The 144179-nt window shown below is 31.9% G+C and overlaps 1 protein-coding gene across 1 annotated transcript; it reads left to right on the plus strand.

Moving 5' to 3' along the window:
- The first annotated feature begins 18843 nt into the window (after positions 1–18843).
- LOC130899107 (putative transcription factor SOX-14) lies at positions 18844–106685 on the plus strand. The gene is made up of 2 exons (XM_057808876.1): positions 18844–19572; positions 93845–106685. The coding sequence occupies exons 1-2, from the start codon at positions 19453–19455 to the stop codon at positions 94706–94708; spliced, it is 984 nt and encodes a 327-aa protein (XP_057664859.1). The 5' UTR covers positions 18844–19452; the 3' UTR covers positions 94709–106685.
- Positions 106686–144179: the final 37494 nt, after the last annotated feature.

A 144179-nucleotide genomic window follows, 5' to 3' on the forward strand; every position in this document is an offset into this window, starting at 1 on the left:
AAGTGGTAAAATCCTCTACTTTTGTTTTAGAGAATAGTATGATGGACGCTCCTTTGAAGATAGCCCCGGTCTAAAAGTTTTGCGGTTCAAATTTCCAACTACTTTTGTCTACGTCCGTTATAATATTCACGTTTTTTTCATCATCCATTTGCATTTATAAAGAATATCATTTGTGAATCGGTCAAAAAGCATGAAAAAAGTACAGTAGTCGTTCACTTTTTCACGCTTTTGCTAGTGAACGCTTTCTTTCTCATGTCAATTCGTTTTTCCGATAAACTTTTATTTCTTGATATTCGTTCAAGAAAATCCGTTTTTTGTCTAATTATTAGTGATGGAGAGTAATGGTGAAGAAAGTTTAAGCTGCACACCAGAATATGTTGTTGAATCGGCAAATGCAACGACTATGAATCTTCTTCCCGAGAACCCAGAGAATAGTTTTAAAGGAATATAATTGTTTTATGGAGTGGGGTACTAAACAAGGCTAAACAGCTTACAAATAGAGTGTTACTAGCTTACTTTGAAACCAAAATGTGGAAGTATTCAACACTTTGATTAACTTATTCAAAACTGAAAGACACCCTAATGGTAAATAACGACACATCACTAAATTCTCGACACTTATTGCATATTTGAGAAAAAAGTTTCTGTTGCAAGCTCCGGATGATCAGTATCTCATGCATAAAGTATGACAACAAAAAATTTTAATGTAAGCTTAGATATTATTTGTAACATCTCTCAGGTTGCTTTAATATTCGGAAACGCAGGAGCTCTGTGCAGCGAGGAATTATATAAAATGAAGTGTAACGATATTAACAATACCGGAAATGTTTTAATTATCACAGTACCTGATACAAAAACTCATGTTCAACGTCGAATTACTGTTATTGGGGAAATATCTGACAATAGATTAAACATTTATAAAAAATATAAAAACCAACGACCCACAAATGTCAAAACAGATCATTTCTTTTTGCGGTATCGAAATTGAAAATGCAAAACCCAAGCTGTAGGTATCAATAAATTTTCGAAAATTCCCACGCTTATCACAACATATTTGAATTTACCTAATCCAAAAAAACTACACTTTTCATACATTTCGACGCATTTTGGCGTCTCTATTAGTGGATTCCGGTGGTGATATAATTCAACTATAGAAGCACGGTGGGTGGAAATCCAACACAGTTGCGGAGGGTTACGTAGACGACTCAATAAAAAACAAAATGAATTCCGCAGTGAAAATTTTATCGTAACTATCGCAGTAGTTATGTAACTTCTTCACCTCAAATTAATAATCTCACAGTTGTACTTTTAATATTACTATTACTAAATAAAAATTGGGTTTTATCGAATTTTTTTACGTCTACGGACGTAGAAAACATTTTCTATAAAACTCGTGTGTAAAGTAACTTTCTTTCACTTGTAGGAATTGCCTTCCTACTCACTTTACTCACTTGTTGCATAAATAACTTTTCACAATCCTTCAAATAAAAATAGATGAAGAATACTTCTCCCAAATTTGAGATTCAAAGCAGTTTTATATCATATTATTCCAATATTTGAATTTAACACAGATGATAAATGATTTATCACAGTAAATATTCTGATGTTAATATTTTTTCGCTCCTGTTTTTGGAAAATTTGATACACATTTCAAGAGAGTAGTAAAAAATATTGTGAAAAAATAATATATTTATCGAATCTTTGCTAATGGATATATAAACACAAAACATCGATTATAAAAACGAAGAGATTTGAAAGGTATTAAGTGCATTATTGCTCTTTGTTAAGTGTTATTGATAGTAAATATCAATCAAAACATATGATAACCTGGGGGCCCAACAAGGATAGCGTAATTTCGCAATTTCTATTTTACGTCCATGTTTATAAGTGATATCTGATATATTCTACGTGTACGTAGATAGTTGCTTTCAATAGTATATTATAACTCATATCAATATACGAATAATTTGTTACTTCCTATTAATAAACCAATTAAAAATTAGTCAACTACCTTTTCAGTATATTGGAAAAATGTCAATTATTCATAATATTTTATTATACAGGTTGTACTGGGACTTGTCGCAAAAAATTCGGAAGTGAGTAGTTGACGTGACAATAATGCTGTTATAAAAAAATTCTCATACGACCCGTCGTTCCTGAGTTATAGGCACTTAAAGTTGCGAAATCAAAACTTACATTTAAGTATATTTTCTAAATCATACATTCGAACAATATGAATTTTGAATGGATGATTACGTATGTCCATGTATTGAGTTTGATAGAATAAATAATTCTACGTTACTATCTGATTCCCAATTCCCAAATATAATCTAAAGATATCAAAACTGAATTTTTCAATCGACTCTTTGAAAAAAAGGTATTTTTTGTTCAACTCGATAAAATTGTTTGTTTAGGAAATTTGTAGATTTTTAGATCGTTATACTTTCCAAGGAAATCGTTCGCCATAAAGAGACATTCTGAAGAAAATTATCATAATTAATTATTGAAAAAAATATTTTGAAAAGATTGACAGCAAAATGATGCTAACAAATTATTTGACATTATCCTACTAGATGGAAAATAATTATTTGTTCATTTCAGGTGTTCATTTGGCATTCTACTAAGATTTTTCGAATTACAAATCGCGTTTCCAGTGCTTGTTGAGGCCTCTTCAAAATGGGTTGTCAATTTAACATTTACTCCAAGTCGGTTTCAGTTGACTACAACGCCTAAATGCCACTCTATCTGTTCCGAATCCATATCCATATGTTTTCAGTCAAATTTAGTTAAAGTATGATTTAAATATATATTACTCAAGTTCTTTCAACGGATCTCCCGTTTTATTTTCCAGCATTTTATAATATTTTATAACATTCCATCCATATCGTAGATTATTCCTCGGACCATAGGTTGAGGCAAAGCTGTCATATTGGAATGTGTCTATTTTTTTTTTCTAACGAGTTCCAACTTTGTTATTAAATCAATTCTTGAACCAGTCAGCAAAAATAGCCTTTGTAACCCATCCTTTTCATTAGCACGCCAAAATCCTGGCAAGTCGTCTTGTGTTGATTATTTGGCGCACGGTAACGGACAGAATCTCCAGATGCATTAGAACATAGCAAAGTTATAACAATATCATTTGTTACCTTAAGTCAAGGAAAAAAAATTTTTTTAGAGCATATTCTTTGCATATCTCTCTGCTGCAGCAGTGTCTACACATACAACTTCTCCAACCCTACGGTCTTAGACCCATAATAACAACGAGACCCCATTTTTTCTATTACTGAATCACAAATAAATTACGCTAAAAGTGAAGTTAACTACGAACGACCTTATTTTATCTTTTTCATCGATCTTATACTTAATTCGTTGACTCTGAATTAGTAGAATATAGATAGAAACGACTCTCAAAGGAGCAACGTATAAATTTGTATTTTCACTAACAAATAAGGAAAGCAATGATGGAAACGTGTAACTCGATCAAAATTTTTGTAACAAATGGAAGTGTGGAACAATAAAATAAGCAAAGAGGATCTTAACAAATCACGGAGCTTCTAATATGTGGTATACTTCATGCATTGAGTAATAATGTTGATTTTATTCTTATGATGTCTATATATTTCACAAAACGATTCTTTAGCCGCGAATCGAGAACTTCAGTAGCATTTTGATATCAATGATGGATATAGAATATGATCAAAATAAAAAATTACTTTAATAGTTACAATAATTTTTGTTCAAACGAGTTGTTCCTCTTTCGCTCTTTTATTTTTCATAGATTATTATATTATTTATATGATACGACACTGAAATAATAATTTACAAAGATTATTATTGTAATTTTCCACAGTTGCAGCGTTTTAGACTGCGTGACTCCGACTGAATCTACCTACTCGACAATTATTTATCAGCCATTAAAATATTTATATATTTTATATCTAATCATACTGACGAAGTGCAATTTATATATATATATATATATATATATATATGCTATTTAATTGGTAACATGATAAATCAATATTGTTTCTGGAATATTATATGTTGATTGAAATTACAAACCAATATTCCAAATTAAACGTATTTCTTTCTACTTTTACATAAAAATGATGGAGTGGATTTCAAAATTAAAAATTCCTACTAGATCCTTTACTCCACCTCAAATTTGTTAGGTACTAACTACTATTAATTATCTCGATCATACCTAAACATTTAGAAACTCAATTGAATTCAATAATTGTGGTATCAAAAGATTCTGCCGTCTCCAGCGGCGTCCTGTAGCTAAAATTCAAGTTATATTTTTATATATTTTATTATAGATTCTAATGTCTTAAAACTGGGAAAAAAATTCAAAAAATTCCATCTCATCAATTTTTTCTTCGGTACTAAATTTTATATTTTGTGTAAAACTCTTATTTAATTAAAATTTTGTATTTTCTTGAGATTGAGATCTCTTACCCTAATTTGTAAGGTACTAATTTCTACTAAATATCTCGATTACACCTAAAAATTAAGTAACTCAATTGAATTCAATGATTATGGTAACAAAGGATTCTGCCGTCTCCAGCGGCGTCCTATTGTTAAAATTTAAGTTGATAAGTATATTATGTTAGAGAACTTTGATACTGGAATTCATTACAGATTACACAGATTCGCAAATTGAAAACTGCATAATATTTTTATACATTTTTTGATGTCTTAAAACTGAAAGAAAATTTCAACGAATTCCATCTTAATAATTTTTTTACAATTCTAAATATCATCGATAAAGTTCACCGAATTGTTCTGGACATCCATCTGCCACTTTTGCCATATATAACATATGAAGAATTATACATGTGTTAGCTAACTGCCAGATGGGTGGCACGTTTGTTCACTTTGGACCAAAAACACAAAAACTCTCTTGAGCATTTCTCAGGCCTCTTACAGCGATTCATAACTTCAGATGAAACCTGGATAAGTTATTATACTCCTGAATCGAAAAGTTGTCAAGACAGTGGATTGCAATAGGAAAACCTACCCAGAAAAAAGCAAAAACGGTTTTATCGGCCGAAAATGTGGTAGTGACCGTTTTTGGGATAATCATGGGGTTGTGTTCATTGACATACAACTGCAGCTGAATTACCATTTTTGTCGTTAAAATTTTTTCAACTACACAGACCTCATAGAATCTACTGCATGTGAACAAAAAACTTTAAAGAACATATTGGAAAGTGGAGTAGAATTTTTCACGATATAAAAAAGTTACTAGCCTAGAATAGACTTTATCCTTATATTCATAAGTAACCCTAAGATGATATAGAGATATATACAAATTTTATATGGTCCCAACGCCTTTGTCTGTGTCAGTTATATACCCTCTATTAAAATCAAATAATTTTTATGAAATTAAAATTTCTTTTTAAACTATAAGTAACATGCCAGGTTTTATAATACGAGGCAAGTAATTACCGTTTTGGAATTAAAATAAGAAGTGCAAAGATATCGTAATAATTTTATTTTTACATTACAGCCTGTACCTTAATCTAATTTTCTACATAATTTCCGTGAATATTGAGGCACTTGTCATAACGTGGCACCAGTTTTTGAATACCCTCCTCATAAAATTCTGCCGCCTGACTTCTTGTTAACCACTGTATCACAACTGTTTTGACTTCGTTATCGTCTTGAAGACGCTGACCGCCCAGGTGTTTCTTCAAGTGCAGGAACAAATGGTAGTCGCTGTACGCGCCAGATCAGAGCTGTAGGGAGGATGATCTAGAGTTTGCCATTGAAAAGATTTGATGAGATCTTTGGTCCAATTAGCCACATTACGAGGCCGAAACTTCACTAGCAATACTCCATTTATGTCCCAAGAAACTGTGCGTATGATTTTCCAGGCAGAAATTGTTTGTTAAACTTCACTTTTTTGGATGATGATCACCCATAATATTTTGTCCGTAAACTTCACAGATCTCACGATGAATATCGATCGGTTTTACGCCTTTAACACTAAGAAATCGTATAACAGCCCGTACTTCACAATCGGCGGGACTCACGATTGTCGGAGGCATCTTAAGCACTCAGTAAACAACGTACACAATGAAGAATCAGACTGTAATGGCGTCAGTGCATATCGAATTTTATAGAGGTTTAGGTAGTAAAGGCACTCTTGGATTGTGAAAAATATTGAAAGTATTAGGAATTTATGGATATATCTTCTATTATTTGTAAGATACATGATTGATTCTGCTCTCACAGATAAAATAGAGAAGATACTCAAAAGATGATATCTTGTATCAACAATAAAGAAGTATACTTAACAGTAGACCTATTGGACAATATCTTAATAAGCAATTTCATAGACAATGGGCTGGATGGAGATACCCCGATTTAAAGTCCCCGGGTCTATTTTTATAGGGTTAATTTAATAGTAGAATTAATGAATATGAGCCCAAAGCAGTCAAATAACCTAAATTACTTCGAAACCATACTGACCACAGTCGTTGCGTTCCATTTTTAATGATTTTTGTGCTTAAAATGTTATGCCACATATGGTATAAATGGTAGAGGAAGGATAAACGTGAGATGTTTTTATCATAAAAATATCCCTCTTAGAAACAAAACTTTACATGTTTCATTATTTCCTTAAAATGTAATGAATGCGCCTAAATCGCAAAATGGACAGTTTCCGTTGCTCACTCGGTATAATTAGATATTAAACATCAAATCACTCCACTCCACACACGAATTGATGCTTCCTCAATAGAAAAACATATGATACGGCACAAATTTATCTAAAAGTTCTAATATAATTTTTTTCTGATAACGGTGCATACGTATCAAGGACAACCAAAGGTTACCTTGTGTTATCTTTGATTGTGGTCACAAACTTATAATTATATATATCTCATGCAATGAACAGAGTGATTATTTTCAACTTCAAACGGTTGAAAAATAAGGAATTCATCACTTGAAACAATTTACCTTTTCTCCGTTACCTATATCAGAGTGTGGTGATTTCTGAATTATTATATAATATATTTAAAATAAATATATTGTTACTTATGATCTGTATTTTCGAAATTGTGTGAATTTTGGAATTGCATTTTTATTATGAAAATCATTCGAAAGGAACATATTCAGATGAGCTTACTCATAAAAAAATCAAAGTGATAGAAATTATCAATTCAAATTTGCTCCAGACAGACCCCACCTGTTTAAATGTGTCACGAACCTCCATCCGTGGAACGGAGAGCCTTCAATGTAATTTCACTTATGGTGTATTCAGGTATTTTGAACTAACATAAACATGAATATCTCTCTACAGCGTCAGCTAGGCTCATAAGTTCCATTTCGTTTTTGCCATTTCGGCTTTATGTTAAATTATATAATTATGCATACTAGTAAAGTATCAAAATGAATGTAGTTATTTAATTATAATATATATATATATATTATTACGATATTAACAATTTGTCACGTGCTTTATTAGGAAACTTTTATCAAGCGACTCAGAGCACCAGTCACGATTAGCTGCTTTCATGTACCGTCCTAGTCACGTCACATCGCATATGTGAAAGGTACCCATGTTTCATAAGATAAACGATTATCGTGCGAAATTTATTCATAAACGCGCTGTGTCTCATCACCCTAGTGGTAGGATGACTTTGATGTTCCAAATCGCCTCCTTTTAGGTCGAATTACATACGATCTTCAAAATATATCAACTTTTTATCATCTTCTTCAATTGTATGAGATGTTCTTTACCCTCTTTATCTTTCATATATACTCGTATGTTTTATTTGGGAGTCATTTCTCAAGTAAGAATCAAGTCTGCTCTCAAATCTTCCTGGATGAATCTTTCCACACGCAGCTGATATTCTTTTCTTCAAATCCTTCAGATCTCCAGACTGTATCAAGCCAGAAATAATTCCATTTAGCAAAAATATAAATGGAAGAAAGTAGAGTGGTGGATTGCCTTCTTATTGAAAGTGAAAAAGATGATCTTGCACAGTCGTGCTACAAATTGCATCAATTTGTAGCACGTGTTAATTTGACTAGAGCCGATGAAGCAACAGTTTTATTTAAAAAACAAAACAGCTTGGAGAATTGATAGAGATCTCATTTCTAGACGTTTCAGACGCAGAGCTAAAGTACGAGAATAAGAATGAATATGTCAAATAGTATGTTTTGGAACCTGAAGTCAATCCACAAATCATAAAAGCACGTCGGGGTTTTAACAAATAGAGCTAAAAGGTAAGTAGATCTTTTAACTTGTTTTTCTCACAGGAAATAAAAACATGACATGTAATTTCACTAATAGGGAAGCTAAGGTCTGGTCAGACATTCTGAAAATAAAGAAATACTGCAAAGCGATGATGGTACAGAGATAATGGGCACTGAGAATCGCCAGCTCCTACCGGACTGTCTCTGCACAAGCTGTCCTAGTGGTGGCTGGTACAATTGCCGTGGACCTCCTGGCTTTCAAGCATGAGAAAATATACAGAAGCAGGTTAGATATAACACGACAGAATGCGACAACAATCGAACGCACTAGAACGTGTCAACAGCGATGGACAGAAGAGAAATAAGCTGAATGAACGCGACAACTAATAAAATGATATAGAACAATAGTTAGTTTAAAGATAAAAATATACAAAACCTCCAAAATCCATCCTTATAATTGCATGAAACATGTTTAGGACCAACCAATATGACGCCTCAATAATATTCTGCATTCGCTATCTTACAATAAAGTTTACAACAAGGAATGGGGATGGGAATGAAAAGTAAAGTTTCCCAAAAATTTAATAAACAGATATGATATATGAACTTAAAATATAATAAGGATAATATTTAGGTTGAATATGTCACTATAATAGATATAGATCAACCTTGTGTGTTCTTTATTTTTATGAAATACTTTACTTGCGTGTTACTATTGACAGTCTTTCGGTTTATAAAAGGTGACAAAAAGGTAAATTTTTTGATAATTGGGCACAATTCCTGACGCTCGAACTTAGTACTTGGTTTTGGCACGCGAAATTGTAGTCACATTTCAATTATGTATAATTATCAAATTAGCAGAAATGTTCATACATATTTTTTTATGTTCCATTCTCCATCGTGAATTCCAACACAAATACAAAGGACTATATTATTGGAATTCCGTAATAACAAAGCTGAATTTAATAACTAAATACTCGAAAAACAAATATTACAGAGAGTAGAAGTTGTGAGTTGTCCAAAAAATAGTTAAATTTGCTTATAGAAAGCCTCCGTCATAACAGAATTAGACAAATGTTTCTGCGGAAATAAGCTATTTCTGTTTTCCGGAATTTATATAGCTAAGATCTGTTATATAAAAAATTTGTTTTGCTTTACGTTTTAAATCTTATTTTATACACATTAACATAGAAATTTACTTGGAAGGAAGCTGTTCCTATTTTACGCAGAAATTTATTAGACCTCAGAATCGCTGTAATCAATTACGTTAAAATTTGTTAAAATGTTTATTTGCATTTTGAATAAATAATATGGAAACGTAAATTTTTTGCAGAAATTTCCCAATTTAAATTGGGAGGGCCGATTTCCGAGTATATATACTAACTGAAATCAATCATACTAAATTAACTTTGTTTTTTTTTTATATTATAAACATTTTTTAAACAAAAATCTTATTGCGAAAATATAGTTATTTATATAACAAGTGTGTAAAGTAGACTTTTTCCGACAAATATGAATATTGTATTGAGTCGAAAATAAGGTATTAACCCACAAATTGCTTACAATATTTTTTCTACAAGCGAAAATCTCATCAAAATACAGAAATTTATTGGTAATTTTCTTTATATACTTTTTATTATGAAAACGCACTGCGTCGTTTATAAAAAAAGAGAATGTAAATACAAGAAATTATGGCCTCTGTACTCTTTATAGAAATAAAGACTAGTCTGAACAAGTTACGACATGTTTAAATTGAGGCGTAGAAATTAGCACATCTAGAAATCTCTGTATATTTGCATGTAAACCGAGCCTTAGTAAGCGTAGTCTTAACTATTTGGAGCACCTGTTTTCTAAATAATTTCGTTTCAGACGTCTTTTAACGATTGTGCAAAACCATTTTTAATGTATATTCCAGAATTCGAGCGAATAACACATGATAAGTCTGATATTCTAAGTAAGTTGATAATTTAGTTGCCAGAGTATAAACAGTATTTGATATGTGACACGTAGACTACTTGGAATCGCTATAAAAATATTTACAATTTTTTTCACTCGCTGCTAATAAATCGTTAATTAGATAAAAAAAATTGTGAAATATTTGAGGTAAATTGAAAAGGTTTCCTCAGGAATAGGATAGCACAGAATACCTCTAGCTTCAAGAAATAAGCAATAGTCCACTCAAAAATCGCTGTTTTTGCACTTATTTTCCTATTTTGCGATAAAACTATGCGTCCCAGCGAAACACTTAACCCGGCGAGTTGTAGATAATTAAATTTCCTCAAACTTTGTTACTGAACATCTTGTCGTACGCTGTATAGTTGAGCCACTAGAGGGCGCGCAAAAGATTTCAAAACTCATTTCTTACATTTTCTGGAAAACTATGCTTTTTCGGGGAAAATAGTACTTAGGAAAGTTGTAGCATACAAAATTCTCGACAATTTTTGTACCAAACTTTTTTCTGAACAACCCATATTTTCGCCGCTAGGGGGCGCGAAAAATTTTTAAAAATCAGTTTTTCTGATTGTTTGGGAAAACTATGTATCCTAGTGCAAAAAGTAGAATGGCAGTCTTATAGACCATAAGATTTCACAAAACTTTTATCTGAAACATTTTTTCCAGTTTTACTTAGTTTTTCCGCTAGTGGGCTTGGAAAAATCGTGTAATTGTGTCTTTGCGTTTCTTCCGACCCCTTGGCGAATGAGTTACGATTTTTCAGGAAAAATGGATTGAAACGTTGTGTAGTACAGAATTCCTGACAACTTTTCTCCGAAAGGTTTTTTTGATTAGGGGGCCGCGTAAAATTTTCAAAAGTTAGTTTTTCCGATTTTTCGAAAATGTTATCTGACAAAGATAAAGTATATTTTATGGTTTTAGGAAAGGCATTAGAAGCTTCTAGTAGAAAATTAACCAAAAATTGTTAGTTCAATAATTGAAGTTTCGAGTTCCTCAGCCTGGCAATCAATATCCTCAATATCGCCAATTCATGCAATTAATGCAGCTGTCGGTTACTGGTATACAGGATGCGCAAAGAAACAAACCCCAAAAGCCTCTATATACAATTTGTGGCATATATACACGATTTTTCCTGTCCGTTCAGCGGTGAAATAGGCAGAATTGAAAGAAATATTTTATACAAAAGTTGTGCGGAATTTTATGCTCTATATGGCTACCGTTCAACTTTCTTCCCTAGCATAATTTTCCCGGAAAATCGGAAGAACTGATTTATAATCATCAGAAAAATATTTCGGGCAAAAGTTGACGGGAATTTTGTATGCTATAACTTTGCTATATTTCATCAGGAAATGCATAGTTTTCTAAAAAAATGAGTTTTGATATCTTTTGCTCACCCTCTAGCGGCTTAACTATACAACATACGACAAAATGTTGAGTGGCAAAGTTGGGAGAAATTTATTTATTCACAACTATTGTTTGTTAAGTTTTTCTTTGGGACGCATAGTTTATTCGCAAAATGGGGAAATAAGTGCGAAAACAGCGATTTTTTTAGACTCGAACTCGGCTTCAAACGACCAAAATACAACGGAAATGTTAATCAACGTCGATTTTTATGAAACTCTTGATTTAAGCTCCACTTAACCCTTATTCAGAATCTACCCTGTGATGAAAGGTGCTTTTTTAGGGGTGAAATCTACACCTTATCGTAAAAAACTTGAAAATATTTGAGTAAAATACAGATTAAATGAATTATTCTTAGATCTATTGATATTCTCAAATAAGTTTATGATTAATCGGACTCATGCAACTCCTCCAAAGACCTTCCTCTGAGGGTAGAAATACATCTTTTCCAAAAACACTCATTACAATCTTGATTTTCATGAAAACTTGAATTCAACTCTACTTACCCTCATCTATGAAATCATCTCTGCCGAACCTGGTTTTTAATATTTTGGGGGGTGTATTATTATTTAACACACACACATAGTCTTTATGAAAATATTTTGATAAATACTTAAAGAAAAGTCGAAACGTCGAAATTTATCTTTCTTTTAAAAATTATCAAAAAAATCTAAACAAGAAATTAAAGAAATTTATATATATATATATATATATATATATATATATATATATATATATATATATATAGCGGTTTCTTATTGGGAACGTGGCAATGAAACACCAAAGTGGACTAATTTTAGTATATTTTCCGAGCTTTCGATTACTTATATATTCAACATCTGGAAAATAATTAAATTAAATCAAAAATAATAAGATTTCCGGTGGTTTTGAATTGTATTAAATCTTGTGAAAATTTCAAATTCATCGGCTTCAAAATTCAATATTTGGAAATCTTAAGTATTGGAAAGCTCACAACTTAGGTGATTGTAACTCAACTTATTAAACACTTTAATAGATAAAAACATAAACTAGATGTCAGTAAAAATATGTAGGAAATAATAGATGCGCACACCTTTTATACTAAGATTGACATAATTTTATAGTGAAAAGATATTATCGTTAACACTTATCTGCACTGTGAAGGCGTAGCAACCATCACCTTTTAGCCAATTGATCACTCAGTCTTTAGGATAATCTATTTCTTCATCACGGACTCAAATCTTTTGCTAAAACTGCTACTAGAACCCTTGTCAGCCAGTTCGATCCCTTCAAAGGTGATGGTACCGATCATAAAATCCAATACAACAGCTACAACAGCCCAATCACCAAAACCATTTACCAGAAAAACTGTATGGGAGCTTCTTATGATCTACAAAATAGGTGGAGAATAGCGGTCCTCTACGGACAAAGTACCAAACTTACCACACAGACGATTGGCAATGAATCGCGACCAAAAACTCGGCCAAAGATATCCCAAGCAACATAAAATTATAAATTCTACTTCAATCCATTGATGATGTATATTTTATGTTTAACTATTTCAAATGGATAAACCTTTTACGTTGATTCGGGGATCAGTATCATCAAAATATTCACTTTAATTATGTTTTCTGTTTCTCAGAAATGAGACATGATCATTTGAACCGTTCCATGAATTCGTTAGATAATTATCATGTTTAATGTTGGCGAAAGTTGAATGAATCTAGCACGTATATATATTTCGAAGTAACAAACATTGATAAGTGTCCTTGGATCTTTATTCGGCTTTTGTGGTTCATCACTACAAACACGATAAGACAATCAAATACTGTTTCTGATTAATTCTTTCACGTTAAAAGTATTTTCAGTCAACAATAGAGGTTAAATAAAACGTTTAATATGAATTAAATCAATAAAGCTTTCACGATTTTCATTATTTTTTCTAAATTTCCTGTTTTTATACTTTATAAAATCAGAAAACTTTTTAAGCGAGGACGTACGATTTAAGGGTTTTATTAGCAATGCGGAAAACAGCGCTATAGCATTTTATGCAGGCTTTTCTCACCTGTATAAAAAAACAAGTGAGAAACGGGTAAATTCTAAAACCAAAAAGCACCTAATTTCCAGAAAAGCAAAAAGGAGCATCTAATGAGAAATAAAATAGATTCGCACAATATTCTAAAGAATGAATTGGGGAAGAAATTAAAGAAGACGAAAAACTGGCCATAACGGAGGTGGCAAGTTGCTTGAAATATTAGAATAATTAAGTGCAAGAGACAAAAATATTCCAATAGAAATTTGAATAAAAATGGGAGCTGATAATTAACTGAAAGATTATGGCCCTTGTTAACACAAGTAAAAGAAAAGATTTCTGAAAATTGGAACGTGGCATTAATCAAACCAATTCACGAAAAAGGTCGCAAAGAAGAACGCAATATCTACTGGGGAATGTATAAGATACAAATTTCCCGTAAAAATACGTGAAAAGAGATTAGATGGTAACCACAAAGAAAATTTAGGAGAGAACCAAGGAGACTGTAAAGAAGGCAGATTGAAAAAGACCAAATTTTAATTATGGAACAACCAAATCTGCATATGCTATTACTCGATCACAGGCAGGATTATAATAACATCAAGAGAAAAGAATGTATGAGGCAATAGAAAAGTTGAATTTATAGAAATAAAAATCAATGTCTAGCAAATGCGGACGACATATTTTCATGGCAATATCTATCAATGTAAACTACAGACAAGAGAATATGGCTAAGTGATCAATGAGGAAAAGTACATAGTAATTAAGGAAAAATCATATTATCATCCTCAGGTGACCCCAAATACACGCCTGATATGTTACGGTTAGTGTTCGACATCTTGATGATCCTAAATCGTTGTTATTTGACAAACAAATACTAGAAATATGATAAAAATTAGAAAAAAAAAAATCAATTGTTATTTTAAACTATTTGTTTTACTAGATTGTTTATCGTTAGGATGTTATTAATTTAAATGTTATTGTTTACCTCTCTTTGTTATCATCTGTTTAATTTAGTGTTGCATGGGAAAATTAAATAGAAACTTACGTTAGTAGCACGTAATATCTTGTTGATTATTTCCGAATATTATGAAAATCCAGTGCTGGAGCTAATCCTCATTCTGAATTTATTTATTTCAGATAACATCCTGGAGTTATAATGAAAGCAAAAAATATACAAATTTGATATCCCAGTAAGTAATACGGAGAGAAAATGAAACTCAGCAGCGTAAATGTGAAAAAGAAAGAGTTAAATCATGAAATTGAACTCAATGATTTGGATCACAAAAAAGAGTTACTTTTAAAGTGTAATTTAGTAATGAATACCCATTCTGGCAATAATTAAAATAAACATCTGAGGTATCTCTTTGGACCTCCGAAAATTGTCTATTTAATGTATGCGAGTTCGTTCGAAAATAAGTTCTGAATTCTTCCGAACAGTCAGAATAGCCACGAAGTCGTCAGAACCGTTGAACGATCAAAAAACTTTATTTTTTCATGCTGTGTCTGTTTTGGACGTTTTCTGGTGTTGAGTTTGAAATGATTTATTATTACTTCAATATGAATACAATACATTGATGAATGAATGAAGTTGGATACCTTTGAAAATCCAATTCCAGTCCCACGAAGAATTTGTTAGAGAAATAATCGGTTTTAGATGCACTAGAATCTTTAGACGTTCAGTCGAGTCATAGAGGTCATTTTATTGCTCCACTTCGACCAATCCATCTACCAGAAAATATATTATTTCACCGTCTAAATAGAAGAACGTAATTTGGTGTTGCTCCATCTTGTTGAAAGTGAATATATTTTTGTTAGTCAGGTTATTAGCTCTATCAGTTTGTTTGTCCCAACTAGTTGTTATTAGGAAATCTAAATTTTCTTGCAACAAGTTCAAGCAGAACAAACTTATCAAATTTCCTGCAGTGCATTCGACAACGAAACAAATATGGTGCAGAAGATTCTTGTTTTCATTTATAAAATCAGTCATTTATTCACAAAATCCTTCTATCAATATCGTCAGAGATTAGCTTTGCACTATTAGAACGGAAGTGAAAAGAACATCAAAAAGGAGTCTGTGAAGATGAAGACCCAGACCAAGTTAGTCTTTGTCTTGCATAAGGTTTTTTTGCCTTAATCTGGCAGTGAAATAAGTAGTCTTGGTCTTGTAAGGTCCGGTTTTAGTCTTACCTTGGTCTTTCCCGAGTCTTACACGTTTCTGGGAGATTTTTGAAGACCAAAAATATTTTAGGAAAGCCTGAAATTTCCTCGGTCAGTCCGTTGTATCTACAAACCAGCTAAGCGCGGTCGCGGTGGCCCCAGCTACACTCAGGTGCAACAGGTGTGAAAAATTGATGCACTAAAAATATATTTTAGGAACGCTGTCGTTTGGATATGTTGCAATATACTATTATAGATATCTAGAATCGAAACGGCAGACCATTAACGCGGTTCTAGACTTGTGGCACACATTTTGAAAATTTCAAGAAACATTTTTTTAAACATATGTTATTCTTTGAAGTATTAGATGCTTATATTTCTGAAGGTAGAGCGATACGTCGGTTCCTTCGACCTGGCACGAACCAATATTAAATTTTAGAGGATAATAATGATATTGTGAAAATATAATTGAATAATTATATTTATTTATTACTTCTTGAAGTCGAATATGCAATTACAAAATATTAATTATAAGAAATTAATTTCAAATATTATCAAAACACGGAAAATGTATATTTTGATTTCTGTTCATTTTTCAGTATCATCTTCGTCATGATAATGAATTTCATCATCTGCTTATTTAGTTTCTGTGAAGTAAAATTAAAAATTTTCATTAACATCATTAGTTTAATAGCTACTGACAAATTGTTGGAATAAACTAAACCTACTAAGGTTTAACAGTGAATTTTGTTAATTTATTCAAAATATGAAAGAAAAGAGTGAGTCAGTTCTTAATTATTTATTAGAGAAACAAGTTCCCACAGTTCAATCATATAAATCTAAGAAAAAAATTAAATCAGTAAATGTCTGGGAAAACGTACATACCTGCCGGTCTAGTCTGATGGTAATGTATGTAAAATCGACCCACCAATAAACCAGACGGTGTGGTCGGGTAGTGTGTAGGATGGTTAAATATATATGTGGTTATTAAGGGAAAACGTCATCATAATTAATATTTGAAAAATATAATTAAAACTACTACGATGGTCGCTATATTGGTATATAGGATAAAGGTAAGTTATTTGGTCGAAAATATGGTGATGGAACTATATATACCACAGTTGAATGTTTCTTTGAATGAGATTCGGTACATTCAAGTTGAATTTTCTGATAATTTCACTATAAACTGGGGTTTTTCTTACTATGAGAAAAGTTTTGATATAAAACCACAGTAAAACATACAAATGGATAAAAATTAAACTTTTCTTCATCTTTACCTAACAATTGTTAGGTGAGTTACAGATTTCTGCTGCCCGCGATCTCAGCTAGGTAGCGACGTGCTCTTATACAGGGTGTTTGAAGAAGAGGTGGTCCCATCTCTAGGATAGATAGAAAACTGAAAATATTTGGTGTTTGCTCAGTAAAAAATTTTCGTAACGTATTCAAGATAAAGGGCGTTGAAAAAAAAATTATACACATATGTATCATACAATGTTGCCGTAACTACTAGCAACATTGTATTGAAATTTGTATTTATGTCTGATCTAATAGAGGGCACTAGTTACACGGTTCGTACCAAGTTAAACATACCTTGTCGCGTTAAAGTGGCCTCATTCGTGAAAAGAATACATTTCAAAAAATTTGGATCCTTTATTGTAATGTTTGACCTAAAACAAAGAGACAACACATTTTTCTACCATAATCATGTTTATTTTTCAACAGAGTCTCCTTTTAAGTCCATACACTTTTTCCAGTGATGCCCTAACCTTTTTAACCCTTACAAATGACAATAATTGTCGTCCTTCTCTTCAAAATAGGCGTTTATATATGCGCTAATGTTCTCGTCTGATGAAAATCTTTCTCTTGCAAGTGAATTTCTCATAGCATGCAAAAATATATTACACAACTTAGAAGTGTCGACATCTCTAGGTTAAGATCAGAAACTTCTTAGACAACCCTCGTAAAACGACACTGTCTCTTAATTACTTAATTAATTAGTTTTCAATGGAGTATCCAATAAATTATTTAAGGTTATCATTTTTCTCGATTGTTGAAAATTTTTAATATCATGAAATAAATGTGAACAAATCAGAGTACTTTGGAAGTTACTATCATAATAATACTTATTATTATTATCAAATATAACTTCGATGAACTTCTAAATTACTACCGTACAAATTATTTCAGTATTTTTGTGATCATTTTAAAGAATTGTTGGAGATCACCCTGTACTATTGTATGGGATTAAGACTCCCTAATATATCTACGAACTTTACCAGCCCAATTTTTCAATGATTCCTTTTTTAAACTAGTTAGCAACGAGAACGACACAAATTATGCCGAAATTAACCTAAAATACATCAATTTCCGACTAAAAAACTCGTAAACCATCAATTTTTCCATTCGGTGCAAGTTGTGAGCAGAACACAGCTGCAACATTATTTATTATCTATTTAAATAATGAAATAAAAACATCGGCACAGCATTTCAGACCTCAGATGCACCCGCTGGTTTCTAGATACTTAATTTGTAGATTGTGTTGTTTGTAAAGGTAGCGCAAATTCAATTCAAAAATCCGACTTTATGCAAATGCTCAAATAATTATATACATAGAGATAATTGAAATGGTTTGACATTGGATATCAAATAAATAAATAATTATAACCAACCAATGGTTGTTAGATTATTGAAGAATATTCAATTTCAAATATGTGTGACCCATTGTCGCATTCGAAAATCAACATATTTTTAATTAGCACAGTGTTTCTGCACTATCAAATGAGTATTCCAATATCTATATTATTGTCTTCAGAAAAAGTTTTCACTTAAGCTAGGTTCACTTATATTGCCCTTTAATTTATTTTCATCATTAAATATATTTGACAATTCGAATTTAATGATTTCATATTTCGAAAACATATATTAAAATCACCATTTTTTTTTCATAAAAATAATTCAAATGTTTCTATTTAGTGAATATATTTTGTGGAACCTTGCGGACAGATTCGATTCAGATTCTCCACAACACCTTCAACTAGCGGCTCCAAGCGATAGAAAATCAAACTATACGTATTGAAGGTGGGGTATAAACGAGTCTTCTCTTTCTATTTATTCGCTATTCAACTGTTCAGTGTTTATGTATCGTTAGTAGTATGCAAACGTTACGTTTATTTTTGTTTAGGTGTTGACGAACTTTTTCGCGTAGTGTAAGTTAGATGCGCACCGTAACCACAAATTTCGAAAACTAAAAAATAAATTTGAACTTTCTTTAAATTTTATTCATAAAAAAAAAGTTTCACTTTTCGACTTGTTTGTTAATATTGAACTTGATGAATAATAGTAATTAATTGATTGATTAACTGTCGAAAATAATATCTCGTTTAGTGCATATAGATTGAAGGGTAAATTTATTACAAAAAAACATACAAGTGTCAGATTCATATACCTATCATCAGCTGTCCGGGGTTCCGATTCAACAGAACTGCGCAATCTCACACCCCACCTCGCTCGCCATAGAGGAGAACAGCTGAGTTGAGATACAAACTCAAAACATACAGTTCGTGTTTTCAGTATACATCTAACCATTGAAGGAGATAGTGTAATATGCTAAGATAGCTGGGTGCAAAGCACTTAGGACTTAGACAAATTTTTTCTCCTGCTATAAGTGACTCGATTTAGTGGGTGTTGTGCGATTTTTTTTTTATTTATTTAATTTGGATATGTTGCCTCAAAATATGGATTCTTCAAGATCGGAGACACTTTCTTTGAGTGGTCAGCCTATTTTTGGTTCGCAATTGGTTGATAAAAATTCTGCTACTCCCTACTCTGATGCTACTCAGGTAGGTGGGATTTTCTTAACATTATTTTTTTATGAAAAAATTTTGTGAAGTGTTTTGTGACTACTTTTGGATAACGTTTTTTAAAACTTATTTATAGCAGGTATGAGATTCATAACTAAGTAGGCATTTCCTAATTTGTGATAGTAAAAAAATGAAGTTATCATTTTCACGAAAATTATTTTTAAAATTGCATGCTTCTCCGACTTGTAGCAATTTGTGCTTGGAATATTTTCTTTTATTTTAATAATTAGGATTCTTCTGTTATGATCTTCAAATTTTTTCCCAAATTTTATAGCCATACAGGAGGCCCATTAGGATAAAAAGAAGTTACAAGTGAATAGAATATTGTTTACCAAAAAGTGATAATTATGTAGTTTATTACAAATAACAAGAAAAATGTGATAAATAATTATTTATCAACACATTCTCGGATGTTTGAAATTTTGCTGATCACAATGATTTCACACATTTTATATGGTTTATTCAAAAGTAAAGAATTAACATTTTGCATTTTGATAATATTATTTAAAATACGTAGACCATAAAATTTATTGACAATTGTCATTTTCTTCAACCTATTTTGATAAAATAATACTTGAGTATATCAATTATTATTATCCCAATTAATTATTCTATAAGTTCCACTAATAATTGGAAAAATCTACATATTAGGTAATTTATATTTATCTAAAGAATGTAATAAGTAACAAACTTTAATTAATAATTATTCTTCTTAGAAATAGCAGCATAGTATTTTCTCAATATGACACAGATAAGTAACGTATTTAATGTAGCAATGAATTGACTTAAAGTCTGAAATTGTAACATTTTTGTACTTTAAAAGTACTTATTGCTATTTTTATACCCATTAAGAAAGAGTTGAGCATAATCAGGTGATACCATTTGTTGGTATATTTTTTAAATTTTCATACATTGGGGAACATTTTATTAAAGTTAAACGACAATATTGCATTGATGTATTTCTGTTGTATTAGAACCTTTGAAATATATTTCACTATATTTATGTATTTTACGTACGTAGGGAGAATTAAATCAAACCTCTGTTCAAAGTAATTAACTTTTTAGAAAAGTAGATCTTACTTTGAACGTTTTCCAAAACTTAGTGAATTAGGCTTTTGGAAAGATATTATATTATATATGCGACTCAAAAAATATAGTAATAGCAGCACATAATCAGCGATAATATTTTTGTATATTCAGAAATAACAATTTGCTTTCAAATAAAAGGACCTTGTATTAAACTCGTACATTAGATTGAAGATTATTTATAGTATGAATTGATGTTTATAATATACTGATGCCAGTAGAGGCAATCAACCTATAATCAGAAATTACTAGATTATAAATTATGTTCTTGATATCAACAAGGTTTATTTAAGTGAATTTGAATCCAATATACCTACTTGTGGGTTTAATACTAGGGTTTATTCCTTCAAGTGGTCCTGATGACTAAAAAATACACACCCTTCTAACATTACACATTAAAAAATATTTCTCGTTGAAAAATTTAAATCATTCTATTAACTATTTTCCTACAAATTTATTCTTGATTATAATATGCTGGATAAATTATGTCATTGATTTTATTTTATATTTTTTTAAATTTTAATATATATGTTATGGTCTGTAACTAGTTTGGGAAATACTAGTATTTTTTTTTATATAATTTGATCATGCTTTAGATAAAATATTTTGAAGCAAGTGAAATATGTGAAATATCGAGATTTGGGATAAAAAATTTTCAGACCATCCATAAAATTCAAGTCAGTAGACAATTTTAGTTAATTTAATTAATAGTAGTCTCTATACAGAAAAATGTAATGTCTATTTGGGTAAACGAATAAACAAAACATACATATTTCGATACATAAGAAAGTTAATTTTTTTACAAATCTTTAATTGTAGAAATTTCAATATAGTAGACAAATCCATTAAATAAGATGATCCAGTGTACTGATAGTGATCTTGAAAAAGAAAAATACCAACTATTTAGGCATTTAGCTGACAAATGATCAATAAAATAGGTTCTCAGTTTCATAACAAATTAAGTAGAGTTGATATGTTGCTCCAAAAATATTTTCATCCAAATCTTTCATTACAGAAAACACAATTTTGATTCTATGTCAATTATATATAGTGAAATATTAACATTTAGAATTTTGGGATACAAAACGATCCATAAAATTCAATACAGTAGATAAATCCATTAGATAAAATAATCCAACATACTAATAGTGATAAAGAAAAATGCAAACTACTCAGAAATTTAGGTACAAATAGATATTTAGATATTAGAAGTTCAGGAGATTTTTATTTTATATATACAATAAGCATTATTTATTTAAAAGTGCCCATGGTCCTATACTAGACATGGCATGAACAAAGTCGGCCATCACCGAGTACCAGTGGCAGACAATCTGTTAATACTGCTAAACTAATAACAAAATTGAAATAAAATGTTTAAAAACAAAATAGTACAATTCTAATTAAGTATCAAAAAAATACACATAATCGTAATTATCAGTATCTGACGAATGCAGATTTTAACTAGGTACTTAATTATTTTTAATAAACTTTTAGTTAAATTTCGGCTGATATACTCGGATAAATTTATATTTTATTTAATTTTTGTTATAAGAAACTTCCTATTTGCCATAAATTTAATCAAATCAACAATATTTTCTACTTTTTCTGGAGGAAACATTGGGGAAGATCCCATTTTTCCACTCTGAATATTTTCCATGAAATTTTCCTCAAAAGGTGGTTCTTGGTACATTAAACAGTTGCTATAGGTATACCATTTTCACAGGCGGCTTGAACTCTCTTCTCCATGCCAATATTTTCGTAGATATGTAGAATTTCCTATTTTTGCTCGAATTTATTTTTATCTACTTCCTGACACAATATATTCTTTATTGTACGTATAGTCGACATAGCATTGAAACCACTGAAACGAATAAAAAATAGGTGTAGCCAAAGTATACACATCCTTCATTTTAAAGTAACTTTAATTTCCAGCCCCGCAGGTCAGAGGCCGATTCATGAACTTCACTTTCCGTTTGCCGTTGCCGTTCGCGGGTGACGTTCCTAGTAAATTCTCCACCCTATTCATAACCTTGACGTTGATGCCGTTAACCTGAAAATTTTGTTATTCCTTTTGGCGTGTGTACTGCTCTTTGTTATCGTGATATTTTTCTGTTTATATTTGTAATCCGGTATTTATGGGCGATATTATGGAGTTTTTTTTTATTGGGACAAACGTCACAAAAACAAACGGATCGACTCTTTTCTATTGCTACAAAAGTTGTTACGAACGGCCGACGGAAAAAAATAAAATTCGTTTATGATGGAAGTCAATAACGGCAGACTGATAAGTAAACAGCGACGTCAAACGAAAACTATGAATGTTCATATACATTCAGTCTTTTTATTGGTTAATAAAGTGTCAAATATATACTCTTAATTTGACATTCTTTGCCGTAGCAAAATCTTATTAAAATTCACAGTAATATCAGGATATTTACCTGATAACAACCCAAACATGTCTTGTTTACTCCTCTGTATGAGGGGAAGTCAGTTATATAACGTGGTAACTACACGGGGTTCCTATTCCTAATTTACCTATTAACCGATAGATGGAGACAATGATTGTTTTCTTAATTTTTAGGATCAAACTACAAAGTCTTAGATACAGATATACACTATCTGGATCTGGTGCTTTTACTTTAGTTTCATAAGAATTCAGTGCTTTAAGTCTATTTTTTTACTAATCTTTCATTACAGAATTCACAATTTTTAATTGATGTCAATAATAAACAGTTATATGAGGTAATTAACAGAATTACAGATAGAAAAAAAATGTTACACTATTCAATATACTTCGTCCTTTTACCCTTTAAATTTCAAACATCAAATTGACCGTGAAAATAGTCCAGTCATCTTAGGCCAAATCAGATGAATATCTCGGCAAATCGACATACCCAGTATATTATTGCGTGAGAACTTGTATTTTGGCATCCTTAAACTATTTTCAAAGTAAATATATAATTAGATAGTTGCAAGTTTTAAAATCAGGGGTCCAAGGTCACAAAAATCGATTTTTTCTACATTTTTTGCAAATATCTCGTTTTCTATGGATTTTACGCTATTTGTAAATGTTTAATTATCATTTTTTATTAACTTTTAAATTAAATTAATTTTTTTTTGGTAACTTATCTATTCAATAACACTTACCTGGCCATATAATTAAGAAATTGTTGAGGAATATACCAAAATTGTATTTCAATTTACACTAATGACTTTCTATATAAATAAAGAAGAAAAGAAATAAATTTTTACTTGATGTTTTCATTAAACGTGTCATTTTATAAATTTATTATTACCTAAATTAATAAAAATTTCGAGAACAAGTTTTAATTTCAATTCTCTTCTTTTTCATAATCGTCTCTCAAATTTTCTCTTCATTACCGTCTTCAACTACATTTGTCTCCAAGTCATTCATGATTTCTGGGTCAGAGGTTCTATCATTATTAATATGGGTCTGACATGATACACCTTTAAGACAAGCTTGTTAATTACACTGGCCGCAAGCTAAAGAGCACTGTAACCCCGCTTTCCTGCATACGCATCTTGAGCCACAGCCACTTTTGCAGTTACAGAATATTATATTGAGTAAGTCATCTGGTGCAGGTGGTAAAATAGTCATGATGGTTCCAGGAATTCGTTACGTATCGTTCAACCCCATACCTGGGGTTGTAAATTCTGCTCTTACGGCCTCTATCTCTAAAACAGTTCAAGGTATAAAAAAATGTTGAATACAAATGGCGAAAAGAAAAAAAATAAAATCGATTTTTGTGACCTTTGTCCCCTGATTTTAAAACTTGCGCCCATCTAATGATATGTCACTTTTGAGAATAGTTTTATGATGACAAAGTACAAGTTTTTACGTGATAATATGTCGATTTTCCGAGGTCAACCCCCTATAATGACTGGAGTATTAATGATAGCGGGTTATGTGAATTTTCCTAATTAATGTTAGTCCTGTTTGATTATAAATTACTATACATTTTTATATAGGTATTAAAATTAATTATGAGTGAAAATATTTACCTATAATAAGTAGTTTAACGATACGTCTTGATATTTATATTTAGTTACAATGAACTTTTATTAATCGCATTGTTTATCAAACATTTTTCGCGTTATACTTATAATAATATTTATTTAATTTAGGGCATATAAAAATGTTTATCTTAATCAGATTTTTCTTTAAATCAATTATTCGAAGAAGTATTTAACGATATACCTATCTGATAAAGTTACTTGAAAACAATAAACGTTTATTATACGAGTGGTAATTAGTAAAAATGTTTCTACTGAATACTGACAAATATATTGAGACAGTTTAACTCAAATATGGCCCAGAAGTAGTGACAACTTTATCTTCTTCAATTTAATTTTTTTATGATTAAATATATTTCTTAGTAGGTACAAATTCTCAATTATATTGAAACTAAGCGTGTATAACCTAAAGTTTTATTGTAAAATCTTAGAAACAGCTATTTAGGAGCGTCCTGACTACAATGCCGATGATATTTTTTTACAGATAAATCTATTGCGGAGAAGTTTAGGATTAAATCAAATATGCTTCAAAATTACTTGATTTGATTATTTTTATTGCAAATTGCAAATTAATTGATGCTACTTTTCCAATGTTGAGTATTCTGATTTAGCCAGAAAAATATTTTCTTTATCAAAATATTTTGATAAAAGCAGTCAAAACTAACATTGATATGATAAATATTCAATATTGAGCGCCTCCCAAATCCAAGCACTTTCTAAGTCTACTTTAGTTACTTATTTGTTCTTGCAAAAGCAATTCCATATTATGTCGAAGAGAACCAACCGATCTATTTTCTTTAGCGTAATGTATGGGAACGTTTTTTTCGGTAATTTCTTCCCTTCGCCAAAAATTTTGATTCAATAACCATTATGAGTACTCTGTCTTCATGGCAATACTCTAAATCTATCCACCATTATAAACATGTTGAAAATTATATAAAGATCAAATTAACAATACGGGAATTGAAAATGAAGACGAAATTTAAATTCAAAATTTGGAGGCCAATTATACGAAAACTAGAGTCTGTAATAGAAAAGTTTATATGAAGTACTAACATTATTTTTATGCATCTTATGTACATCAAACTTTTTTCTATTAGTCCTAGGACACGCTGTTTATAAAAAATTAATGAATTGTGGCTATACTAAAAGTAAACTCACTCACACCCCACGATATGCCGATTCCTGACAAAGAGTGGTATTCAATCGTTTAAAACTTGAGTGTAGGAATTGAACATCAGTAGATATCCCAGCTAATTGACTATCATCTCACGTTTACCAAACATTTCTAAATCAATCATCAATTTATGTCATTCCGGACGGCCGTAAATGTTTTTGTATAGGATAATATATTATTTGGAAGAATTAAACGAAAATAACGTATTCTAGTTAGTAGTTATTTCTCACTGACTATTACCAAAATTGTTTTGTTTATTTTATTTCAAACCTCAGTAATAAGAGGGATGCTACTTAAGTTTCGAGATAGACGAATAAAAGCAAATATTTTTATTGTTTTACACTTCAGCAAACGTTTGAACCAATTGTAGAACTATTTTTTCCATTCCGATTGAGGTACCTCCAAAACGTGATTTAAAAACGTAAACCGCTTCTTTAGGAGTAGAAAAATGTTGACCTCGCAATTTATTTTTGCTATGAGGGCATAAGAAGGAATAATTGGGTGCCAAACAAGGACTGTACGGCTGATAATCCATCAATTCGATGTTTTAACTGTTCAAAAACGTTTTTGTTTGTTATAATGTGTGAAAGCTCGCATTGCCGTGGTGGAGAATGGTTTGTCTTTTGCGATTGGTTTCCCTGATTTTTTCGAAAACTTCTGGCAAACAAATGCTGGCATTTCATTCAGAATGGACCGTTTTACCATTTGCTTTGAAGTGCTTCATGCAGGAACAAATTTTGTTGGATATTGCTCGATATGAAAGACCCATAAGGTCAACTGTTTCGGGTTCATATGCATAGAACTAGAGTTGCCTGTCACGATCTTATAGACGTTTATAGTACTCGTATGACAGTGCGTTCTAAGTACTTCACCTTTAAAAATGTCAAACTTTATTATTTCATTGTCAGATTTGACATATTCACATCGGTGTTCCCATATCTCAAAACTTAGTAGCACCCCTGTAGAACGAAGATACTGCTTGATTAATTTATTGCCAACTTTGTATACTGACAAATGATTCTTTCATATATGTTTTCAAAAATAAATTACTAACTCGAAATTTAATATTGAAGATAAATTGGTTTAGTTAATGAGAGCATGTTATTTTTTCACTTAAAATAAAAAACTGTTTCTCCCCCTGTATAAAATAAGTGCCTTAAGATAGCTCATTATTTATTTAAATTCTTTAATTAATATTAATGACAGGATTACAATGTAATTCAATTAATAATCAAAACTAGTATATGAATCATGCTTCATAAGAATGCAATGTAATTGTTGCGTATGAGATTTTCAAATTCAATTAATTAATACAACATTATACCGAAAAATTACAGTTTTTAATATTTAAATGCGTTTCGTAGTTTTTGAATACTGATTCATGTTATATTATTATAATTTACTCATTCGATCGAGGTATCTGGCGCCATCTCTTTACGAGATATCGAAGTATTATTTTTATCAGCGCCGTGTGGCAAGTTCCACGTCTTGACAATTCGCGATATGTCTCTCAAGCTTAGCGATTTTTTCAAAATAAATTAGAACAGTCTGAAGACGATGTTGCAGAGAATAAATTAAAGCTTCTTTTAAATTGCATGTTGATAAAATCACTTACAAAAAATGTGAGTTTTCAAGCATTTTTTCCTTCCTTTATTATAAATAGACATTTCCTCATACAAACACAAAGTTTTTTCAACTTGAATTATGAATCTATGTATATATACAATTACTTATTGTATAATTTCAATAATTAATATTAAACAACAAGCTAATTTATAAAAAAAGCAAGAATTTTAAGTTTCTGAAAGTTTTGACTAAAATATTTATATAATGAATTTGTAAATTACGATGTTTGGATTAAATAATTTCAGTCAGGTTTATATTATTATTCACTTGAATCGATAATTTAAATATTGAATTACAACGTCATATATAATGAATAATCAACATTACACTGTCTGAATTATATGGATTCATGCATCAAAGGAATGCAAGATTTAATGAAAACAATACTAGAGGTAATGAGAATTTACATTAATAAATATTTTAAATTTGTTCCATTAAAATACGTAGAAATGCCATGGCTTCTCGAATGGGGTCAATTTTTTAAAATAAACATGTATGAGGTTATTTACTACTTTAGTTGGAAAAATAAAATACATTACACTCATTTTTATATGAATTTATTCGTATGAATCAAAAGATAATAAACAAAATTTTAAATACATTGTTTAATGCCGGCCATCACGTTGACGGCACTCTTCAAACCTTTTGGATACATTTTCAAAAACTTTATGAAGTAGTGGTGGACGATTATTGCTGATATTTTTTTAAAATTTCGTGGATTATTCTCATAGACCACTCTCTTAAGATAACCCCACAAGAAAAAATCACGTGGGGTCAATTCAGGGCTATTCAATATCACCTCATCGTGAAATTACCTTTTCTGGGAACAACTCGTGAAATACAGCTAAAGAGTTGTTAGTGGTGTGCGATGTGGCCCTATCCTGTTATAATGCTCACATTGTTGCAGTTGAGGCCCGAAAAAATTGCGTATCATGTCGACAAAGCGTCCAGAAGTTACTGTCACTGCATTTCCTCTGTTATCTTCATAAAAGTAGATCGCCGACATAGCGACCCACACGGTGACTTTTGGGCTAAGCAACGGGCGTTTATGTAAGGTCTATGGATTCTTGTCTCCCGACAATTTTGGCGATTTACGTTTCCATCCAAATGAGAATGTGCTTCATAGCTGAAGAACATTGCGTTCACAAAATTGAATCTTTTAACGTAATCATTCTCATGTATATGCTACTGACTAAATGTTTCCAGGCTTTGTTGCTGTCCTTGGACGACCGTGATGAATTTCCCCAATAGTGCTTCCAGTATTATTGAATGTCTGAATTCAAGCTAAAATTGTTGCATTGCTTGGAGCTTTCGCAATGTTACGCAGTCGATAGTATAACCTATACAACCGAACTCTAATAAGTAATCTATTAGTCTCGAAATACGCGAGCTCGCAAAACGAGCTCTCCCTTGTACGGCATGAAGGCAACTAAAAATTTGAGAACCGCGCTAGTAACCGACCCCTGCGCCATCCTTCCACCGCGTATTGTTTGCTTCTCACTCACTCTTGAAACAGTTGGATCGTTTCGAGAAACCTTGTACAATGAAATTGTTATGTTTTTCAACTTACGAAAATATTTTACAGTAGCAAATTCAAAGGGGTTCTGTCACTCTGGATTTAATTGACATTAAATGTTTTATTCAATAAATAAACTTGAATGCAAATAAGTTGAGAACAGTTTTCAATTATGCATGTTTACACTTGGCCATAATAAAATTTGATCCGAATGACTTCAAGATAACTTATCATAGATACTCTTACATAATATGCGCATTGATAAGTTCTTACGCTAGCATAGAAAAACATCTATAAAACGATTATAGTGGTCATACAATGTTTCTTTATCATTTTTTGTCTTTAGCCACAAAATAGGTAATAACTTATTCATAGGCGCGTAATTTTTTCCAGCAATTATCGTCTTGAGGTCAGCGAACAAGAAAAGTCAATAGTAAGTAGATCTGGAGAATGCGGTAGATGCGGAAGCAATTCAAAGCCCAATTCATCCATTTTTTGCCATCGTTTTAATTGGTTTGTGAATTGTCTTGATAAAACAGCACTTCTCTTCTTCATATGTGGTAATTTTTCCGCAAATTCTTTCTTCAAACGCTCCAGAAACTCTACGTCGTATATTGTATCATGCGTATTCCGAAATATTGAAGTTCCCGCTGGATTTTGAGTCTCTCCACGCTTTGGAGTCAATTCATCACAAGGAGTCCACTTGATGGTCGATTGAAAACGGGTGTGAAATTATAAAGTCATATTCCATTCATTGTCACATATCGATGCGAAAATTCGGCTTAATAAAGATTGAATTGCTTTGAACAATGCTTTGAATCATTAATTTGTTGTTGTTTGTCTCAGTTTCACTTTACGATCATCCGAAATTTTGTGGAATTTTCTGATGTTTCCGTCGATGACAATCTCTTTGGGGCGTCCACTGTTTTTATCAACTTAACGGTCAATTCGCTTCGTTTATTCTTAGCGAAAAGGTTTATCTTCCTTGACCAAAATCCAAATAATGTTTCAATAGTACTTTTTTTACAAAAAAATGCTTTATTAACACACGAAATTCCTTACTATCCATTTTTCTCAATCAAAGTTTATCTATAATTCCCAAACGAATAGTACGACAACTGTTAGATATTTATACACGTGCGTTTTTGAGGGATAGAGCTTACTAAAAATCATAAGATTTTAATTTTTCAAAATTTAGGTTTTATCGATATAAATTTTTTTTCTCTCCATTAGCATTAGAAAAATAGATCAGAATCAATGTTTCACATAATCATAACGATCGAGTAATAGCCACGTGACCTGATTATCTTCAAACCTCAATTTAATTTTTTTTGTTAAATTTTTGAAGCAGAATTTATTTCGGGTAATAAGCAACCTCTATCAGCAAAAAACTTGAACCGGAAGTGACGGGGACTACAACTTATTTTTTTTTTCATGAGCTAGTTTTTTATACCGATCACGAATATGTAATTATTTTGTTTCTACATGTAGTTTAAGTTGTGAATACTACAGATAGACAAACGAACTGTCACAGAGATGTCTGCATGAGCTCAAGGCGACGTGGATAACATGTGAATTATTCAAAGTCAAAAATAATAATGAATCTAATTATTAGTAACGATCTCTTGATGAAGACATTTTAATGTCAGATATTCCAATATACGAGAGGAAGGTGATCCATATGTAATGTGTTCTGCTAGTACCATCACTATACAATTATTCTAAGCAAATATTCTCAATGTTAGCTGTAAAAATTTATATTCCTTTTTGGTTTCAAAGTTTGCATTAAAGTTTGTGACTTCAGCTTTGCTTTTATAAGGCCATCTCTTCTGTTGATGAAGAAGCCTTAGTTATCAGCCTAATGCTTCGTTCCACTGCCTGTGTATGACAAGGAAATTTAGGGATCTCAACTTCCTGTTTACTTGGATTGTTTCTTGAAGATCTGCTTCTGTAATATGCCTAAAAGCCGGTGGTTCGGTTACTCTCAAGCTTTGCCAATAGATTATCTCTGTATACTACTTGCAGCAAAGTTAATTGTTGGTATTTGGAAAGTTCTAATACTTAACCGAGTTTCTTGTGATCCCTAATTTGTTCCCTGGAAACTTTTACCATGGCCAAAAGAATGTTTCCTGATTGCGCAAAATATGCATTACACTGAATGGCAGGATTTATGACCTTGTGATACTTTTTGACCATACGTCTAGAATACTTAATAAGCTTGGAAAGATTTTGAACACCATCCGAGAATAAATTGATTTATCTACGACCACCATTAGAATTAACCATTTAAAAACTCATATGAATACGTGAACTATCATTTTTGCAGTGTCGTTTTATACATCCAATATTACTATGATATTTGCTGTTAGCAACGTCTACACGGAATGGAAAATATGTGAGTTAAAACAAAACAAGAATTGAATTTTTAACGTTTCTTCTGGCATTTGCACATCCGGCGAACCCGCTAAACATAAATTAAATGGAACAAAATTTTGTACGATTAATATTTTAACCTAAACGCAATTTTTTTTCACTCCACTCTAGTAACTATTATTCTGAAGAAATCTATAAGAATCAAAATTATATCTTCTATAGCGCAAATTTTGACAAAATTGTAGTATATATTTTATTTATTTTAAATTTAGATCTTATCACTTTTGCCTAACTTTAGATGAGATCACATCTATTTCGAATGTTATTTACATTGAAAAGGAACAATGGTTCGTTGATCTTTTTAACGTTTTGATAATAAATTTTCGTAAAATGGGTAACTAACCTTTTTTAAACCGTATCAACATATTTTATTATTATTTATATGTTTGTTGATAACTAAACTCGTTTTAATATCCGTATTTTTGACAGAAATAGATAAAATATGAACATTATTCAAATTTGTTTTTCAAAAATTTTTTTGGAAAAGTTTGCATATCTCAACAACAAAATATTTTCCGCTAATATTTATGTACGTATTTGACTCTTGGAAGTACAGAAGGTAGAGAATGTGCATAAGGAAACTTGTACGAGCGTGCAACTGAAGCCTGTAATGCTTCTATGGAAGACAGAATTTATTAATTAAATTTATGTTATTTTTATTGATAGATCAAAACGTGTTTTAAATTCAATATATTAAAGGAATAAACTTTTATTATTCATTATTTAATTTAATTATTTTATTATATATTTATCGTTCTGTTTATATTTAATATTGGTTTGTTTTGCGATTAAAAGGATTTTCTAATATCTATATATTTTTCAAAAATAACTCTCATTAGATGCGCTTACTAGAAAAAATTAAAACAACTACAAAATTTTGTAGTCTAATCTTACATTTTTTTTGTTTAATCAAAGCTTTTGGTATTTTCTCTCCACGTTTTTCAATTTCTAAGTGTTGAATCAAATTACCTTCATCTTTAAACTATACAAAAAATGAGTTGATTTTATTAGAAAGCGAGTTATCAAAACACTGATGACAATAAAGAGTTTTAGAAGGTGTTTCACTACAAATTCTACTATATCAATGTTCTTGGTAACTTCAGACAAATTGGCAACATCTGGCAACTCAAACAATACTCTTCAAAGTTAACAGAGTAGTTAACATCTTCTTTCATATAATCATAATACATTATCCAATTATTTCCCTAAACTATAATCTAAAACACCCAAAAAAGAAAAGAATTAATAGAATAAGAATACCTTTAAATGGTCGTGACGCTGTGTACATAGGGCAGTCATCTCAGTATTTAGAAAATAGACTAAAAGGTCATCAATACAATAAAAAAAATAAACTGCCTACAAAGTTTTGAATATTGAAGAAGTTTTGGTGTCGAAGAGGAGAGTAAAAATTGTAACCAACACGATTGTATTCTATAGAGAACACTAGTAAACTATTTCAGAGATAATAATGGATAGGCATCAGGCAAATTCGTATTTATTTCCATTAGATACAGTTTTATGACTTGGGATGAATCCAAAATATAAAAAAAATTAGATTTCAAATCTAATTGTCACCTGTTGGTGACAAGAACCATTTCACATCACAAAACGCTGATTAGAGGAATAAAACACACCTTTGATTCGTGATTACTAAGTATTAGTATTAATTATGATGAATTTGTACTGCTTTCATATTTTAAATGATTCAGTTACAAAACATCAAAGTTATTATGTAAGAGTCGATTAGTCTAAAGTCTTATGTTACCATACAGAATTTATTGACCGAAAAATTTGAAGTGTAAAGAAAAAATTTTCATATTTGGTGTACACTGTAAACATTTTTGTGAAAGTACCATTGTTTTTCTAATCATATGATGTCTAAAATTATTAATCAATGTCTATAAATTCAAATAATACATTTGAGTAATTTTGTTAGACAATTGTGAAAATTTATGAAGATGAGGTGTAATTTTACGATCTTTGAGCATAAATCCCACTTGGATGGTAACAACTATACAAAACTGTTTATTAATTTTGATTAACATACTCCGAAGTATTTTGACTTTGACCATGTTTAATTGTAAAATTACAGAAAGATTTCGTGATTTCAGTTGCTATTGGATAGATAGCGTTAGCTACGTCGTTTGCTTTTATACTTGAGTCTAGATCACTTAAGCCTTTGATTTTCAAATAAATTAGTAGTAGATTTTTGATATAGAGGGAAAAGGAAATTTTGAATTTAACGCTAAAAGTGATATAACAACGATATCATATAGTTTCTGCTTGTTATTTTCGCTTTTCCTTTTTCAATGTCAATGAAAATTATCTCACGCGCATTCCTAAAAACCGACACCATAACCTTGCCTGAAGATGGAACAGTTTTTGGTTATGAAACGCCGCGAACATTCGGCTTTATTTTTGTGAAACATCGCCAAACAATCGCATAGCTTTTCCATGTTCAAATTTTCAATAATATGCGATTGAAATGCCTAATAAGTCTGCTAGCTCTCGCACTTCCAGTCCACGATCATCCAGTACTGCTTTGTGAATTTTCTTAAACATTTCTGGAGTAGTTCATTTGGTCGCAGGTCGTACTGCTTCGATTAAATTCTGCTACCCATTGTTTTACTGTTGATAACGAAGGTGCAGTCTCATCCAGAGTAAAATCTAGTTCAGCTCTTATATTGGTGGGGCTGAGGCCTCTCAAATAAAAGTATAGTTTATAAATTCACTGAAAACGTTCACTTTTGATGGCTGCGAAACAAATACTAAACAACGTGGCGCCTTCAAACTTATGCTTTATTGATTGTATACCTTCTAAAACATTGGTATTTATTAAGCAACTACCTCCAGGTCTAGGTCAGGTCAGGTACTTCTGGAACCATTCTCTATTACCGCTCAGTCCTTTTTCTAAATTGTTTTGTGTTAAAACATTGAGTTATCGTTTAAGTAAATGTATTTTTGGCATAATTTTGCGAACTTAGCACTAAATATAAGTTTATAATCCCATAAAAAAAGCTTCTGAAGCTTCGTTTGTATCATCGTTAACATTTATTTTATGTTGTTTTAATAACGGGCATTATGGGTGCGTGTTGTGCAGCAGAACAATATTCTATATCTATATTTATGGTCAGTGTACCAAGTACAGAAATTGTTACAAACTGGAAAGTTTATTGTAAACAGTTTACCTTCAGTTGGTGTACTGGTAGTCCAAACAGAGACATTTCAAAACTAATAATCGCAAAACTGATTGTAGCTGTAAATCAAATATAGTTATTATCCTAATTTAGTTTTATCCCTCTGTATAACGGGTACATTCAATCTTAACTATTACATGACTTTTATGCCCTTGGGTGTTGAATAAATGACATGGCGCGTATGTTGTTTATATATACTTAATAAACAAATCAGCTTCAATTTTTAAAAGAATTACGGTTTGTTTAGTTTACGTAAGTGCTTTAATTTTGATTGACAGTTGAATTAACTGGCATTGAGATTGAGAACTATCTCGTTTCTGGAAATTCTCATAAAAACATCAATTATTCCACTAGACTTGTATGTTTTTTTCATATACATTCAATCAAACAGATGAATGATGTTTATCGGATTTGAATTTGCCACTAGGGGTGCTGGTGTGGAGTGAGGTCTCCATAATTTCATATCAAATGTCATCTCTTGTTTAGAGGTTTCTATGTATAATCGTTTTTTTTTTATAAAACCGCTGATGTTTTAGATTTATTTAAGTTTAAGTATGCATAGAGTTTTGATACCATTATTTGTAAGAAAAATAATCCGCTAATTTTCATCCATAGAATCACGTGGAATTTTTTATTTTCTTTTACAGAAATACTGATAATTTTTCTAATTTAATACTTTAATATTTCGATATTAACATTGGACGAGGAATCGGACTTCACATTTATACTTAAATGAGATAAAATCTCTTAGGTTTATCCTGCAGTTCACTCAACTAGCAATTTCCTCTTTAACTTTCAACTATCTGATTGAAATACAAGAGGCTATAGAAATAGTTTGGTCATATAAGGGAAAAGATACCAAATAATTAGTATCAGAATCAAAACGAAGACATAAATTTACTATGGAAACAAATTTTAGATTAAAAGCTCAAGCAATCGACCTAATTAATGAATCCTGAGCTTTGTTATATCCATTGTGCTTGTGACATCAATAGTTGCAGGTATAATTTGTACCGAATCTTATCAAACCACTCTGTGCTTACTCCGATCACGAAACTACTGGTGTTTCAGGAGATCACAACCAAAGCAGCATGGAAATATTTCTGTTGTAAAAGCTGGATGCCCTCTGAGAAACCGCGCATCCAGACACAAAAATATTTATGATCAGCGAAATCGCTAATTCATATTGAACATGGAAATTTTTGGAAAATGTGAGGAATGTGATTGATTTAATGACAGGATGTTTCAATAGAACGACGTCACAAATCTACCATTTTATTGATTTTGATTTGTTTCGGACAAATCTTATAGTTATCTGATGACTTAGAGTGCTGGGTTGTATCTATTTTTATTGGTAACGATAATGATCTTAAATTTGTTATGTAAATTTTTAAAAAACTTGCAACGCTTTCTAAACTACTTTTCATGGTTACTGGTACTTAAACTCGTAAACCAGCGTATTGCGAATGACAATATATCTACATGGTGCCGTTAAATTGCGCGCGTAAATCGAATTGGTAACATTTTTTTCTCCTTAACATTGTTTAATGTTCGTGTGAAATTTGGCCACCATATAACAATTACTAAGTATTTGTCAGCTGTTTGACCAAACAGGAAACGGAAGCCATCGTATTCACCAGATTTGGCTTCCTGTGACTATTCTCCACTCGAAAATCTGCTACATGGAACGCGCTATAAATCCATTGAAGCCATACAAAATAATTTGTCTACCAGCTTAGGCTTACGACAAGTGTATGGAAATTTGGATTAAGATTTGGAATTTCCAACGGGATAATAAAGTTTTCTATTAAAATACTTGAAAATATTTTAGTCTAGGGCAAATTTCCTCACATGTTAATATCAAGAGACAAGAAAACAGGTAAACTGTTGATTTATTTTCGAGGCATTTGATAAATTACCGAGATTTCTTCTATAGGTGGAAACAATAGTTAGTTATCTACTTGAAACTTGGTAGTCACCCGATGATTACTTCAAATTACGTAATTTCGGCAGCTTAGGACCAAACGTAATCCATCAAAAAATTTACTATTATTCCTTTGTAATCGAGGCCTCTGAATCTAGTCATTAAGTTCGGAAAAAGAACATTATAATGCAAACGTAGTTCTCTTATTGGGGTAATATGTGAGTCATACAAATATGTATAATGATGCGCATCACGAACAAAAATCATCAATATAGAAAAACACGTGATGGGCCATAAGAGTAAATTTCATTCAGAAAATTATTTGTTATGGAATATATACTTATATACAAACAAAATGTATTTATAACCGCTTTTCTTACTGTAGTATTTTCGGAGAAAACGTAACTTCAGTTTCGAAACTTCAATTTCTTTTTCCGATTTCCTCCTCAATATATTATAGGTCATAATATTTCAAAGATATAATGAATAAAGCCAGATACGAGGCTTGTGCGAAAAACTTCCGATCTCAATTTAAATATGTCAGCACTTATCAGCACATTTTGAACTGTCAGTTTTTGTAACAATCATAACATCAATGTAACAAATAAAAGAGGAGTTAGAAACTGCATGCGGACTCCCCACCATCATTTACGACCGTTTACTACCGTTTTCTTGGGGTATTCATCTTCCTCTTCCCACACTTTGGTGATCGCCATGGCTAAAGTTCATTAATTGCAGTTCGAATTCGTTGATCACCCACCATTTTGACGAGATATAACATCCAGTGACTTTCTTGTTTCCTAACCTCTTTTGGATGAGGAAAAAGACATCTACACTTATTAAGATGGTCTATGAAGAAGAAAAATAAAAATTTGAATGGAAAAAATAAGTTGTTTTATTGTTTGGTCGGAAATATTCAGAAAAATCTCGTATAGTGGAGTAAAAGCACCAATCCTAGACACTACTAGAAGAAGAAAAAAAGAAAAACAACCATTTTTAATCACATTTTAACCTAAATAAATTTTTTATTAACACGTTAACTGCCAACTACGAAATAATTAACTTCCTGAAGGGATTTTTCTTACATAAGTCAGCTACGATATATTAGTTCGTTGAACTTTTTTCAAAAGCCCACTTTTTGATGATAATTTTGTATTAAAATTAGTGTTTTAAGTGATATAATACGATTAAATCAAATTCTAAAAATTACCTTAGCAGTCAACGTGTTAAGCTTGAAGAACTCTTATAAAACGTATTTTGCTGCAAGGGCCGATATTTCCAAACCAAATTCATGGTAACATCCTACTTTTGTTCACCTATATCCAAACCACCACATCAGAAAAAATACAGGTTACCAGTGGAGTAAGGATATAATGCCTAGAGTGCACTTTAAACTATATTTGTTCATAGTCAGCACAATCTTGCGCTAATAATCTTTTACAAATGTAATGAAATAAAAATACAACATACAACACCGTTGACATGAAAAATAGGCGGAGAAAAGTGCCAATTAACGGAGCATATTGGTCACCAAATTTGAAAAAAAAAATTATATATATTTATATTAATATATCTCAGTAACTAGGCTCCTTAAGGCCTCGTTTTCCTATATCAAAATGAATCATTCAATGAGATCTCTGTGTGGTAGAGCGTTGTCGGTCGAATAAAAAAATCACCCTGTATAAATGCTTAAGGATAGTAGAATACGGTTCACAGTGGGATACCATACAAACAAGTCAAAATACGCTTCTATCCTAATAACGACAAATGTTGATGGAACCAATAGTTATTTTTCAACATCGACATAGCATACATAAAATGTGGAATAAATTGAAACAAGTAGCAGTTTCAATGGTAATATAGTAAAATTCTGTACGGATAAATTGTTGTTCTGAATAATTAAAGAAATAAGTGAGTTTGAAGTAGTTTCAAAATGGTGGTTGGTTTCTTTCAACTTGAATGAGTATTTATTCGATTGAATATACGCAAGTGTCATTGGACAGTAGTGCTTATTTACCATAAACAAAAAAAAATCATAATTATCCGTTTATTTCACGCCGTTTATCACTTTGATTGTTTTATCCTATTTTTTTGAAGCGAAATTTGTGGTCAATAACCTCAAAAAGTTCCTCACAAACATGTAACGGAGAATAACATCGGAGATGGGACTGTCAGCGGCATTGTTCTGCCACGAATATATTGATAGTTTAAATTATTTCGAGTCACACTCTGAATAATTATAAACAATTTTGGGCTGTTAGCATTTAAATTGTATTTTTTTTGTATCAATTACTTTTTGACCTGTAACGTTATGACCGAAAACCGGATGATTCTGATTAAATCGTTGTAAAATATCCTATTGTAGAGAAGAAAAAAATGTTTTGTAACTAATATTTTAATGTAAATGATTCAATCATCTAATTTGTATCTATAGGGACACATTGTCTACTATAACTAAAATGATAAAATTCCACACTGATAAGAAAATTAATATAAATATAATGTTACGTTCCAAAAACGTTGATGTTAGTTAAGTGTCGATAATGTCAGCTTTTGAAAGGTAAATATTTGTAATTCTGAGCGTCAATATTGCAAATATTCATATTTATTATCAAAATATTATAAATAAGTGAATTTGTTCGTAAGCTTATTTATATAATTTTAAACGTTCGACAATTTATTCTATTATTTTCAGATTCCCAAATGGAATGAATTCGTTACATATTTATAACAAATCCCAAAACACGTCAAATTTTAATTATAAATTGACTTGCTTTAACAGAAAAATGCGATTACTACCTTCAATTTCTTTCGAATGACAGATAAAACCCCCAATGTTCGGGTCTTAAGCTCGAAGGAGGATTGTTAAACTTCTGATGAGACGTAATAACGTCGAAACTAGTCCTCCTTGCAACCACCAGCCATTGGGGATGTTGATATCGACAAAAAGTTCGATTGACATCACGCTCTTCAGATGAGATGTAATTCAATTTTCGTCGAGGTATTTGCCAGGAAAGTAGTTTGTTTACTCTTTTAAATAACAGCCGAATATATTTTCGAAATATTAAATTTCGAAAGTACTTTAGTGGTGAATAGTAGGAATCGTTTATTTTGAAATTGTGGTGTGTGGTTTACAGATATGTACTCTACTATATATTATACAAATTTTCCTCATTTTTTCTTAGAGTGCTGTTATTTTTGCTTCTCGGTGCCTCTTTTCTCAATGATAATACCAATTAATTTGTCCCATGTTGCTTTAGGTTTCTTCTTGCCTAATTTTCCTTCCCATACTCTTTTCACTGGTCTTGAATCTTCTATTCTTTGTAAATGACTAGACTTAAAAATAAGTTAGAAATTGATATGCATTACAAAACGCTGTTTAAGTTGAAAAAAGTATTAAAAAGTGATTATTATAGTATATGTGAGTGAGTATAAAAAATGTTCGTAAATTTTTGAAAGAAGTCTTTTTAGAATACTGTCACCAGCGAAATCTAAGCAAATGTGAAACATGACAACTATAATATTGACAGTTGCAACAATATTTTATTGTTAATGATATTTATCTGAAATAACAACTGATTTTTTTATTTTTAAATTTGCTATTTTTGCGTTTATAATTGTAGCGGCAGATGTAAACATGCTCAATTTCTTCATTTCATTATATTGATGACTTCATTTCTTCTATCCACTTTCCACCCAGCTACTAGAAAAAAGTAAAATTCACACTTACTGTTTCTACATATACTTCGCTCCCTGGTAATGATCTTGCTTGAAAGGTCTCTCCATTCTCTGTACAAAAATGTTCCCAACAATACAAAAACTAAAATATAATGCTAAATATGATAAAATGTAGAATACTTAAACTAACCATAAATGTCAATGAAGTTTATGTTTGAAATGTTCACCGCGAACACTTTAGCAGCATCCTAATCTTTAATCTAACTTTATTTACCAAATCATACGTCATCGAACTAATCGCTAACATTAGTCCTTCGTTGACCTATAAATCAGAAGGTTTTGTGTTGTACACAATGCCTTTCACTTATCTATTCTATCAATGCTCGGGTCTCTATCCACTAATTGGGAAACATTGCATTAAGGTAAGTACAGCCTCACAATGCGTTGGTAATGTGGTGATATAAATTTGCCAAAACTGGAATTATATCATTTTGAAGTAGTGGAAATCATCGCTATTCAAATTGTCCTCGATGAACAAGAAAAATGAAATGGTTTCCAACAATCCCTATCCAAACAATAATCTTTTAGCTGACCGTTAAGTAAAAATTGCACTAATCAGAAAACATAACGTTTTCTAATTGGGTAATATAGTTATCCAAAATAATTATTATTATTTTCACTTAATATATTTACTATCAATGTAAGTGAGTCAAACATTTTATTTTCCTTTCATCATCAAATTCGCCAAACTGCTCTTCTATTTTACCAGTTGTTCCTCGAGATAAAGGCGATAAATCGGAAAATTTCTCATGGAATAAGACTTCCTTTCATCTTTTGCAAAAGTGTTATTTCAATGCATTTCAGTTCTAACCAAATTTTTTTAATGATTACCAACTAAAAGCTTTGTTCCAACCTGCAAGTCGGGACCGTATTTGGAACGGTTATCGGGAGCGTTTATAGATATTTTCTGCACAATATCCGGCTATGCACGGTTCAACCAAGTATCGTACCGTCCCAGAAATGGTTTTTTGATGGGTTGGAACGAACCTTATGATTTAAATTTGACGTATGACGAAACTAATGAGTGTCTTCCAATTGGATTTTGCACACTGTATATTTCTTCAATATAATCTTATCATATGTTAGGGAATTTACAAGGATGCACTTAATCTACCTATTTTTTTCGATCCCAAGGGCTCTGCGTATGTTTCGCAGAGATTTGAGACTTGAGATTTCCGCTTAAAATTAAATACGGCTCAACGAGCCATTTCCTGTCATAAATAATCCGTTACTTTGTGCTAAACGAAGCCCTGCAATCCACCTTAAGCATATTATATAAGTTAATTTTCCGTATTTTTTGTGGCAGCCTATACAAAAGTTACCATATCAAAAGTGAAGATTAACAGAATGCGTGAATTTCCATTGCTTTTGTTACTTTGCAATATGCGTTACGAACTTCCCCGCTACATCAGAAAATATGGAAATAAGCCCTCTTGTGATCTGAGACGTTGAAAATTTGAATGTCAAAGGAAAATTCCTCTTAAGTTAAGAATAGCGACTAAATTGGCCTTCATAGTAAGATGATATAAACCACTTTTCAAAATAAACTTACAAAGCACTGTATATTCTTTTTATTTCATTTTCCGACATTGACGGCAGTACTAAATCATTGGGCTTATGCCAGTCTTTGTATTTCCTAGTATCAAGTTCTGTTCATCTTGGTTTCACATACTATATTCCAACGCTAACAAATCTGTTCTGAACCTGTGTTGGTCTCAAAACTATTATGATTTTCCTTGACATTTTGCTGAAATTTAACAGTTTATTATCTATATTGATATCGTTCGTAATGCCATACTTATATTTCCTATCGGCCGCATCGTACTCCTTTTGGTATAAGTAAAAAAATGTATTTTTTCAACCTCTTTTGGTATTTAGTCTCAGCTATATATCCAATACTCTCAAACTTGACCAAATTCATACCTACAAGAACTCATTTCTCGAAGAACTTCATTCTATCATCTCACCCATCTGATCGTCACACTTCTTTGTTGTTCACTATTCTTCCTCCTTTCATGGTTTTAATGTTCGTCTATTTTTCTTTCTTACTCAGTATAGAATAATCTAGCAATTTTTTTCTTTTGTTGACTTTCTGACTGTATGTGTGTTTCTCGCAGCTTTTACAAATGACTAATTCTTAACCGACTTATGACTAGTATTAACAACCTTGATCGTGGATTCCCTTGTTAATCTTTTATAAATTAGCAGACTCTCCAAAAGCATCTAGTGGTTAGATGTAATCCAGCTCTTTTTTTATCTAACGCACCTGGCGTATTATTACCTGCTGTAAACCGACAACTCTCTTGGTTGTCGGGGTGGATCCGCTGCACTCCGAATCTTCTCCTAGCGATGGCCTCCATTATATCTTGAATCTTTTTCTGCTCTAACTTTCGGTAGATGTTCTGTTTGGCTTAGATGTGCTTTCTACGACTCTTGATAGTGGACTCTCACGCTATAAATGGCACTGAATAGTTGGAGCTTGGCTTCCATTTGAAGATTCAGTTTCTGGTAGTGTTTCTATTATTGAAATGCGTCTGCATTGAATTTTTCAGTTTTTTGTAACATATCTGTACAGGGTACTTCTCCATATAACAGTATTAGTCTAATAACTTGCTCAAAAACCTCTCAAAATAAGTTGATAATGTTGATAAACCTACCAGGAAATGTAATTATAAACGTATTGCCACAAAATCGTTGTTGATACTTTATTAAAAAACGAAAATATTGAAAAAAGTTTTTCTTTCTCCTCCCCTATGCACCGGGGTTGTTTTTAAAAGAACTGCTGTGATTGTATGCTGGCAATTTTCCTTAAAGTGGATTTTAACATCTATCAGACGTGCAGTAAATAAAAATATGATTGACTCGATTTTGATGAAAACGTCTCGCACGAAAAATTTCGATTTCTCGTCGTTCCGGAATGGAAAAATATTTTTTTATGTCAGGTAGAAAGTTGTGTAAGGTGTGTAATCCGGGTCACGTATAAAATTGGGAAAATCCCTTCGGCGAAAAGTATCTTTTAAAAAATGTTTCAATTTCATTTTTATTGCAGGCAGTATTTTATTTTTATTGGTGATAAAGTATGATACAAAATTTCTTTCAACAATCAGTATTTTCGATTAGCATATCGTTGGATTTTGTAACAATTTTTGTTAGTGGAATTTTATTGAACGTTCTAATTTAATAATTATCAATTATTTTCGGTTATTATATAATTATAGGTTTACATGAACCCAGATTAAATTATGGAGAATCGTATAATCAAAGTACATCATCAGAGATAGTTCAACAATAAAAATATGGATGAATTTCGTTTGTGTCTTTCCATGTTATCTGCTTTCAGCTCTATTTTTTCATTCCTAGATTCTACGCCACTAGTAATGTTTAGCTATGGTTTGAATAGCACATTTTAAAACACAATTTATTCGAAAAACATGTATAAAAATTGAATAACAACTTCATTTGTACAATTATACAGGTATTACAGTATGGTCTCCGTCAAAATACTCTCCCTGAGACAAGATACATTTCTTCCTACGCCGTTTCCACAACGGTACTGAAAGTCTTCAGTTGTGTTGGTGTTTAGTTGCTCTTTCGTTTCTTCTGCCTTGATGGTTACCGCATCTCCGAAGTGCGGCTCCCGAAGTACCATTTTTGGTGGATCGAGTTTCGGGCCAAAAACTCACGATCAACTTCAGTTTTTTTGGGAAGCAAAGGGAAGGCTGATATGGCCGCCCAAACGGTTACTTTCGGCGAATGTAGAGGACTTTGATGTTTTGCAAGTGGGTTCTTTGTATCCAAGTAACTGTCTTTTGTCATGTCCATTTAGGTGAAAATGGGCTTCGTCGGAGAATAGAATTGTTGAAACTCTGAAAGCGTTCCAACAATAATTATAATATCGCTTGCGAGTCTCTAGACCAGGATTACGTTAAAATGAAGCTCTAACTTGTGTCTTCTGTTCTTGTTGATCTTGGGCATCCCGTAGGCTTCTGAGTGAGAGTCGAACCAGTAACTTCGAACTTTCTGAGCCACGATCGAATCAAACTTTCCCTTGGACACTGATTTATGTCATGTTTAATGCAGAATGCACGTTGCGCTCCGGTGAAGTGATCGTACGCCTTTCTGACCCACCCTGTAATTGATTTCGAACAAATGTATGAATTTGAAATAATTTTTGCTTCGTTTCCTGCAAGACATTTATGAGTCAATTATAGAATGCAAATACCATAAAAGAAGCAAGTGTGTGATTTTGGAAATATTAGTAAAACAAAATTTGTTTTACGGTACAAATAACTGATAATCCTATAACATGTACGTGCTTAGAAAAAATATATATAAAAGCGGTATGAAACAAACAAGCGCATTAATCTTTCTTATTACAGAAATATGGCCACGCAACGTTTCATAATAATTTGTTTTATTACTAATATACTTTTGTACAAATTCTCAAGCTGCTGTATATCTTCTCCCGCAGTTTAATATCCCACATTCGTCATCCCGTTATTATCAATTCTCGGTCGAGGTTAGTAATATCTTCAGATTATTGTGAAACTCGCAACACAGAAAATGTAGGTACGAACAAACATTGTATATCGTAAATTTCGGCGTATTTGAGGATATAATTTCATTCCTTTGTTCCCTCGGCTTTGAGTACGCATTTAATTAAAAATAACTTCAAAGGTTTTGTCATTTTATTTAATACTCAAATAGTATTAAAAATAAAAATCACTTCTTATTAATTTTAAAATAAGTACTGCCAACAATAAAGCTGAAACGTCACAGAGAGTACAGAATAAAATTGGAACGATGGGTTCCTGTTCATAAGGAGAAGAATTTAATTAGACAGATTTGAAATAATCCGGTTTTTGTATGTTAAATGAATGTGAAAAAACGTCTGAGGAACACAGCACACAATAAATACGATGTTTCGTAATTAAATTCTTATGGATTTCCTTTTTTAATATCAAAAGGTGCCAAACATATATAAGTATTCCTAGTAATAATAAAAAAATATCTCAATTTATATTAATTAAACTTGATTACTATAATTTGACCATCTCACTTTGGCAGCCGACCTTGAGAATTTTAAATCGGCGAAGACGTGATAATCTAATTCATTTTATGGAGAAAGGAACAACAAAAATTAGAAAAGTTATATCACTAAACAAAGACAGAGAAAATATTTAGAATTCCCTACATATCCACACTTTTTAATTTTATTATCAACAAGCTAAATTAGAGTATGGGCTGTTTGCCGCTGGACAGGCTGATGTAGTAGCATTTAGCACCTAAAAATATAGGAACGGATCAAAATTAGCACTCAAGTGAAATAATTTTTTTAACAACCTATAAAATTTACAATGAGTAAATGGTTAATAGCAATACATAAGTTATCTTGTTGGAAGATTGTACAGTGGCAATTTCCTTTCATTTAAATTTGTGAGCGATAACTACACAACCCATAACTATGACACTGTTGTGGAAGATCAGACGGAAGATGTCTTCTAAACCTTCGCTGGGTGGAAGGTCTCATTAGAGGTTGACCTAATGCGTTAGGAGGAGTTTCAATGCGGTTAGAATATTTTGGGAGAAGTGAGATATTTATTCCTCGACTGACTTCGTTCGGAGTTTACAATCATATTAGCAGCTTGTTGTTTATAGTTAGTTGTTTATTAACTAGTACAGTTTACTGAGTTGTGTGTGTGCACCAGGTTAGTCGTAAGTCCAAATGAATTTCAAATTAATTTGCTTTCTTTTTTCTACCGTTTAACATCACAGTTAGACAGCTCCATCTCCGCTGCGTGTAGGTAAAATGAACAACTCTATTTTAGTTTATTTTTATTCTCCAAGTATTCATCCACAAGAAATGATGTCTGCAATATGTGAGAGAAAATAGCAGGGTTCCGATGAGATGCTACCGCAGCAGTGTCATCTGCATATGTTGCGGTATATTCGTTAATGTATGAGGGGAGCTGTGAACATAAGATACAGTATCGGCCCAAGTGCACTTCTCTGTGGAACGCCTGACATAATTTTATAATGTGGTCTTGGTTTTCAACTCGAAAATGTCTGTAGTTAGGATTTTAGTATGAGGAAAAGGTGGTTTTTTCCTAATTTTATGTAGTAGTCCATCATTCCAGACCTGGTCGAATGTCTGAGCAGTATCTAAATAGGAAGCCACACAATACTATTTCTCTTCAAAAAAATTGGTAGACTTTATTTGTGACTCGATGAACTTGGTATGTAAGATGAAGTATCTTCAGTAGGTTTCCCTGGCTAGGGATAAGTATAATTGGGCTACCTTCGTAAGACCATATTCTGTCATGTACCATAACTTAAGGATACCTTCCAAACAATAGAGGAAAGTTCTCAGGAAAGATTTTATTGAGTGGGTTATTTATCCTCCTATTTAGTTTTAAAGTAAATGGTTCTGTGTAGTAACAAATTTTTATAACGACAAAAAAGCAAGCTGATTACTTATTTGTTAGTTTGATATTAATCATAAAAATTAGTCGATACATAATCTTAAAAACCTCTGAGTCTTTTTTTAAATGAATATCAAATGTTACTGATCTGAATGTGTTTTTTAATGTAACGCAAAACCTTACGTGTATAAAGAGATGTTCATTCTACTATAGCATGCTATGCAGCTTTATGTTGCAGAAAGAAATTTATCTACTGGTGTACGAGGGTTGCTAATAGTTTTGAGATAGACAAATATGACCAAATATTTACTATTGGATGAGGCTTTATTGGTTTTCAATATATTCTCCATGAAAATAAAAACACTTTTGCATTCGTTCGAAACAATTGTCCAAGCATTTTTCCATTTCGATTAAGGATCCCACAAAACATGCAATTTGACCAAACAAACCTCTTCTTCTGGTGTAGAAAAACGTTGACCTCGAAATTTATTTTTGATCGTCAGGAATAAGAAGAAATTCTTGGGTGCCAAACAAGGACTGTACGGCGTATGACCTATCAATTCCTTGTTTTGACTATTCAAAAAATTTTTTCTCTGAATTGATCTGGAAGAACTCGCATTGTCTTCTGCGATTGGTTTCACTGATTTCTTCGAATCCCCCTGGCAAAAAAAGGCTAGTAATCCATGTAGACTGGACCGTTTCATGCTGCTCTAGTTATTTTCAAGCAAAGTTCTGTTCATCGTTTTATTTTGACTCGTCCAAATTACAAACGAACATTCTTTGTTGAAAAAAAGACTGATTGGGACGTCGATGATCGTTCGCCGAACGGCTGTGTTCGTAGACCCATTCAGATTAGTGTTTCGAATGCCGTTATGTTCGTTATTGGGTTGTTCGGCGGAATGTTCACGTCTGTAGGGAGCTTAACACTAGACAAATCAATGACAATCTAATAAACTTAATAATGTTCCAAAAATCCGGTTTGTATGTTGATATTTGTTGGAAAAAATAAAAGCAGGTATACAGGTTTAACCTTAGTTTTTTTTTCGTAAATTTTGTTCAGCCGTTTCAATATATAATTAAGAGAATATAAAAAGTTTGAAAATTACTACCGTTCCCACACAGGTAGGTAGGTAGGTAGGTGGTTAACCTAAAATTTGATATGGGTCAGACACTGGAAGAAGGCTATTAAAATGTTTACGTCACGGTCTTTGAATTCGGATATATCTTAGATTGTATTGAAAATTGAAGAGGAGTTTTTTTACATAGAATTCTAAACAAATTTCTCAGTCGAGTATCGAAAAACTTGTTTAGCATTTGATTAAAAGTTCCTATTAGCTTGATTTATGGGAAAAGTTTCATTTAAGAGTATATAATATAAGAAGAAAGAATTTTTTCATCAAACTCTTATTGCCGTTAGCAGTTTTCCAGTTGCATGGTTTTTAATAAAAGTCATTCGATGGGTTGATGTGAAAAATATCATTAAAAAGTTTTGAAAACTTCTACAATATTATATTTTAACACGCAAATATACTGACAAAAATATTCAATTAAACTCATATTGAATTTATGCGAGTGGAAGTCGCATGGCAATCTTGGAATATCAATTTACGCACAGCATCGGTTTTTTCTGACACAACAACCGATTTTGGACGACCTTCACGAAATTCAACCTGTAGCGAAGTTCGACCACGATTTAGTTCGGAAAATCATCGAAACGCGGTGGCTCATGAAGGTGCTTATTCATCAAAATTCGAAGCGACTTGATCTGTTGGTTTAAACTATGTCGAAAGTCATTTAATTCCATTTTTTGACCAAGGTGATCGTTTCAAGTATCTGTTAACAACTCAAACAGCACTCGTATGACAACACGTTCACAATTAAAAATTTCAACATAACCTTCAAAAATAATGGCATTATCAGATTTGACATATTCACATCAGTGTTGCCATATATCAAAACTTAAGTGGCAACCCTGATATAGATAATCCGCTGTAGTCATACTTGTAACAGTGGTAGACATAAAATAACTCCGATAACCGATAAGCTTGTTTGAACACGTCTCAACCAGTTGAAGCTTCACAATTACCTTTTACAAAAAATCTGTTTAAAGACAATAAAAGTTGCCACTTAAATAATTATAAAGCTGTATGAATAACGCATTAAATATGTCGTGAATGACATGTCTCAACGTGCTCCATGATTTAGTCGATCCATTTCCTTTATAGGAGAATGAGATCATTAACTAAAATTACAAAGTTCTATAGATTAGATAGCAAAGAAAAAAATATATTATTTACCGCGCTGTGCATTACTAATAAATCAGAATAAAAAGTAAACGGTTTCGCTGTCAAGGTTATTACGACAGTTCCGCGGTTTAGAAAAGTTGATAGACTAGTATTTAATTAGAGATGAGAAAGTCAGAGTAACACTTCAAGTGTTATTTATCGACGGTTGAATTTAATTTTTTTTAAGTAACGTTTATTATGGTTTCGAACAAATTAGGACTTCGTAGGCTTATTCACAGTTCAGTAAAAAAATTAAAATACACGCTTTTATAGTTAAAAATTCAAAAATAATTCTCAATATAATGATAAAAGATTGACGAGAAAATTGCTACTATTATAGAAGTCTAGTATGCTCATTATTGATCGTTATAATTTCTTTAAAGTTTTATTCCGAAATTTCCTATTCACAATTTTCATTCGGAGAATGTTCCTATTAACTTGACTCCATCTACCGACAGTAAATATTTATTATTGATTTATTTATGTTACCGTTATACTAAAATTATTTTCTCATGCCGCCTTTCCGGAAGGAAATCATTAAACTAATGATTCTGATGAGGCCAATAGAATTAAATTATTAAATTAGTGTATTGTCATCGGTCTTTGATAATTATCTAATGAATTTATCTTTAAATTGGGTTAAAATTGAATACGTTACATGCTGACCAGGTGATCCTGGCAATTATGAATTCATGAAATTATTATGGATATGCGAAATTTGAAATTAACGTTTTGAAGTTCTTGAAATTAGTTCACCTATATACATACAAGTGAAACTAATAATTCGTTTATCATGATAAAGTTTCACGAAGTTTCAGCTCAACCTGACTTTTTGAAGTATACATTTGCCTAGATAAACATATACATACTTACCAAGCTAATAAAGGGGTTTTTAAAATGTTTTCTAATGCAAAATTTTCGCCTGATTTTGAATTATTTGCATGAGTAATTCTTCTTGAGGTTTCAATTAAATATTTTGTTTTTTTTTATGTGAATAGTTAGGAATCATCTTGCACACGCTACTCGTTTTAGTTAGGAATCTTCAAGGATTCATGATAGAATTTGCTATCCTCTTATAAGTCTCATGATTATTAGTAGTTAATGAATGAATTATTATTGTTAAATATTAAACGGAATCCAACTATTTTCGGAGAAGTGCGTGAGCCTTCGTTTACAGCCGTCCGAGTGAGTAAGTCAAGTGGGTGTCTTATTTATACACGTAGACTCCACATCAGCACATCAATCACCTATATGCTTAGAGACGGTTAAAATTATCAGAATAGTTTCTTATTACAGCTCAATAAAACCCATCGTAACAAACGGTTTGATTCCAATAATTTGAAGATGTATTCAAATGTACATTATCATCAACTTTTATAATTGGACAATTCAGATCGATGGTGTAGTATCGTTTTATACGTCTTCTTTACATTAGGGCCAATTTTACAACCAAAGGTAAAACTAGAGATTAAACCAAAGTTAAAACTCTAGTTTATATCACACTTAGGCAGACATTTTTGGGTCACCCACTAGAGCGGAAATGTAACCAAAAAATTTCCAATATTTGTTTTATATTTGAATTATTCGAGAAAATTGTGGTAAGAAAAATGAACAATTTGCAATTGCAATTTACCTGACAATGAAGTAGTTCTTTTGGTTAACCTTGTCAAAAAATAAAAAGAAATATTTTCGATAGAAGAACAAGTTAAAAAATAAGTGAGACAATTCAAATTTTTTGCTTTAGGATGAATAATTTTTGTTTTCTCGTCGACAATATCGATAATTTCTTCATCATCATCGTCATGTAGATCTTAAATAATTTTACCAAAATTATTTTTAATATTGAAAAAATGTGAACAATTTGAAAAGTTTGAATCCTCCATTTCATATTAAACTGAAGTTCAACTACCCCCAGATCGCCGGTAACGTTTACACCCTAGTTTGTCGGTAAACGCCATCTATGAAACGTGAAAATCTATATCTGTAGTTTAAACTGATATTTCATGTTTGTACTTCACTTAAAATTAGGCCTAAATGTACTGATATCAATCAGTGATTGGGATAAATGTTGTGTCCACTTACTTTCACGTTAATTTGTTGTTTCTATCATAAAAAACATTGTAATTAGTGAATTGTTTCGAAATTTCGAAAGTCATTCTTGCAAATTTTCAGATTCTTGATATTGATATTTACCAATATAATCCATTTATTAGTCAAGTTTCTAAGGATTGTAGTCCACCTCTAATTATCAATAGTTTACGCTTAGACTGTTGAAATTGTGAGTCAGTCAGTTAACCTTGAAAAAGCCATGCACTCAAATCAGCTGATTTTATACAGCATACACACACACGTAAGCTGCCTTGAATATAATATATGTACATAACAGAAACGAACTTAGTCAAAAAAGATAGAACGGGGTTCGCCATGAATTTTATTTCTATATGAAATATAATTCAATTAATACAAATTAAATTCACTGTTGTTTGATGCAGTAGTACTATTTGGTTTGTGAGAAAAAAGTTATCCTGAAATGGCAAGATTAGTATTTCATCAATTTTATATTTCTTAATAATACATTTTGTAATTTTTCGATTGTGCTGTTGTCGTTTTGAAACTAATATTTTTTCAATATTTTGTGGCGTTTTCGGTTTCGTTTTAACTATTTCCAATTTACCATTCTCTAGTATAGTTCTTCCAATATCAATTGCAGAATATAAAAACTTATACAAAAACTCTTGCCGACAAGTTAGTTTGATTTACCATAGACGTAAATACCTCATTTTATAAATTTAATATCATTATAAATAATTTTAAAAACATGTACATCTTATAAGAGAAACTATTCGTTAAAAGGCAATCATTATAAATTGGACTGCATTATACGCCGTTATTTAGAAAGATGCTCTTAATTGTAATACTACTTATAACTTAAAAAAAATCATTATGATTCCTCGTTTATTTGCTACAACTGAATATTAAATTATAAAACGTAAATAGACGAGGAAAATGTATCTGCTTGTAAGGGAGTTTGGTTTAAACAGGGTACCAAACGTGAATTGTGCCCTTTTTGTACCCCATTCGTTTTTTTACTGGAAAACGATATTTTAATGAAAAAATCTTGAAGGAAAATAAATTCTTTGCGGATAAAACAAAAGAAAAAAAAATTCCAATTTCAAAGTATCTTTATAAATAATAATGGTAGTCAGAATCGTTTGAACTTTTTCCAAAGCTCTGGCTGTCTGCGGCTAGAACTTTCTTTACGAGTTCTACAACATCTTTACCCAATTCTGGAGATTGATTACATTTTTCCTTATTTACTCTAGAGTCTAGTTAATTCAGCAATTCTTATTATGATTGCATTATCAGAACATTCGAATATACGAGTATTCAAAATAACTTGCTGTGTTTGTCTATCTGAATCTTCATTATTTCTCACTACACTATGCAATTTCATTGTTGTCATTCGCCCATGGTCTAAAGAACGCCATATTTCTATTTATTAAAAAAAACATGAATTAGATTAATCTCACCCAGCCACGCCACTGCTTATCGCAGACTTTTTGGCTGGAATATTTCGAAGAAATTGTGTACATTTGATAGCTTCGGCCAATAAAAAAGCATGTTTACGATCACACGTGCGGTGTGTATTTCTCTGTTTCAGGAGAATGGAACTTCATTATTGTAGGAAACTCTTCCAGGAGTGGATCACTCCAAAAATATGCTATATCGTCTCACTATGTTATACCCTCTCAGGGAGCACCTAATGAAACTAGGCTTAGTTAAAAAGGACAGCGGGTTTTGCGGGGAAGAGAAAGCTGACTTAAAGGAGCTAGCGCTTATCCTATTTGAAGCTACATTAAGTAGTGGAGTTCATTAAAACTTAGGAACCGTTAGACTAGATGTATTTAGTCCTGGGAAAAGGACAGCTCTTATAAAGGGCTTTAATGGACTTTAGGCGTTATAGTCTCTCTTTTATATATAGGACAAGATACTTGGGGCTCTTCTTCGTCTTTATTACCTTCAACAATGGTTGAAAGGTGCTTTTTTGAAGTAATTTTCTTTTTTGTTCTTATTGCTTTCAGGAGCACGTGCTCTTTGGCGATACTTTAATTTCTTACCAGAGTTACTAATTAGTAAAATTCAATATTTTGTCGTAGGAATGGGTATTGTAAGAGCTTTTTCAAAACTCGCTTCGGTATATCAGTTTTGCGATCCGAATCATTTGATACTTTTCATAGTTTTGGAGTAGGAATTTGAAAAGTATACATAAAAATTTTTATTTTGTGACTTCAAAAACTAATGGAATTAAAAAAAAAAAAACTTGAATTTCCATATTGAAATTGATACATCGGCAAAAAGTGTACAAGGAACTATAAAAGATATATAGCTTCCTGTTTAAACACATCAAATTTAAATAACTCATATTTATCAGTCAGCCGGCTTGTATTTTGCAATTATTAGAATTCTTAAACGTTTTACCTTGTTGTTTTTGAACAGGTTATTTTGCCCATAAAAATCAATTTATTAAGGTAGGTTTATTAGTTCAAAGCTAAAACAAAAATTAATTTATTAATGATGTGCAAATTCGTTATTGCGGAAAATATAAATTTATGATTAAATTATAATTAACGATTTATTATTAATATTCTCATGAGCAGTTAAATTTTGCAATTGTGTTAATGTTTCGCATATAAATTATACGCTTAAGATGCAAAACGTATAAAATAGTAGTAATTTCAATTTAATTTTATACCAGGCGCATGAGAAAAGTAACACGACCGATTTTTATTTTATCATTTCCACACAACGTTAATTGGCCGGTAATTTCGAAAAAGTCTTCTTTTTCTTCTTCTCATTTTTCCTTTCTTCCTTTTTCTGTCCTATATTTGCTATTTGTTCTCTCCATGATTTTCTTGGTCTGCCCCTTCTCCTTCTTTCATTAGATCTTGCTTGTTAATCTATCTTGTTCTATCCTTGTTGTCCAAATCAGCTTGAGATTTTCTCATTTTTTCTATTGTTTCATGTTATATGTTGTTTCTTAGAATTTCATTTCTTATTCTACCCATCCTAGTTTTCCTTCTATTTTTCGTAGGTAGTTATTATTGTTCCAAGATATACCAAAGTTGTGACTTGTTAATTTTTTTTCGTTCTTCGCTATTAGTCTGACTTTGTTTCCATTTTTCTTGTCTATCATCATTGTTTTGCATTCTTCTATTTAAATTTTCTGCCATAATTACGATGCTGTCTGCATGTAGTAAGCCTTTTAAGTTGATTAGGATCATGTTTTCTATCGATATCTGTCACGAGATCAACCATTCATTTTTTTAATTCTATTATGAGATATTTCGGTTGGAACAGAAGTATCGCAACACTCCTTAGCCTCTTGATTCATGATCAAGGAATTTAATCTAAGTCTCATCTATATTAGGTTCACGAAAACCTTTTTAGAGTTACTATTAATCACATCACACGTGGTAACGCAAACGTTTTTATGGTAAAAAGAGAAGTATGTATATTTTCATACTTCATTTCGTTGCATTGTCCATTACTTATACTCGGATTATAGGTTTTCTGAAAATAGTTTGTGCCAGCGGAAAATGTGTTGATAATAGATCATTTTTTCCATAGGTCTCTTTCAACCAAGTCAAATTCGTTGATTCACCAAACTTTTTCCACTTAATTGCTACGTTGCTTTCAAAAATGATTTCTACCACGCGATTGTAGGCAGACCTACATACAAAATGTGCGATTAACATAAAAACAATGACAATCCCTGCTCTGCAGAGGAAAATTTTTTATATACCAGGGCTATTCGTGAATCCCATTCTCTCCCTCTCTCTGTCTGATGACTGGCATGTTGATTTGTTTTCTACAAACTTGATCTTGTGATAAACATTATTTGACCTCCTGACCATTAGAGTTATTGTCAAAGTTCCTTATGATTGGACTCGTTCTCTTTTAGTACTATCTCAATATAATCTAACCTCTATTTTTAGTTCTGATTTTTTATATCTCTTCTTTATTTACTATTCTCTATTGAATCTGTTCAACTCTTCATGTTTCGCTTCCTTTGTGAATATTGATTTGAAAACTACATTATTATTATATTATTAATCATTGCCTTCCCCTATTACCAAGTTATTAGTACAAGCACATTTCCATATTGTTACTTGTTGTGTAGTTTTCAATGTGTAGTAGCTTTCTGATTTACTTTCCTTGATTCGAACAGTTGATAATCTTCAGAAACGTTTAACTTCATATTCCCATCCTCCAAGAGCATAAAATGAGCGCTCAGAGATTCTCTACCATTCTTCTTATTACGGTAATCATTCATCGACAATGTCAAGTATAAATCTATATTATATAATGAAACGTAAAAGTAAATGCTCATCTATATGTATTCTGTTGAAGTAATAGACATAATAAACCATGTACCTACTTTGGCAGTATTTCATTGAATTATTTATTGAATCATAAATTGCATTCGAATTATTCATTAATCCTCCCGCGTTTATAAATTGAAATGCAGCCTCATATTTCATTCCAAATGAAAATTGAATTGAAGTAAATTACAGGCCACGTATTACTAGTGATGTTTTATTTACAACATAACCTATAATTTATACTTTCCACAGTTTTATTTTTTTATTTTTCAGAATTTAAAATTTGGCAAAATTTAATCAATATTACTTAGAATATGTCAAATGCTACATTTACATAACATCTCCTTTAAAGAACACTGAGCCACCATTTTGTCGATATATTTGATGCCTTGCAATTACAACGAGGAAGCCAAAATTCGTCTACTGGTTTCGATTTCATTTTCATTTGTAACAACCTATCATTGGGCGACTTTCAGTTTTAAATATATCAACGAAATATAACAAACTCATTATTTGTCTAATGTCATGTGTACTAACTCTAATATATTCCGAGCTTTCGCATACTTATTTTTGGGAAAACTTAAGCGGGAAGTAATTTTATCAATGCTGTAAGCTTGTTGCTCAATATTTAATAGCACTTTGAGAATTTCGTCTTTTCTAGCTATGCTGAATGAAATACAAGTTGTCGTCTAGTTTTAGAAGATTTCACATATTTCTATCAAAGTACTTTCTAATTAATATATTATTGAATCTATATACTTTATCAAATGTGGGATAATCCACTCTAGAAATTAGTATGTTTTTTGAGTATAAAAGTAAAGTAAGATTTGATTCTCGTTGACAAAACTAATTTATAGTTCGTTGTACGACCACGGAAGTAGTTACCGTTTCTTTTTTAAATAGAAGAATTCAAATAATAATAAGATTACGGTTCTACAGAATCACAATTGGACGAATGTTATAGGATGACAAAGTAGTTACCAGACCTCAAATCCGGCATCGGTGAAATACGACAATCGCTATTTTTATATACACGAGGTTTACAATTTTCCTGTCCCTAATGTAAATATCATGATAAAACTAAAGGGGACGTAGCTTACAGTGAACACGGATGTGGTTCAATATAAATTTTGTTATCACAAATATACTTTAGGGGTCCATTTGATTTTTGTCTCCTAAGTCTAATTTTGTTTCATCTTCACCCGTAAATTAGAAAATAGAAAAATTATTTAAAAAAACTATACTTTAATGCAGTAAAAAATTCCACTTAAGAAATATAATAATGATAACAAAAACGATAAAACTTACCAACCAAAAAAAAAAACGGTTCAGAAACTCTAAGTTACTTAATTGAAAAAAAATTCAAATGGAACCCGATAACAATTCATGGAAATATAATATATACGAGTTATATTCACAAGTACGGAACGTTTAGTTATATATAAAAAAAAGATACCGAAAAAATATTTATCACACAAAAACCTCCAAAATTCTACATAGCTTTTGAAATTTTGTCGGCACTTATCAAATCGTGGCACAAGTTTTTGTATGCGGTTGCCGCCTGATTTTTTAACCATGTAGTAACATGTTCTTTCGGCTCGTCATTACCGTATTTTTCTTTACATTTTAACCACCAATGAAAATTTTCAAGTGAAAGAAAAATTCCTGTTGAAGATTCTTTGTCACGTTTGCACTGTGAGGTCGGTCAGCGTCATGGAAAAATACACCTCGGCTATTTTTGTATTGCGTGGCACAATTTCCAATGTGCATTGTTTGGCATCGTGAGAGAGAAATCAATCAGCAAAAACGCCTTTTGTGTCCAAAAAAGCGAAGCACATAAGTTTTCGAGGTGTCAAGATTTGTTAAAGCTTAATTTTCTTTGGTGACAAAGCGTACCTCTATTCCATTTAGTTAAATATTCTTCGCTTGACTAATTTCTACCTTACTTCTTGACTCATATACAGAGTTGCCTAGAAGTAGGTTTGAGTTTTGATCTATACGGCCTATACGCAGAAGACTCAAGAGTGACTATTAAATAACAAGAGTGATGCGTACATTTTTACTTAATCAATGTTGGCCACAACGCAAAGATAAAGAAATAAGATACAGAGATATCTAGATATCTAAGAAAGATGGGATTGGACGGAATAAAAAATAATACGTACAGTAAAAATTTATGAACAAAAACTATAAATACTAAAGTATTAAAAGCGTAGCTAAAATGGCTTTGACAAGTTACAAAAATAGGAGAAGACAAAATAGTTAGGAGGGTACATGCTCCAGGTTTTTCTGGACGCGTGCCGCTATTACAGTTACAGAAAAACTTGTCTAAAAACCTCTTGATGGAAATTGAGGTATGACCCGATGTATTATGATGATGGAGAATCCATAACATGGATGCGCCTGAAGGATACAATATTGTTTGAAAGTATTTAATATACATACCTGGTATAATATCTAGTGACTTAAGAAAATTTATATTGCATCATTTGGTATCACGACAACCACTTAAAACGATCAGTTTGTTTTACATTAACATAATATACTTTTAAATGTGTTTTTAAATTGTTGGATAACGCTATTGATGGAACCGAACTATTTTCAACGTGAACTATGAAGTAAGGTAATTTGTTTCTTTCTTAATAGAACATGATTTTAGCTAAATCTAACGATCTAGTATTATTGTTTCTCTAATGGACATAAATCTTCGGTATAATAGGTGAAAGATACCTGTCTCGTGAATAAAAAAAATTAAATCGTGAGATATCGAACACTTTAATGAAGCTTTTAAATTCATATTGGGTTGGTTATGAGATAACATTGATACGGATATTAATCGAAATCATTTTGAGTCCAAAATTTCATTAGTAATTATTTCTAACAAACTGTTCAGCTCTTTCTATGTGAAGTTTTCTTATTACGCTAATTTAAATTGTTCTCATGGATGATCTACTTTTGTTTGTGTGGAAAGATTATCTTCAAACGTTGCTTTTTTAAACAAATACGTAAATGACATCATCACACTAGTTCCTGTAGTTATGATTGAGACTGTTCTTCAAACTTTCAATGGTTACAATGGACATAGTCAATTCCCAGTAGAAAAAGAATCCAAGAGATTTATAGCTCTCCAATGCAAAGATTATCTTCGACTGGCACGTACCTCACTGAACGGAGAAAGGGAAATGCTTTATTGACAAAAAATTGATCACAAATAACTTAACAAAGACAAAAATGAAATAAAATTTAAATATAAAGTATACCTATACAAGAAAACTACAATGGATGGAAAAATTACCTTTGAAAATGTCAATATTTTCATATGTAATATCTTGTACATGTTGTCAGTGCGTAGCGTCTCTGACACCCAAAGGGAAGTTTTTGGATCTATTCCTTACAACACAACTCTTTCTGAAAACTATCCGTTAAGAATTAAAAGGGGTAACCAACTTAAAAATTGCACATTGAACTACAAAACTGTAATGAGGCATATGTAGGTTTGACATCTCAAAACTTAAAAGCACGATGTGCTCGACACAAAAGCGTTACGAAACTAAAAGAAACCATTATCTGAACATGTAATAGACGAACTTAATCATATAGATTTTAATAATATTGAAAGTCTAGATATTGAATTGAAGTATAGCAAAAAAATTTGTATGTTTCACATAAACTGTACGACTCAGAAGCATTACATATTTTACTACACTACAAAAACGTCCAATGTACCAAAGAATAGATTGTATCTCGGTTATTGTGTTGAGTTGGTGTGCAGCAGGTAGTAAGGGCTCTCATGCTTACCGACAAAATAAACAGATCTAATAACAAATTTTACAACCCAGGTGTCACAGCGTAGTAGCAGGTGTTGATGATCTCCATCCGGTCAGAACTTAAGGTGAGAGTTTAAGTTCATCAAATAATTAGTTTTGTGTTTACAATTTTCGTTTTTTGGCCATATACTTACAATAGAAACCAATTCCACACCATTTGGACATCGTTAAAACCAGTTCTTGGGTTTTGTATACCTATTTGTTTTTTATTACAATAAATCTTGGTGGGATGGATTTATTGTCCTGGAACGATCAATGTAGATTTCCAATTTTTGATGTGGGTTTAAATATTTCCATAAAAAATTCCAAATTATTGAAGTAATTTACAATAAGTCTTTATTTTTTAGTGAAAAATCTTATTTGTATATACTAAACATTTCAATTAAACTTAAAACACCAAGATGTACTAGATTCAAACAATATTTAACTAAAGGTTCTCTAAAGCAACTTGCAACTGATAATATTACGTTTTTTTTACAAAAATTCAAACAAAATGATAGGTAATTGTGAAAAATCAATATTATATATCAAGTATGATCGAGGAAGATTATTTTGACTAAAATTAGTGGATTGATGTAGGTATTTTTATATTAACGATTTGGTTTTCATTTCAATTTTTTTTATATTTCAAAAAAATTATCTTTTGAGTGTGTATAGAAAAAAAAACATGAGTTTGGTATTACCTATTGCTTAAAAAGAAATTTTTATGTTCGATAAAATGTATTATAAGCACGTATTTATGATAATAAAATTATATCGCAATTAAACAAGATATGAAAATATGTTAAAATCTTGTTTGTTTTTGAAACCATTTGGCTAATCACATTTCCTATGTTTTAAAAGGTTTAATAAATAACAATGCTAAAGTATTTTAAAGCGGGCATGTACCCAAGTGCGTAGTAAAAAACATTTAACACAGAATTTCATATATTATTTATCAATATGTGTGAACCATATCAAGGCAGCAATTTCTAATAAGAAAAATTAATTTTTCCTTAGTCCTTACATCTCAAATATTGAATTTTTGAATCTTTATAATTGAACGTATGTTTTTTTGATATTTTATGGTTCGTTAACGCAGTTTTATCTTCTTTTATCGTATTGATGACCTTTCAGTCTAGTTCCTAAATATTGAGAGGTCTGCCCTATGTAGGTAGACAGCAATTAAAGTAAATTTAAAGACGAAGAGAATATTTTTGTGTTTTCGTTATTAGTAGTAATTAGACATTTGATATATTTGATCCCGTGTATCAACTAAATTCTATTTAATTTGTAGAACAACTATGTAAAAAAATAAATGGAAAAGAGACGAAATTGAAAATCTCATAAGGTAGGATCAGAACAAATTGTGCTGAAGATTTTTCGAAAAATACTGTATTCTGTCGTAAATAATATCCTGATATGGCAAATATGTCTGGAACTGAAAGAAAATATTTAATTTGAAAAAAAATTAGTGGAAGTAGGCCACATCAATAAAAAATTTGATAGATATTTACGGTTAATATTCAGGTTTGAAAGTTAATTATAAGAAAAATTGGTGAGGTATTTAAACCCAAAAAATGCCCAATCCAGACAATCCCATTGCCTCAATTCGCCAAAACTCGTGTGAAGAGTGCCTAATTTTTGAAAATTAGCAATAGTTGATACACAACCACGGTCGCTTCCTTCAAATTAATGAATAACAACATTCCTGGAAAAAAATGTTATTAGAAATTTACGATTATAAACCTAACTTGTGTATAGGATCGTTTATCTAAAATTGGCGTCACGAAAGTATCCGTTGCCACTCTTTGTTTCTTCAGTTAAAATTATTCAAGTTAACAAAACAGGTTTATGATGATCTGATATAAAATTGATATACTAATATCTTATCAAAGTTAAATCTCAATGAATTTGTTTGTTTGGTTGTATAAGAACCAGTAACCAGACTAAATAGTACCTGATATATGATAAAAGTGTTTAATAAGTTCCGCCTATGTCCTATGCAAACGTCCTTGTACATGAGGAGGCATTGCGAAATGTATGAAAATCGATATTATTACTAATTCTGTATATTTTACAATATTTTCAAAATGCTGTCCTTCAAAAACACGCGATAATGAGTATTAGTTCGATAGAATTTTCTTTTTTAATAAATACTTAAAACTTTGGGGTCACAACTCTGGAACTATAAAAAACAAACATAGTACAAGTAAAAAGATGGGTTGCTAACTTGGATATTTTATACAGTACTTTAGAATAATGCTTGAAACAATAGAACAATAAAGAAAATTGGGTTTTCAAAAAAACAAGATTTCTGTTTTCATTTCGTGTCTATTCATTTAGAACGTAAAATAACTGAAAAACATTTAAAATTAAAAGTTTGTAGTCAGCTCTATACATGTTATTATATTTTTGTTTACACATCAAGTATTTGTTTAAATTATTGACGTCATTTACGTTTAATGCATCTACTGGTACAAAAACAAATTTTACTTTTTCATGTTACTTCGCATAGTTTTGGAAACATGATTATAGAAATTTTGTAAATAAAACGATGTCACGGCAATATAGTAACAAAGAGTAGTACTCAATTATTGAATTACATTAAATATACGAAATATTTCAAGTAAACAAATATATTGAAGTGTATTGCTTGTTTATCCAACTAAATAAGATGTAGTGAAGCAATTATATGTAATTAATCAGTTGAGAACCGATGACAAATATAAAAATAGGAGATTATCAGAAGTTCAGAATTATTTTTGCAAAAAATTGTCCAGAGAAAAATCTTACAAACTAGCAATCCATAAATACTATATTGGACGAATAGAGATCAATACAAATCATATTTTTTAAACGTCATCTGCCAAAATTTGAGCTCATCCTTAGTTTATTAGATTTTTTTAGTAGTTTAATCTTTTTGGCGCCGAAATTATAGGGACTACTGTTTGTTTTCATACCAGTAAAAAATTCAGGAAAAAAATAACAATCAAATCAGGAAGTTATCGCTGAAACAGTTGCTTTATGCGAGGACAAAGTAAAATCCTTTTATAAAAATAGTAAAGCAAGGTAGGTAGGAAGTTGAATTGATCCCATTACTATCGAAAGGAACTACACTGAGACTTTATGATTGATGATAGAAAATGTTTTACATGTACCATTTTTAATTTTTCTTGATTTATAATTTTGTTTTCAGACTGGCACTTCGAAGCATTGATATATTAAAAGGTCTAAGAAATTTACAAATCTATATTAGATGTTTTCTTCATAATGTCTCATTTCTGTTTAATATACTGACGTATTTTTACTCAAGAAAGTAATATACGAATGATACAAATTCAGACAACGTTTATTAACTTGAAAAGTGTGAATAAGGTTCATTATTCACAAGGTATTGTGTTGAAACGTATTATTATGATTCATCATCATCGATTTGGGTATTTATATATTATTACACTATATATAATTATAAAAATATGTGGAAAATGGCTGCAGAACTAATTTCAGAAAATACATTTTGTATAAATCATTATAATTAAGTCAGAGTTGAGTATTAAAAATGATTAATAATAGATTTGGGGTACTGTATAATTAACTAATTACAGAGGACGGGCATCTTTGAAAATTATTAAGACGACTCAGACATCAGCGAAATGTGGGGTTCGAAAGGGGTTGAATTAAATAATCCCTTAAGCATTAGAAAATGTAATACGGATTTATTTATTACCAGCAAATAAAAAGTCGGTCGATGAATTTTCATTCTATGGGGAACGAATAAAAAAAATTCATATCACAAAGCTTAAAATATGAGTATTTGAGAACTCTCAAATGAAAATAAATTTGTTGTTTGCTTTAGGCGCAAGGTATTCTGTAGTTTCTAGAATAGGTTTTAATGTTTGGAAACGGCATCAAATTTTGTTGTCAAATTCTCAATAATTTAGACCAAACAGTTCTGTTTATTCTAATCATTATATCTGTCTTAATCGCCTACATTTTCACAAATTTATATAGACAATGGAACTTGAATTATAGGACTTCCTTGAGTAGAATGTCTTTAATCCAAATTTAACGTTTTAAGATATTTCTCATACGCATCCGGTCGTGTTTTTGTCTTTGTAACGGTATCGCTCATAAAAAAGAGAAATAATTGCAAATTGGATAAAACCTTAACAAAGTTTCAACCTCTTCTGATTTATCATAACAATCATGATTCACGTGCAACAAAAGTGGAATATAAAATATCTAATAACTATGCTCTCGACAGAACAATACAGGGCGATTCGTATTGTGGTGAATAAGGTTCATTAAACTCTCAAAATATGCAAGATATTAATTTGAAGAAATCTACAAGAACAGAGTAATATTAGAGATAATAATTGCATTTCTAGTAATTAAATTAATAAATTCAAAGGTTTTTCCTAAACATTTCGTAACATTAAACCACATCGTCATCTTTTCAAACTCAAATTATTATTAAGTCAGCATACTGATATCTCGCTCTTTTTGAAATTGTCCAAAAATATGTTCATTAAAGTGGATGCATTTACAGGAACTATCGAAAACAAACACTAAAATAATACCTGCAAACATATGATTTTCTATAACACTGCAGTTATTTTTCCCTCGTATTTCTTAGTTCATTAGTATATTTTTCATTATTTCTTTATTCTGTTTCATTATTTACGTTTTTTCTGTTAAGCAGTCCTTTGAAATGTCCTGTAAATGTCCCCATTCTTCACTTGATGTAGATAATTATTACCCTATCAGCTGTATACTAAATTTCAGTTATTAAAACCTTTTATAAAACAAAAAAAGATAGGACTTTGTAAAGAAGATGATTATTTCATTTTTTCATGGCCCCAATTTTAATTACTACAAACTTCAAAACAACCTACAGTCATTGTTGAAATTATTATCCTTCCTAGTATGTAATTTCGAATGGTGTTGCGGGTTGAGGACTCAAAATAAAACTGTCCAAGAGTTGTCTAAAATTCCAACGTTTCGATCTTGTACCTGATCTTTATCAAGGCTTCAACATTCGAGTTATCCTTGTGCCTTAAGTGATAAATATCAAATCATAGGGCGAAACGTTGCCATTTAATCGAAGGAACTAGGAATCACTATCCTTTGATAATGAGGATCAATTAAGATCAGCAATGAAGTTGGTACGAGAGGTGAATTTCTTTGGCCAAGAACTGGCCGTAGCATGATATAGCTAGACGATGATATTCACAAAAGAAAATAAAACGAAATCATAGTTGGAAGACAAAATTTTTCCGATAAATGGTCGAGTTTCGAAAACAAATAATTGGCTGTCCAAAGATAGTCACTTGAAAAGTTCTGGTCAATCATTAAAGGAGGGTTTGTCTTCAGTATTGAAATTTCCTTCTGAGAGAGGTTACCACTTAGTCAGAAATGGAATTTCACTTTAATAATTAGATATTTTCAAAATATTCATATTAATCGTTTACAAAAACAACAATATATATATGCATACCCAATCTGTATCGCCTTGTATAGTTATCCTTTCTTAATCTTGTTGTTGTATCCTGCAAAAACCGGTTTTGTGCCCATAGCTCTTTGATGGAACAAACGAACGACCAACAGTGGGATCGCAGCAGGTCATGCGGTTCACGGACTACTAGATCGTCGTAAAAATGAAAGACTTTATTCTTGTACCCGTAACCTTCACTTCTTTCTTTATTTCTCTCTTTTCTTTCTTTCGCTCTGGTCGAGTGTACGTGTACGATGGATAGTCAAGACGCGTTGTTTTTATTCTTTTATCGGTAAACCCAATTGTAAAACGTGCCTTTGACGTACTATACCGAAGCCACAACGAAATTAAATCCTTTTCATGTATATACAGTGGCGTCTTGAAGAAACGTTCAGTTTCTAAATATAAACACAATTTCTGTATTAATAAAAATTAGTTTCTAAAATAATTATTGATACCAAAGAACGAAATCAATTTCGAAATAAATTCAAAACTAATACAATTATTGATTAGTTACTCTTGAAGATTTTTAACAACCCCAGTAGAGTCATTCATAAATGCTTTTATCAATACTGATCTTGTTGCTTCTATTAACGTTATCAGAAAAAAGTTTCAGTTATTCAATTATTTTGTAAATCCAAGTATTCCGAACCTCCAAAACATATGGTCGAACCATGGTACTATACCAGACCGAACCTTCACTTTAATAGTGATCTACTCTCCTCTAATGCGTGTTCAATACTTGTTCGTTCCATCACGATATCTCAAAGAACTAACATCGTTAGTATCAATTCATAATTAGTCGCCACAAAAATCTAACTTATAATCAAGTTCAAGGTCATACAGTTACTGAAACATTAAATATATGGATTCATTACAACAAACATTGAGGGCTTGTCATTTTTCTTATAATGATTAGATTCTCGACATCATAGTACGGTGGTCATTTTCAAAGTAAGAACCGATTGACCATCGTCTCTGAGCTACCCGTCATGTGGAGTCAGTTCGATAACGACTGCGCCATTATTTGACGCTTCTACCAGTATTGCTTGTAAGGTTTAACTGCCTCGTTGGTCTCCATGACAATCAGTTATTTAGCCAACTGTGCTGAACGTTTTTCGATTTTTAATTGCAAAAAAGGTAGTCCTTCTGAATCTTTTACAATTTTGAAGTTTATATTGCAGGTGTGTTGAATTATGGAAATGTACATAAATGGTGTATGGACAAGCAAACATTTTTTTCGATCCCTCTGTAGCTATGATAATATATGATACTTTTAATGGGTAACTTGATGTTGCTTTTATCGATTCATTAACAAAGTGAAACGTTCACTATCGCAAAACATAAAAATGTCACAAACCCTACTTTGTATAAATTAAATGAAGGTCACGCAATATGCACACCTCAGTGGCGTCGTATCACGCACATTGTTTGGTAAACAACAAAATTTTAGTTTCGCAAAGAAATCCAGAGACGGCTTGTACTCTGGTTTAACAATTGCAGTTGCCAATTTTCAGTCGCTAATCATTTACAATGTCGCAAGCTGCTTGTCGTCTTGCCAGCGCGTCTGGTTGGCATCTTCAGAATCAGTCGGAGCAACAAATAACTGCTAAACGTCCGGTAGCAATAATTACCTCACACAATTGATTTAGAATCATTTTGTAACCAATTTAGGATCACTTTAATGTGCATATTTAACTATGAATCTATTCATGATGTTGATTCACAACTTAACCGACCCTTCAGTCCTCTAACAAAAACTGGAGAACTGCTATAACTGATTTGTAGACAATAATAATCCGGATCTACCGGCGAACACGAAACTGTTACCGAAAATTCAGAACCAAGCTAACTGTATGCACGTGCGATTAATTCTCAAGGTGATTCGATATCCGCGAAAAAAGATATTGTCGGATATTCTCATGAAATCGCTTTTAAATTATGCTTCTTCACAAATTGAGGGAAGGTTTATCTACAGTGAAAACCTTCTTCAATTTTTCATCAATCATTTTTCCCAATAAAATATATACCGTAACCAGCTCTTTACCCATAATTTTTTTAAGGAAGTGCCCAATTAGGGTATTGTTTGTTTGTTTGTTATAGCAATCTCATCATGTAGATCAATAAACAAAGGTTTTCTAACCTGACTTAACTAGGGTGGAAATGCTAAGGTCCTACACATTAATATACCTAAGGGTCTGATAATTTTATTAACGCTGTCGTTAACGTTCATTATCATAACTCAAACTGCTTGGTTCATGGTTACTAGAGAATTTGGTCATGGTATGGTAACAGTTTCCACATCTAGGCTTCTATGGAGATCACTGTTACGACGATATCAAGGTGCATCAACGATGTTTTGGAAACGTTGTGTATCATGTATCCAGACAAGTTGCAATATAGTTTGTTTTGTATGAACTATTTATAGCTAGTAGATCTTTTTTATGGCATCTAGCATCAATTATCACTCCCAATTATTTTGTGTATTGTAAGTATAAGAAATGTGAGCCTTGTTCAAGATTGATTTGATAGTTTGGTTCCGTTTGTTTGTATAGTTGATATGAGCAGATTTGTGTTCTTTGTATTATACGCTATCTATTAGTACAAGTGTTAATCTGGTCTTTGTATGTTTGTAATTCTATTATTAGCTTTTTCGTGATCTTTTCCAATGGCAAAAATGGTAGTATCTTCAACCAACATTGCACAGTACAAACTTAGTACACTACTCTGAGGTCTGAGGGCAACATTTAGTAAAGCGGCCGAGCACACTTTATTTTCCTCCAAAGACTTTTCGATTACGTTTGTGAACAAATTGATGAAACGGAATGACGTGTTATGCTACTTTCCATACCTGATGTACATACCTGAATCTGAATAATACATTAATAAGATTGGTCAATTTGGCTATGGCTTTGTGTGGAAGCTGCTGCAGTATACGTTTGTACTAATTTTGGGTAGAAACTTTAATTAGGTCTAACAATTGTTTTGGTTCATTCCAGTCTTCTATTTTAAGCCTTACCTCATTTAGTTGGTTTGGAAAGTATTTTCTAAAGGCTGTACGATTCTTTTTGCATTTAGCTTATCAGCTCTTACCCAAATTCTATTTTCTCTCCTAAGTTGTGATTAAGTAGTTTTTTCAATCCTCAAAGGCAAGTCACTTGGGCATGCAGTAGTGGAATCATTGTTTTGCATTGTTTAATCAGCTGGAGTTCACCCAGAATTTACTACCGTGATATAATTTCTAGGTATATTAAAAACTTCGACTGAACATTTATTTCAGTTTTTAGTGTTTTGTCTTTGTGCTTTTCAGCTTATGACGCTTTAAAATTTTTATATATGTATTTATTTTTTTGTCATGAAAGCGTCTTCCTATCCATTCTTCAATGTTCGTCCAATCCTACCATATTTTGGTAATTAGTAGTTTAATCTTGGTTTCGTCCATTGTCGTAATATTCCAAATATACTTAGTGCCTGTTCCTTAACTGCAGCGTTGCTACATACCTGCAAGGTTTGGAAATATCCTTGCTTCATGATACATTGAATAGTATTTCTATTTAAGATTCAATGTTTGGCTATATGATCTTCACTTATTGGATAATTTATACGTAATTTCCGGGTTCTTCACTATTCTTCTACCACCAGATAATCATAACTTGATTTACTCGGGTGCATTAAATTCTCTGTTTCAACTATCAAGATCTTTCAAAATATCACTTCTATGCCAATTTTTTCTTTCTTATTCACTTTAATTCTCAGTTAATATTATCTTTAACACTGCCACTGAAACGAATAACAACTACAGATAGAATTACGCGTTTCTTATTCCGTACAGGAAATGATAGCTTGTATCATCTATACAGAAGGTCATGCCCACTGATAAACCTTGTAATTCAATTGTATGTATAGTGACCTTCGATTCAACCTCAGTACGGATATTTACTATTATTTTACCTTATCACGTAAATGTCGATATCTTCCATAACGGTGATAGCGAGTAAATTAGCCTTAAACTGAACATACCTGTTTATAATTATCACTATACCAGTATGGTAACGTCTTTCAATGATTTCGTCAATTATTTGAATAATACAGGAAATATTTTATCAAAAGTCATATTTGTCATTATTATTTTTATACATTAATGTATCTGTCATTTGTTTCCTATTGGGCAATTCAACAATTATTGTTACTTGAGAAAGCAAAAAATAAGTCTTCAGAGGCGTCCCATTATTGAAATAATTAATTTCGAAGTGAATGTTTCTATTATTATCATCATCGTCGTTAGTATTTACCCCATCGATAATAGAATGCGTTAGGTTAGGTTAGGTGCATCGAGCGCACATTTGCAGGTATAAAGACGGTTTATTCAATCCCTGTGTTAAGAAAAATTGTGAAAGAGTTAACAACAGAGTAACAAAGAGTTAATACTTTCTCATCAATGCGATTATAGTCATAGTCTCCTAACCTAACCTAACCTAACTTAACCATTCTCGAATTAAAAGGCTTTTTTGTGGAAAATTCAAAATACGCAAGGTCGAAACTGTGTCTTACAAACCAAAAATAATAGAGTCCTTCATTTGTCAAATGTGAGTGCGACAAGTTTAAAACTTGCAAGTACCGGCTGATTTGTTTATTAACCTTCAATTATTTCTTTGGTGTTTATGATTGTAGTTTAGTCCCAGTTAGCCCTGTAGACGCAAGAACGTGCTGTGATTTATAATTAAATAAGACTTGGTAAGTTTAAAAATGGGTAAAACCAAGTAATTATCGGTAAAAACTCGTACATTAATCTCAAGTCTTCAAAGTGTAGGTAAAAGTAATCGTACTGTTGCCGCCGAATTAAAAATACCTCGATTACAAAGTGAAAAAATATGCATAGACTAGGAGCTTTGGCGATAGAAAACGTTCAGGGCGGCCTCGAAAACCCACAAACGCTGTAGATAAACGTATTGATCAGTAAACGTAATCAATCTCTCATGGGCCGAAAGATAGCAGCTCAGATCAATGAAAGTGATTGTAATCAGATCAATCTACAGTGATAAGGAAAGTGAGCCATTTTGGAAGGGTGGCGGTACAGAACTTAAAATACAATTAAGAGGTTGCAGTGGCCTAAAGAACAGTGTGGGAGAGAGCTTTATGCAGTGATGAGTACAGGGTTTGAGGTTTTTAGGTCTAAGAGAAGAGATTTTTTGTGCAGGTCAAAGGAAGAAAGGATATTTGGTCGTCACAGTCGCCCGACCTCAATCCGATTGAGTTGTGAGACAAGTCAGAAAGCAGTTCCTACTTCTACTCCACGTTTTTGAAATATCTTGAAAAATTATTGGAATCACATAGGCGATGATTTATTTGTGGGAATTGTTACAGAGAATGTCAAAAAATAACAATTAGTTTTTAGTAGTTACGGAAAATACAAAAATTTTTAAAAATTCTACGCAAAAGCTTACACATTAAACATTTGACATAAAATTGACAGAATTTAATATCTATTTAACCACCAAACAAAAAAGAAAATAAAGGAAAAAATGTCTCTTTACTGGGACTAAGAGACAAAGCTTCCTTTTTTGTTCAACTTGTATCAAATCAACTTCTGTTTTAACTTGAAAAATGCAATTAGTTAATTTTTACATTTTTATATCGTATAACTTCATTTTCAACTAACATCAGCACATTTTATAGTAAATATTCAATCAATTAAACCCTTGTTGAAAGCTTTTCCATTCCGTAGCCGTTCTTCTTTGGCTAATGCATTTTGAAACAATGGAAAAGAAAAAACATCACGTCAACTGGTGCTTTAAAATTTCATTTTCTACTATTTTTACTTCTCCGCTTATTGTAATAATAACATTTCGACTAAGTGGACCATCAAATTATTACCAGAAAATGCCATAATACTAAAGAAAACTTTATATCAAAATTTTCACGCTCAAAAATTGAAAGCTTTCTGGCATTAAAATATTGTCTAGTTCATAACAACACTTAGAAGAGGTTGTCCTTTTATTTTGTGAGTCAAATTTATTATCGTTCTAGGTTATTTTTGAAATCTGTCACATATCCGATAACTTCACTTGTTTGCGTTATTGAAATTTTTGTTTGTATACAAGGAACGTTCATTATATCACAATATATAATATCTATTATTTACCTTCGAAATTTATTATAATTTTTCAAATATATAACATCTTTTTAGTGTTTCACACAAACGAAGCCCTCCTTTTAGCTTTCTATCATTTTATGTTATTTTTATCCCCTCTTAACTCATTTTTTTTTTCTTTATGAACCTATAATAAGATTTGATGTTATCATCAGCAGATTTTGTATTTTTCTTTTCATATTTCAAGAATCTTTCATTCTACAAACAATGTAAATATAAACTTCATACTTGAAACGTTAACACAGTAAATTGCTACTGAAAACGTAGGAAAACACGTCGTATAATAAAATAAAAATAAATTTGATTTTGAATCTCCACTGGATTCAGACCAAACACACCCAGTGCTCCCTTAAAAATGAATTTTTGGATATGAATCGTCAGGATTTATTGGTCCTTATTTCTTTCGCAGAAGTTCAAGTGCTTAGCGGTATTTGAAACATCTTTGTATTTCCGCTTCCGGCCCTAATTTCAGCATTTCTGGATCCAAATGAGGAAAACTTGAATCCCGGTATTTGATTACATCTTAATGTTCGAAGGTTTCTGGATAACCAGTTTGAAGGTGCATCGGAAGACGGGGATGAATGGAACGGCCGACTTAATCACCTGACCTTACCTAGCCTGATTTTTATTGACAATTTACAAGACTGCAACATGAAATGACTTGTATAACTCCGTAAATTGTGGAAAACTTTCTAAATCTAATAACCTATAAACCTAGTTATAAACTTTATCTAAATACATCGTCATTTCTGTGATTCCAGTCTGCACCTACAAGTTCCTTCTGACTTTTCTGTTTTCTTTTTCTGCGATTTTTCCTTGCTTGCCATTATCTGGAAAGCTTATGTAATATTAAACCCCTTCAAACCACATAGTGATCTATTTTCCACTATTGTAGATAGTAAACGGGATACAATTTTGAACAACTGTAAAAAAGTTTTGATTCAATAGACTATTCAATTAATTGAAAAGTTATTAGTATAATTAAGTTTATTTCGATTTTTATTAATTTTCTCCTAACCTAACCTAACCCTTGTCGATAAAATACCTCTATTTGAAGAAAATCTTATCGACGTAATAACCTTGACAAATTTGACGTTTTAATTTTTTTGACAAAAGTGTAAAATAAACCGTTTGACGAATTTTTATATTTTTTTCTGCAATGTGTACGTTTTAAGAATTTTGTTCATTATTTTATCAATAAATTCTTTTCTACAAGAAGAAATTATGTCCCTTATGTTATTCAATACTAGATTATTTTGTTGAGATTGGGTTTTCTGGAATACATTTCCTTTCCAAGAACCAATAGAATATTGAAAATATTATTTTATATTATCTAAGTTTTTTTTCGTCGAGTACATTATTTCTATGATAAATTTTTTGTGTTAAGAAATGTTTTCAAATAAACAAGCATTTGAAGTAATCAATTTTGATTTAACAAAACAGATTTGATATAGAATAAAGTGAGGAATCCTAAGTTAATCCCAATATTGTTTGTTGAAAAAATACCTTAACAATTTAGAAATACCCTGTGAATAAGTTTGTTCGTAAAAATAACAAAAAGTATTAAATCCTGTGAAAAAACCAATGAAGCGGATGTAATGAGAATAAATTGAATTATTGGAATTTAATGCAGAATAGTAGAAAATACAAAAATGGTATAACTTTATAGATAAAACTATAATTTATCTACAACTAACTGTTTTTGTCATTGTTACAATAATAAATAAAATAATTATAAATGTTCATAATTGAATATAAATTATCCTATAATTAAGCGGCCAACAACCTGACGTTTTCTGTTAACAACATGGGTAGTCCATAAAAAGTTCAACAATAGCCAATAACAGGTGGTGGGTGGTTTTTTTTGGCGAGTCAGATGGGTAATTTACTAAAATTGTTCCCTTTTTATATGTAAGAAACACGAAATGTACACCTATACTTGAAATTTCGTTAATCGTTGCAAAAAGTTTTCATCATATGTAGCTGAAATCCATATACTACTGTATTTACTAAAAAATGTTACCGTTCTAAGTGTCCTTTAACATCTTCCGAACATATTGATGAAGAGTTTTTATCCATCGTCTAATATAATGATTATAAAAGTTTTGTTAGAAAAAATTCAGATAGTATAAAAATATATATTGTATAAAAAATTCTATTGTTAACGTCTTACTGTATTCCTGATTCAATAATTCGTATCTTTGTAGGATCATGAATTGATTTAACTGTAAAAATTAGTTCCTGAAGACCCTGAGAACAATTGTTTTCTACTAATCAATGATGAGTTCATATTACAAGGACTTTCAATTGGATTAATTGTTCTTAATCTTTTAGATTATCAAAATAATCCTAATTAAATTTCTGGAGCTCAAAATTAATGAAAAAATCGTCAAAAAATGAAACAGAGGATATTCCAGATACAATTAATGAAATTATTTCTAAGCGAAGTCCTTTAATCACTAAAAATGTATGTAATTTTTTATCTTTGTACAACACTTTCAAAATATTACTGCTTTCATTGGACGCTGCTGCTAAATTTCCAAGTTTTTTTCAAAACTCATCAAGCAGTATGCAGATCAGATGTAACGATGAAATACACTTGTACAGTCTCCAGTGAGCACCTGGGTTCACTTACTGGATCTCTACTCTAATTAGTCGTACCTCAAAGGTTCCGAGATAAAGAATAAAACAAACAAAATTTCAATTTTCTTCCAACTATTTCCTTTTGAAATGCACATGATCAAAAATCCATACTACCACTCCTCATATATCTTATCGACATAAAACTATTCGAAGACCCAAATCGTTACATTGCAAATAAAACGAGGTACACATCATAGTAAAGTTAGGTATTGCCCCAGTCATTTTTATGCCTGTCTTCTACTCATTTATGCTTGGCAGTTGGACAATTTACTGAAACCAGAAATATCTATTTTGTTGCCTCCTATACTTAGTTTCCCATCCATTTCATGATTCTACAATAAATTTTAGGATATTTCGTTCAGTTGAGATAAGTTCTAGTTAGTATACTTTCATTTAGCGAACCATGGGAGTCTGTAAGCAGTCAGGAAGAATGTAGAAATATGTGTTCTTTCCCCAATTCCTCACTATCATTTTGCACCTTTCATGTACCCACTAACTAGTCACGATGTTTTGGACAGTAATTATCTTCTTCTTCAACTAATGGTTGTATACTCTAACGCCACTGTTCACATTATCTGTAATGCCCAGGAAACAGGCCACCATTTGCTTCAATCTGCTTTTTCCACCAACAAATTTTGTTTGATTTGGCTCATCCTGAAAGACCTTCATAACCAATTGCAATTTAGTTTCGGGATTGTATGCTTGAAATGATAATTCTCCACCTGTACACATAAAATTTTATTCCTCTTATCTTATTTTATGTACATTTAAATACAACAATCTACGCTAGCCTTTTTAAGCATTCATCTGGTCAGTTGGGATCCAACGGAAACAAATTTGTTTATGACCAAAAGAATCTGGAGTTGCTTGTTGCTCTTAGTTATACTGATGCTAAAAAATATTTCATTGTGAGGAAATATTATATGACGGACTTGTATATAATTAGTTGAAAATAATTCTATAAAAGTATTCACGGGTCAGTTCCATTTTTACTAATGAATACAAACAACAATTGTATTCAAATGACAGCGGAAATGTTGGTGAAAAATGTAAATAACAACCCTTCGTTAAAAGGGAAAGGACCTTATATCTACTTCTTCTTGGATGTCAATTAACAATTTAATATTCCAAAATTTTTGAAATCGGCTCCTTTAGGCCGGCTAAAACCCCTTTTTCAAAAATCTCTGGACAAATTGATCTCAACGCTACCACGGTCGCTGACCAAAAGAACAAGGTAACTACCTCTCCAATCGTCAAATTCTCAGTCGGAAATATCACGCAAATGAAAAATTCCACATCGGTTCACAGTCAAAAAGAAAATATGAATGAAGTTAACAGCAGACTTCTGGAGCAAAATCGGGTCACACGTCATGACGAAAATCCAGCCAGATGCAACAATAACTCAATTTCAAAAACACCAGCTAACAAATCATTCATCAAAACAACCTTTCAACGGATTGAACAACCAAAAATCAATATCCGCAAAATTTTACAAAAAACTTAATTCGTGAACAGTTAAGTAGATATGGCTCTAACCTTCTAAGCGGAAGCAGCTTGGCTCTTACAAGCAACATAATTCTGCAACCAATTATACCACGCCTGGCAAATTTCGCATAATATTTGCGTCCTTTAGACCAAGACTTAACCTCAAAAGAAAATAAACCAAACATTCAATTTGTTTATATAAAAATAGTTCAACAAACTAAACTTAAATTCCAGGAACCCAGTATGTCACCAACAAGTACATACAAAACTACAAAAGAGGTATGAAATATAACATGTAAATATTTCTACTCAAAGATAATATGACAAAATATCTTATAAAGAAAATTATTTACAAAAGGAAGTTGGTGGGTTTATATCGTATAATGTTTATAACAACAAAAGTAACGCCATCTGTGAGCAGTGAAAACGTTACAGTATGAAATGCTAACTATTATACAACCAGGGTCTCTCTAAAATAATATCAGAAAAGTAGCCAAAGAAATATTTTCTTATTACTATACGATTCCTGCGAAGAAGATAAATTAGCTTATTGATCTGACTAAACACTCAACCGTTCACGTGTCGTGAATCAAATCATCAAATTTCCTCAAATATTTTTGTTCACGACAGCTGTAGATACAAGTTGGATGTAAAAACTCTTCAATTTACATTCGTAAAATGTGAAATGAATATCTTATGACAGGTTAAAAGTTTGTTCCGGTGTTTCTGCGGAACTGAACTGAAAACTTTAAACTTTTCGCAGAAACGATATTAAAGCTTCGGAACTAAATCTGTGTTTGTTTGTTTTCATGCAAGTTACAACTTAAAACTTGTGAAATGCACTATTAATTCTAGTTTTATTGCTGCTAATAAAAGTGCAGCGGAAAGGTGAAAATCATATAATACTAAATTGATCATTTTTCTCAAAAAAGTAAATGGTCTCATTCTAATTTGTGTTAAATATTTTTCATCCTCACTATTCAGATTGTACTTTCTCTTTTTTAAAGTAAATTGGCACTAATTGTTTAAATGTTAAATATCTACCTACTCGTATAGAATATTTGAAATTATGACACATGATTTTGCGTTTTTTGGCCTATTATGCCGAATGTTTATATACTCAAACAACAATATATAAAAATTAATTGTCATAATAATCTCACATCTTTTAACAAGTCTGTAATGCGCTTTTCAGAATTCATTACACAAACATACAACAATATTGACAGAAGTCTTGTTTACAGTACACTACACCAACACTCACAATTACACTGTCCGACGACCATTTCAATAACCAAGTAATCGTCTTCAGAGACTGAAGGTAAACTAAAACCTATTAACTTGACTCACCTATTTTATACTCAACTTTTCCAAAAATCAACCTTCTCCCTCTAAAAACAATTCAAGTGGTACTCTTCACATTTATTCCTTTACTTCTAAACTAAAAAGTGTGTAAGGAATAGGCCCTTTTTCCCTATTTAAACAGTTGCTACATTTAACAATTCCAATGCTGTCGAATGCGTCCAACAAATTATTCTTAGATAAATTTCTTAACAATTTTAAATTATTGTCAGCGTGATATGAAATACTCGATTTTTCGTTCGGTTCATATTTTAATTGAGCTATGTGCTCTTTAAACCAGACATAAACGTATCTCCTAGTCTGCCCGATATACCTCCAGTCACAATCATTACAGCTAATTTAATGTGCTCGTACCAGTTCCAATATATTTGAACTTTTTCGTTTCTCATTGGTTTCTGTTTGAGCTTTTTAATAATTTACATCATTTTACACAATTATAACAATTAGGAACCTTATTGGAATGCGGCTGTTGCAAAGTACTGTGAGTGGAATTAAAAAAAACTTGACGTCTGATGATGTTAAAATTGCATGCTTACAAACTTATAATCCTCCAAAAACAGTGGAAGATAATCATGATAGAAAAGTGCAGTTTTGTGAAAAATTATGGAAAAACTAGCTCATAACAGTATTATGGAAGAGAACATTCTGTAAACATCCTGATGAAAAACCAAGCTGGATTATGAAAGGCCAAAGTAAACATATAGAAAAGTGAATGTTTGAGCATTGCTACAAGGTGAATTAGTGTCGCAATTGTCTAATTTCATTCTCTAATGGAAGTATCTGCTTTTACTGGTGTGCTTTCCCATGCCGCGAGGTTAGTAATTATTTCGATGCTTTATTTACCTATAAATAGCTATCGAAATCCCGAGAACTCGATTCTTTGGACTTTTTATGGGACTTTTGAAAGTTTTTCCACCAAACAAGCAAATGAAATTTAGAATTTTGTCAAATAGTTATATAGAACGTTATAAGAATTTCCTTGATTGAAATAATTAAATTCAAATATTTGATTACTTGTTTTTTACCTTTGTTTTTAATTATTATTCTGTTATTGGTAAGGAATGATGAATTGATATTTTACACTTTTCTTGAATCTTACACACCTATAAAAATAGCCATCAATATGACATTATCACCATGTCACAAAATCAACGCTGATATCACATATCTTGGAAATACTAACTTTTTGAAAAAAGTTGTGAACTTTTAAATTAATTCTAAAACACATACTGTTGCTGTATTATATGGAATGTTTTTGCTTGAATGCATCGAATTATAACACGTTTTCAACTCAAAGTATCGGTATGAATTACTTGAATTATCGAATAATTTCACACACGTGTTAATCAAGAATGCATGGCACAAGACAAACATTTAAGCAAGCTAGTTGCCAATTTTACGACGCAAAATGTATGGCGCAACCCAAAATACAAATTTTAAATTCCACTACAAACGCGTATTTCATGTCAATCTCAGTTAATTTGATATGAAATATTCATAAATATTGAGGAGAAATCCAAGTTTGTTGTTTTTAGCTGATAAAGTCATACATAATTATTTTCAAATGTGAAAATAGAGGTTATCAGAACAACCTTTTTTTATTTCACGCTTCTTAATGTTAAATTTGAGAATATTTTTGCATACCAATGTTTACGATGCTACCAAGTGTAACACTAAATCAGATATAAATGAGTAATGATTTTTTAATAAGGATTTGGTTATATAAGTTCACTTAACAAATCTACTTTACAAAATGTAGTCTCTCCTAGAATATAAATTTGCACAATATCTAACTTTTTAAGTTTTTAAATACAATCTATGTCTATTTTGAATAGTTTTCTCTTTCCTTTTTATTAATTTGTTCTAAAAAAGTTGTTGAGACCTGATTGGTAATATTTTCAACTGCTTTTGAGATTTCATATCAAGATTCTTATGAATTTGATATCAAAAAGCATCAAATAGTTAATAATGAAATTGTACTCCTCGTGTTACAATTTTCAAGATGGTGTACTAATTTGGGTCGATTTATTTTATATACACTATCGGTTGAAAGTTTTCTCCACCTCCTAATGCATTTATTAAATTTCAAAATGATAAATTTTAACAAATTTCTCTCATATTGTCAATCGAAAGTCGAAATGGTGTCTTACAAACAAAAAATAATCCGTGTTCGTTGTTTGTTGACTTGAAACTTCCAAGTACCGGCAGATTTGTTTATTATTCTGTGTATAATTTCTTCGGTGCTGATGATATTAGTTTAGTCCAAGTTAACCATGTGATAACGTGCCGTTTTTTTTTGGACCAAGAAATCTTTTTGGGAAGTTTGTATACGAATAGTTTTCGTTCTCGCAAATTCAGACTTGTAAGTTTTGAAATGAGTGACACCAAGAAAATATCGGTTGAAACTCGTGCATTTATCATAATTCTTTATAGACTGGGCAAAAGTATCTGAACCATTGCCGCAGAATTAAAAATATCTCGACGTTACGTGGACTACAACATGAAAGAATATGCATTATTTAGAGCGTCCTAGAAGATCTACTACTGCTGAAGATAAACCTATTGTATTGATCAGTAAACGTGATGAACGACTCAAGGACCCTGAGATAGCAGCTCAGATCAATGAATCTATGGATATGCATTTGAGGACTTCACCACAGTGAAAAACAAATTGTGACAAGTCGGTCTTTTTGAATCTAAGAGAAAGGAAGAACGGATGCTAGATCCATGTTTAATCCCTACTGTAATACACGGCGGATGATCGGTGATGGTTTGGGGATGTTTTGGAGGAAGTGCGACTGGAGACCTGGTAAAAATTGAAGGGATTTTGGATAATGGAGGTTACAAAAACATATTAAAAGAAAATTGAATACGTTCTGAGCAACCGCTTCCAGTATTACAACGATCCCAAGCATTCCTCGAAGAATTGTAGAGGAAAACGGTATTGATAGTTATTATTTGACCGTCACAGTCGCCCGACCTCAACACGACTGAGTTGTTATGAGACAACTTGGGCAGGGAAGTCAGACAGCAGTGTTCCACTTCTTTGGAATAACCTGAAAAAACAAATGAAACTAAATAGACGACAATTATTTCTAGAAATTGTTACAGAAAATGCCAATATTGTACACCGGAATCATAAAATATAAATATCAAAATCGATTGTATTGTTTTTATATGTTATGTATGACGCAAACCATAGGGTGGGCAAAAACTTTTTACCGATAGTATGTATAAAAAGCAATACGCTTATCTTTAGCCGTACTATCAGATCAATGTACTTACATAATTATTGTGAACCTTGTAATAAGATATGTGTTTCCCGTGCACATCCCTAAATCGCAGCCGCTTGTACTCTGCAAACATAACGGGCAAATTTAATAGTTCGTTCATGTGTGTGCAGTTGTATTTACATATATATTAATTTATATTTTCCGTATACTCCGCCAGCGCCGTCGCGGCCGCCTCCGCTTTGGTTTGTGCGAGCCTTTATGATAGTTGTAACGTTTAGAGGTTAATGTTGACAAGCGAGATTTATGAGGCGAAAGTGCTGAGCCCATGGCGTAGGATTATTAAAACTAGTTTCTCAATTATATTAAATAAGACGCGGGAAATATGAGTAAGTATATAAAATATGCAAATTTGTTTATTTGAAATCAGTGCTAGCCAGAAAAAATAATAGTTTGATTATAATTACGTTCGAATTAAATTAAAATCGTGGTTAATTTATATCATTCATAATAGTATTGGAAATGAGTATAATCTGATAATTTTTCCGCAAACATTTATCAATAATGTGTCCTCGAATTTTTTTTATATTTAACCTGCCGTTACGCTGTAGGCAGCAATAATAATCTTAGAACATTATTATTAATTTCACAGTTCCGCCTCTACCAGGAGGTTCGTTAAACTTACTTATAGTTATTTCATTGTAAAAAGCGATTCCTTATTCCACGAACTGACATTTTAAAGTGCAGGTGTTTTTTAAGTTGATGGTAAAATTGAGATACGTGTCCCCTACAAAATGGTTGTTGATATGAGTAATATTTTACTATTATCATTTTATGTGTTACTAATTAAACTAATTCACACGGTTTTTATAACGCTGAAGTTATTCTTTATTGTTTATATGTGTATATTCTATCACATCGGGTTTTAGAAATACTTTAATACTTATAAAATTATTAATTATGATAATTTGACCTGTTCTATTCCTTTTTGAGCCAGTTTCTTTCAAATTGGCATTCCTGGAACCGTTGGTGATATTCATACTGACCAACAGCAATCACGAAACATATTTTCATCCCAAAGTTGTTGATGATGTTTTTCAAAAATACATATTTAAATCTTGATGAAAACGCTTCTCTTCTTCATCACTCCTACTTCGTAAGTTTTCAGGAAGAAAATTCAAATGTAAAGGAATTGATTCAATGACATTTCGCTCCAATCTCAAAATTTTTACGCTTTTAATTTCCAGCAACCCTTCGACAACACTTAAAACACTTAATTTTAATGACTTTTTCATTGACTGATAAGAGTTTTCCAAACTCAGGCTCTTTTACTTTACGATATGAACGCTAACAGATATTTCCACTTTTAGTTTGCAAATACTGAGATATTCATAATTTGTAAAGAGGGTTGAATAATGTTTCTTGTATCTACTAATGACTTTATTTGATGTTTATTTTTCCTGGAATATACTCGTTTCGAATAGGCCATTCTTTTCTTACATAATGATGCTCTCTGATCCTGCTGTCCTCCAGATAAAGAAAAGATAAGTATTTGATTAATCTATCTCTTAAACCCAAGAACCAACAGAGTCTTTTAGGTCGCTACACATTTTTCATTGATGTTACTTTATTAATTTTATTAATGTATGCTTTGAATCATAACTCTCTCTACAATTCACTGATATGGACGGTTGGTAATTCCAGTTCTGCAATAAAACGTCGTTCAGACTGTATTTCGAAGAATAAACGAATAAGCGCCATCCTGTTTTATTATAGTTTCATTGCTTCAGAAAGTCCCAGGATATAAGTATTCTCCTTATCTTTTGAAAATTTAGAGTAAACCTCATTTCTGTTTCTAGATAAAGTTTCTTTTGGTATCTCTTATTAACAAATTTCAATGTTGTAAGTTAGATCCCAGAAGTTCTTAGATCTTGATAATTGTAAATCTGTAATTTTATCATTTAATTCTTGGTTAATTAAATAGGGAATGTTTTCTTGAAAATTTAAATCGTTGCAACATAGATTCAACATCAATTTCTATATTTTCAATGGAATTACCGGAATAAAACAATGTTTTGTCGTTTATCACGAAGTTTCTATGATTACTAGAACAGCCTTGATGAACCAAATGGAAGCTATACGTTACCTCCGACTATTGTAGCGAAATAATCCACATCCACAAAACATAGTTGTATCCATTTTTTATCTTGGTTAGCACTAGCAAATCCAAAATAATAGAGATATGCACTTTTTGAATAATCAAAGATTAATATACAAACATAACAAAAATAATCACAATTTTCTACTGGACAGTGTTATATCATTAATGAAATGTTCAGTTCCAGTTTTTCCTAGTTTTTTGACGTCGGATAATTTTTGCGGCAAAACAAAAAAAAACAACCCCCACACAAACAAAGACCAAGGCTTCACTGGTTTTTCTACAGACACTGTAGATATCGCATGCGAAAGAGTAGGCTTCAGGTTAAACAGCTAACAGTCGCTAACTTTTGGTGCATGCATAGTTTTTTGTAACACCACTAGTTTCGTTACTTAATAGCCACACCTCGTACTTTTATGGTAGAAAATATTGTGCACCGACATGTTTATTTGACGTTTAACAATAATTTGAGGTACTCAGTCAAGACTGATAAGTAAAATTAAGTGAAATGCGTCAAGACATCAAGATAGGTTTTATTTGGAAAATCAATTATTTACGAAAAGTACCCGAGCCGTATATCTTTTATTTATCATAGTTTAAAAGATACGAGCGTTTGAATTACGATACGAAAAAAGATAGATACGAAAAAATGTTAATAAACCTTTTTGTACAGAATTTTATTTCATATCAAAAAACGACACAACTTTTCCGTGGATATGCAATTTTCCAGTTGCATTTCCAACGTATAATTATTAAAAACTCTAAAAGTCAAATGAATGTCTGTGTTTATTACAAATACACTAAATAAATGAACGAAATTATTACATCCAAACATTCACAAAGTAAATACTTGTGCGATAGAGGTCACGAAATAAGGACGCGCCTACGAGATGTTCCAAGTAGTTCTGTGAGATTGTTCCAATCGTCATTTTTGTTCTGTCAGTTGTCGTATTTACATGAAATACTCGATTCAATAACTTATCAAAAAAAGGAGCTTCACTAAATAATAAAAGGTCGTTGTTTCCGCGATATTTTGAGGGTGCTCTGTCACCTTCTTAGAGCCTTCTAATCGATTTGTCAATTTTATATTGATGATTGTCGGCTACCAGAGGACTACTGAAAAAAATTTTCGCCCTAACTAAATAAAGAAAAGATGCCCGTTTTTAAACAGGCTGAAAGTGTTCTGCCACCCCCTTGGAACTGCAATCAGGGCTATCTTCATAAACGACACTCACTTAGGTTACTAGCTCTGAAGCCGAAGTACCGGATTTTCAACACTCTCGTTTTGATTGTAGACCTAAGTCTCATTTGCCTTTATAAAACGATACAATAAAACTTGTTTCTCCTTTTTTTTAATACTGTAAGAAATACATTTTTCAATTATGGAACGTGTGAAGTGTGAGATAACTAATCAATATCGCCATTTATTATTGAACTATAGAACTTATTGAACAGAAGTGGTGGCATATTGAAATATTTTATGTCAGTTAAACAGATAAATATCACGAACAATTATACTTCATATTTCAATCACAACCCGCAACGAATTTTCCAATTCACGATGAATTATCAGGAAAAGTTAATTTCCCTACGACCTCATACGAAATTGGTAGATTTTAACACGATTTACTTTATGGCAAAATATTAAATTTCAACCGTATGCAGAAATGTTTACATACGTGTATAAAAAGTGTGTAAACTAGTAAAAATGAAGGTTGAATTTGATTTGGGTGTTACTTTAGGACTTTTCCGTACATGTGCTGCAACCGATAGTTCCATACACGTGGGGAAAATAGTTTTCACTCACTTCATACAAGTGCATTAGTGATCGTGGACAAAATATAAAGTGACTCGACTATTTATTTAATTCAATTAGGTAGTTAGATGTTTAGAAAAACTTTCTTTCGAAAGCTGTTATTATAAAGTTTTATTAAGTATTAAGTCTTTGTATCACTCTGTATAGTAAATACTTATCAAACAGTTCATTCACATCAAATCCAGTAGTAGTCCAATAGAACTATATTATAAAATCAGAGTTAACTCGATTAGTTGACCTCTTATATCCGTTCATTTTGATTACAATTGCAATTAAATTATCCTAGGAATCAATGAGGTTACTTGTAATACACTGAGGCTTAGTTAAGGATTTGATAAAAAAAATTTCTTATACTACTGTTTAAATGTCCTAAAAGTTTTCACTATAATTATCTTTATCCCATTGCATTGTTATTTTCATATTCATCGTTTCATCATGAAAATGAAGAGAATAATTTCATACGATGTATAAAATCCAAATAGAATAAATTCATTATTTAGGTGTTACTGTATATATTTACGAAAAATCGCGAAATACGTCAATTTTGTATGACAAATTGACATTTTTCAACGTGAAAATTCGATCACTACCTGTAACTCAATTCTATCGACAAGTGGAATTTCCAATTTTCGAAATAGAAGGTACGAACTTATGATGAAAAGTGCGATAATTAATTTAAACAAAGTGAAAAAGTTAACAAAGCCTTGGTCTGTGTTATGTAACAATCGATGAAACCAGGTAGTACTAAATTAGGCCACACCCTGCTAACACAAGGTCACCTCATCAGCAGGGATCCTTTACCAAAACACAGTAATGAAATACTTTCTGTGACACATACTTACTCAGTGTCCGCAATTAACGACAACAGGCCCAACTTCCTTCTGGCGAACTAACAGACCTTCTAGGATCCTCATGTCATGCATAATTTAAACGAGTTTTTAAAATCGATCGATGCTCTCAGAATCATATAATTTCGAATTAATTTTTATATAAATCATCATTTGTAAACTTTAATGAAGCCAAAGATCCTCGCAGTCGATGCTTATTATCAAATATAAAGTAGTGTCATTCTCTATTCAACTCAAACTAAAATACATTTTAAATCGATTTTTCTTACACACAATGCCTTTTACATATCCCTATAGAAATAAATCTAATTGTGTAAAATCAGTTAATCGCCCTGGCCTCTTGGCCTCCCTATACATGTATCGGGAAATTTTGCATTGGTAATGTGGGGTTGTTCCATCTTGTTGTAACCATAGCGCAATCACTTGAAGTTTCCTTTCCTGGGATAAGTTATTTTGCCAAAGTGACATAATTTTGATGTAGTTTCAAATAATGATTTCATTTAAATTATCCTAAATGAAAAAAGGGAAAATAATGTGGTTTCCAACAATCCATATCCGAACGTTAATATATTGAGGGTATTGCGTGTATTCTCTCTCCCAGTGAGGATTCTCCGTTGACGCAATTTTACCGATTAGCATGGCAGTTATGTGGAAAACCATAACATCTCGAGAATCCCACCTAATTTGATTTAATCACTCAGTGCATTGGCAGCTGCTTTTTTATCCTATCTTTTATGACGAAATTTGTGAAACTGCTTCTCTATTTAAATAATTGTTCCTGGGAACATACGTCCTGTTGTATTGGGGTTTCATTCCCGTAACCAAGTATTGGTGAAACATTTCTGTTAATCTAACCATTATTCAGAATTGAAGTTACCGAATATCAATTTGTAATTTAAATTCAAAGTGCTTCGGGATTTTTTATAAATACGTACCGTAACCAAAATAATTAATTCCATTTGGATTCTGCACATTGTATATGACATGAGAAAACTTTTAAATATATTACAAATCAGGTACGGAGCAAGGTCAGTGTTATAAACAAAACTTCCTAAGAAGCTTGGTGGCCTTCCACGATCTGGTATACGCGCAAGCCCGGAAACATTGCGAAACTCGACTCCTCACGTTCTCTTTTTATCAAGGATTGGACACGTCCGTACGTGATACTCTTACTATATCCATATTTAATATGATATAAAAATGGAGGCTCGTAGTTTAGATGATTACCGAATTTTTAAATAAGCATTATGCAAAATAAGTTGTAAACAATGAACGTGTGCAACGTGTTTCATACACGAACACAGAGGCGGATCCTTATAAAACGTTATCTTTAGTATGAAAAATAATCTATCGATCTAAATAGATAAAAAAATAACATTGCAATTCTATTACATATTAAATTCATGATTAATTCAATAACACCGTTGTACTCGCAATATTAAATTGATAAAGAAATAGCAAGAAAAAATTGGTCAAAATCGCCCCCTTTGTACCGAAAATTGTGTGAAGGTGTATGAAAATCTGCTCCTAATAGGGGAAAGACGGTGTTTACCGTAAAAGTGGTATCGACAGTTTTTGTGGGATAAAAACTAAAACAATTTCTTGATAAAATAAATAAATTGCTCTCCTATTAAGACAATGCACCTTCCCACTCTTCGCTAAGGAAATGGAAACCCACTAAGGCACTAAAGAAACTAATTATGCAAATAATTTCTATCAAGATGTTAAATGATAAATGGAGAAAAATACTCACCAATATGCTGAGAGATTTGCATTGACCAAGAAAACAACACAACAAGAAGTAGAGATTGAGGTCACGTATAACGAAATTATGAAAAAATTACCAGAATTCACATTCAAAAAACAATAGTTAAACTAACACACATTTGATCAATACATCTGTACTATCTATCCTAAACAACATATCACATAGATGTTTAACTGTAAAATAATATTCTTCTGTCACAAATTACTCTTCCTCGTATCTTCGATCATAAAGTTTACTGGTGTGTACGTGAATCATTTGTTCTAACGATTGTAATTTACGTTGATAACACAAACAGAAACTCTGGTTAGATTCCAGCCCGCACCTGTTTCGAGATATTTATCTTTTCCCGCATTTTGCACTGCTGAATTTATGGTAGAGATATATATTCGTTTTAATATGTTCTTGTTTACTTCAATTAACAAGACAAGTACAAATAAATGTGGTAGAGGTGCTCCAAAATAATAATTTTAATAACTAACCAGCTGTTCGTTACCTTTCTTCTGTCGATCAATAAGAGAAGGCGTTATTAGGTTCTTCATGAGTGTTGATAAATAAACTTTAACTTTCATGTAGATCGGTCAACTGATTTGTAGTCGTTCAAAGTTGACGTGAGACAGTATTTAAGGAAAAACTTTCCGTGCAGTAATTAAATTCTTATTTTTCTAAGGTGGTAGTACCAAAACAAAAAATGTATAGGAACTAATTATCTTTGTACAGTATAAATATGGTCTGCTGTATACTATTTTGAAAGAGGATTATTCAATATTTTTGACCAACCGAGATGTTTAGTAGGAACTCTTCGTATCTCATTTGGCTTTAAAATAATTTACATTACGTACAGTTTTAAATATTGTGTTTAATGTGAATATCACCAACGATTACTAATGAGTACATGCAGGACCAAGTTTAGGCTAGTCTTGGTCTTGGTCCTCTTGTAATAAGTGGTTATGGTCCGGCTCTTGCACCAAAACTGTTGCAAGTCACACACTTTTTGAAAATAAATAGTATTTCAAAGATTGTTGGTTTAAATAATTAAGACAAGTTTCTATGAATATAGAAAGCCCAATATCTAAGCAGATGCAAATAAACTGTCTTGAATATGATGATTCTAAGATACTTTTTTAAATCTGTAAAATATCATCCGCTACTTTTTTATAGATTTTAAAAATTATTTCAACATAAAGGTAGTTTGCGTGTAGATGTGATTGTTTTCCATGTTTCAAATCAAAATCGTCAGAACCTTGTTAAGACGAGAAATCTACCTTTTTTAGGTAGTACTTTTGTTAATTAATGAATACAACGTTTTCTATTTAACCTTCTTTTTATTTTTACCAATTCTTGAAAGACATTCAAAAGAATTTTTTCTTCTATATTCGACTAAAAAATTTCGATTATAGCAATATTTGAACACATAACACTGTAAGAGTCTCAGCATAGTCCGTCTTGATCTGTCTTGCAAATACTCGGTCTCAGTTTTGCATTGCTGGATGATCTTGATGTTCTGGACCTGAAGCTGGTCTTGGTCTTGCAAAAAAAGCGATTCCAAAAATTCCAATTTACATAGAATAGACGCTGCTTTTTTATGTGTGACCATAAACATCCAATGCAATGCAACGGCTTTCTAAACTGCGTCAGCTACAACGTAATGAGTTCCGCATAAGACTACATTTTATATTAAACGTACCATATATATAATATTCTCATTCCACTTTTTTATAGAATAATAACGATTAGATCATGTGCAACCAACTCCTCAGACTTAAATCTCATATTTGCTTTTCAAAACATCTGAACCTATATATACCAACACCGTCAGAAATCGATACACAATTTATAATCTTGATTAAATCCCACATCAGCCCTTCTAGTTGCTTCGGAGAGGCGTTATGATAGTATTAATTACTCCAACGACCGGACTAACGGCTATCTCTTAATCCGAATTGTCTGAACAAAATGAAGTGTTATCTAGTTTGGTGCAGGCTCTTTGAATATTTACATTGGAACATGGTCCTGATTCGCATAGCGAATGGTCATTTTTATCGACAATGTCTGTCGATTTGCATCTTAATTGAAATTTTGAAAGATCGATAAGCTATTCGGTAACATCAGGTACTTTTTGTGATGTTCCGAAGGTAATTATCTATTTTCATTGTTCTTGAAGTATAAAAAATGCTTCTACTCGCAACTTTAGAATTACTCATAACAAATTTCTGCTTTCAATATACTATATAGAGTTTCATACCCAAAACCCATTTTATTGATTTAGTTATACGTATAACATACTTATTTATACTATGTATATGTTGGGGGTATCATGTACACTGCGACCCAAAGGGTCTTTTGTATTCCCTTTTCTTGTTGTGTTACTCAATATTTGAAGCTGATCTATTAATTCTACACCTTTCCCATAGTTCAAGATGTGGAATGGCTCTAGCTGCCAGTGATGTTCGTCGACTATTTCATAAACCAGATTTAGTGCTCCGGAGTTCCCTAGTCTCTCACACTTCGAGAGAATGTGGATAGAGGTTTGGTCTTCTTCGTAATAGAATCTGCACGTTGCATTTTCTACTGAACCTAGTGTTTTTAGGTGTTAATTGAGGCGACGGTGCCCCGACTCCCGTTAGTATTCGTAGATTACTGTTAACTACGTTAATTCTTTCCTCAGATCCCTTTCCCAGGAGTATTGTTGCCTGTATCAACCCTTGCAGATTGTTCCAGTAACTGGTGTTTTCTCTATGTCCATTTTCCAATTTTTTCTCTATTGTTCTGTAATTGATTCCATCAAAGGTTTTAGGTCGTATAAACAGTTAATCCGCCCCTACTTTAGCATGTCTATCATCTAGTTTAGTGCCTTTACTCTTGTGAATCTCGGGACCCATTGGAGGAGAAATGCTGCATCGAACCCTACAGATACATATTTAATAAAGAGTTGGTACTATTATTGCTGGTAAAAAAATAGTCATGTGTCACTTGCATTTCTACTTATTTTTCTTAGATTTAACTAGTTTTTGATGACCAATGTTCCCAAATGGTTTTGCTTTGGTCAATAGTGTGGTATTGTATTGTAACAAATCGAGATTCTGCATGACATATTTTCTCGATTTGGTCAAGTTCCTTTCTCTTCTGTTGTGCATTACTTTATAGTCAATCATAGTTTGAGAACATAGTTGCATGATCATATAGGTGAATACCAAGTTACAGGAAAAAGAAGTATAACTTATATAGCAAGGACTACATCAGGTAAAGGAGTTGTTGAACTCATCCATTTCTACCTCGAACCCTTTGCACTCATTCACATCCAGCACGGTTTCCTCCAACAGACAATGACAATCTTCCTCTCGAATCTCCAAAAATACGATAATTAACTTCGTCGATTTGCTTATTGACAAGAATATTTTCATCAGATTTGCTTGCAACCGAGTTGTAGTCTTATTTCACTACCGAAAACGACATGTCTCAGGTGACTGATTGAAGGCATTTTCAGCCGCATCTGCAATGGATTTGCTTGTATTCCAACAAGTAAATATTATGGCAAGTGTGTTCCTGACTACCGAAGAGAATATTCGTAGATATTTGAATTGAATATCCCTTCAGCTGCATCTTCACCGGGATGTTTTCACAAGAACCCGTTAAAGAAACGTCGTTATAATTACTGCTTTCGATACATTTTTCTTTATTGTAATTGCCGGAACCGTCATCGTGACATGTAATATACCTTTTTCGGGTGTATTTTGCATTTTCTACGAAGACGGTCAATTTTGAAACATCAAATTTATTTACTTAGGAACCATTTCCTACAACAACTATACTAATTTCCAATGCCATACTGCGTTCCCGAAAATCAAAATTTGCGATTGTTAATGTCGAATTTTCAATATGTTTTTCATACTGTTTTTTCTTTTTTCATCGTAAACTATATTTCCTCATGGATTTGGAACATATATGCTATACATATATTTTTATTTACATTGTGAGGCTTGTACTCAGTTTTTGAAAGAAATCTTTATTTTGGTAGTTTGAAAATTCAGTATCCTAATTTTATTATTAAATGATCTCTTCCAGTTACCCGTTCCTCCTTACTCGTACGTTTCTACCAAACAATTCATATTTGCATACTTAAGGATATATCAAGTTTATGGGCACCGGTTTTATTGAAATACACTTAAAAACTTACTTAACAGAGTCATCTTCGAGGGGCTCTAATACCCTTAACAGGAACTTTCGGATGAACGTAAATTAGATTAGTGTCTGTAATTTGGGTTTGCTGTGAAAGTTTCTGGATACCCTATATAACCATAAATAAAGTTTATGGCTGATCATAATTCAAATCAATATGTATATAGAAAAGATGAGTTTAACCATAAAAATACGAACAGTGAATTTTTATTAATTTTATTTTTACATGAAATCTTGTGCTCTATGTATAATAATTCTACCGCTTGTCTTGAAAAAAACTCAAACACACTCGTTTTGATGTCCTCGTCATCCAGATTATTCTAGTGAAGGATTTCTTCACAGCCAAATGCCCTGATCAGATCTTGGATTCTATTAGTCGCTTATGAAAAGGCTTCACCATGAAGTACAATGATGCCTTCACTCTTGCATGCCATGCTTTTTCTTTTGAATAGTACAGCTATGGCTTCTTAAAATCCATTGTTTCCCTAAGCAATAGAAAATCCACCACATTTGTCGGACAGATAATGTTTAATTGAACTTGACTTTTTTTAAGCAATGTCGAATGTCGCCTGCCACTATCTGGCTCAGAATCATCGTCGCCTTCTCTATCCTATTGCAAAAGTAAAGTAAAAACAACGCCCGAAAGCTTAGTTTTGTAAAAATGTGTCAGTATTTTTGATACCCAACGTGACTTTACAAAACTTTTCCTTTCTAATTATCAGATTAGCTCTATTCCATAGTAAATCAAATTCAATTCTGTCTATCTAAGATTCACTGTCAATAAAATTAGTGTCTTTTCCACTCAAACTTGACGTCTTAACTAGAAATCTATTATAAATCTTTTCATTAGAAACGCGAAGATATACTCTACCAAGCAAAACTAATTTTCTGTATTTTCTAACACCCAATTATTAATAAACTCAAGGTTATCACAATAAATATGAATAAATCACTATAACAAACCATTGAAACATAGGTGTGTAATCTTCACTTTCAGTTTCAGTTTAATTAACCATTATATCCTTTCGCATTTCATGGTCGTATAAAAAATGTTTCCAGAGAGGAAATATTAGTAATTAAAGTAAGTTTTTAAAACTGAAAAAATATATATAAATAACAACTTAAAATGTCATTTTTATTTCGTTGAATAAATTACAAAATTCTCGTGCTCCATTACACTTTATTAACCTACAATTGAATAATTTATTCTAACACTTTTGCTCAATAACAACTTTTTTATATCTAATGTTTTTAGTTGAAACAAATATATAATAAACTGAATTAAAACAATACATACCAATATTTAACCTCAGATCTATTAATTTATTTAGATTTTAAAAAGTCACTTACAAATTTTATTATTTGTACTCAATGCGTCTTCGTCGTTTGTGATTCTGTCAGTCCACGGTATCTTCAGGATGCGTCTATAGAGCCACATTTCAAATGCCTCAAGTTTTTTGATTATTTGAACTTTCAAGGTCCAGGTTTCCACTCCGTACAGCAGTACTGATCACACAAAATCTTCCATGAATCCCATTCTGACGTGGAGGTTTAGATTTCAGTTTGCAAACATTGAGGAGTACTTGACAAATGCCAATTCTGATGCTTTATGAAATCTATAATATTGATCTATCCTTTCAATACTTGGTGTAGATTTAGCTACATTTTCCGTTTTCTCGATGTAAAATGCAGTGTATTGTAACAAACTATGGAGTTTTTCCTTTAATTAGAAACAAATTTCTATACCATTCCATATGAATAATGTTGCTTTGGAAAATCTAGACTCTTTCACACGGTATCCCTCGATATTTGCACTATTTCCAGCGTTATAGCTATTTCAACTCTACAGCAATTATATGGGGTTTTTACATGTGTTGCACGATTTATTCCATTAATAACAAGTGCAGTAATCACAATTTGCTAGCACTTGAACGTAATTCACTTAGAATGGTACGAAAAAAGAGCGTGTATTCCTTGAAAAATATGCCAGAAAACTCAGTGGCTGCTACACAATTCGCCGTATTAGCTATGTGAAAAGGTGGGTAGTTTTTTCAACATAGCTGTTACCGATCTAAATGGCGCATTAAGCCTCATAAACTTTCTTTCTTTTCTATTTCTCTCCACACGAATTGAACTATCACCTTTCCTAGCTCGCATTCTACCGTCCCTTCTGGAACGGTGCACTTTGAGTCAGAGTTATTGCGCTCATAAGGTTTCTTAAAAATTTCCTCGACTCTTCCAATATTATTTGCGACAATAGTTCTGTTAATAAATGTTAATCTTATTCAAACTTCAGTTTTAATTAGATAGTTTTGATAGTAATATAATCACGTATGAATTCGTTTGGTTTTCGTGGCGCCAATGGTAGCTTCTAAATGTCATTTCAAAGGTTTTCCTAATTGTAAAGATCGAGCAATAATATTTTTTCATAATTTTTACTGTTTGATTCACTCAACCGTAGAAAATCGGCATAATTATTAAAGTCGGCCAAGGCGATTAGTTGAGAAACATCATTTTAATTTCAATTCGAATTATTCTGAAATCGACTTTTGAATTTATCAAGATCTATTCTACATTTTATGTAATAATATTGGAAAATGTATTTAAATTACTTTCGAGAGTTGTTAAAAGTCGATATTTATGGTTAAACTGTTTTTATATAATATGCTGTAGAAACACTCTTGTAAAACTCAATATATGTATATAGATTATTTTAAACACAGTTTACATATCTATTTCAAAACATCGCGTCGTTCTTGTTTTAAATATCACGCCATATTTCTTTAAACATTCTAATATTGAATATGTTTGTACGATTTATGTTTTTGTATCAGACTCCCATCTATCGGTAACAAAACGGAAAGTCATATCTAGAAAGCACCCCTTATAGAAGTGTCATTAAGTTTCTCATGAGTAATTTTGTTCCCTTGTCTAGAATCATTTTTTACTTTTTAATTTGATTATGACTGACAGCGTGTTTTTCACTTTTTAGTATAATTATAACTCTAATAGCGTGTTTCCTATTGTTTTTAAACCCGTTGCATCTTACTTTTCGAAAACTTTTGTGTGTTCAGTACTTTTGGAGAAATAGCGTTAAATAACGTTCGATAACTTTTTGACTGGGACTATTTTCACGCAGCTATTATTGTTCTCGTCAAATATTACCAATCTCGAGTTTAATAAACAACCGATTGTAGATGCCCCCATGGGAGAAAATCTAGAGGGTGATCATGGTGGTTATTTTGTTGCTCCTTTTTGATCAAACTTTTGGCCTGTTCTTAAATGGAAGAATCTAACTTGGTGTTTCTCCATAATGTTGAAAGGAATTGAGATCTTCTTGCAACATCTGCAATCTTCGATTGCCATAACTTTTGAAGCTGTTTTTTTTTTTCAATAAATTGAATATATAACAACTTGCACAAAAAACGTTATCCAAAATTAAACAAAAAATTGAATGTAAATGCTAATGATAATTTTCTTTTGTTACAGACGAAGAAAAATAATCCGAACCACATCAAGAGGCCAATGAACGCGTTCATGGTGTGGTCTCAAATAGAACGTAGAAAAATTTGCGAAGTAAGTCCAGATATGCACAACGCCGAAATTTCCAAAAAATTAGGTAGGCGATGGAAACAATTGAATGACGAAGAACGTCAACCGTTTATAGAAGAAGCAGAACGACTCCGTCAATTACACCAAAAGGAATACCCCGATTACAAATACCGTCCCAGAAAGAAAAGTACCAAACCAGCTCCTAAGAGTAGTTCATCCAAAAAAACTAAAAAGCCTGGTAAAATACAGAAGAACGACACTAATAATAACAATAGCACCGTATTAAACGAAAAGATTTTTGCTAGACGTAGTACAGTGCCAGAATCGGTTGCGTCGAAATTGAAGTTTAGGTTGACGAACGTCGTAGAACAGAGGCAGGTGAATAGGGTAGTAGATACAGAAGATAATATAAGACAGAGTATGCCTTTGCCTCCGATGAGCTTCCTAGCTAAAGTCCCGTCGAGTCCCTCTTGCGAAACTCCAGATTCCCCAGAAAGCGCTACCATATACGACGATACATGGGTCAATAATTTTAGCACAGTGAAAGAGGAACCCGAAGACAGGTTGTCACATTCTCAAATAGCGACAGCTACCTTAGATGACCTCGACAGGATTGACGACTTGTTACCAATGGACGGGAATATTCTAGAAGAACTGGCAGATATAGATACGAACTTCGACACAGCATCGAATTGTTCCGCGTCTCATTTAGATTTCTCTTGTCCCAAGGATATCCCAATGTTCTCGAATATAGAGAACGCTTGGTGCGAAATACGAACCGAAGATTTTTTAATGTGTTGAAAAAGAGACTAAGACTGTTTTTTTTTTGAGATTCTACTGTGTGTGGAGGCACAATTATTGTTATTAATATTCTGGGGTTGGTCCTCATTATATATATAAAACGATGACCACATCGACAATTTTTATATTGTTATATAAATATTATTAACCCCGACATTGATCTCATTTTGCGTTTATTATTTTTGTATTTATCATTATGACGTATTACCAGAATCTACCAGTTTCACGTAAGACAGTCATTTTAGATCGAGAAATCGAAACCACAATTAAGAAAAATCTTTGTAAATATAAATATTTTTTTAAAAGTGTGTTAATTAACAAACATTAGACAATTTTTTGGTATCAAGGAATGCAGAATACCAATCTAATGATAGTATACTAACAACTAGTTTTGTCAAAAATACTTTGATACGATTTGAAAAATACACTTATCTATTAACTGATAGGGTAATATCTTCCAGCTGGTTGATTATAATAGTTTCAAAGTTTTTTACTATCCCAAAATGAATTATAAGAAAGGAAATTGTCACAAAGATTAAATCAAGTGAATGACGAGAAGTTATAGAAACATTTTATCAGCTCATTTGTTTTTATCTTTTGGTCACCCAACTGTCACAAAACTTCAGAATCCTACTTTATGACTTATTCCAAGGACTGAAATTGGGAAAATTGGAAAACTTAAAGCTAAGGAAATGTATTTAATGGTCAAAAACCATTATGTAAAAACTACAAGGTGTGCTATAGCGCACCAGCTGGGAAGCAGCCAATGAGAATTCGCTCCAAAACGATGCGCCAATTTAGGAGCGAATTCTCATTAAGACTGTTTTGTCCTCCAGATTTTCATTCTCTTCTTTCTTTTGATAATATCAACTTTGTTCGCGGTAGACATCCTGAACATGTTCTGTCACCAGTTTCATCCGCAGTGTGAAATTGTGCGTTCGTGGTGCTAATAAAACAATCAATGTTTCAAATCCTGTATTCGTGGAGCACAGATTTCTGATTCCGAACGTGTTCTGAATACGTCCAATGTATCCTCGGACAAATATTTTTAATCTGGCGCATGTGCATTCATCATTTTTGTGATATTTATCAATTAATATTATGATTTTAGTTGTTCATAAATCGTTCGTGAAGCAATGTATGTTCAGAACATATTCTGAACAAAGCATAAGCATTTGACATGTCCAGACGATATTCAGTATACATTAGGAAGGTGTTCAAATTATCTACTGCGAACGAAGCTATTGAATTTTGAATAGTAAAAGGATTGAAATTAGGCGATGTAGAAGCTGAGAAATAACAGGAATGTTTTTACTGGCTAAAAACTGTCCTCGTACAAACTTGGTTTTCAAACATTCGCAAGATCCTAGATCTAAACATTTTCATTGGAAGTTCCGCTTCTGAAAATAACCCTAAAACCATATGATTAAAAGACCGTTGATCTGTTGGAACTTTGCAAAAGTTTCCTTCACGTCTTCTCAAAATTTACGTCACTTATTTTCGTAACTTAAAATGGCGATTTCATATTTATTACTCATCACTTATCATCTGCAGATACTCCCTACGTTGCCAGTTTCATTAATCAAGTCACACTTCTTGTTTTTCATCGTCATTTAAATACAAGTCGATTACTGCAGCATATTTCTAATAAACACTAATAACTATTTTACCACAAATAATAGATTTGTTCGCGCGTCAGTTTCCGAATCAATTTTAGACCCGATCGCATGTACTCTTTCAAAATAATCGTTCGTAGATCGCCCACTTCTGAATTTTTAGTACAAGTTTCGTGTTCGCAGGTCATTCGATTCCTTTAATTATTCGTTCGCGGTAAATCAACATCCTGAATGGGTTCGTAATCAAGCAAGCGCAATACAGCGATACTAAATTGATTAACAACTGATTCAGAATCTATTCTGTATTGACTCGCGACAAATCTAATGATGTTGCCCAGTACGTAATTTGAGTAGATTATATGCCAAGAATGAAGGGAAATAGTCACAAGGACTAAAATCCAGCGAATTTGGGAAATGGCCAAATATGACTGTGGCAATAATTTATCCATAATTTTCAAAATGACTTCTGGTTAAATCTTAGTAGAACTACTTAAATTTGACAAAATTCCGTGTAATCGCTTCTCAAAGTATAAATCATTTATTTTTGGAACAACAAATGACCAAAGTAAAAGCATCTGTAAGTCCTCGAAGTGTAGAAAGCTCGAAGGCGTATTTTCATGAAACCAAATATGAAAATTAAAAAATCCTGTCAATTCGATTTGTAATTTATTTTGACCAATGACACTACTAAATCGTTTTTCCCAGTTACTGCAACCCTTGTGCCAAATTTGATCTAATCAATACCCTATTGTGGTTTTTAATTTTATTAATTCTCTCTAAAGTGACTGAACACTAATAGTGCCTAGCTCAGTACGTTTGTCGACCCGGCAAGCCCGGTATTAGGTTTTCGACTTTTTAAATACTGTTACCTTATAAACATGGTAACAGAACACAAAAACAGGCTGTGATTCATCTGTTTGATGACCAATATTTAGTTGTCAAAAGTCCGTGTAGTCATTTTAACGGTTCTGCTACTGCTTAATTTCCTTTGGATTTCACCGACGAATATGTTGATATTAAAAAGTTGTTAGCCAATTAGTATGCAGTCAATTTGAGAAAAAGTTATGAGAATTATCTTTTCTTTAAATAACTAATTATCAATATACCAAATTTTCGGCATAGCAGATACTGTTTTTAGCGCTTATGGTGCATCATTGATTCGGAATAGTTTCCAAAACTTGTCAATTTTTGTAAATATTTCAATTTTAAAAAAGAATGCATACTTTTTGGCGTTAGATATCGGGTGCATTTAGCCATTTTAATCCGATGTGTATTTTTTCATTATTCCCTATAAGTGTGTACATCTAGTGTTTTCAAACTAATTTTGTCGGATGAACTGAGCATGCGTGCTTCTTATTCGAAAAAATATCCACGTTAATTATGCTGTCAATTATCAATTGCTTTCGGTGTCAAATATAATCAGAAGGACTTGTTTAGTCAGTTCTATTACTGATTAAATAGGGCAAAACTTAAGATACGATTTTTAAATTTCAATGAAAATCATCTCCAACTACCGCGCAACTTCTTATTTCTTCGATCCAACCATACAAGTACTTGATTCAATTATTTCATAGTTTTGTCTTTTCAACATTCGCTCGATTTCCTAATGTGTGAGAGTGATAACATTTAGAATTCAAATCATAAATTTGACAATTTTAAGAAGAAGTTTGTAAAGTATCAATAAATAAGTCCTCGGTATAACCAATAACCAATTTTCCAACTTTTCTTCGCCATTTTTATTAAACCGAAAAAATGTTTTCTTTAAAGTCATAACTTTCTAATATTTTTTTCCTTTGGGCATTTTTGTCTTGTCTAAAAATAAGCAATAGTCGTTGGGGGCTAAATCTAGAGGATATGGTTGACGTTTCTCCTATGTTATTTCCAAATAGTCGATAAACAATATGTGAGATGCTTGCTTCAGGTGGATACTGGTCCAGGTCACGTAGATGAAGTCGTTTCGAATGTAGTGTAGGATCCAGTGACTATCGACACTAAAAATATTTTTTACTTTCCCTAAACAGATCCAAACAATAAAACTATTTGAATGATTAACTCATTATTGTTTATGGCCTAATGTGAGGTAACGTCACAGCCATTCGAAAAGAAGCTTTTTAAAGTGATAGCTCATCCATCTATTTATCTCTCTAAATTTTGGTTTCCAATTATTGGACTTATCGATAGATGTAAAATTGTTATCAAGTCCATTATGGTCAATGAAAAGACAAATTTGGTGGATACTTGAGATAATAATACGTGGTTATAATTGAAAAAATTATTCTCATAGAGGTAGTTATAATGTAACAATGGATGTATTGGAATAAACATCGGATAAAAATTGTTTATACACAATACCTCTTAATTTTCTTATGTCACGAAAAAGATAACACTGTTGCAAATTAACCGTATCGAATTGAAAAAGGTGAAAAATACTCAATGTTTTAATGGATTTGGATAATACAATAGTTCTATTAGAATAACTTCATATCATACTCGATACTACAAGCCAAAAGTTTAAGACCATCTTAATTAAAGTAATAATATTAAATAAAATATCAATTGTTCAATTAAACTGTTAAATCATACAATAAAACACTTGTTGGCAATCAATATACTTGAAAATCGTGTAGAATTTTCCACAAAAATCCTCTTATACATTCTGATCTTTTTTCACAAGTCTCCGCACACAGGCAATCAATTTGTTGATATATTGCACCAATTTTCGCATAAAGCAGTTTTTCTCGCGAAGACGGGCCACAATTACAGACGTTCCTATCAAGCTCTTCCCACAAAAGTTCACTGGGATTGAGTTCCGGGCTCTAACGAGGTTACACTATGTTTATTAGTACTCTTTGTACCTGTGTCGAACAAAATTTGGAACAATTCTGTGGCAGTCCTGTTGGAAAATGATTCCCCAATTCAAATTAATTGCAAACCCGGCATGGCATGGCATCTTTTTCTTAATTTTTTTGTACTGTTCCTTTTTCATAATTCCATCAATTTTGATCAAATGGCCAATTCCATAATTAGAACTTCTTCAATCCAATTTTTATGGGCATGGTCCCACTGTATCTGCTTTTTCCGTTATTGTTTTGTGGTCTTAGGTTTTCGGACGGCGACACGTCCATACAACTTCGCATCTCTAAGTCGCCGTCTTACTATAGTCAACGATAAAGGTTTAACTCGAGTTTTCTTCACTACAACGCATATTTCTGGTGCTGTTTCGCTTGCTAGTAACTCTCGGCCTTCCCGAGCATGAACGATCTCAAAGATCTCTGCTTGTTTCCCTGTATCCAGTTATTGCGCTATGAACAGAAGTCTTCAATAACTTTAATTGTAAACTTATCATACTTTCGGATTTGCATTTATTATGTGAAACAACGATGGCAGAACGCACTGCTTATTTCGCGTGCTTTTCTCATTTTCAGACGGGGTCTGCAGAAACCAAAACTTTAGTCTAATGGAGATTGTTTGCGGACAAACGGCAAACCCATGTAACCTTAGGTAATAATAAGTTGGAAGCACGTGTTTTTAGAAGCTACATAATTATTATTGACCAATGGGAAACAAAAGCGAAGCAATTATTTATTAGCACATCATAAAAATACATTACTACGAGTCCACCTGGCTCTAACGCAAAGTTTGTCAGTGCTTGAAAATAACACATGGTTATTGACCAATAACTTGGAATTAAATAAAAAAATGACTTCTTTATGCAGGTATACATTTCCATTATTTATCTCATAGGGTTTCGTTACAATTGATAGATAATTATGTTGTTTCAATGTGGTCTTAAACTTTTGAACAGCAGTGTATTTATAAAGTAGAAGAAAATATGAACAATTTTTGATCTGCAGTCGATTGTACGAGACTTTAGTTGGAATTCCAATTGAAACTGTAATCCAGTTGTATTTTGGGCCGATTAAACCAACTACAAGAAATTATCCAGATTGGAATTGTTAACAATTGAATCGTTAGAAATGTTAAGGTTGTTCGGAATACCTTGAATGGTATGCATATCTTTTATCTGGACCATGTTTCCAGATAATGTTATAGTATTTTGAAGTGGAAAATAGAAGTAGGAAGTATCCGGAATACGAAATTTAGGACAAGGATATAAGAAGTTCGTGAAATCTTTGCAAACGTCATACGAAGACATGAAACAAACTTTTTTTCTAAGAGATATTCTATTTCGCCTTATATTAGTAAGTGTCTATATCTGATAAGGTTCTAAAGAATCATTCAACTCGTTCAAGCGTGTTTCAGTTTTGTTACATATCATATAATTTAGATTTGCACTAATTTTTCGTTGGATTTTTCTCTAGCTATTTTGTCGATGCATTCACTATAATTGTTGCAATCCACAATCTTTTTGCGGGGATCATCGATTTTTCCATTTGAGATTGCTGCTAGAACTTTATATTTTCATTCAATTATTGAAGCATATTGTAGATATTACGTGACTGTACAGAATTATTCGAATTTCCATAGTCGCAGTCGGCAGCTGTTGATTTGTATTTAAATATAAAAAGTAATTTTTCTCAAACTGAAAATCTACTTGTTCAAAGCTCTTTATACTATTTTCATTTGGTTCAAGATGATACGATTCTCTTAATATTTCCTTCATTTTCTTTTTATACAAAATATTTCTTGAAATATCAGACGCTAGTTGATGATTTGGTCTTTCTCTAGGACGTTCTTCTTGGTCTTTTTATTCTAATGGAACATTATTTTGGAAAATCTAGTATGATTCTTCTTGTATTAAATATGTTCCTTATTTAACTTCAATATTATTTCTCGCTGTAGTTATGTTTAGTAACTTATTCTATACATTATTAACCAACACCTTCAAATAAAAGAGAATAGATTATTGAAGACCACCAAATCCAACAGATCAGTAACGATTTATTATTCTCTCACATTAGGAAATAAAGTTTGAACATTTTTAGGCATCTTCAAGAATTGAGATATATTCTCGATATCGATACTTTTCTGATAGGTGAATAATATATTATAACTATTTTCCAACTATTGCTTTAAGATTATTTTAATTTATTAACCCTTATCATTTACGTTAATGTAATATGTTTTTATTGTTAGCAATATATGCAAATGAGTTTCTAATGCTTTTTATTAATACCATTTTCATGAAAACTATAACCTAAAAACGGTTCTAATCAATGAGAATGAAATAAAAATCGTGTTATAAGAAATTCCCTGCGCATACTGATTATTGTAATTCTCTCGTCCATAATTATTGTACTTAAATTCGTTGTAAAAAATCTCAAATCGAGCACTTGGGTGGTAGTAGTAGTAGAAATCGATATACAGTCGATACAAATCGATATTACAAGTAGGCTAGGAATGTTTGTGCAGCTGTCAAGTTGGTTATTTTATTTCAAAATCATTCAAATTCCTTCCAAACTCTTGTGAAAATACTTTGATTGTTACTCCAACGTTTTCAATTATTTTGTAACTATCTGTAACTTCGGATATAAAACTGTCCACTCAAAAAAGATCGACACTGTTCTCAAAAACCACAATTATTTATTTTGTCTCATATAAATACAATTTTGTTTTGAATGGTTATTTCCAAAACTGAATTTTTGCAATGCATAGCTTTAAAATAAATTCATTCTTGTACAAATTCATCTCAACTGATGCTAATAATACTTTTACAAATGAAACCAATAATAATCAATGAGAGATGAAACTAATTCATGAGTCAATTCCTCCACACTGAATATTGACGAATTTTATTTTTATGCCCATTAGTCAGTTCCATAAATTTGTTGTGTGTATCAATCAAAGCTAGAACATACAAATTCTGACAAGAGGTTTGTCGCGGCATTGCCGCCTCAATGGACACCTGATGACGCTAGGTTTGGCAGAGAAGTGCAACGTGCAGATTCTGTTAAACCTCTATCAACATTCTCTTAAAGTTTGAGAATCTACGGAACTCCAGAATGGTGAAATTCCTGTTCACTCGATATTGATGACTTTCAATATTTTTCTCATCATTGCAAATAATAACCATAGTTCTTTGTGTTCCTTCTGATTGACATTTTACTCTCCTACATTTTCTCTAATCGTTCGGAGTCACAATATTTTATCCTATTGTTTATATGGTCTCCAATTTTCCTTATTTCTCTATATTTTTGGTTTTTATCCCAACTTTTTCTTGAATTTCTAGATTATTTCGTATTTGTTTACATTTATTCCACTGTTGTTTAAAATATTTTTGTATATTGTATAAAATCAATTGAAGTTTGCTAATTGTATCACCATTTGTATGAAACTTTCCAAATTCTATTTCATTTAGTCGATCATTAGATATAAAACCCGACGGACGTAGGCTAAAAACAGATTATTTGTTCCAAAATGAACAGAATCAAATATACTGAAATGTTGTAGTCTATGCTATCGTTTCTTATAATCTTATCAATTCGAAATTTCTTATACCCACTGTCGACCTTTTTTGTTTGAATAAAACTATTCATTATATATAAATCGAGTAAATTGTTGATTGAGTACACAGTTTGATTAATCTACGAGGACAATAAAAATGAATTTATCAGTACTTTTAGGAATTTCCTTCTTCCTTATAGATGAATCATCTGTAAAAATGCTAATTGTTGAAAATCACTACCTGTATTTCTTTCTCGTCTGCTCACGGTCCATTTTAACGAAAAATATGTCAACGCACAAACTTGTAATAGACAATTAACCAATAGCGTTAAAAACTTTTTTAAAATTTCAATAGAATTTTGTAGAGAGCAACATTTGATATTCTTGTAATGAAAAATATATTTGAAAGCGCTATAATCAGCGCAATTGTGTGCTTTCAGTGTATTAGCTGTAATAATAATAATAGATTTGGACTGTCCCTATATTATAAATAAGAATTTTCGAAAATTTTTAAAAGCCTGCCTGTAAGTATGAATAAAGTATAGCACTAGAGACTTGTCAAAGTAATAGACACTTCCTAAAAAAACACATCGAATATAGATTTTCAAATCTGGAAACGTTTTTATTTCTTTAAGTATAACACAGTTTATATATAAAAATTTTTGCATAATTCTTATTTCTTTGACCTTTTGATATGTTCATCTTCTAAATGTTATTGATTTCAGGTCTCTTCTAATTTAATATTAGTTTCTTTTATAATTTTATAAAGACAGATGAAAATTTGACGCTTCGACTTCTTTGAGTCTTTATCAAAATAATATATTTTACAATAACTTACTTAATTCTGAAGCCTTTCTACCTTTTCATGTGTAATGCAGTCATTACGAGGGATCCGTTTTCCACAGCAGTGTCCATTCTTTCCTATTCTGTTTTCTTTTGCCTTATTTCCTGTCATCTTATTCCTCGATACAATGAATTAAGTACATTAGGAACTATTGACCAAAAAAAAAAGTTTTTGACAACTTTCTGTTTTGTTTTCTTACAAAATTTTATAGGAGATTACGACCAAAGGTCAGAAAGTTGGATTACGGATGTCGAGGAGAAGCCGAGGCTTTATACTACGTACTTCAGGAGCATTCAACTTTCTGGCCGCTTATATTATTTTTCTTAATCCACTATCCGAAATTATTTTCGACTACGTGATAAACAAAAAATTTAATAATAATTTAATTAGGCTTAAATCCGGAGACTGTGGCATCCATGTCATAATTCTCAACATTTATGTTTTTTTTTTCTTGATGTCCATCAGTTCGAGAAAATAAACAATTTATAGCGATTCTTCTTCTTCTTCAACGGACTTTTCTAGGCTGTTGAATATTTTATTTTCCATTATAATTGAATCCCTTTTCTCTAAGGAAAAGTTTAAAAAGTGCATTAAGACATCTATATGACTAGACTGGATACTTGAACAGATTTAAGCGTGTTCCTATTTCTATTATAGCCGAATCTCATTTGATTGCGACAACTAGGCTTCAACTTTTGTAAAAGCTGCTTTTTTGGTCATAAAGATAATTATGCCTGAAAATTACGTTTTGTTTTACTTAATTCGTTGAAAACATACAAAAATATGACGATTTGGGATTTCCTCTTGTTTGGCTAAATGACATAAAATAACTCATACCATCTTTTGTACGTGGATCATACTGGTCTAAAGTACCTTAACGAGTTATACCGCTTTCTCTTGTGGTATTCACAGCCTGGTATTTGGTAATGCATGCTGAAATTGAGGTTTTCAGTCTACAACTGGTTGGCGGTGGTCCAAAGTCATCGTCCCATAGAAACCCAAAATTGCGCAGTCAATAATATGTTTTGACGGGAATGGTCATTCATGAGCTGGAATTTGGGGCCGACTTGCGCGGCATATGGAAGCACAATTGGTTGCAGACATTTGTCACAATAACTGGCGGTATTCAAATAACCGTCCAGTAAAACTAGGTCTCAGTTCTTCCTTCAATACGAACATTGGTCTGTATCAAATAGGCAGTCGTAAGTTCCACATTCTCTGGTTGTTTTAACATTTGAGCGCTATCAGAAGAGTACTCCATTCTGGATGTTCCCAGTTTAAAGTATTGGTGTGCCCATGCTACTCTTATACCATTATTGCCCGGGCGTGAAGGTTGTACTCGTGCAACTTGTTTGGCCGCTCACAATCTAACTAATCTGCTGTGATTGTCCGATCTCATAATGCCTGTATACAAATAAAACAGTTGTATAGAATACGTTGCTCTTAGATGGCCAGTACCTATATCCTTCTCTAACATCGCTAGTCTTAAGGTATCGTCGCATCAACGACAAATAACACTGGATGAGGAGGTAAGACTTCGGCCAAGGTCATTCAAATTAATAACCAGAACATTTATTTCGTCGTCGTCTAAACAAGTCACAATGAAATGAAAAGAAGAAAAAGACACTACTAATAAAATGATGTATGGTGGAAATAAATGAGAATATTAACTTAAAATTGAATTAGAAGTTTATAAGGAAACAAAAACTAGAAGTGGTTAGATGATACAATCTTAAGAATAGAAACAGATACGATAAATAGATAAGACCGAGAAAATTTCACGATAAATATACTAAATTTTACCCCTTTGAAGACCGTTAATTCTTAGCTTCAATACAAATTTAAAAAAGTGCAAAAATTATTGTTAAAATTCCATCTAGAAAAAAAAAAGAATGTAAATATGGGAAAAGCATAAAAGAGAAAGATCTGCTGAAGATAATTAGTAATGATAGGTTGAGTATGTAATATATCAATATTAAGTCCAATCTAACTATCAACAGCTATGATTTTATTTGTCCAGAACAGTTTTTCAGTTTTGTCTTCATTTCCAATCACGTTATTTAAACTTACCAAACTTACCAAAAATTTTTTCCTCTTTTCAATACTTTGATAATTGACACTTTGGGTCTCTTTTTCGAGAATTTTTGGCACTCAACAACTTTCATTAAAAATAGTTACAAATTTTATATTAAACGCCACATTTTCAGATGTTATTAATGTTTCCGAAAGGGTAAGATGAAAAAAGAATAAAGAGTAACCACTATAACAGCTCATCATAAAGAAGAAATAATATATCAATTTCAAGGTGACCTAATTCTAAATTTGAATAATATTAAAAAATTTTGACTTCAGCTAAGTGTAAGTGGTTATTTTTTTATTCCTTCCTTGGAAATAACCTCACTTTGACAAGTCTATTTCGGTGTATTTTTGTACCCAGTAACAATTGTTTGGAGCGGGTCGGTTGATGTCTATTTTCCATACGTACTGTTGACTGATTTAGATGTAGGGTATTTGTGCTTACCGTTTTTTATTTTGTTATGCGGATGTTGTTTTGACTCCCTGTCGTTTTGGAAGTAAGCTCCACAATCGATCTCGCTACATTTGTACATAATCTGTAAAAATTGCTCATGTAAAAATTGTTTTTGTTAAAATGTACTGTTTATCAAAAAGAAATTTCAAATCATTGAGTCACCAAAGGTCTTACAAATGTATGTAATTGACCATAGAGTTTATATAAAAATATGTTCAATGGTTTTTTATTTCTTGTCGAGTTTATGCAATCATTTGCAATAATTATTGATGAATATCGGAGAAGTTTAGACTTTCGAGTCTCATTTTGAATATTTTTAGGGAAGCCGAGTCAAAACTATTTCGATATTTTTGTAAAAAAAAGAAGAGTTAGGTTGTCGCGTTGTTGACTTTTAATTCTGGTGGACGACAAAAAAGATTCAAAGTTAGCAATATTTTTGCATATTACTACCTTGGTGTATATTTCCTGCATTTTCAAGTCCCCCATGTATTATATTCATATTACTCTATTAAAGTTATTATATAGTGTGTAAATTTTGTATTGTAGTTGCTGTTAAAATATATTATTATATGGCAAATACAAGTAGTCTTTATTTTGTTATTACCTTTCATAAAAGAATCGTACGAAGAGAAGACAACAACAAATTACCTCAGAAAATTTATTTTTTCCAACTCTAACATTATCCTATCATGTTGAAATCCCACTATCCAATTTGTTTTTGTGATTCATTATTATTGAAGCACAAATCAGGATTATTGTTAAAGATGTACTGAATTAGTAATAAAGAATTTATGAGTACACCTACATTATATAACGCGAAGACATTCAAGACGAGGTAAAAGTATATTATTTTCAATCGAATCATGATAAAATACAAAAATAACAGAATATTCTACCATTTTCAGTGATCTCTTGTGGTCAAAATACAGATCACTTTTTGCCAGACTATCGTTAATGCCAATGATGAAATAATAGAAGTGATATATTATACGAGTACGAGGACCGTTTTTTTTTTCAACCTCCGAGCTCTACGTGCAGAGAGCGGACATACGCTGTAGGCAACTGCGAAGCTCTCGCACTACATATTCCGCCATTGTTGACATTCGGGCGTCAGTCGGCGTTGTGCTACAGCCACGTAAACATGTCCATATCGATGCTCTCGCTAAGTATGAATTGCGAAGTGCTGCATCGGAGAATGAGTCGTGTGTATGGGGAAAACTTCATGAATGATGGTGTTGTGCGTGTATGGTGTCGAAAATTTAAAGATCACCGTAATGACGAACATGATGAAGGAAGTGAAGGGCGCAAATCTGTCGTTTCATATGACCTGGTTCTACGAGTTAGCAGAATGGCTAAAAAAACGCCAGATTCACCATTACTGCTTTGTCTACAGAATTTTCAAAAGTTTCAAGGCCTGTTTTGTTACTGAATGATTAGGCTACATTGGCGGCAACTTTTTTTGAAGAGGGTATTGAAAAGCTTGTCTACAGATATGACAAAAGTCTCAATCTTTTCGGTGATTAAGTCGAAAGGTAACCGTAAGTGTACCAATCTTTTAGTAATAAAATTATTGTTTTACATGAACTTGTCTTTTATTTATAGCCTATCGGAGGTTGAAAAAAAAACGGCACTCGTATATAATCGTGTTAACTATATTCAGAAATATCTATTTATTTATTTACAAACCTAAGAGGACTAAAATAAATCCTGAATCCTAGTTGTAAGTGGGTAAGAAGAAAGAAAAAAAAAACATTAGTAAAAGAAAATATGAGGAATCAAAAACACGTTCTCGGAGTTGAAAAAACTGTAGAACTCAATAATAAAACTTAAGGGAATATTACGGCATAATTTACACTATTAATAGCTACAAAAGGCAGCGAAATTGGCTTTTTTGTGTACGAAAAGTTCCAATAAAGCAATGAAAAAGAGGCATGCCAGACTAGACTACAAACTTCCTTGAAATACTATATACATTGTAATAATGAAGAAATGGAAATACAGAGGTCGGCATAAGTCAGGCAACAAATTTGCATTGAGTGAAAAAATGCAGCGTCAAAATGAATTTATTGAGAGATATTACAAAAGTGATTCGAAAAAGGGTTACTGCAAGTGTTCAAATTGATTCCAAGTTATCCACGAAGAGTTTCAAATTCTTCAATTGCGTGGCCCCCTTGCAAAAACGCGTTCTTTGAAAAAACCCCACAGGAAGAAATCACAGGGTGTCAGGCCACTTAACCGTGCGGGCCACTCAACGAATCCTCGTCTGCCTATCCCAAATCATTCTCCAAAATGAACGTAAGGGTACTCCCACAGACATAATGCGTGGTGCGGCGAAGTTCGACCTTGCATAAATAACGGATTTTGACAAGTGTTGTACCGTTGTCTCCATTTGCCCACGTGAATCTTTCAAAATTTTAAGATAACTTTGGCCCGTGAAGTGACCCACGAGATCACTCGCTTGGATACCTGCCCTCACACAGACCCCAGACATATTTAATTTTTTTTAATGAAGGCGTGAGCATTCTGGTCGATCCAGTACACACCGTTATGCCGATTCACCGTACCTTTCAGCTTGAAGGTGCCTCTCGCACAAATCCAATCTGCGATCGGGAATCCTCGTGAGGTATGTGGAGTACACGCGGACGGTAAACGCGATTGCATCATTCATCGTAATTACGATCGGATATTTGAAGTTCTCCCGATAGTCGCACTGCGGATTGGTTCGACTGCTCAACTAACCCCAGCACCACACGCTTCGAGTCTAGACTAGAACCTTCCTTAACCATATAAAACAAGTGCGTCGGCGCGACGTGAGTCAGTTGCGTCAAGTAATCGAACTGTACTGCGAAGTAGTGATTGTGAAGGTATTTTGCATTGCGCGTGCGATCTTATTAATTGTTGTGTCGAATTCCATGATTGTTACGATTTTGGCATAATGTCACAAAATCGTGTTGATAGTGATTGCAGAGTTTTCCAGTCTAAATTGGAAATCGAACAGCTGCTGTTCTGATGGCGAGACGGCAACAGTATCGGAAAATACCTGTCTACCGAAAACACGTGGTATTCGCACATTGGAGGGTATGCAGTCTATAAAACGGACACTAGATTTTATTGATTCGTTCCTTTTGTGGCAGTATCGTCGGCTTTAACTATAAACTAAATGAAAATTTAAACGCCGCTCGGCGTAGTGTTCATAATTTTGATAAAAATTTTGACGCCGTACTGTTCCAGTTCACGGAAGTCGATCAAACGCCGTACGGCGTCTAATGTCCGTGAACGTGTTAACTTACCTCACCAATTTTGATATACCTATTTGTCATACATGTTATCTGATTCGAATTGGCATTCGAATAGTTCCATAAACTAAACAATCTGATGGAAAGCCACAGGATTCTACCGGATTAATAATTTTTTTATAGTTTCACTCAGAAACAGATAGTAAATTGAAAAAAATTATTTATTTTGCCACATCTTGAATTATATGTCATATAAGCTTATAATATTTGATATATGTGTAAGTAGGATATAATTCCCATTATTATAGTCAATGCGATGGTATGTATCACAGAAATAACATCCAATTTGATTAGCGGTGATTATAAATGCCAGTTTTAACACGAACCAAAGTAAAATCTATTTCTATATATGCACGTGTGAGACTGAAGACTTTTAATATAATGAGTCGGTGTCACACTAGATGCGTGAGTAACGCTATAACGCATGTTTCAAACACAATAATAATGCTCTACGTATATTTATAACTACCAGCAGACTACTATTGAGCCAGTCTACGAGGATAAACATAGAAACAAAATATTTGCCTCAAATTTTTTGTTCACTAAGAAGATTTTCCAAATAAAACTTGTGGAAGGAACTATTGGTAAAATTAATACTGAACACATACTAATACACATAACTAACTAACCCTACACCAACATTTAGGTCTCTAAAAAAGATCATAATCATGGAAACACGAATTAGGCAGTGTAATTGTAAGTATGGGTTTAGTGTGGTAGTTAACAGTATATAGTTTTCGATAATATGAAAACTATAACAAAAAACACCCAATTTTGCTAACTATGAAGTTGCTGCTCAAATTCTAATATCATTTTTCTTTCAGACACTCGTCCGACTGTATTATCGTAGTCGAATCGGAAGGTTGTATGATAGGTGTGTCTATACTAATTAACTCGGGCATTGGCAGCGTTCACATAGGTAGACCTATGTTTCGGTTTAAGTACTGTTTATTTCGGGCTATACTGTATTTTTGATTTGTTATATAGTTGCTACATAACGTTAAAAAAACTTAAAATCGTGTTTCAAATAAATATTAAACCTAACTGTTCCGTATGTGGATTTTTAGAGTAACAAAAAAAACCTCACGTGTGTTAACTTTCGTAATTAGATAAATTCATTCTACTAAATTTTAGTATGCTGCTCAGTTTTATGTTACAGTCTATATTGCCTACCAGTGTTATCAACAAGTATTTTCAAAATATCTACTAGTGAACACCTGGCCTAAAAATATTAGCATCGTATGCAAAGTGGAAAAACAAAACTAGATGGAGAGTAGTAGATTGGTCGTTTGTGCGTTATGAATAATAATTTTGTTGATTACTCGAATAATACGTCAAAGGTGCGTTTTACTGCTCTAATAATGGGGTAGGTGTTATATGTATGAAAGACTTACAACGAGTTCTTTTTCACTGACGCAAACGACAATTTTATATTCAAGGATGGATATAGAATTTACGGTGGAATTAATAATGGTAATTAAGTCCAATGACAGATATTATATTAACGTATTTTGAGATGAAATAGAAGAACACGTTCGTTTCAATCATAATTGACAACAAGTATTTGTATTGGTTTCACATTTATGAATAACGTGACGTGCATAGGTTGGATATTTAGGAATCCACGTGCCCTAGCTTAGTATCCCATTGTAAAAACTACTCAAATATAAATTGTTTTAGACAATTTTACTATCTATCCTATCTCCTTATTTCTTATCTCTATATTTTAGGCGTCCTCCTTAAAACAAGAGTTTTCGTATGCCATAACGTCCAGGTTTAATAAAAATATCTCTCCTGCAAGTGAAACTTTGAGATAAGAAAACGAGAAAAAGTCTTTGGGGGCCAAATATGGTGAATAAGTTGGGTGGGCAACTAATTCATGAATTTTAGCCATGCGATCACCCCAGTGTGAGAAAGTGCGTTCTCTCAATGCAAAGCACTATCTTTTTCTTCAACTACGCTCGCTTTTTTGCCATTTCTCCATTAATTTTGTCAAGCAATGATGCATTATACTCTCCCGTTTCATCTTTTTGAAAATAACCGACGAACACTATGACACGTAACTATTTCAAAAAAAGGAGGAGGAGCTTCGTCCTTTTCAATCAACTGTTCTGAGTGTTATTTCGGTTCAGTAGTGTACTAGTGGAATCAGAGGCATACCATGAGTTGCTTACCCATGCATAAATCTTTAGAGAGTATATGGCAAAAGCATTGCTTTGACATGCCGATGGTCTCTTATATTTCTCTAATCTTAATCTCACTATCGTCCAGTAACATTTGGTGAACTTTTCTTGACACTCAAGCTGATATGGACACGTTTGAATTCAGTATCCCAAATTTTTACCAGACGAGGGCTTATAAGCTTTTTAGACGTTCTAGGTGAACAGAAGAAAACCCAAACAAAGACAAAGAACAGACGGGATGGAGAGATCTATTGTTCCATTTAATTCTAAGAATTCCTATGTGTAAACAAACACGTCAAGGGCATGCTCATGCCTCAGTTTGGATCTGTCAGTTCTCGTTGGTTAATGGATTGTACAAATATATGGAAGGATCACGAATTTGTTGCGGAGTTTATTCACTAGTCGCTATAACAACGAATAGGTCTCAAATTATCGCAATGCAAATATAAGGGTTTTGCGCTTCTGTTGGAGGAGTACCAAAAATACGACGAAAATGCTACAAAAGTCTAATAACAAAGAATTTAAGTTGAAGATAGTGAAAGAAGTGGAACAGGAACTGAACTATCACCATGGTATTATGAACTCATTTCCTTTATCATCGACCAACAGTTAACAGAAACAATTATCAGTACTATGGACGACGAAAGTGAAAATCATGAATCAACTATTTTTCAAAATAAAAAAAATATGCTAACGTCATTGGTGATTTGTTCAAATTTCTCAAAATGTTGATTAAATTTTTCGGTAATTATTCGATATAGCGGCTTAAGCGATTTAAAAGGATTTTTCAAAAATTCTTTACATAAGTCGAATAAACAATAATTCAAATCCAGCAATCGATTTTTATACTTTTTGGCATTTGGTTTAGTTTTGGATAGTTGGCTGAATTTTTGAAAAAATCTCAACAAACCGCTTCAGCGCCTAATTATTAATTTTTCAATAATAATTGTCATGTATATATTACAACTGTTTTTCGGGTAGTTACTTCATCTTTAACGTCAAAGTTAAAGCTACTACAAAGAGTCGCTATCTGTCTGCGATCCAAATTCACACCGGTAAAGTAGCTGCAATCCAAAACTGAACATCAAAGGATAACAGCGCTGAGCTGAACTAAAACGTATCGTGCAAAAACGGACAATTCGCCTGAAACTGTGCTGATAGTCCGGAAGCTGGCAATCTCAAAAGACCCGTGATCGCAGAATTGCAAAATTTTCATATAATTGGACAGCTATTAATTAGAGAAACAAAATTCATTCGGTAAGCGTCGATTTATTTGGCCGAAGGTATGAAAAAAAAAATTATTTAAAAAAAAAAGCAAAAACGTTTTGCCGTCATCGCGGATTTCGATAAAAAAACGGTGTATTCGATAGGAAATTTTGTGAATTAATTAAAAAAATCTGCTTGCCATTTTTTTCCAGCCGGAAGGACCCAGCTTACCTAATTAAAGGGTGTGATTGGGGTATAAAATTTCCCCATCATTAAAACAGAATATACATACCACAAACTTAGCGAGAACAATCCGAACTTTGACAAAGCTGCACTCATTATTATAGATTATTCTTCTAAACTGTAAAGCATAATAAATTAAAATTAGTCGATTTTTTATCTCACTGTTTCTGTACCTATGCGATGGTTCATGGGCTCATTGTGTAGTTTCTACATCATAATAAATGGTACAATTTCTATTATAATATTTAGTCAGCTTTCACCTATTAATTAATACTGACCTTTGATTGTTTACTTTAGTGTAATAATTTTTTTATTTTCTAATGTCATCAATTACCAACATATTGGTGATTTTTTATCAAATTGCTTCCTTATATAAATGGTAAACAATCATTATTTGAATAATGAAGTCTCTTTTTCGATTGCATACTAAAAATTTGTGAATAATCGTTTCTGTGGATTATATATTTTCATTTAAATAAATCCGTTTCCACACAAAGTGATTAGTGCAATTATAATAGATTGCGAACAAACAATTTTAAATAATGATTAATGGATATTTGTTCTATGGAAACCTAATTAAACTTTCAAATGTTGAATTTTCATGAAAAAAAAAAAAATACGCGACCAGAATCGGCTTCGTACGAATGTAATTCTTAAACTGCAATTTTAAATTAGTGTTCTGACATGTTTCTTTCCCTAACTGATTTAGGGATACGCAATCATTCGATATTACAGAGTTTGAAAATAACTGACTTGTTTCCTGCCTCAATTCACCGATTCAAATTTTTGAAATTGTTCAACTATATTTCTCAATTATGAAAAATGCATTTTGATACTGTTTCAACAGTTATCGATTGTTGTTGAAGACGAGTTGTAAACGAATTCACCACCCTTGCGTGATAGCAATTTATGACTTATAGAACGTATATCTTGTTTATTTAGCAAATACCTTATATTCATCAAGCTTCGGTTTGAAACATAATAGATCAAGAGTCCACAGCAAAATTTCCTGCCGATCAGTCAACTTCCCTGTTAGAGTAACATCTTGAAACCCCGCTCAAAATTTAGTTTCAAGTGAATGATAAAAAAATATAGATGAGTTCTGAATATGTTTCTCATCAAACAATGCCTCGACTAAGGCGTCTGCAGTGAATAACTGAGCTCAACATATTAAGCACCTTCTACTTCTTCTAGTAATATTATCTAGTAATATTTAAAATCGGTTTTTGACTATGTCCATTACAAATAACACACAAACAATAAAATATTATTCAGTATTTGTATGATAAATCATCTGTAAGTGGCTTTTAGGAGCCAAGAATCAGTTTTTAACGAGCAGTTTATATTAGGAATAATGATTTATCTAATGTTTACTTCGTAATGTGCAGTAACAGGATATTACGTGAATTCCTCACATTTGAGGAAGAGGAAACTTGTTTGAAAATTGCCAGAATTAAACGAAAACAACCGTCGGAAAACTTTTACCCTATCTGGCAAACGTTTCCTATAAAAGTTGGAATTAATTCAGATCTATTGTTTATTTTGTTTGATGGATTCAAACAGAACATAAATTAAATAAATTAATAGTTACATTATTGATACAAACAGAAGGCGTTCAACATGCAGTACAAAAGCTAAGAAGACGTGTAGCAGAAGATTACGACAATATAACATCAGAAATACTACAAAATTTGAGCGAAATGGGTCTAAAAATAATAATAATTATAAAGGCATAACAATTCTAATTATGGTACTGGTTTAGAAAATTGGCAGGAGAGGGGTCTACAATTAGAGAAATAGCAAAGCGGCTTTGGGAAAAGAAGTAGTACACAAGAACATATATTTACTTTGAGTCAGATATTAGATAAAGAACTGGAAATAAATTAAACAGTATACTTCGGCTTAATTGATAAATATGTCAAATGTCCTTAATTTAAAGCGTAGACTGCAATGGTAAAGAGAAAAATGGGGGTTGCCATTTGAAAAAATTGAGTTTTAGAAGTTTTTAGATAGTGAAATACTGCACTATTTTCTGAACACTCTATATTAATTTTTGTCGAGGTTTTCACGGATTTTGAAAGCTGTAAGTGTTATTTGTACAAATCCTAAAAATATTAGACCTGATGCACTTACTCTTAGAAATATAATTTTTTTACCGGAAGGTGGCATTGAAAATGTGAAATAATTAAAAAATTGTGGGCTTTAGGTAAGTTATAGAAAACTGAAATTATTTTAGCTGAAACGAGCATTTCGGGAAAGCCATGCAAGCAAATTTTCAGAACACTAGTCCCAGTACTTTCCCATATACATATCGATTCAGCTCGTCGTTAAGGATTCTGTATATATGCAACAAGAGAATCCAAGTGAGAAAAATTAATGATCAATCCGAAGATTTAACGACAAAAAAAATTAAGACAGGGGAAGTACTGATTCTGGACCGATATATAATGATAAAATGGTTCATGTATTAAAAAAAGTGAGAACAAAAGTGAAACAGATACAAATATAGAAATTTGGAAATTTGGAATATCCTATTACCTTTTTGCCGACGATTTGGTATTGTTCGCTAATTTATCATCATGGAAGCAAACATTGAAATTAACATGGAGAAATTTAATGTATTTCACGCTTCATATATCCATTTTGCCAGAAACAGAACAGTTACCTTCAATATTTATTCAAAAAGTAACTTCACAGGTGCTTCAACTTTCAAATCACCACATATTTGTCATTTGTGGCAGTTGTATTTACATTGTTACTGAATTGTTAACTGTAATATTGGTTTGAAAATTCCATTTCCACAAATATTCATTCAATTTTAACCCACTTTAAGACACATTAATTTCAAATTTTCCAAAATACTGTCTCTCGACTACATAAATCATTCAAATAAGTGATGTTATAATTCACAAAGATGTTACAAAATCTTCTAAAAGAATAAATATTCCACTGCAACGCTGAATCCTTTGGAAATATTGTCGAAAAATCGAAATCCTGATCTTAAATCTCTAAATATCCCCGAAAATATAACCTAGATATTCTAAGTGTATATAAACTTATACCATTATTACGTGGGTGTCCCATGTTTTGTCGACCTCAAGAATTAAGAACGGGCTTGTCAGGCAGGGTTGAAGTATAATCCCAGTTACCCGTGTAATTAATGAGGGGCTCTTTAGGGGAGCTTATTCCACCATTAAAACAGAAGTTAAAATTGCCTTCACAGAAGTAAACCAGACATAAACAACTTATACCTTAGTCACGCAGTACCGGCTTTTGTTGTCACAAGAATATATAAAAATATTGAGGTTGATATAACGTGGGAAAAAATTAGTCTAAATTATGAAAAAAAGCAATTAGTTTGAAGTTTCTGTCTATGCATTAATCAATGTATGTATGTCATGCGTTAGCTACAAATATGAGATGGAGGATTGGGAATATTGGATATTGGAAACGTTAGGATTTAAGTGGGAATTTTCCTCACTTTGATGTGTAGTATGCAGTGTTATACATATTAATATAAGAAACATTCCGAATGGTGGTAGAATAGTACAATCTTAACAAGATTTTCTGTTACCACACTGAACTATTATAGGATTGAATTGTTTTCCGACAATTGTTTCTTTGCTTTTAGAATTATTAGTATCGCTAAAGTTTATATAGTTAATTGACGAAAAGTTCCATTTCCAATACTCCTTGGAAAGAAAGTCTTTAAATTATATTCAGGATCAGAGTAATAAAATAATCGGTCAGTTATAAGATAAAAAATTCCTTGATAAAAATGAGGTTAGACAGATGGAAAAACGGAAAAAAATCTGAGGCAATATACAACGGAGTCAACACATATTAAGTATGGATTGGAACAGCCAATATACATAGTACAAAAAAATTGGGATAGCTGGGATGTATAGAGGAACAAAAAATATACAAACCCAATTCGGAACAAACGTAAAGATTGCCGACTTTGAGTCTTCTGCATGATCATCTCATTTAGTGAACAAATTACGTGTGATAAGCTTTATTATACTAAACATAAGTGAATAGATAAAATAAATGAAACTGTTCATACATTATATAAGAAAATCATAGTGATTGTAAACATACTTTTTAGTCTGCAGTTTCCAAACAAACAATGTAAACCATATTCGAAGGTAGACGAAGAAACTTACACAGTACGTTGTGGTTTTGTAGAGACGTACGTGGTAGTTCATTGGGACGTCGTGGCCGTCCATGGGTGTTTTCAATTGTTCTTATAGGTCTCGACTTAGATAGTTTTACACTAGGCAAGTTTTTGTAGAAAATTCCTCTTCTGGATTTTATCAACACCATTATTCCATTGCAATCATATATGACACATTCATTTTTTCCGTTGTTCTTTAGCAGTTATCTACCATCTCCATTTCAATGTTTTATATGAAAGCAATCCAAAGTCCACGGTCTGCATCGACTTCATCAACATCATTAATTAATGGTAAAAGCAGTACATTTTTTTCTTTAGGTTTTAGAACGTAGGACATGATACTATAATTCAGACAACAATATTTCATTGATATCGTCCAACAATAATAATTGGTGCTCCTCCAGTAATATAGTACAAAGTTTCACGCTCGTGAACTATTTGTTTTTGTTAACTTTTTCGACTTGTTCCACTAATTTACTCATCGATTCTATAAATGACATCGATAGGAGAGTTGATAGCTCCAAATGGAGATTTCTGTGGTTGTTTACTTGCATATTCATGATATAAAACATTTCAGCGACTGATAATGCTAATAGGTTTACCTCGTACTTCGCAGGCTTCAAAGGAATTCACTGTCTGGATGGATATTACCCTTGATTCAGCATTTTCTTCACTGTCAAGAATTGAGGATGGGAAAACTGATATAACAATAACTATAATTACTGACAATGTTATGAAACAATGATCTCTCTTTGTTACTTTGTTCGTTCGAATATTGCGTTGTGGTCATAGAATCGAATCGTGGGAAAAGCACTGCATGGATATAGTGAATCGAAAAAGTTATACTGAACTTACATCGGTGACAAATATTTCTTCACACTCGTTTCCATTCTTTTCCCACACTAGGTTATGATGGATCAATCGAAGCTGCTATTCCGATAACAGAACAGAGTGGGAAGAGAGATGGGTCCAAACATCAACTGTTCTAAAACAAAATGGTATTTAGTCGTTTGCCGTACCATGACATACAGCTATAAAGATAAATGGACAAACAATTCAAAAAGTGTCTAGTTTCAAATATATTGGTTGCTTCATTACTGAAGAACTGGTTCCTGATAAGGAAACAAAATGTAGAATTGAGGTAGCTCGTACAAAATGTTCTAGAATGAGATATCCTCCGGTTGATTATGATGGGTGAACTTGAAGGTCGCAGAAGAGTTGGAAGGAAACAAGCCTTTTGGTTGAAGAATATTAGAGAATGGACTAGGGTAAGAGAGGCAGAACAGATATTTAGACTAGCTCAAGATATAGAGAGTTTTGCCATGCCGATCGCCAACGTCAAGGGGACTTTAAATGGAACGTTAAGAAGAAGAAGATGTCGAACAAATATAAGTAAATAAAGTAATGCAATTACACGAAACGAATTCCATGTTTCAATCTTTCAAGAAAACTCACCACTTGCAGAAGTGATATTTTTGAAAAGTGGGGAAATCTTGTTATAGGAACGCCCTTAACAAAATTTTATAAGGACAATCACTTCACAAATATTGTGCCATGAATTTATATATGAATAATTTGAATTATTCCGTCAGTTTGGGTAAATATAAAGGAGCCGGCACTGCAAGCTGGGATGTTGTATTTTGTGGTTATGGTACAGAGATGTAAGATAAGGAAAGTTTCGTTACGATTATGAACAATTCCTGTGTCAAATTTAATTTCCTCTGATAGTTCGTTACGAAATTAAAATTGGGCCCTTTCGTAACATCGAAATAATAACTTTGCTACACGTATTTTATGGACTGTAATCTTAATAGGACCCTTTATATCTCGGCTGTTTACGTACTTGTTTTAACGCCAATCAGCGATGATTTTTACAGCTTAACTTGTTTCATAACTGAAAATGAATATAATAAATAATAGACATGATTAAAAAATAACTTGAAATTTAGACTGGGATGAAATTGAATAATTTTTAGAAGCTGCAATTACATCTAGTAAAGCCGAGTAGAACAATGTTCCATTGTTTTGGGAAACATTATGGTGTATATACGCTACAAATATTTCAGCTAAACTATGGCAAGGGCTTGTAATGTGGTTTATATTTAGGAAAATTTTGTCTCATTGTCATTCATTTTAACAAACGAATTACGAAAGAAAGTTTGTGAATAACTGTAACTAGTCATAAAAAAATACTCATCACTGTTTAAATAATTGCCGGAATGGTTTTAAGTATGCACGTTATTTGAAAACATGCGATCTGCTTATATGAAACAGTGGCGTGTACACAATAATATACAATGAGGTCCTACAGTTAACTATGAATGCAAATGAAATTATTCAACTACCCTTCTCGCTCCCAAGGGTAACAATTACTTCTATAAACATTTGAATGGGAAGGGGTAGCGTGTTTAAAGTTGATTTTCAATTCTCTACGAAGGTTGTTTGTTTCTGATCCCAACCTGAAGATATCAGCATTTATTAATTTAAGTTATTATAATAATCGTTTAAGTAAGTCGTTTCGAGGTGTTTTTCTGAGAATGGAATATTTGGTTTCAAAAGGCAATATACAAATGAAAAAGGAGCAGCATTCTTTATGACCGTGACTTGCTTGACTGACGACGAGCGCTTAAATATAGCGACATCTAACTAAATAATTGAAAAAGTCGATTCATACATCTAGATGAAACCTGTTTACACCTTACATTATACCGTGAAGTGGGGTTATTTTTCACAAAATATTTTTTTCTAATATTTATGGTTCTGCGGAGAATAATAAAGTCCGCTTTGTGGACTATATGAAAATTTGATACTTTGGCTACAAAGTTTTTTAATAAAAAAAATTAGAATCAAATTTTTTAAAAGTTTAAAAAGTTGGCAAAGTTACTTCCACATTGGGGTTACTTAGCCAGTTGGCATTTTTGCAGTCTCGAAGGGCTACTTCGCCCCCCTTCAATGTGTTCAAAAAAATATTTTGAGAAACATTATTACATTAAAAATGTATATTTCTAAGAAAATAGAGGAACATTGATCTTTTCGCACGTCAACAAACAACTCTTATAAATTAATATTAATTAATTATTAACTCATTGGTAAAATAATAACTCTTATGTAACAAAATGATGAGAACATAAGTCTTAACTATTCTAAGTAGCTAGTAAGTAACAAAACATACTTAACGAATGCTTCAAAATAAATTTTGAAATTTTTACTAAATAAAAAAGTGAAACATGTTATATATATATATTAGAAATTCTAAAATGTAAAAATTTGTCTTGATGTCCATGCAAGTTTTGGAGATTCTAAAATAGTCACAATATCGTGTTCAAGAATGAGACCTGTGTCATAGATATTAGGAAAACAAAAATTGTTTTGTGATTTTAGTCTTAGAAACTTTACATTACAGCAGTCTTTTTCTTTGTCAATAACTAACAATAAATAAAATGCTTGTATTGTTTTTTCCCTGAAAGTGCTACAAGCAGAGAATCGGAATTTTTAATTCCAACTAATTTCGAATCAGCTTCAGTCTCGCTAGCTACAATATCACGGGAGCAATGGGCTTGAGGCTCGTCAGTCCGGTCATCAGTCCAGTGAAAATCAGTGACTTCATCTAATTCTAAAATATCCTCAGATTCACTTTCCATGGTCCTGTCATATTCTTCAGTTTCTTTATCATGTTTCTTCTCTATGGGAATACTTGTCGTGAAATCCTCACTTGCAACAGATTTTTCAGGTTCAATTTTTATTATCTTCTTTGTCTTTGGAGTGCTTGCTTTTGAAGGAGCTCTATTTTCCTTAACGAAATCCAATAAGGCTTCGTTATTATTAATATTTTATTAGGAATTCTATTAAGAACCTCCTCTCTCTTACAATGGGTATATTGTATGAAATAAATGAATATAAAATTATACCCCAATAGTACGACGAGTCTCATTTATGTATCCTATCAATCGGTGTTGGGAAATATTATGGTTTTTTTAATTTACAAGCATTAATTACTTCGATAAGATAAACAATTAAAAAACCAATTATTGATATAATTGTTATTTTATCATATGTAATTAGTTTTTGTATGATTAACCTCATCGTTGAACTTTGTTGAACTTTGTTGAACTTAAAATGTTAACAGATTTAAATAATAACCTGCTATATAGTTTTTTAATTTTAAAAATTTCTATGGTAAAGATAACAGGAACATTTCTGCTATTCACATTCTCATTGGTGTCCCAAGTTTTACAATAATATTTGTATGAAATTATTCAGACAGATCCTGGAGGTTTTCATGAAGGAAGGAACTTTGATTCATTGTTAGCTCCAATCAACCTCTGAATATTTTTATTATTAAAAATAGTTCTGCGTGAAAACGATACCATGTTAGGTTTTAGTTTCAATTCTCACGATAATTTTTATCGAACATATGCTATGTCCAACTCAATTCTGATGTCTTAATAACAATATTCAGAAGAAAACGCTCTACGTTATTAAATATTTTTTACCATTCAACCCAATCAATACTTCTCCTTATTTACAATCTCCAAATGTAATTTCTGAATCAAAAAGCTTGAGGAAAAGTACCGTAGCAGTTCATTTTTTTACGCTTTTGCGTCAAAAAAGGGCCTTAAAGTGTCATTTTTTAACGCTATTATAAAATTGTTTTATCTAAATAGTGGGATGTGAACGCTTCTTTCTCAGATCAATTTGTTCTCCGATAAACTGTCACACTTTTATTTCTTGATATTAGTTCAAGAAAATCCGTTTTGTGTTTAATTAAAACGAGTGTAGTATTATTATTAGTGGTGGAGAGTGCGCACAAGATGATGTTAAATCGGCAACTGCAGCGACTATGAATCTTCTCCCTGAGAATAGTTTTTAAAGGAATATAATTCTTTTATGGAGTGGCGTACCAAAAAAGACATAAGCAGCTCCACAGAAAAAGGGTTACTAGCTTACTTTGAAACTAAATCCAAAATGTGGAAGTAACTAATATTCTCTGTGTCAACGTTTCTAAAACCAAAGTTTTATCATATGAAAATATATTACTGCCTTTTTATTAAATAACACCACCATTGACGTCGTTGAATCTATAGAATTCTTGTAGTGGACAATTCCTCAAAATTGGAGTAACATATTGCCGCCTTATCTAAAAAATTAAGTTTATCCTGCTTTGCGCTGAGATCAGATTCCGAAGAACTGAAATTATCCACCTCCTTAACAGTCCTTATGCCTTTATTGAGTCACATCTTCGATATGCCTGTCCCTTCTGAATACGTGTGGTGCAACTCAATTCGAGCGAATCTTCAATCTACAATAGAGAACTGTTAGGTATTTACTCAGAATAAACAGGAGGGCTCACTGCCGGGACTTCTTTGAGAAATTCAAAATATCTTTCTTCCTTATTCATCTTTGAATCAGTTTGCCTAATTCGTAAGCACGCTTCTCCAATTTCAGAAAGGTCGTTGCACGGATATCCACTTAGGAACGTGGAGCACCACCTTCACCTACTTACTCCACGTTCAAAATTAGTTAAGTGCTCATTATTTTACAATGCAAAAAATGCACAATCACTTGCCAATTGAAATCAAATCTATATAATCTTTTTCCGCATTCTGCAATAATTTGAGCATAAGCATTGTAATTTTGTCATCTCACGGAATTTTAGTTATTGAACTTGGAAGGGCCTTATAGCGTCTCAAGTTTATTCTATCGATCATTTCATTCCTTGTGTTTTCCGGTGTTGCATATACCAAGCTTTTAAAATATCCTTTAAAAAATGAATCCATTATATTCAATTCCGTTGAACGTGGTGGCCATACAAATGGACCTCCCCGTGCAATCCACCTTCTAGGAAAAATGTTATTAAAATGATTTTTCATACCATTTTGGAAAAAGGGAGGGGCTCCATCGTATATGAACCACATTAACACATAATCGAAGTTGATTCTTTGTTTGAATAATTACGTGAAGATTTTCATTTGCTCATTAAATTATGGGAATGAATAAAACCGTCTCTTGCGAAACCAGATTCATCAGTGAACTGTAGTTATGAACAAATGTATTATTAACTCGTATTTTTGTTTAAATGTTGAGTTGTAGATTGTAGGCTATCCAACTAAATTTTTCAACATTTCAATTTTTTCCTTATGTAAGTAACACGATATTCGACAGTATGTATTTTAATCAACAATGATTTATTGTGTATAAACACCTCCTGTAGGTATTTTCAATAAATAATCACAATTTATGATAATTTTCTTCAGATTTTCTCCTTATGGCGAACGGATTCCTTCACATGTACAACAATGTAAATATCTACATATCTCTTAAACCATAAATTTTATCAAGTTAAGCAAAGAGTACCTTTTTGTTAAAACATCGATTGAAAAATTTACTTTCGCTATCGTTGTAAAAGTAACGGATCCTTAAACATTGGGCATGAGTTGCCCCTGGCCTTCAAATGGTACTGTAGCATTATTTAATCCTTAATATACGGAATTATCCAGGAAAAATTTATATTGGTTAAATGTATAATTTAGAAAATATACCTAAATATAAGTTCTGATATCGCAACTTCAAAAGCCAATAACACAGAAACGGGGGGTCGTATGAAAAAAATTCTGTATATCACAGCATTATTTTCACGTCATCTACTCACTCCTGAATTTCTTATATCAAGTCTTGGAATTCCCTGTATATTTCCACCTGAGGTTTGAGTAAAAACCATATTATACTCCTGTAGTTCGAGAGGTGCCTGCCGTATGAAGAGATGCCTGCGGATACTGATTATGAGCTTATATAAGTTGTAGAGTTCGTGAAATACGTGCCTTGGTAGCTGATTCTACAAGCTTGCGCTCTTCTAAAGAAAGTAGTCCCGATCTGGGCGTCTGAAGGTGAACTCGGTGTTCCTGAGACGCGTCTGCCTCTCAAGTAGGTCTTGCAAATACTGCTCTAGATGGGATAAGGTTGGATAGCTCGGAAGAATATCTGCTGGTAGTATCGGTAGAATAGAGCAGCCTTTCTTCTGTGCTCTAAGATGTCCAAGTTTCTGGTCAACTCTGGAACGCTTATAAGTCGAATTACTATCTTCTGTATTTAGTCGAGCATCCTATGGGTATTGTTGGGAACCGACCGCCAAATGTGCGAGCAACACCTCAAAGAACTAACGAATGAATTTATTTTATACGAAATAATATATGCAAATGTGTTTATAGATGATTTATGATAGAAAAATTATGTGAGCGAACAGCAAATAAATCAGCGCAAGTATTCGTGACAAAAAAATTTATTACTATTCAAAGTTCTATTTAAACTGTTTTGTGTTGGGTAAATAAACCAAATAAGAAGCATGTGTGTTAGAACACATATTCTCGTTCTAGAGCGAGATTGATTGTATTTTATTGTTGAAGTTAATTAATACTTTCACTCATGGTAATGGGGAGAAGTAATATTGATGTATTCTTTTTTAAAAGTGTTAAAATATAATAATTTTTAATCAGGAAAACTCTTGTTGTATTTTCCTGAAGTTAATGTTAATTTTAACCTTTTCGCAGTAGATAACAAAAGTTTGCAATAGCAAAATGTCTGCGGTAAATTAAATTTAGAAAACTATTTTAAATGACTCTAGGGTTTTGCTCTAAAATTGACCTTATTCTCGACGCTCCGTAGCATTATAGCTGATAGGACACTGAACGTTCGTGCATTCTTGGCAATTTTCTACTTGCTATTCCTCTGGGGCTGATTCAAAATTATCACGTTTCAGAACAACTTCCTACTCTTCAGGAAAATTGTTTGGAATAGTGGGTTTCGGTCAGTTTATTTTTCTTATTAAATTTTTCTCATGTCATGTTTCTTTTTGATAGTTTGAATTATATTTTCGAATATTGTGTATTTTTATTTGTTTAGTAGAATTGATGAATCATATTGTTAGTCAACGGTATTGTTTTATTAATGCGTAGAAATCTATATCAGCGAAATTTAAGGTCATATTTCACCATACACATGAGAGATACATAAATTAATAAAATACTACACAACTTGCTATTGTTTTTTATGTATAATATACAAGGAGAAAACAATAGATGTTACCTTGGTTAATCACCTACTATTTGTACACAAACATATATGAAATATCAGTATTAAACCCTGTACGGGGTTTAAAAAAAAACACTTTTGTAAAAAATCGTGAAACTTGGAAAAACGTAGATTAACCTCATAAATAACATAAGTCTATTAACATCAATACTGGATTTGAAGTAATTATTGAAATTTTACTATTCTACCAATAAAAATCTCGTCTCGTTATATGTCTTTCAGATATTTCTCTTTATTCTTATATATGTAAAATATACATATAAAGTTAGTTCAAATTTCCATTCTAATGACCAAAAACATATTAATTTATCAAGATGAATGAATAAAATCGATTATGGTATAATAGATTAAATATCCGTAATATCTCAGTAATTTATAAGACGATTCTTTTCTCAAACTTCGGACATAATGAGTAATGTATATTGAAATGAGAAAATGAATAAATTGGCATCATAATCAAATTTTTTTTCAGTTACGTACGGTACTAGGAAGTAAAAATGGTTCAGATTTTCCTCCAACATATATAATTGTTTGGGTGGAAAATATATACATGGACAACAAAATCCCAGCCAAAGTGAACGAAGTGCTAACGGAGCAAATAGCAGTACACAAAGGGATTCGCCAGGGAGACTCCTTAAGCCATTTGCTTTTCAATATCATTATAGATGAAAGAATCAAGAAAATAAGAAAGCTAAGTGGCTACCAGATGGGGGACTGAAATATTACAATATTATTGTACGCTGATGATACTGTTCTAGTCGCAAAAAATGAGGATGATCTTCAAAGGCTTTTACATGTGTTTAACTGCACAGCTAAATCTTTCAATATGACAATATCTGCGTCTAAAACAAAGTGTATGACCACATCCAAAGCTCCGATTAGTTGTAAGCTAGTCGTCAAAGACCAGATAATTCACCAAGTAATGAAATAAAACCTCAAGAATAGCAGCATGTTTGAACGAAACCATATGGCGAAATAAACATATCGGAATAGAAGCCAAATCGAGAATATACAAGGCCACGGTTAGACTCATAATGATCTACATCGCACAAACACGGCCAGAAATGGCGAAAACCAAAAGAATGATGGAAGCAGCAGAGATGAAAGTGCCACGCAGGATAGCCGGAAAAACCCTACTGGACAGGAAAAGAATTGAGAACATTAGAAGATTGCTCAAAATAGATGACGTCCATGAATGGGTTCTATCAAGAAAGAAAGAATGGAATGATTACATGAGTCGTATGGATAATTAGACTGGTCAAGATAGCGCGCGATAAATCCCCATTGGGCCGAAGAAGTAACGGCCGACCCAGAAAAAGGTGGAGCGGCAACCTTGAAGCAGGATAGGAGGCAAGGATGTCGAAGATAAAACAGGCGACTACACCTAATACACGGAAGAAGAAGAAGCAATTTCAATGTTGATCTATTTCATATCATGTTTATTTCTTTTTGTATTCACAACTCCAAATTGAAAGGAGGTCTGAAGTTTATTTTGTATTTTGCGCATACTCGGGCGCAGTCTTAAAGAACATAGTGTAGTGAAGTAAGTTTTTTGTTCCGAAAAATGTTCAGCTGGAGCATTTGGATATAATTTCCAATATAAATTAGTAAAATTACTCTTGGTCATAGGATCAACCCTATATTCTTATTAACAAGTTTACGGTATATTGTTGCACAAGTAACAGATTTTTTCCGTTTTTCTTAATCTTAATTTATTATTGTAGTAGTGAGATAGTTTCATGATATGGTATTCCGATAGCAAATGCATGCAAATTTTCATCATAAGGCATTGAAAAATAATGTAAAGTATAATCTGGCAACAAAAAAATAATACAAATAATAGTAAAAAACTCATCAAAATTCGTTATGTGATTCCGTAGAATAAACAAATAGACGTGGTAATGAAAAAAATACAATAACCCATTGGTTAATTTAAAAATATTGTAGGCTGTTAGTGTACTCCTAGTTTCAGCAATAGTGTTGAAAAATAAATATGATTGATGACAAATAAAAACAAATATTTATAATTGGATATTACTTTATTGTTTTTAAAAATATTCTCATTAAAAATGACATGCATTTTAACCAATTGTCGAAGTATTTTTTCCATTTCTATTGAGGTACTTCCAAAACATGTGATTTGAATGCACCAACCGCTTCTTTATGTATAGAAAAACGTTTACCTCACAATTTATCGAAGGGCTTTGCGTGCGAACAATTTTAATGGATTTGGCTCGCCTTGAAAGACCAATATAGTCGATTGTTGTTTAGTTTTGGTTTCTTATACACAGATCCATGATTCGTCGTCTCTCAAGATCTTATAGACGTCTTTTGAAGCAGCGGGATTCAATTTTTTCAGCATTTTTCTGCACCAATCGACACGTGCTTTTCTTGAGCGATTGTTAAATTATATAGTATCCAACTCGAACAAATCACTTTGACAGCCAAATGTTCATACGATATCGAATGTATGCGAGTGTAACTAATGTCCAAATATGCCTTACTCTCACGTTGTGTCATCCTGCAATATCAGTTTACGCACGGCATCGATGTTTTCTGGCATAGCAGTTGATTTTAGAAGACTTTCACGAAATTCACCCTGTAGCGAAGTGCGACCACGCGATTGGATTCGGAAAACCCGCGAAACGCGGTGGCTCGAGATGGTGATTCATCACCAAAAGTCGAAACGAGTTGATCGGTACTCTGCTGTTGGTTTAATCCACGTCGGAAATTATAAAAAATCATCGCATGAGAAATATTTCAAATATCTACCAATAACTCAAATAGCATTTGTATGACAACACCTTCTGATTACGTTAACCATTAAAAATGTCATACTTTATTATGGCAATGTCAGATTCACATCAGTGTTGCCAAATCTCAAAACTTAAGTTGCAACCCTCGTATGAGTTATCTCAAAACAAACACTCGGAAAATTACTAAAATTAAAAATATAATGATTGATATGTATTAAAACTGATAAAATTGTATAATCAGCCTTTGCGTCGGTACCCACATGTCCTTACAAACGTAAACATGCAAATACGCTGCGTATCATACTAACCGATTATAAATAGAAACCGATTATCCTGAAATTAGCAACCATATTTTTTTATCAAAGACACAGTTTATTTGAGATCAAGGATGTATGAAAATAAATTTTTTTTCTTTTTATAAAAGTTTCAATTAATGCACGAGATAATAATGTATTTAACAAAAGTTTTCGAAAAAATTTTGTAGTGCCATTTTGAAACAATCAAATAATGTTAACAATTCATTTGTACAGAACTTTTTACTTAACATATAGTTAACAAAAAAACTATTCATTATACTTGAAGAGCCATTCTAACCAATTTTGCGTAATTTTTTGATTGTCAATTTCGCAAATTTTTTAAAATCTTGTTCGTCAAATCTGTTGCTAATTTTTGGCTTCGCAACCTTTATCATACACTTTTTCACTGAATATCTCTCGGTACAAATGCTATGTTGTGAGCCTGTAAGCAATCTCTGATTATTCTGGCGTATTAACAAGAGACTAGATCAGGTCAAAATATTATTTCGTCATTGGGATGATGTATATTATTGAAATCAACCAATTCTGGAAAACAATTCCCAGCAAAAATATGTGCATCTACTGCCTCACTTCTCAGAACTTTATTTTCAAATTTCTTTTTGGATTTATACTTCTCGCCATTAGGAAAATCTTCTATATAATCCGTGTAAAATTCATCATTACTTTTAATTTCTGTATGTGATTTGGCATCCATGATGTACTCAGTGAAGTGAAGTCTTCTCAATACCCAGCAGCATATCGGCATTCTGCACAATTGATATTCAGTATATTTAGAACATTTCTTCCTTTTCCGATGTTCTATTCCTTCTCTCTTTTTTTGACTGATGGTCATGTGTGAAAACCGAAATTGATTCAACCGAGTTGATGTTCATAACTTGTCTTTTGTACAATCCACTAATCTATTTGACTATTCGACTTTCTAAATATATTCACAATGTTAGTTTTTGACAAGCTTTTAACTAAGCTATATACACATCTACACAACAAAAGTTGAAATGGAAATATTATGAAATCTGTGTTTTCTATGGCAACTAGACGCAACGCAAGTTCTTTAGAATTAAATTTAGGGCTACGAATTTTCTCTAAAAACTTTTTGTTACATACGTTAGCATTATGAATATCGTGAGTTAAATCTACATTTTTGGTTATTTTTAATATGCATTAAACGAGTAAAAGTTTTTTCATAGAAAAATACATTGCCAACTTTTTTATTGTGGACAATTCCTTGAAATAGGAGTTATATATATTGCCGCCTGAAAAATTAAGTTCTTTCCTGTTTTGCGCTGAGGTCAGTTTCCAAAGAACTGAACTTATTCTCATACTTAACAGTTTATTATGCCCTTATTGAGCCGCATCTCCGATATGCCCTTCTCTTCTGTGGTACGACTCAATTTGAGCGACTCTTCAAACTACAAAAGAGAGCTGTTAGATATTTACTCGGACTGAGCTGCAGGGCTCACTGCAATTGCTTCTTTAAAAGATTGAAAATTCTGACTCTTCCTTTATTATTCATATTTTAATTCATTTGCCTAATTCGTAAGCACGCTTCTCCAATTTCAGAAAGGTCGTTGCACGGATATCCACTTAGGAACGCGGAGCACGACCTGTACCTACGTACTCCACGTTCAGAATTAGTTAAGGGCTCAATATTTTACAATGCAAAAAATGCACAATCACTTGCCAATTGAAATCAAATCGATATCATCTTTTCCCGCATTGTGCAATATTTTAAGGGCATATTTACTGGAAAGTGCCTGTAACGACTGGAAACTATTCTAATAATAATATTTAATTCCGAGCATGCTGCATACTCGTATAATTTTTTCTATGGACTTATTAGTTGTCTTCTGTATATTGGAATTTAATCTTATTTGTATCTTCATTTGGTTATTTTTATGTTTGTTTTTTATATTTTACAAGCTTTTGTCTACAAATTGTAACGATTTTTTGACAATAAAGCATTTCTCTCTCTCTCTCTCTCTCTGTTTCTCAAAATTACACTTTAAAGCATAAAATTTATATATTTCACGTCGTAATTAGACGAAAAAAAAAAAAAAAATCTAATGAGCAACTTTTTCATTTACGCGACTGATTGAACGATGTTCTGGGATTTTAAATCTTAATTGGAAATAAACTCATTCGAATATAGTTTTACTATAATAAAAAACTTACAAAAATCAAAAATCTTTCATGGTCATAGGTACTTTCCCTCTCGATAAATTTCAAATATTGTCTCCTATCGTGTTATCAGTGTAGGTAACGGGTAACGAAGCTCAAAATGTCCTAATAAAAACATTCGCCTTGCTCTTCTGAATAAGTTTTTATTTTAGTTCTGGATTTATATAAATGAACAATTCATGGTCTCAAAATTTCTTAGTATATTCTCAACTAACTCTCCGTAGATTTCAGTTTTGTTATTACTTGAAAATCCAGAAACTACTGCTTTAAAACTCGCTTCTTGTACTATTCAGCAACATTAGAAAACCCCAGCTTCAACTTTTTTAAGTACCTAAAACCTTTTGAAGTTTCGCCAGTTTCTTCACAATTGGTTTTATCTAGCCTAACTCATGGTTTTATTGTGTATAAAAAATTAAAATACTAGTGTTATTAGTATAAATTTGGAGGACCTTCTAAGACAAAATGTAAATACACTATTGTGAAATAATTACTTTTTTCAAAGTTCTAAAGAAACTAATTCTAAAGCAGGTAGACAAACGGCTCAAAGAATATTTATGAGTATTCCCATTATGAAAATCAATCGGTTTAAACCCTAAACGCTGAGTTCTGTTGTGCGCTCTGCATAGCATTTATTCTTAAACATTTAATATTATTGGTTCTCAATTTGAGACATTAATTGTGTGCAAACTTCTACTCATAATGTTAAATTGGGTAAGATGAAATCTGGAGTCGCAATGTTTTTAGCTAAACGAATAAGACATATTTAACCGAGACCTACGTTACGCTATGATGCCATCAAATATTCCAATGTCAACGCTGCGTAATCAAAACTTCACATCTTTTCTCCCAAAGTATTGCAAATGCAATGTACCAGTTAAATCAAGACCTTATACTCGGAAGTAATAATTGCAATCATTGTAAGTAATTTATTTTACAGTGAAATGATAAAATTATGGCTTTTTTGTATGTTTTCAACATAGTCTGACTGAATTATTTGCAGAATTTGGGTTTTCCATTTACTTATTTGGGTTTTCTTAATCATATATGAAACTCTATGATAAAGGACGAAAAGTTTTTTGTAGAGACGTGATATATAATATTTGGTGATAAAATTCCTCAAACATTCAGTTTTGTTTATAAATTTCACAAGAAAATGTAGCCCGAGCTTTACCTACGCCAAATTTCTTCAAATGAGAATGGGGTTTCAAGTGATTCGTGCCAAAAAAATTCTATGATAAAGGACGAAAAGTTTTTTGTAGAGTCGTGTTATATATAGTATTTGGTGATAAAATTCCTCAAACATTCACTTTGTTTATAAATTTCACAAGAAAGTGTAGCCCGAGTTTTACCTTCGCCAAATTTCTTCAAATGAGAATGGGGTTTCACGTGACTCGTGCCCAAAAAACTCTATGATAAAGGACGAAAGTTTTTTGTAGAGTAGTGTTATATATAATATTTGGTGATAAAATTCCTCAAACATTCACTTTGTTTATAAATTTCACAAGAAAGTGTAGTCCGAGTTTCACCTTCGCCAAATTTCTTCAAATGAGAATGGGGTTTCAAGTGACTCGTGCCAAAAAACTCTATGATAAAGGACGAATAGTTTTTTGTAGAGTCGTGTTATATATAATATTTGGTGATAAAATTCCTCAAACATTCACTTTGTTTATAAATTTCACAAGAAAGTGTAGCCCGAGTTTCACCTTCGCCAAATTTCTTCAAATGAGAATGGGGTTTCCAGTGACTCGTGCCCAAAAAACTCTATGATAAAGGACGAAAAGTTTTTTGTAGAGTCGTGTTATATATAGTATTTGGTGATAAAATTTCTCAAACATTCACTTTGTTTATAAATTTCACAAGAAAGTGTAGCCCGAGTTTCACCTTCGCCAAATTTCTTCAAATGAGAATGGGGTTTCCAGTGACTCGTGCCAAAAAACTCTATGATAAAGGACGAAAAGTTTTTTGTAGAGTCGTGTTATATATAATATTTGGTGATAAAATTTCTCAAACATTCACTTTGTTTATAAATTTCACAAGAAAGTGTAGCCCGAGTTTCACCTTCGCCAAATTTCTTCAAATGAGAATGGGGTTTCCAGTGACTCGTGCCAAAAAACTCTATGATAAAGGACGAAAAGTTTTTTGTAGAGTCGTGTTATATATAGTATTTGGTGATAAAATTCCTCAAACATTCACTTTGTTTATAAATTTCACAAGAAAGTGTAGCCCGAGTTTCACCTTCGCCAAATTTCTTCAAATGAGAATGGGGTTTCAAGTGATTCCTGCCAAAAAACTCTATGATAAAGGACGAAAAGTTTTTTGTAGAGCCGTGTTATATATAATATTTGGTGATAAAATTTCTCAAACATTCACTTTGTTTATAAATTTAACAAGAAAATGTAGCCCGAGCTTTACCTTCGCCAAATTTCTTCAAATGAGAATGGGGTTTCAAGTGACTCGTGCCCAAAAAACTCTATGATAAAGGACGAAAGTTTTTTGTAGAGTCGTGTTATATATAATATTTGGTGATAAAATTTCTCAAACATTCACTTTGTTTATAAATTTAACAAGAAATTGTAGCCCGAGCTTTACCTTCGCCAAATTTCTTCAAATGAGAATGGGGTTTCAAGTGACTCGTGCCCAAAAAACTCTATGATAAAGGACGAAAGTTTTTTGTAGAGTCGTGTTATATATAATATTTGGTGATAAAATTCCTTACTTTGTTTATATGTTTCACAAGAAAGTGTAGCCCGAGATTTATCTTCAATTGAGGATGGGGTTTCAAAAAAGAATTTTGATTCATTTATTATTTGAAAAATATTCTATTGAAATCCAAACAAAATTTTTTCTTACGATTCAATTTAGAGTCTCAATGTCCACTCTAAATATATACCATTCTATACAACTCTTCCCAATGTATTTTTTGCAATCGATAAACATTTAATCGACTCTCCATACACAAAAGGGTTTAACGAACAGTAATGATGAGCTTTTATTCCTTTCGCTACCACCGTCATTCATACTGTTCACATTCTAATCAATCTATCTCACAATTCTACATATCCTATAGTAACTCTACTGGCAAAAATGCGAATGGTTGACACGGCCGTATCGAACAATAGGATAAATTGATAACCTCATGAATTTACTATGTAATAATGCAAATAGGTACTACAACGGATGCAGCGTTTTGAGTGGAATGGCAACAAGAAGAACCAATATTAATGGTATCATCGTATTATCAATAATTCAAATAGTTCCTTGTTCATGTTTATTATAGTAACAAAACGCCTTTAATTCTAATTATTCTAAAGAGATAGATAAATAATTTTGTTCCTTCTTGTCAGTACATGACGGCTTAATAATTCCGTCTTCGATAGCTAGTTACCAGCAGAACTTGAACATACATGTGCTTTGATGGATTTATAAAAGAGCCAACTTCTAAAGCTATTAGATACATGGTTCAAGTTTAAGTTAGCCTGACTCAAAATTAATGTAAATACATTGGGATAAGATGTGGTGGTGGATAAAGAGAAGCGAGAAAATTAAGCAATTTGGCGGAAGCGCGAATTAGAATTGAAAGAACGATACAGTGGTAGTATTTCAAGTAAAGGATAAGGACAAATCTTTTGGACAGATTTTTTTACAACACTAATTGGGTAATTAGGAGGTATGACTGATAATTAGAGCACAACTGAGTTTCTGCAATAGAAGGAATATATTATTAAAAAGTCTTACAAACCTCAACGGTAATAGACGGTGATGACATTTAATATTCATTGTCCTTAGTGACATTAAATGTCAACAAAATAACTGGATTGACATGTATGTCGCTTTACAATCATGTCATCATTCCGTTCGATCTACAGAACTCAAAAGTGAATTCTGTTGTTTGACCGTGAATGTCACTGTCTACTATTACAACATTGAAGAAAATATATTTACTTCACATTACCCCTTCCGAAGGAGAAAATGTGTACATTTTAGTTCAAACTACAAGATGATTAATTATTAAATTACTCGTTATTACTCTTCTTTCGTATTTTTCCAAGTCTTCATTTGTTAAGGATGGGATCAGCTTTGACACGTGGAAGAGATTCGATTCCAACTTGTTTATTTTGAAAATTGAATTCGTTATTTTTTCTAGTATTATGTATGGATTTTTTTTCTGTTCAGTTGTTTCCATTTTCTGGAAAATGAAATGTCAAATTACCGACGTTGAAATTCCAGTGTTGTAGATTTTTGTCATAACTTTTTTTGGTGTAATTATGTGACGTTATAGAATTTTTCAGAGCAATTTCCGTGTCTCTAATCCATATTTGTTCATGGATTATTTTTCTTGAATTTCTGGCAATATTGGCAAATCCAATGACACTGTGTTTTGTATTATTGTATTTTTGTACACATTCATGTGCTACTGTTTTCCAATTAGTGTTTGATTCAGTCGTTCGTTTAAGCCGTGGGTGAAAGTCTACTGCCGTGAATATTATTTTTTCTCGTCCAAACACTTTCAAATTCTTTCGAGTTTATGACTGTTTATTGGTCAGATAGAACCATATTAACTTTTTCAGTCTTGGTGGTCTATTAGTTTAATGAAATCGTCTGCTTTTTGCGTTTTGAATGTTAAAATGTAGGTATGCCTTGTGAAATAGTCTACACGCAAATGAAGGTATTTTTTTGTAGGTCAGGAACCACCGAAGCCTCCAACGTTGTCTATTGACATGATTTCAAAAACCGTTGTAGCTGGGCTAAAGTGTGACATTAAACTATATTTTTGGTGCTTTGGTGCTCTATTGTATTATTTTTTATGGAAGCTCTGCAATTTTCACATAGTTTTTCTATATTCTTCATCAGAGTCTTTGCATTATAGTACGGTTATATATTTTTGAAAGCCTATATGGAAAAGGTTTTCATGGACATCCTTCAAAAATTTGAAGCTAAATTATTATTATTGTATTATTTCTTATGTTTTGTTTTTTTTTTCATGAAAAATCTTTTTTTTGGATATGAGTTTGCCTTTTTACTTTTGTGTTTCTCTATTCTTTTCTTGATCTTTTATAATATATTCTAGAATTAAGTTGGTTATAATTTTTGGCTGTTCTTCCATGATTTGATTTGAATCCAGAGCAGGGTTTCTACTCAGACAGTCCGCCTCAAAATTATATTCACGTGGTTGATATTAATATCATATTGGGATAGATAATATTCCAAATCCTCAAGTTACTCATCGGTTCTTGATTTGATATCCAAATTTTCTCACGTTTTGTGATCTGAGAAGACTGTAAATTTTCTTCCTATTAGTGAATGTTGCCAATATCGTACAGCCACCGCCAAGCATTCTAGATATATGCCTATTTTCCTTTTCTGGACTCCAGTTTTTTTGAAAAATATACCAAGAAATTTTTCTTTTCATCCTTCTTGTGGTTGTTTTAGTACAGCTTCAGATCCTAGAAGACTGGCATCTGCATAAATATGTATTGGTTGATTTGGATCAAAAACTGTAAATATGGGCTTGAGTGAATAAATTTGTTTCATATCTTATATGAATATCTTTGATATCTTAGCCTTCTCTAGGTAGATTGTCTATTGGATCCAATTTTATGGCTATTTTGGTCACATATTTATGAAAAAAATTTATCTTTCCTAAAATTTGTGTCTTTGGTATTGGAAAGTTTTTTATTGGAATCGGATTTTCTTTTGGTGGTTTACTGGGTTTTCTTGTATTATATGGCCTAAATATTTTACTGAATGCTCAGCAAAATGGTATTTTGAGAATTTCGGTTTGGCATCTTCTATTTTTATAGCTTGGAATAGCTGCATCAGATGTTCGATATGATTGGTAAATGATTTTGAAAATACCAATATATCCTCTATGTTACTAAGCGTGAAGTGTGCTCATTATATTGCCCATTATTCTTTTGAAAATGGCTTGTGCGGTGCTTAGACTAAATGGTAAACAGATCTTACGTATATTGGAAATTCTCTAGAGTATTGTCCAAATTGCTGAGTACATGTCTAGCTTCGGAAAAATTTGCAATTTCTTGTTTTTATAGAAGATCTTCAATTAGTGGAAAAGGTTGCGATTAAGACACAACATTTCTTTTAAATGTTTGTGTTACTGGAGCTGCAAACGGGCTGTACGACTCTTCTATTAGTTTTTTTATTTAATAACTTAGTAATTTGTCTCTTTGTCTCTACCTACATCTTATTGTTCAGCAGAAATAACTGCATTTTCGTTTATTACTCGTAACGTAATATTTATTAGTTAAGAGTTATATAATCAATCAAATTATATATAAAAAATTATAGATACGAATCTAATGCGTGATAAGTATTAGTTAATGAAAGCCTGTGCAGTGGATTTTAAGCAATTGCGTGATAATCTACAGTGGTTTTTTCATTCTATGTAATGCGTCAACTAAAATGTGAATACAAATAACCTTAATTCCATATTGTCTCTTTAATTAAGATTGTTAATAGTGAAAAAAAAAAATAGATTAAAATTGAAATCAGATATTCAATAAGAACTCTAACCGAAGAGTATTGTGGACAAAGAAACATTTGGTTTTTGTATTTACAAAGTAATTTTTCAAAAGCTTTAGTAATCTATCCTCACAAAATTACAATCTTCAAAAATTTGAAGAAGGAATAAATTTTAAAGGTATGGGCACATAATGGATTATGACCTTGAATTATTTCTCGTAAGTATCCGATGTTTACTGGAGTCGAAATACCTTGGAGCGAGCTACTAATATAAAGACTGAATATAAAAATTGCAATGAGTACACCTACGTCTCATGTATATATAAAATATGAGTAATTTACGGTTTTGCTAGTCTCTCGGTAATAGAGTATTATCGGTTAAATACACATGAAAAGGTTGGGTAAGGTTATGACCGCCGGTTTTAATGTGACAGACGGGAGACGGTCGTTGGCGGTGGTGGCTTGATAAACTGCGAATGAGCTGATAATACCCGACTTAATGACCGTGTGAACTCACCACTTCTCTACTTGTTTCGCTTGTTTTTTGCATTCGCTATGTGAAAACCGTCGACGAAGTATCTCTTTGTAATATGGTTTTTATCGAAATTTCAACTTTGTTTGAAGTTTTTTTTTCCTATTGCAATCATAAAATACGAGGGGCTGTTACATTTTTTTAGTAACTCATAGAAATTGATTCTGTACATCCTAGAAAGTATTTTCTCTTTTCTAAAATACAAAAAACGATAATCGGGTCCAGACGAACTCATCTGTAGCTTTATTAGAGCATGATTTCGAATCAGTTAGTAACCAATTCAGGATCGTTGTAATACACGAACCTATTCAGGATGTTGATTTACCTCGAAAGATTTAGGGAGTGCAAGTAATTTATCAATCGACCGTATCGTTTCTCGTTCCTTCGAAATTTTTTGTATTTCGTTTATTAAATATAACCGAGAAGATGTAAAAATGATCAGCTCTAAAGGAGCGAAGTAAACAGTTAATTAACTATAGAACCAAACAAAATTTCAATGTCAAAATATTTTATTACTCAACAGATTCTCCTCTTAATTGAATACATTTATTACAGCGAACCTTCAACGTCTCTAGACCTTTAAAAAAAAAATGTTTCTTCTTGCTCTGCAAACCAGACCTCCACAGTTTTTATTACCTCCTCGTCGGAAGAAAATTTTTAGTTTTAGTTTTTAGTCTTTTTTCAGTTCAGGAAAGAGAGTATAGTCGGACGGAGCCAAATCTGGTGAATAAGGAGGGTGTTCTAGTAATTAAAACCCAAAATCACGAACTTTTTGCCTGGCAACATGAGATTTGTGTGCAGGGGCGTTGTCGTGCAAAAAAAAACCTTTGGATAGCTTTCCGCGTCTTTTCTCTTTAATTTTTTTCCGTAGAGTGGTCAGTTATGTAGTATAGTAATATACACTTATTGTTTTACCCTTATCCATAAAATCGATCATGAATACTCCATGGAAATCTTAAAAAACTGAAGAAAGAACTTTTTCAGCAGATTGTTGGACACGAAACTTCTTAGGTCTTGGAGAACCAGAGTGTCGCCATTCCATCGATTGTTGTTTTGTTTCTGGATCGTAGAAATGTACACAAGTCTCATCCATAGTAACAATTCGGTTTAAGAATAGGATATGAATCCTATGGAGCATGTCTGGGATATTTTAAAACGCCGCATTCGTCGTCGAAATCCGTCTCCTTAAAATTTAAATGATCTTGAGCAAGCGGCATTAGAGGAATGGATATACCTCAAGAAGTGATACAGCACCTAATTTAAAGCTGGCCCAGGAGAATGTTAGCAACAAATTACATTATTGTTTAGAATGCAAGTTCTATTTTCAAGAAAATTTGATTTTATTGTTTTTATTTTTACTTTCTACTGATTACAAATCACTCAAAATTACTATACATTTCTTATTATTGCGACAAAATGATTGAAAAGAAGTTGAACAATAGCAATATTAATTTAAATTTATTAAACAACAAAATATTTTCAGAAATCGGGGTAATGCGTTATTTTTGACCACGAGTGTATAAATCGGGTATCTGGGATCACGAAAATGATTACCTTCATCCTTATTTTAATTAAGACGTATCCAGTAAATGTTTTCAATATCATTCATCTGCTTTGATAAATTTATTTCGACCTCACGTACCCTCGATATATTATGGTTATGTTTATATTGAAATACAATTTATTCCATGTAAACACCATAAACATTAATATATCGTTTACTTCCTGCGTATCCATGAATGAAGGTAACTTTGATACATTTCAAGAATTTCCATCTAAATCTGTTCTTCGGAGTTTACGCAGATCCTTGGAAACGGTGCCAAAAAAAAGTTCATCAGATTTCTAAATTTGGATATTTGACCTTGTAAAATGCATTTATGAAACATCTGCTTATTCAAATATATAGGGTGAATAATCGGTCTGTTTTCAAGATAATCAGATAGGTGACTGAACAGTACAACAAAAATAAGATCCAGGAGAATCGATTTTATCTTATTTCTCAAAATGTTTCGAACGTATTCAAATGCAGTTTTCCAAAAATTATTTCTGTTCAACTTGTTGAACCTTTTTCATTTGAATAATGCATGAATAAATATAAAATATTTTACACTATTTCTGAATTTGAAGTCGTAGACTTTTCATGACGGAATAATATGTAATTATCCCCTAATTGACCAAATTTATTAATTCATCTTTGTTTAATATGATGCCTGATCCTCCCAATGAGTTTTTCAAGTGAAAATTAAGGTTCTTTCTGACTGATGGTATGGTTGTCACTACCACTCTAGCATACTTAACATTAGCTTTCTTTGCGGGTCCGATTCGGAATCAGTTTAGGTGCTGATTGATTTTGAAAGTGCGCATTGTATATTCCAGTAACCTCCTCCAACTATACAAAGTGCCGTGGGATGTTGTCTACTGGTTACGAAGGGGTATTGTTTAATCTGAAATATAGTTCAATATGTGATGGCTTTCTTAATAAATTGTTTTAGTATTCCACTTGTGATCAAATTGATTGCAGGTTATATTCTTTGAATCAGTTTTGGAGTATGAACTTTAGCAGAGTTCGATAACTCCAAGAATTCATAGGAAAAATTTTCGTTATAAAGACGATTCTCAATAAATATTTGGCTACATCAACAACTGATATTATGACGTTTCTTCACACATAGATGGGAATTCTCCCCTAATCCAGGGGCGAAATTAGCATGGCCATAATAGACATAAAATATAAATCACAGATTCGGGATGCTGCTGCTGCAGGAAGGAGGAAAAAAATGCAGTACACGTCGTCGGAAAGTTCCTAGCAGTGACACGAAGATTTAATGGTTTACCTAGTGATTTCAAAAGACAAGGTGCCTGGTTAGCTTCTCAAATTTTTGTATCAAAATTCACAATTACTCATTGTTTCCAATCGTCTAACATAAACGATCACTTCGATCACATAAATTATTTTTCTAGACTTAATTCTATACTACTGGATTCAGTTGATGTTTGATTTGAACGTGATAAAATGTAATTATTATTTTAATTCCCAATATACGGTTATAACATAATAAATAGTAAATATTGAGTATATAGTAAGTAAATATTGAAATAATTTACGCAGGTGTCCAAGAATATTACTTTTCCACTGCAAACATAATTTTACCCTCATTCTGTACTATTCAATGCCGTTTCCAAATTAAAAAATGTTTCATGAATCACTTTGTGAATATAGGAGGATTACAAGGTGCCTTGGGAAAGCGTCATAGAAACAAGACAAAACATAATACAGGATTGTAATTTATATTAAGCACTGAGGCCACCGTACACGTTTTAAGCTACTAGTCACGGTATTAAAATGAACATAAAATATATTGAAGGAAACAAATGGTACACTGATACTTTATATCGAGAAGAGTAAGTATTATTGTTATTTCTGTTCTCGTATTCCAGCTAGAGACCGTAGGATTTCAATTTTTAGAACTTTCAAACAAAAACTCAAGACAAGTTTTATTCTCCAGTTTTTTATGCCTGTTATCAGAAATATTGTTGTTATTATGTAAAATTTGGTATACAGCTTTAGGGAAAGCTGACTTTCAATGCCTTTTTGGAAGTTTCTGGTAATCAATTCAACAGTAATTAATTAATTACCTTCTTCAACTATTACACTCTCTAAACATATACCTGCTTTATTGAGCAATAGATAATTAAAAACAATACATTTACATTAGCTAATAAATATTAATACAGGATTATATTAATAAATTAAGTTTGGTGTAAATTTAATAATTATCATCATTATAATAATTACAATAATAATAGGCTATCCAGGATCAAGTTATTAATAAGGATAATAAGATAATAACAATATAAATATTATTAAGGATCCGAACACTCAATCCGACAAATGCAGAAAGTGTCAACAAACTCCAGAGACTATTCAACATATAACATCTGCTTCTAGTCAATAAACCCTTTCCCGCGAAAATTAATTCCAGAGGGAAAACCTCTTTGGTAGGTATCTTCACATATATTCATTGACTACTAAACCATAGAGTGGGCTGTAAGGAATTAGCTCTTAGTCCCTATTTAACCTATTCTTAAATGGGAGCAAATTTTTCTTGTTTTTCACTTGAAGTTTGGATAAAAGTGGTTTCATATAGAGACGTGTCAAACATTTAAATGCATTGAAATTACTAAGTGTAAGAGTAGTTTAAATAGTGACAAAGGGCGAATTCCTCACAGCCCACTCTATACTTTAGTAACCAAGGAATGCAGTCTCTGAAAACGATAACTTTGTTATAAGTATAAGTAAAACGTTTGGATACGATTTCTAAGATCATATCTCAGTTATTTTCGAAGTTACAAAAAATTTCTAAAAAGAAAAATATTTGTTAAAAGAAACCAACTTTTTGTTTTCTAGTTCCTATTAATTTTTAACATAATTTTTTTCGAAATAATGTTTTCAAAATCGTTCAAACTTCCAAAAACCCAAAATGTGTATGCTGGGACGCTGGGACAGAAATTGTAAAAATTCAAGTTATAAGACATGGTTTGAGGCAGTTGAGGGAATATAAAATAAAAAATCACTTGAAATTAAACAGTTTTTTATTCATAAGGAAAAAAACTTGATTTTTACTTATTCTTCTTTGGTACATTAAAGAAAAATGAAAAAAAAGAAACAATTAAACAGCAAGTCTCTACTTCTGATTTTACTAAACTCCTTGTATTTAGTATTTTTGCTAATACTGCATAGAATTTTTTTTATGATCAATCGAAAGTTTATTTTCGATATTGATTACTTGTAAAATATGAACGCATAATACACAATAGTTACAGAGATTGGGATCCAAAGATTTTCTACTGGCACTTAGAATCGTGAGGCCGTGGGCAGTGGCCCACACCGCCCACGCCTCACGCCGCCTCTGGTTTGAGGAGAGAAGTAATTAGATCTCAATAGTTTTTGGGGGTTACTTAAAAAGCAAAGTTGTCTATACTTAACCGATAAATAACGAGGAGTTAAAAGCATGGACAGTAATGGAAATGACAAGTTAAATAATTTGATTATTCGTTTTCATTAAGTTTCTCATTTTTAGTTATCCTGTTATTGGAATAAAGAAAATTTATTATTTGGCAGTTATGTAGAACTTTTTATACATTTGAATTACAGTCCTACCAATCTCTCTGTATATTCTCGGAAAATAAACGTACTCCTCTGTGGAAAATCAAAGTTTTTGTTACTACGATCTAAAATCTTCGGATAAACGAGGTATTAGACACTATTTAAGCTTGTGACTATAGACATAAAATACAGTTGCTCGTTTTTAAGGATATTATTGATTGTTCTCTCTATATTTAACAACACACAGACTTAATCTTCTCATAGCGAGTCTTATTAAAAAACTTGTTTTGTTTTCTTGTCTAGAAACTCCAAAAGAAAACCTAAGTGCATAAAGTTTTCAAGAAAATGCAAATAAGTTGCCGAAGCTAAGTTATTTGTTGATTACGCTGTGTGAAAGTTCGAATTAGGTTGTCTACTTTTTTATATAGATGTGAAAATGTTATATTTTTTTGTATTTACACACTGAAATATAGCGAGAATGGGTCTACATAATGATTTCAAGAAAAGTATGCTAAAAATGTTATGTTACTTTATCAAAAATTAAAATTAACTAATATTCTATCATGTTACTTTAATAATTAGGATTAATTATTATTGTGAATTCTGATATCTGTCTCTAATACTCTTGAACGCCATTAATTGATCATCAACTGTAACGTCTACATAAAGGCGGTGGTTACGGCTCATAGAATAATAGTTCACAGCATAGTTACCCGCTAGGATACAGGATATGCACTGAGAGGTGGTTTGCGTTGTGAATTGCTTGGACTATGGGAAACGAAAAGTCACTTTCAAAACAGCTATAAAACGGCTGACCCCATGAATAATCTGAGAGGTTCATAACTTGGATAATCTAAATTATGGTCAAGGCGAATTTTTTTTTCATAAGCAACTGATGAATAATCAAATTAATACATCGCTACATATAAAAACAACGACAAAACCATCAGTGATTTCTTTGTTTCTATTTATTTTGATCATTGACTTTTGCGGATGAAGCAAGAACGTTCTTAGTTCTGATATTTTGTGATTTCTCACTCACGATCCACGTTTAAAATGAAATGAACGAAATAAATAATTTAAGTAATCTTCACCGTAAACTATATTTTGCATCTTAGAAAGCCACTAAACAATAAAAGTAATTACATAAGAGGCAACAAGAATTTTTAGCTATCTCCATCAAAGAATTACTTCTAGATGTGCCAGAAAATTTCTTTGTGTAGATTATGACGATGATGCTGTATGGTTGGATGAAAAAGATTTTCACACAACTAATGTTGACATTAATATTGACATTAACAACCCAAACGAGAACGGAGTGGCTGCTATGCCATTTAAAGTAGTAGATTCAGAGTTCATAGAGTCAAGATTATAGAGTTTATATTTTGAATTAATATATTTTTATAATCTTTGTGTTTTGTTGATTCAATTAATATAATTAATCGCTTTTTGCTTCATTAATTCGTTGATTCGATGTTAATTTTATTAAGAAATAATTTAAATGGAAATAAAAATG

This window comes from Diorhabda carinulata, chromosome 10 (genome assembly GCF_026250575.1).
Source record: "Diorhabda carinulata isolate Delta chromosome 10, icDioCari1.1, whole genome shotgun sequence".
Classification (NCBI taxonomy): Eukaryota; Metazoa; Arthropoda; class Insecta; order Coleoptera; family Chrysomelidae; genus Diorhabda; species Diorhabda carinulata.

What these genes read in the sequence shown, in the direction of transcription:
- LOC130899107 (XM_057808876.1), top strand. Translation starts at nt 19,453, where the DNA reads ATGTTGCCTCAAAATATGGATTCTTCAAGATCGGAGACACTTTCTTTG. An exon ending in CCTACTCTGATGCTACTCAG is followed by an intron (nt 19,573 to 93,844) that starts GTAGGTGGGATT and finishes CTTTTGTTACAG; the next exon opens with ACGAAGAAAAATAATCCGAA.